General features: G+C 38.5%; 5 protein-coding genes and 1 long non-coding RNA gene across 10 annotated transcripts in view; 2 read left to right on the forward strand and 4 right to left on the reverse strand.

Annotated features, from left to right (window-relative positions):
* The first annotated feature begins 6,457 nt into the window (after positions 1 to 6,457).
* Positions 6,458 to 7,527, forward strand: phlda2 (pleckstrin homology-like domain, family A, member 2). The gene is made up of 2 exons (XM_055026648.1): positions 6,458 to 7,072; positions 7,189 to 7,527. The coding sequence occupies exon 1, from the start codon at positions 6,627 to 6,629 to the stop codon at positions 7,026 to 7,028; it is 402 nt and encodes a 133-aa protein (XP_054882623.1). The 5' UTR covers positions 6,458 to 6,626; the 3' UTR covers positions 7,029 to 7,072; positions 7,189 to 7,527.
* A 12,324-nt stretch (positions 7,528 to 19,851) lies between these two features.
* Positions 19,852 to 21,645, reverse strand: LOC129364524 (uncharacterized). Its single transcript, XM_055037195.1, has 3 exons — positions 21,610 to 21,645; positions 21,162 to 21,267; positions 19,852 to 20,920 (listed from the first exon to the last, which is right to left on the reverse strand). The coding sequence occupies exons 1-3, from the start codon at positions 21,643 to 21,645 to the stop codon at positions 20,079 to 20,081; spliced, it is 984 nt and encodes a 327-aa protein (XP_054893170.1). The 3' UTR covers positions 19,852 to 20,078.
* A 1,535-nt stretch (positions 21,646 to 23,180) lies between these two features.
* On the reverse strand, positions 23,181 to 57,129 carry osbpl5 (oxysterol binding protein-like 5). 3 transcript variants are annotated; one of them, XM_055029557.1, is made up of 23 exons: positions 56,928 to 57,129; positions 48,679 to 48,740; positions 39,755 to 39,908; positions 39,413 to 39,486; positions 37,288 to 37,368; positions 36,930 to 37,031; positions 36,290 to 36,493; positions 35,881 to 35,965; positions 35,605 to 35,767; positions 32,568 to 32,757; positions 32,097 to 32,281; positions 31,898 to 31,979; positions 30,896 to 30,994; positions 30,600 to 30,696; positions 30,291 to 30,389; positions 28,728 to 28,825; positions 28,248 to 28,337; positions 27,708 to 27,844; positions 26,725 to 26,904; positions 26,520 to 26,649; positions 25,409 to 25,523; positions 24,955 to 25,057; positions 23,181 to 24,861 (listed from the first exon to the last, which is right to left on the reverse strand). In XM_055029557.1, exons 3-23 carry the CDS (start codon positions 39,888 to 39,890, stop codon positions 24,726 to 24,728), a joined length of 2,586 nt encoding a protein of 861 aa, XP_054885532.1. In that variant the 5' UTR covers positions 39,891 to 39,908; positions 48,679 to 48,740; positions 56,928 to 57,129; the 3' UTR covers positions 23,181 to 24,725. The 3 variants fall into 3 exon arrangements, with proteins under 3 accessions (XP_054885532.1, XP_054885541.1, XP_054885551.1); XM_055029566.1 differs by lacking the exons at positions 48,679 to 48,740; positions 56,928 to 57,129 and adding an exon at positions 41,612 to 41,696; XM_055029576.1 differs by lacking the exons at positions 39,413 to 39,486; positions 48,679 to 48,740; positions 56,928 to 57,129 and having other exon boundaries at positions 39,755 to 39,893.
* Positions 57,130 to 59,299: 2,170 nt separating this feature from the next.
* LOC129361280 (receptor-type tyrosine-protein phosphatase eta-like) lies at positions 59,300 to 113,429 on the reverse strand. Of its 2 annotated transcripts, XM_055032035.1 has the most exons (26): positions 113,204 to 113,428; positions 89,338 to 89,356; positions 87,956 to 88,294; positions 87,454 to 87,708; positions 71,264 to 71,521; positions 70,597 to 70,872; positions 69,937 to 70,200; positions 68,738 to 68,998; positions 68,390 to 68,641; positions 67,651 to 67,917; positions 66,237 to 66,503; positions 65,784 to 66,047; positions 65,428 to 65,568; positions 65,113 to 65,314; positions 64,043 to 64,158; positions 63,841 to 63,928; positions 63,713 to 63,757; positions 63,612 to 63,620; positions 63,417 to 63,504; positions 62,792 to 62,882; positions 62,525 to 62,601; positions 62,176 to 62,310; positions 61,397 to 61,513; positions 60,974 to 61,134; positions 60,723 to 60,858; positions 59,300 to 60,635 (listed from the first exon to the last, which is right to left on the reverse strand). In XM_055032035.1, exons 1-26 carry the CDS (start codon positions 113,267 to 113,269, stop codon positions 60,501 to 60,503), a joined length of 4,329 nt encoding a protein of 1,442 aa, XP_054888010.1. In that variant the 5' UTR covers positions 113,270 to 113,428; the 3' UTR covers positions 59,300 to 60,500. The 2 variants fall into 2 exon arrangements, with proteins under 2 accessions (XP_054888010.1, XP_054888020.1); XM_055032045.1 differs by lacking the exons at positions 59,300 to 60,635; positions 60,723 to 60,858; positions 60,974 to 61,134; ... (3 more) ...; positions 62,792 to 62,882; positions 63,417 to 63,504 and having other exon boundaries at positions 63,505 to 63,620; positions 87,956 to 89,098; positions 113,204 to 113,429.
* Positions 80,780 to 83,067, reverse strand: LOC129361290 (uncharacterized). The gene is made up of 3 exons (XR_008606138.1): positions 82,940 to 83,067; positions 81,916 to 82,527; positions 80,780 to 81,499 (listed from the first exon to the last, which is right to left on the reverse strand). It is a non-coding gene; the product is annotated as an uncharacterized LOC129361290 (long non-coding RNA).
* Positions 113,430 to 129,115: 15,686 nt separating the features above from the next.
* LOC129363600 (tyrosine-protein phosphatase non-receptor type 5-like) overlaps positions 129,116 to 137,509 on the forward strand; it is a 15,543-nt gene continuing 7,149 nt past the window's right edge. The window contains exons 1-6 of one of the 2 annotated variants that reach the window (XM_055035797.1): positions 129,116 to 129,489; positions 132,813 to 132,921; positions 135,084 to 135,351; positions 136,096 to 136,218; positions 136,316 to 136,411; positions 137,112 to 137,377. In XM_055035797.1, the coding sequence (XP_054891772.1) occupies positions 135,091 to 135,351; positions 136,096 to 136,218; positions 136,316 to 136,411; positions 137,112 to 137,377 (746 nt within the window). In that variant the 5' untranslated portion in view covers positions 129,116 to 129,489; positions 132,813 to 132,921; positions 135,084 to 135,090. Of the gene's footprint in view, positions 129,490 to 129,553; positions 129,676 to 132,812; positions 132,922 to 135,083; positions 135,352 to 136,095; positions 136,219 to 136,315; positions 136,412 to 137,111; positions 137,378 to 137,509 lie in introns of those variants that run through there. The other variant, XM_055035805.1, reaches the window with a different exon arrangement.

Genomic DNA, 137,509 nt, shown 5'->3' on the forward strand with positions numbered 1-137,509 from the left:
TTAATTTTGATGCAGCAGTGTAATCTCATGCTTAGAAGATTTTCAAAAATAAAATCTAAACGTGAAAATTCTTGATGTAATCAAAATAAATGTGTTTGTATTTTTGTGATTTAAACTGAGCCTTCATAGAAGACGTTGTTAAAGCTTGTGTGAACCTCTAAATAGTATTCAGCTAAGTCCTGTTTATCTGCAGTACACACATGACATGACAAAAACCTCAGTTTCTAGGAGAGTAGCAAAAATAATCTCCAAAGCTTGCTCTTAGAGAAAGTCACAAATTCTCACAACAACCATCAGACTCTTGTTTCATGCGAACTAGTTAATTAATGTCGTCTGCCTAAAAAAAAAAAAAAAAAGCAGAAACATGTCAAGTGAAAATTAGTCCTACCCTGATCATTCAACAGTCCTCAGTCACCAGACACAAAGTCAGCTTTCACCCACTGCGATCTGCATCCCACCACAACACTGAGATGTCAGAGCTGAAGAAAATAACTGATACCAGTAAGTGTGCCACAGAGGATTTGGTTTAAATAAATTACTTTCTTCAATGTGATGTATTTCCCACACTTAAGAGTCATAATTTTTCCTCAGATTTTCAGTGTGGAATTACACCAGTGCAGTGGATTTATTTTGAGTGGATGCCAATAAAGTCAGCAGTAACTTAATCCTAGTAACTTAATCAAGGCTCAGAAAAGAGACTTAAACTTGGAAGGCGGCTGGATTTTGTGCAATTCTGCAGTCATGAGAAACTTTAGAGCCTTTATCCTTCAGCCTTATCCATGAGGAAAGGCAGAAACGCTCGTCAGCCACCACCAGCATCCTCCTCAAGAGGTCGGGGAGGTGTTGGCTTGATAAGTAGCAGGGTCTTTGTGCTGGATGGCCAAGTTTGAGTTTTACTTTTTTTCAAATTCTTCTCAAACACAAAAGCCAGCTGAGTTTGCACCTGCTTTATTGTTTGCTTTAGTGATTGGTTTTTACTGCCAGAACTATTTCGCAATAGTTAGGAGAAGATTTAGAGCTCCGTGTGTTTCTGACATCGCCTTGGCTTCTCACAGGAATTTTGGTTGGCAGAAACATTTTGGTTTCTACCAGATCAGGTTGATGAGGAAACTGATAAGAAAAGCAACGGGGATATCAAAAGGAATACAAACCAGATTTTTAATTTCTCACTATTTAGTATCCATACCTGCTGCAACATACTGGCCACCGGTTCTGCAGCCATGCCTGATTTCATTGTTCCTCCAGCAGCATGGTATTCACTCAAAGGCCTCACCAACCATTTGTTCTTTTTCCCATGGTGTGGAATGCCAGCGTGGACACACACACACACGCACGCGCACACACACGCAAGAGGCTTACAGGAACAATGCCTCGAATAGCTGAAGAGTCTCATCCCTAGGCTTTGTGCACAAAGAGCAAGAAGAAGTGGACGTGTGGGTTTTTGTGAATGCGGGTGGATGTGATCGTCAGCAGCTGCTACCTGCGGACTCTGCTGGATTTGTCAACGACCCATCACATGCAGCCCATCCATACTGCTCCCATTGTTTGGTGGACTATGTATGGTTTACTGGTAGAAGGAGGTTTTCACCACCGTTCACAGTGTTCAAAACACTGTCATACACACTAATCAGTTTCACAAAAGTGTCGAAAAGTTCACACATTTCTGAACCTTCACAGAACATTTACGGGCATGGGTGTGTTGGGCCAGACTTGCAGCAAAAATAAAGTGTCACCTTGGATCTGTAATAGTTTTATTGGCATAACCAAGTTCCAAGAACCAAGTGATTTTTTTTTTTCACATATTGGGTCATTCTGATCAAATTCTCATAGGTATTTGATTGGGATTATTTATTTATGCTAGAACAACACAAAGTAAAACACATCTGTGAGGTGGAAAGAAAATATTATTTGTAGCAAAACATATTTATAAAAAACCCCAAATAAAATCTCAACAATAAGCACATGTGTTCAGCTCTTTCGAATCTGATTTTAGGTTACGACACAAGATTCCAAGCAAAAGAAGCTCCAAACACATCTGACAATATCAAGACATGGTTGTCCACCAAAGCTAACAAAGGAGATAAGCTGACAACAGTAACTCTGGAGGAGCTGCAGAAATTCACATTTAAGATCGGACATTCTTTTGAAAAATGACTATTAGTTGTGTGGTCTATAAATCCTAATTTGAACGTATCCGAGTTCTAAGGACATCATGTCCTTACGACACAGGAGTGAATCAGGCAAAGACCTGCAACAGGAACTGCAAGATCTACTTTAATGCCAAGTTTCAAGTAATGGCTCCTTGTTAATCACCTGTTTATGTCATCCTTGTTATTTGTAAGGTTTTCTATTGTGTGTAGACATAACACAGGTTAATCCCTTAAGTTTATGATCCTTTTTGGTGCTTGGATGTTTCATAAGTCAGAGTTAAGAGGCTTAGCAAACATCAACTAAATGTGGCTTTTAAAAATGGAAGAATACTTAAAGATCTTGAGAAAACCTGACTTGTCGGAGAGGAATCTAAAGAACTGGAAGCCACAGGATGAGCCTGAAAAATGTATGAGTTTCCCCTTCATTATTCAGCCCTCTTTTCTCAAATGCAACATTTGCTGAACATATAAAATGCACTCCCCACTTTATGATAACAGTATTTTTCCTCTTATAATATTAAATGGAGACAGACATGCACAGTCAGTATTAAAGATTCAGAGTTTAGTGCATTAAAACTGCGACTCACACTGAAACTGACTCCTCTTACGACAGTTTTGTGTCAGCATATATAATTAGTTTTAATTAACAAATTGTACAAAGATACAAGAGAAAAGTTGGGTTCTCTGCAGTCTAACAAGGACCCTGTTATATGCAACTGATTAAATCTCTAATTAGACCCCTGAAGTTCTGTACTATGCTACACAACACCCTTAGAAATGACATCGCAACACATCTTGTTTTTTTTCTAATGTGTGTGATCATCTGCAGGGCTCACTGGGTGTTAATTATGAGGCTCGTAATAAACACTGTGCAGCTTCATGTCTCAACATGTCCTCCAAGCTCCGGGACTTTCTGGTCCTTCCACTCTCCATCCTATCACACCCAGGCGCCCATGGCTGCAAGGCTGCACATCTCTGAAACAAGCATGGGAGACGAAAGCAGGAGCACAAACATCCAGTCCTTTGACCTTCATTCTTACGTTTGTCCGTATGAATTTATCAAAGCCTTCCTCTGTTGTTGCAGGTGATGCCATATCTGACTTCCTCTATGAAGGACTGTTTAGTCTGTGGGGAGACAGTGAGATCCTGAAGCCACTGATTTGAACTGGAGGTTGTCACAACACACATCTAGAAATCCTCGACAAGAGCTAACCGCCTCCAGAGATGGTTGTACTTTCCCACAAGCTGGGATAACAAAGGAAGGGAGAAGCTTTCAAGTTTTCTATAGATAACTTGTATGTAGTTAATTCTTCCCTTTATTGGAGTGTACATAAATGTACACTAGCCTAACTTTATGCATAAGAAAATTGGAATTAAAATTTGTTGGTAAAGATGTGCAAAAAGTCTCTTTTTTTTCTGAAGTAAAAATATCTGGTTAAGCACCTGATGTCCATAGTTAAGTATGGTAGATGATATGTGATGCTGTGGGCCTTTTTTCTCTTTTTCTCCAGAACATTTAAACCATGTGGTGAATACTTTTTGAAACAATTTTTTTGAAATTGGGTCTTCTTTAGGCCTTTTTGTAGGAGAATGATCCAAACCACATGAGCGAAACAACATAACAAAACATTCACAAGAAACAAACAAAGAAAAAACGAAGAGCCCTTGCTGTCATGGTCATGTAAATTCCCAGACAGGTGAGCTGAAGAGCATAAGAGAGGAAAAGCCCTCCTATAAAGACGTGGTGGTGGAAGGCCCCAAAAATAATCTGGACAAATGTAGAAGACTTAATACTCTCCTATTGGCAGACCAGCGCTACGCAAAATATTAACATGTGAATTACCAGTCTTTATTTCCTCTTTATTCCATCGACCTTTTCTGGATTAAATCATCTCCCTGTTGACAGATTCTCTTAAAAAAAAAAACCTCAAACTGTAATCAATAATAAATATCATTCATACACAGACACACCATTATAAACACCACCTGACCCTCCTTTGGTAAGCAAACCCCTCCAAACTGCCCAGGCAATTCTGAGTCACTGCCTGGGCATGTCCGTGAGCTTCCGCCTCAAAACTCACGCAAACAAAAACTCAAACATACACACTTCACCTCAGGCAAACACTGCCAGATAACCAAACAGAGAGAAAAGTCCCAGAAACAAAGCGAAGAGGAAGGCTGGAAGTGAAGAGGCGGCGATGCCTTTTCACTCAACAGAAGCCAGCAGGCGGTCAGGCCCTCTGCACACGTGTGCTTTTGTCTTCTCCCAGGTCAGAGTAGAGCCACATCCTGTTCCAGCGTCACCACAAGCTCAGGAATAGGGATGTTTAAAATGCCTCACTGCGGTTTTGTCTGCAATTGCAATCGCTTTTGATCCAAATAGACGCACAATTTCCGTCTTTCAGCTCATATAGATAAAACTTGAGATCATTTAACAACTTTAAAATTTATAGCAAAGCAAGTTTATCCAATAAAAGTCATGAGGTGAAAGAAACGAGGGGGATGCATTAAGTTGACCTTTGCATAGTGCTTACTTTATCACCTCACGCATCTATCTGATTGTCTCCTTCTCTTATAGCCTTATAAAGTGTTTTGTAATTTGATCAAATTCAAAAGAAAATTGATCTTATTCAGTTAAGATGTGCACAATGCCTTTAAATATAAAACAATAAATGAACGAATCATTCTTTATTGTTGAAGCATTACAAGATGCAAAAAATGTGTTGAACCTTTAAAGAACATCAGACAATGCATGACTTATTTGTCTGCGGTTGCTGTTGTGTATTTTGACTGAAACCAAACAAGTCCCCACAGATTTCAGGTCAAGACGGTGCTTTCTAATGACGGGCCTCTTGAATGAACTACCATGCAGAGCCAGGACTGAGTGGGTCAGCTGACCGGCAGGGTGGCGCTGCGGTCAGGAGCCGTTAAAGGAGCGCGCAGCGCCGCATGTCATCAGATAAGAGAGGAGCCACTCCTCAGGAGTGATATCAAAGTTTGTTTGTGAAGCTTTCACTTCGCTGTTTCCTTTCTCGCTATGATTATATGTAAATGAGAAGAAACTTGTGAAATCCATTAAAGTCTTTGGATTCTCTCATCTTTTGAGATTCTACTTAACAATGAAAAGGTCTGACTGTAAGGCCAGCTGTGTCTGCAGATTTAAGGTTGTCTTGACCGATTTACTTATCTTGATAAAATTACTTATATAATTAAAGATGATTTTACTTTACTTTCTGACATTTAATTAATTAAATGTTAATCAAAAGTAAGCAGAAACTTCTGACTCTAGTATTTTACAGGTTGGTCAGGATATTATGAAAACCAGATTAGGGTTAGATAATAATGAACCTTTGCTCCAGTAAACTGCCTATCACCCTAGTATTGTAACTTTATTATTTCAAATAAACAAGCGGCCCCTACAGATAAACAGATCAATGCGCTTTGATTCATTTTAAATTGTTTTACAACCTGTAGATTTTTATTTCATATTAAGTTGCTATAAAACAAAAATAAATGGTTTCTTGGTAACATGGAAACCTAACTGGGAAACTGAATGCCTGCTCAATTGTTGTTCAATGGTGAATTTATTTTATGTTACTATATGATTAGTTACTCAGTGTGCACAGAATCGACCAAGAAACAAGCAGGTGTCCATTTAAATAAACAAAATTAAACTCACAGCTACAAGAGAAAAGACTACTGCCGTCCAAAGTGAATAGCTTAAGGATTGTTTGGTTTGTTAAGAAAGGTGCTAATTGGTTCCATTTCACTTTGAGGTGATTTTTGACTAATCATTTAGTTATCAGTTAGTAGAGAGTCTGAGCCGGCCCATGTCGTCCAACATCAGTGTCTAATCTCACAAATGCATTTCGTCAAAAAATGGCCCAAAATCCGATATGCATTCTCAAGGCTTCCCAAAGAAGTGGACGAGTTGTTATTGCCAGTGAAGTGAAGGCAGACAGTCACAAAAAGACTCTGGCAAGTGGTCATAATATTTTGACCTGTCTGAACTGCACTTTTTTTTTTTTTTTTTTTACAGTTTTTAAAATCTTTTATACATTCCCAAGATCAGTGTGAATGCGCACATCTGGCCATCGCCACAGAAAGGGCAAATATTTGGACAAACTCCACAGCGAGATGTGGATTACAAATTGACATGTCGGCGGCGTGATTGGCTCCACTTCCTCCCCAGACCTGCATGTGCGCCACGGCTTCCGCCCACACTCAGCCTTGAATTACTCCTCTGGCAGCTGCATTCCCAAACAGCAGCTGACGTCAGGAGGGAGGGGCTGAGCCTATAAAAACCCGGGGAGCCTCTTTCATTCACGGCCACATTCTGGATTACTACAACATCTGCAGAGGAGCTCCTTCTTCGGAGTCTTCGGACGGAAACGCAGAGGAGGAGTGCGCCCACTAAACCCTCGCCATCCTTTTCTGTTTTTTTTGACAAAAAAGAAAAACAAAGTAAGAAGAAGAATGAAAATGCCAGCGGAGGAAATCCTCAAGGAGGGAGACCTAGAGAAGAGGAGCGACAGCTTCCTCCAGTTCTGGAAGAAAAAGACGTGCGTCCTGACCAGGGACAGTCTCAACATTTACGCGGACGTAAAGCGCTCCAAGGTCAAGGAGCTCAAGCTGCAGTCCATCAAGAAGGTGGACTGCGTGGAGCGCACCGACAAGTTCATGTACTTCACCATCGTCACCAAAGACAAGAGAGAGATTGACTTCCGGTATCCCGCGGAGCAAGCCGGCTGGCACGCGGAGATCACGATGGCCCTGATCGACTACCAGAACAGGGAAGCCGTCCAGGACTTCAAGTCACGGCAGGACAACGAGAGCGCGTTCCCCGGACAGGAGAAGCGCATGGCCAGGGCGCCGTGAGCCGCGCCGCGCCGAGGCGCAGGATCGGAACTGCTCCAAATATGGTGAGGAAGGATCCGGGATGCTGGATCGCCCTGTGTGTGAATGTAAAAATGATTTGCTGCAAGCGCAAACTCATGACGCTTTTTAAAAACTGATCATTGTTGTTATTATTATCTAGAGTCTCCAAGGACCATTGAGGAAAAATGGGAAAACGGATCAACGGAAGCCTTCGTCATCCGGTCCAGAGAGGAAGGACCGTTCGGGCCCGGGTTCCCTCAGAGACGGGACAGCTGGTCCAAATGGACTCATGAACTTTTAGAAGCTCAAAGAGGACTGAATTCTCTGAACCGTTTCATGTTTACTCTTCACAGAGAAGTGGCGCCTGAAATCATGTTAATTTATTTTTTTGTGTGTTTCCAGGATCTGTGGTGTTACTGGTAAACTGCTTGTGTTTAAATTATTTTTTTCTGCCTAAATGTGGTTTATTTAAATAAATATCTATTTGCTTTTACCATCACCCCATGTTTTATTTTTGACTTTTTTGCTTTGAACATGTTTTCTTAAATTCTGTTAATGTTTAGACCTGCATGAGTCAAATGGGGGGGTGGAAGCACCTGACATGCATGGATACCTCTCACCAGCACTATTTCTCAAATGCTGCACATGAAAACCGTAAAAAGGGAGTGGAGGACAGGAAAGTCCCTCTTCCGCTCTGGCGTCAAGTGGAATGTGACCTTTTATTGTCACTGGGAGCGTTCTGGGCCTGAGTCATGACTGATAGCGAGTTCAGTCGGCATCAACGGACACTTTGAAGACTCTGTGGTGTCACTGAACACACCTGTTTCCGAGGTGCGGCGACCTTCATGGCTCCTGGTACAACCTGATAGTGGAAGCATAAAATTTGTGTATCTGAAGACTATTAAAATCAAAAGAATTTTTTCTTGGTGTGGTGCTAAAGATTGCTGTTCTGAGACCTAATTTTGTCCAAGATGATATTCAAACTGCAGGGGGTGGGGGTTGATAGAAATGGTGAACAAAGGTTTTTTGATTGTTGGGAGGGTGGAACCGTTTAGTGATAAATTCCAGGATAGAGTCATTTGAAAAGCGACTTGGGTTGTATTCATTAAATGAGTCAGTTTACAACAATAGTACCTGATCATATGGCCATAAAATGAGCTTAGCACTATGCAGGCCTTAGTCTGTTGCAATTTAACCAGAAAATTAATTTGTCTCCACTTTATTTAACCAGATATTACCTGACAGTTTCTTTATAGAAATCATTTAAATTGAACAGCTAAAAGACAAATCTTCATTAATGCAACGTGGCCACTGTTTTGTAATGCAATTGTTTAGATGTCGGTTAAACACTTTTCCCAAATAATTCAGTTTGATTCTTTGAACAAACAAATTTAAAGATTTGAGTGATCATTAAATTTACTTCCTCTATTGAATTTGTATATTCAACACTTCATAGCCAACAGGACAGTAGTGATATTTAAGAGATCCAGAATGATCTGTTCATGATTGTTAGAATGTGGAGCTGCAAAAAAGTCACCCGAAACATTAAGCCAAGTTCACCAAGTAGATCTTTAGTAGCTTGAGACAAAAATCTCCTTGTTGATACTCAAAATTATATTTAATGCTCTGTCAAAGTATCTTATGTATTTTTTATTAGTTTATGTAGTTTTTATTAGTTTGTGACTTAATGTTGCATAGGCGGTAATCTAAACAGCCGAACGCTCAGATGCTCCATACAAGTAAAAAAAAAAAACAACAAAAAAAACAACACCTATATAGTCGGAAGAAGCTGGTTGAGCTTCAGAAAACTTTTAACTACAGGAGTCTGTCTCCCTTCCAGCGAGACTTAGAAACACAAAATAAAGGATGAGCCAAAGTTCCTATCAGACTGTTACACAAATTAGCATACAATATGAGAAACATCAAATCAAGAAAAAGAAAAAACTGCCCCATTCAAAGAAAACATTTCATAATTCTAAGCAGCTATTTCAAAACGAGGTGAATTTATTCCAGCACTTTAGTCAGACCTGCCCTTCTGCACCTAAATATCTGCAGCTGAGGATCCTCCGTGGAGGGCAAGTGTGTTGTGAGCACACACATTCAGAGGTCAGAGGTGACCCAGAGTCAGATCGTCAGCCAGGAGTAATGAAACATATCGTTGGTTTCCCCCCTCCCACAGTCAGATCCCGTCCATGTGCAAAGCTTTGAAGTGGGATCGCGCTTCAATGAACGCATCGAAGCCTTGATCTGTGGAGTATTACAGAAGTGGATGGGCCCTCTTTCCATCTAAAAATACTGCTTCACAAATTGGCACCACGTTAATCTTACACACACGCACACACACACAAACATTTAAATTTGCACCGTTACCCTGAGATCCAAAGGGCAAACTTTTTCTTTTTTTTTTGTCACCAGAGCTCTTAGTTGACCCACCATGGGGGCTGTTGTTAACTAAATCCGTCTGGTTCTGAATATTTGACTCTGAAACATATCGGAAACAGTTATTCCAATCTCCATATTATACACCTTTTTCTTGCCACTTTCCAGAGAAACTCACAAAAGATCTCCTTTGTCTGGTTTCAGCCGTCTGTCCAGACATTCGGCCATGGTTTGTCATTACAACAGTGCAACGTTCACAATGTGGAATGCCAAGTCTGACATCTTCGGAAAATCTTCTGGGATTTCTTATTTCCTTCCAGAAGCAAGAGCAGGAGAGAATGTGTCATTCAGGGGCAACAATAGCAAACAGAAGATGCCGCGCTGATAAGAAGAGGCAGGGTGGCGACGGCTGGAAGAAACATGTTTCAACTTCTTTCATCATCCAGATAATTTCAACTCCACTCCCACTCAGTATCTCTTCTTACCTTCTCCCCAACAGAAGTAACTCATTAATCCTGAGCGAGGCATATATTATTCATGCGGCTCTTAAAGGAGTGGTTGGCCTTTATACTTTTGAAAGTTTGAGAAAATTTAAAGATTTAAGCAATAATAAAAATAATGGAAATGGAATGGAAAGTGTCATTACGTATGCAGGTTGGTTTATTCCCCAGGAGTTTTTATTTGGTTGATCGTATGAAACGGTCCGTCCAAAATGTTGTTGCACATTAAATAGAAAAGCAAGCTGATTTGTAGTCCATATTTTGTTCATTATTTCTAGACCTGATGCTACACACATAGGTGGTTTTTGGATTTAGGAAAATAAAGAAGGCAGTATGAGCAAAGTTCATTCTTTTTGTATGTGACAGAGAAAACATATTTGCTAAAAGAGATGCTACTTTCAGATATTAGCGTGTTAGCATCTGACTGGGATTTAGTCAGCATGATCCACCTGACAGTCCATCATTTTTGCCCAAACAAGTCAGCAGCAGAATATATTCTCTATCCTTTTGAAAAGTCTCCAATTGGTGGAGTCATCCATTGAATCTTTCGTCACGGGTTTTTGAGTTTAGCCTGTTTTATTGCTATATTTCCAATGAATTGATTGATTGAATTGATTTGAGTGACACACACACACACACACCCCCCACACACACACACACACACCCCCCCCACACACACACACACACACAGCCACACACACACACACACCACTATAACCAATAATGAACTGATTTAAGTGCAAGGCAACATCTTCAGAAATTATGTAAGATTTGAGATTTTATAGGATGACAATACTGATAATTTAACACCTGAAATCAATTTGGTTTGGTTATAAATAATAAAATTGAAACAAAATCTGTGTGCCAAATGTAAAAAAAGGACCAAAGTTTTGGTACTCTTGTTTTTCTCGTTAACACAAATATACTTTTTTCTTTGCAAAAGTTTTAAAATGGTAACCTATTCTCCGTGCTTTGCTTCCAATTACCCGTGTACTTTGGACATTTTAAAAAAAAAATTGTTCATATTACTATTTGTCAAGGTCTTCAGAAGGTTTTTCTTTGTTTTTCATTAAACTTTTGTTGCTGTTGTAGTTCAGCAATGTAAATTGTCAAATATAATAAAACATTTACAGTTTGCCAACCTTCCTTCCTGTAAGAAACCACATAACATACAATAATATGAAAAGCTCTAATAGCCCATTGATAGGTTTTAAAATCAGTAGTTTGACAAAATTCTTTTAAAGCCTTTAAAAAGCATTTTCTCTCAGAAACAGCTCCAGCTTAGAGCTCATCCAAATCTTGACAAAATCTTCACACTAACTCACTTCCCTCACAAGTTTTTCCAGGTGTGCATCATGACTCATTTCTGCGTGATGATAATGATGAGGGCTTCTTTCTGTTTCTCGTAAGCCCTTTCCTTTCAGTGTAAAAACCTCTGATCTTTGAGTCGCTTTTGAACTGAGTTGTTTCCTAACTCGCTCTTCCAGTCAGAGTCTAATCTGACGCCAATAGGATACAACACTAAGGCTTTATGTAAATAGAAGCCTTCCAAACCCAAACAGAGGGGGACGTAAAGCAAGGTCTTAGCGGATGCTCTAATTACAAACAGCCTCTTCAAGACGAGGGTCATGTTAACAGCCCAGTGACATAAGAGAGCTTTAGACGTTACAACAAGCTGAAAACGACGGCGATACTGCCCCGCTTTGTCAGGCCTCAGGAATGATGTTATCTAAGAGATGTGCTATTGATGGGCTTGGTTTACTTGAATATGTTTCTGAAAGTATGCCGACTGTGAGGAATGACTCAGGTGAGCAAACTCCTGAGAATTCACCTGAGTTAGACGCACCCTCCGCAGGTCATGGCTGTAGGGTTGGGCTCCCAGACTCAACACTGCAGCCGGGAATAGGTTATTGTGTCGTTATAACATTGGTTAATAAAATATGTATAATTGATTTAAATTATTTTTTTGTGGAATTGAAAATATGCTTTGATATTAATGCTCTGCAATAAAGCTTACAGTCACATGTCGGTGTAAACGTTTTTTGGTCTTTATGTTTTCAAGCACAATATTATGTTCATGAGACCAAAAGAGATAATAATACTTTTTTTTGTTTGTTTGTTTTTTTGAAAATAAGATTTTCAAAATAATAACCTGTTTATTAAAAAGAAAGCTAATTTTCTTTTTTCTTCCTAAAATGTTTGCGGTCATCCCCTAGACAAAACGGCACCCTGGGTGGTGAGCCATGCTACCCATGAAACCAACACTCATTGGGGATAAAATGAACAAATATTCCCCGCTCATCGTATCCACAAAATAGCAGTCACATTTGTCTGGAGGCATGACAACCATGTTTGTTTTCGCCTCACCGTGGAATCACAAGGAGAAAATGTCTCGTGTTCTCATCGTTATCTCTGTGCGTCCATTCATTCGCAATCACCGGGGCAAACCCGAGGAATTTCGGCAACACAGGACCCAGAATGTCGCATCACGTGTGCAGCTATGACATCAACATTTTCAACGTGTTTTCTCAGCAGTTGACAACGGTGACAAAATAAATTCCGATGAAAATACTGTGAGTGTTTTTTTGTTTTGTTTTTTGTGGACAAATAAGCACTGAAAGTCTCAAAAGCCAGAAGAAGAGAAAAGTACTTCCAAAAGGAGACATAACTGCTAACTTTGTGCAATAAGCACCAAAAGTGCTGCGAGAATCAAGTTAATCAGGCAAACATAGTGACTGATGAGTCATTTGACTCTGATGATGCCCTCAGCATCTATTACAGTGATAGTCTGCAACATTTTGTCTGAACCGACTGTTTAAAGTTTGTAAAATGGAATAAAGTCAACTTCTACTCATTTTGCCTTAAGGAGTTACAATATTTTTCCGTATTTTTATGGACACCAAAGCTCTCTGAGATCTACGCAGTGCGCTCACATACAGTTCAAATACTTTCCTGCATAAATGCACAAAAGCAAACAACTTTGAAGAAATAAAGTAAAGGGCAACCCAAGTACAATGCAAATTTACAAACTAAAGAGAGGACCACGTCATGTCTTTACGATGATGTCACCAGAGGCATGCGAACTTGTTTCTGGGACGGTAGGCTTCATCTTGATTGTATCCTGACTTACAGAAAAATAACAAAACGTTGTTAAAAACTGATTATAACATACTGCTCTACAAATGACAAACTGCATTTTAAGTCCCCTAAAAATGTTTAATCTGATCTAATGAACTTAATTTCTCTGCACCCTGTGTGACGTTCCTCAGTATACTCCGTATAACTAAAGTAAAGCAATGGGTTTTCTTTACTCTGAATCAGTTCACACCACCGTAACAGCAAACCCTTTTCAGTTTAACACCTACTTTTATCTAAGCCATGTGTATATCTGATAGAGATCAGTACGTTACACTAGCAGCAAACATACAGTGTATACAAAATACTGCTGGGGGTCTCCCTGGGTGAGCGGGGATCGTGTTGCCTCAGAGCCAGCTGTCGGGACTGAAGCCTCAGCCGTGGAGAGGAGACGCAGTCAGGAATGTCTCAGCAGCGTGGGGGTGGAGGGCCGGGGATGAACGAACTCCTCATGCTTTTCTACGGCCTCGGGAAGCAGGAAGTCAGCAGCAATCAGTGTCAGGGATCAGTGTTATGGCCTCAATAAGTCCATAACAAAAAAATTCAGCTTTTGAATTGGACTTTGGGAGAATATTTCCGATTGTTTTCATTGTACATTTCAAAGGCTGAAAAGTGGACACCGACTCTGAAGACCCAAGATTAAAACAGCTCAGCTATTCACCGTCTGATTTGTTTTGTCTTTCCTTTTGTTTTGAGCTAGCGGTGGGTCTGACCTGCAGAGAATCCATTTTTAGCGCTTTAACCATTGTCATGGTGCAGTGAAGCATTCAGAATATGCAGGTTGGCATTGTCTTGCTGAATTATGTATACTTTTGTTTAAAAGATGCATCTCAAGAAAAAACAAAAAAAACTGCAAACTTAAATTTTTCACAACACAGTGCAGCTTTCTATTTTTAGCTAGTAAACAATTCTGAACCACCACACAATAATTTTAACTTCTAATTCTGGGCTATGTTAACTGAACCCACGCTGCCTTCAACTCTGTGAACTATTGTTTTTCTTCTGTATTGAAGTACTTCTGGCTCAGGACTTCTGTGTTTCCCCTGATAGAGCAAATAATGCAGGGATCCAGGAAAGAGTACCGTACTTTCAATGAGAAATAAAAATAACAAAAACAAAAACAGTGTAATTATGATTGCTTAGAGTATTAAAAGTTTAGTTTTGGCCAAAATTACAATTGTGTTTCCTCGAAATTAAAAATATGTTTCAACAGTTTGTGAAAATTCTACACATATGGGCGCAGAAATCTTTAGACAAACTTGAGTCTGTGGTTTCGTTCAGATGAAGTCATCCTTCAGCATGTTCACAGACCACTGTGGCTCACAGAGGCAGCCTGCACAGCTGGAGTTCAGATCTGGATCTGCTCTGGGAGATCAGAGTCTCGGCTCCAGAGGGGAGGTTGAGTTACAAGCACCTGTCTAAGTGGGTGTGAGAAGAAATGACCTCAAACCGTCCACAACAGCATTGAATCTCTCTGTCTGGCCTGATGTAAGACTGTAGATAAGTTCAATTCAAATGACGGCGGGGCCATGATTAGTGTTATATCAACCCCAAAATGCTGGTGAAACTAAACACCAGCAGATTGCGAGTTATTGTACAGAGAATCAAGTTTCCAATCCAGGTAATGAGGCAGCAACCTGATCAGCTTGGCCTGACAAGACCCTGCAGGTGAAACAAATGGCTGTAATAACCTGAAATGATGACCCTGGGTGCAGAGCCGTTATCAGAGTGAGAGGAAATGAGTTCAGAGCAGATATTGCATGAGGAACGGAAGAGAAAAGATTAATGGGCGCATTAAGGGACGGAAACATTGCAGAACAGAGAGTAAAATTATTAACCCGAAGAATTGGATGAGTTTGCTGAGATGAGTAAAATGGGTTGAGGAAATGTCTGGTGCAGCAGCTGGGAAAGCAGCGTCCCAGGAATGATCAGATTATCATCAGGGATCCTACACCCTTCATCAGCAATCAGCCAAATGGGTTCCAGTCATAAAATTGGTCTTTGCTAAAAACAAATACCTTCCTCAAGTTAACATCGACAGCTTGATGGAGACAGTTCACATGCTGCTTTTTACTGAAAAAGGCCATGAAATTATCATCAATTCAATTCAATTACAAAATACTTCAATCCTAAATGGAACTAGATTAACATATTTTACATTTAGGTAACAGATGATACATAAGTTGCTCAGACATTTTTTATTATTCTGAGGTCTGCTGCCTTAGAACAGGCCCTAAAAGACATGAAAATAAAAAAAACAAGGGCGGCGAATGATAATTATTTCTCTCGCAATCACACTTAGTGAGGAGGATGGCAAAAAAGTTTTGCTGTTTTTTTTTTTTTTTAATTTAATAAAAAATAAAACAAAGAATGAATATTGGAATTCATACCCATACTTAGAGCAGTGGATGACCTGTGATGCTGTGGGCTCAACTGTCTTTCAAAAGACAGTTGAGAATAAATCTCATAGTCCATGATAGAAAACTGAAAACTGGTTGTTATTAGTTCTTCATACAGTACAAAGATTCAAAACGTATGACCTAACCACACAACAATTGCCAGTGGTTCTTTCCTCTGCATGCTCAGACCTTGAGAAAAGTTATAATAAAGATTACAAAATGCACTAAACGTGAATGAAAACATCAGGAACGTTCTATCACATGTCATAGCCTTTCCCAAAACGTCTCAGTTCTCAGGTTAAACCTTTGGGTAAAGTTATGTTTTAAACCACATTAGTTCCAAATGTCTGTGAAAGTAATTCTAGGTTTGATGGGAACACAAGACGGAGTGTAGGAAGCGGGACAGTCCCTCCACAAGAGAGCAGCTTTTCACACAACGCATTCCAGCATTCCCACATCCGCTGTTCTGTCTCACCGCCTGGTAACCGACTCTATGATCACTTTCACAGCACATTATTGAGACAACAAATGTCTCCATCAGTCACAGAAGAGCTCACAGGGCTGACTTGGTAATAGAGATGAGAGAGAGTACTTAATCACTGCCTGTTGGGTCTGTGAGGTTGGATACCTTCACTCTGTGTAGGTTGAACTTCAAAGGATGAAGAGAGCGGAAGAATTGAACGACGGAAAACTGATCAAATATAAAACTCCTAGTTTTCTGTTTTTATGTTCTTTTATTCAAATCAGTGGCTCATTTTTGGCCCTGAGTATAGTCGTATGTCTTTCAAATGTTTTCCCCAAGAACTCTTCGGGTTCCTAATTACCTTATCAAGGATTCATTCTGTGCGTGATTCAAATCTTGCTTCACCGCTCAGTCTGGGTTTTCTCCCATTCACTTGGATTGCTCTGATAAACAGGGACATTGAGGTAAGTTTACAGCACAGACAATTTCCTGTAAGCTCCATGGCATCAAACTGGTGCATACATCACATCAAAGACAAATGTCAGCGATTGAGTAAAGTTTCAGACTTTAGCAGAGTCCAAGCCTCCAGGAAGCAAATGTTTTCCAATAGCTGAGATCCCAGACCTTCCGTACAAAGTAAATATCACAGAACAAGATTCTGGTTTTACCAGGCTGGTAAAGACCAGACTGTTTTAGAAATTTCTTTTAAAATCTCAAAGTGGTCCATTATTAAAAACATTAATAACACGCACTCTATATAGATGAGTTGTAGTTTAAGAATTTATGGCAACACGAGCGACTAGTTTCTGTTTCAAATAAATTGCCCTGCAGCAAGAGGAAATAGGACAGCTTCAGGATGAAAAACGAGGAAGTCTTGTTCTTCATGTCTCAAGGGTCTTTCCCGAGAAGCAGTGTCACTCACAAAGCTCCTCTGTGTTCACACCCGGCCCTGATAATGAGCACAGGAACAACCTTCAGCTTCACAGGAGGTCAGCATAAATCAAGTTACAAACCTCACTGAAAACACTCTTCAGAAAAGCAAACATGCATCAGCTAGATATACGAATGTTTAGAAATAATCCAGAAAGATGTGGTCATATTCAATAAATTAGCTTATTAATATATTTAAGTAACTCGTGCCCTTTTCTGGACTGGTTCAGTGACAATGTCCAAATAGATTTAAATTCTCTTAGTTCATAAAACTCATGTGAAGTTCTAGAATAGCTCGAAAGCTTCAGGACAGATTATCACTTTGGAGTCCAGGTCAATAGAAAAGTACTTTCTTTGCGGTATTTTCAGTGACATTTTTTTAATTGGAGTAACAGATTACAGAGTAAAAAAAAAAACAATTCATCCTTCTTGGTTTGGCGTTTGATAAAGAATGAGAGGCATCTCCATTAGTACATCAGCTTTAAAGAAAGAGTCATTGGTGCATGAAAAACCGGATACCTGGCCAACGATCAAGAATACCTGAGACAGGAACCGAAACGCAGAAAGGAATGTGTCTGTGGTTTTGGATAGATTCGAGGTATTTTAACTCTAGATTCAAACTTCCTCCCTGTCAAAGAAATATTTAATTCATAAAGAGGATCAAACTTGACTGACAAGTTTGATCAGCAGTCATTATGACGCTTCCATGTGTGGATGATCTCAAAATTCATTACTCTTTCATGTTCTCCTTTTATAAGAACACAGAACAGACCAAAAGAATCCATCATTTCTGACTATGGTGGTTGACTATCGTTATGCACTTTTTCCACATTTATAAAGATGCTTAAAACCAGCTTTGTGATTTACAAACTGGTCTTAATCAATCTAAGGTGCTCTACAGAAGTCTAAATGAAAGCACCTAAAATGCCTATTGTTACACTCACACCTCACAAAGTTTCAAGAATTTACAAACTGTATTATAAAAATGCACCATTTGACACAAGGTCCAGCATTTGTCTGGCCGTCTTGTGTCTCCAGACATGGCAGAGACAGCCAGCCAGTTCTGAGATTGTCTTCAGTGAAAGTATCATGAAACCACACATCCTGTCATAAAAATCAAAGCTTTTGTGTTTATTTTTTTTTTCTTTGTGACACAATTGTTAAGTAAATCTATGAAAAATAGAAAGCATGATAAGGAAGTTAGCATTTCCAGGTAAGAATTTCACAAAAAATAAAATGAAATAAAAATGCTGTTTTCTTTAAGCCCCTTTAAAAATAAATGCTTATTCTTCACTACCTCCATTTAGCTCAGTCAGGCATCAGGTCAGCTCCATTCTCACTGAATCCAGTTCAGATACACTGACTGATTCTAGAATGATTGCTGCATACCTTCAGTTATAGTGAAGTTAACTATCCTGGAAACAAATATACCTCACAGTTATGACTGCTTTCACAGTTGTCATTTCTTCTATTACTTTTCTATTTTTGGCCGTAAATCCTCATCTTAAAGACATTTTCCTGAAGCATTGCCACGTTTTCTGGTGACGTCACAATAGGAATAAATCAACTCACAAGAGTGCTGTTGATTACTTTTAATTCAAACACAGATTTGTCCTTCAATTGTTTTTTTTTCTTCTCTAATTTATTTAATTGTATTCAAGGCTGCTAAAGAACCTTGAATATTTTCTGCTTTGTTTTCATAGTAATCTACTGAGAAACACATAGGAATGAAAAAAAAACAAAGTCATAACTATTGTTATAAACTGGCCTTTTTACTGACTCAAGATGAAACAGGTTTTGAAAACAGCTATGCCAAACGAAAGGCAACATTGTATCTGTTTTTTTTATTTGTTTTTTATCAAATATTTCCAGGTTTTTTGAGTGACAAATTGGTGCTGGGTCAAAATATCCCTAAGCTCTGCTCAAACAAGCTGTTGACCTCATGCAGAGGACGTGATCCATATCTTCTGCAAACCAATGATCTGCTTTTTCTCCCCAGCTGCAGGGAGGCGCGCTGCTTGTTTTGGCTGAAGGGCAGCAGGATTCAGGCTGGATGTTTGCTGTGTGGGACGACTCTGTTGCAGCTCAGGCGTGTCTGGAATGGACCGAGCCGTGCTGAGAGGCGGGAGGCAGGCAGAGGCAGAAGGCTTGTCTGGGCTTGTCCTCCAGCGGAGCAGGAAGGAGAGAGGGAGCAACGCTGGTGATCTGAGGCACCTTCATGTGGTCACAATGTGTCTGCGTCTGATCACATAACGTCAGGCCTAATCAGTAAACACAAGATGGAGATTGTAACCTCAGTCCTGCGACACTGGGAAATATTTGCTGCTTGCTACTGTTTTACTGCAAATGTTTGTGCTTCACTTCTCTGGGCAATTTTTAAAGAATTTGGGCTTTCCAGAATTTGGACCGCTGATGGTCCAAATATCCATGTTTGTGTTCCACAACAGCTTCTATAGACCTTTTTCACGGCAACCGGAAGCTGTATCTGATAGGGCTGCGGCACTTCCTGTTTTGGTGACTGTAATTCAAGTACTCTGAAAAATGTCTCTCATCATATCTTGGTGCAACTCCGTGATGAGGCTTTCATTGATCAAATGAAATCTAAACTGGACTTATTTTACTTCAACACCTTCATTGATGTGTTCACGTCAATGCAATAAGAATTATAAAATGTGTAACTAACCCTTTTGTTCCTTTGCATTTCAAATATCCAATCTCAAGCTGTGTGAATCACTGTAAATAGTTGTTACTCATGAAACATACAGAGATGTGCAAATATCTTTAAAAGGTAGTTGGATAATTTACAAAAATTTGTTTTCTTAACTGCAGTTGTCTTGAAACTTATGTTTTAAAATTTTTCTCCTTGAGGTTGTCTTCAGTATTTTTTTTAAATCTACAATTATAAAATCTGAAATAGTTATGGATTTTTTTTGTTTTTACTAGATATTGTAAATCGTACTTGATTTGTTTTCCATGCAATTCAACTTAATACAAAAAGAAAGTCAAGTGTGCTGCCAAAGTGTGTTTTAATTGAATATTTTTTGCAAATGTCCAGACACTTAACTTTTTACATAGCATTACAACAATTAACATACAGAAATCATTTAGTCTGCAACACAAAATGGGCCTTGATAATTTGCCAAAACACAACAGTTGTGCCAGATTTGATTGATAGTTCCTATCAAAGTGAGAGGCACCGGGGAATCCCAGATGTGGTAGCACTTTACTCTAGCGATTGCTCGCTCTACAATGATCTGCAGCCGAGCAATGGTCTGGTCTCCTCTGTCTCTTCCTTGCTGAACTGACCAGTATGTCTAAATGTTGGAATGATGAGTTTGGCTCCAACTTCATGAAGGAGGTCTTGAATGAGGAAGCCTTTATCTGCCATGACTTCGTCTCCCAGCTCAAGCAGAGGAAGGATTCCACTGACCTTTGTTATTTCTTTGTCGGAGATGCAGCCTGCGTACAACGCTGAAATAAATGTCACCAACCCACAAGGAGCAACTCCAATCAGCCCTTTGAGAGTGGTGTGGTTATTGTAGGCAGAGAACGTTTCAGACTGTAAGGTGAGGAATGATGGCGTTTCCAGAGCAACTTCTGTGCAGTCCAAGATGACACGAACATTTGGAGAGAACTTCAGAAATTTCTGAGGCGTACTGGCTTTTACCTTCTCAAGACTAATCCACAGGTTGATGGAAGAGAACACAATGAAGAGGTAGTTGGCCCAGGTGATGGTCACTCGGCTGACAGTAGCTATACTGACTTGAAACATGTCAGCAATGAGCTGCTCAACCCTGAATGAGTACATCAGGAACTCATCAATCAGAGGCAGGCAGCGGGCAAGGCTGGCTTCAGCACATGCTTCCTCTCCAAGTTTCTGTGCTCTGGTCCAGAACACCAGGCGTGATGCAGAGGGTGCAATGGACTCCCAGAAGATCCGGAACACACATTCAGATGGAAATTTGGTGTAGAACCGGATCTGGTCATCAGAGGCACAGTAGCGGCTAAAAAGTGTGGCAGACAAATCCACTTTTTGAAGTCTGGCCTCCAACTCCTTGATAGAATCCAGAGCTTCATCAAGTGCACCTGTAAAACCACAAAATAAAATAGGAAAACATACGGTTAGCAATAAGTTTTAATTATATATTTGAAACATTACTTCTGTGAAGATCAATACATGTTGTGAGTTAATCTTTCCACAAAATACATAACCACATAATCTCATTATTATGTGATCATAATAATAACAATATTATTATTATAGCAACAGTTATATTTTACAGAAATTCTCTTACATGGAAAATATATACAATATACTATCTTTTACCTGCGGGTGGATGTGTCGTGTAGTCATGGTCCGCAGTAGCATCTTCAGTCTGGTTAGCTTTCTGAGAGGACGAACTGCCGTTTCTTAACCCTCTCGAAAGCAGACTCTCTCATTGTCGGTGTAGTGAAGTTATTCCAGGCAAACAGGGAAGGAACAGATCCACTTCTAAGGCGGCTGGTGGTGGATCCGCTAACAAAATCCTCCGGTGTGAAGTGGCGGCTACATACGGAAGTGCTCCCCGTCTTTATGTAAAAGTCCGGACCTTCATCTCTTCGGATCGCCTGGATCCACTGCCTCCGTTTGTCCGGGTCCGTCGGGAACGCAAAGGCTGTTTTCTTGCCCCGCATGAACAACCAGGGACTGAATAAAAACAACTGCGCCGAGACTGAGCCATTTTCCTAGCCTTTTAATGCTAACGCTATAGCCACCGGAAGTTGTCCAAACCCACATCCGCTTTACAAAACCCGGAGTTAACCCCGCGCATGCGCACAACCAACCCGGCCCCGCGCATGCGCACAACCTCCCGGTCCCCGCGCATGCGCACAACCACCCCGGCCCCGCGCATGCGCACAACCTCCCGGACCCCGCGCATGCGCACAACCGCCCCAGCATCGCGCATGCGCACAACCGCCCCGGCCCCTGCTGGTGGATGTGTCGTGTAGTCATGATCCGCAGTAGCATCTTCAGTCTGGTTAGCTTTCTGAGAGGACAAACTGCCGTTTCTTAGCCCTCTCGAAAGCAGACTCTCTCATTGTCGGTGTAGTGAAGTTATTCCAGGCAAACAGGGAAGGAACAGATCCACTTCTAAGGCGGCTGGTGGTGGATCCGCTAACAAAATCCTCCGGTGTGAAGTGGCAGCTACATACGAAAGTGCTCCCCGTCTTTATGTAAAAGTCCGGACCTTCATCTCTTCGGATCGCCTGGATCCACTGCCTCCGTTTGTCCGGGTCCGTCGGGAACGCATGATATGACAGATAAGGCTGTTTTCTTGCCCCGCATGAACAACCAGAGACTGAACAAAAACAACTGCAACGAGATTGAGCCATTTTCCTAAAAATGCATTAAAAGGCTAACGCTATAGCCACCGAAAGTTGTCCAACCCCACATCCGCTTTCAAACCCGGAAGCGTGCGAAAGGGTAAACATTTTATCCACTGTAGTGGCAATTATTTGAGAGTGGTAAACAAGAGAGGATGGACATACGGCAAGGTTAGTCAGGCCGCCATATGTGGGCTGTGCTTTTCCTCTATATCCCCGTTTAAAACGTTTTGGAAATGTCCAAATGTAGCTCAAGCTCAAGTGAGAGATAAAAAAATCATATTTTTTTGTAAATTACATGTTCTTAATCATCAAGTATGAGTTCAGTGCAAAAGTAATGTTCTGTAGAGAGAAACGAGTCTGCTTCAGAATCGTCTTCCAGAATGTTTTAAGAAAACCGATATTCAGGAACTTTAAAGCGAGGCTCAATTTTGTTTTAAGTTTTACAACTCAAAGTGTGAAATATTCTTTGAACTACATACACGTACAAAGCAAGACAGCAATAATTTAGCTCAAATAATGTTCGAACTTGTTTGAACTGCTTTTAGTTCCTTCCAGCCATCGTATTTTTCTTAAGATAAACTTTCTTCTATTATTGAACTATTGGTCTCCGCCAGTAGCTCAAGGTTTCTGAAGCTCTTTGAGTGGATTCTGCTTTTTTAATTTTCTCTCATTATCTGCCCTTATTTTGCATTTCAGAGGATACTGAGAACTTGAGTGCAAAAAAAAAAGTGGACTAGTGGAGGCGACAGAAAGAAGTGTCAAAATGTCTGCAAATAAAAAGCGTTTAAGACTTATGTCTCTAAAATGTGGTCAATTATTTTCCAATGATGACTCATTTATGCTATGGGAAGTTTTGTGAAGAGTGCTTTTCAGTCCCACTGTGCATGAATGTAACGCCATCTGGTGGAGAGTTAGTCAAAGAACAACTAGCGTCTATAGAAAAAGGGTTTGCGTGTCAAGTGACGTTCACACAGAGAACTCCAGGGATAAAACATGTTTACTGTAGTACTACAGTACCCAACATATCAGTGAAAACATTACCAAGGTGTGTTATTTTGATCCATACAAGAAGAAAATATCTGTAGAATCCCTACAACATGGCAGCTGAGTAGAAAACATGAGAAGAGTGAAAAGAAGAAACTAATGAAGGTGTTGATCAAAGCATTCATAGAGCTGAGTTTTGTTGTTGTGCTGTTGACTGGACTGGTACTGGTGATCAGAATGTAACTCAGAACCCAACAGCCAGTCAGATCCTCCATCATGGCTGTTGTAAAAGAAAAGACTTGCAGGCTTTGCACGTGCGCTCAATCACACTCAAGCACACAACTGGACGAACTGACCAACCCGAGGAGAGCGATTGATGCTCCAGGTCCTTAGTCCTGAATTTGTGAAGACACGGTGAATCTCCTAATAAATACATTCTCAAATCTCTTTGTAACCGACGACCAGACAAATATATACAAACCGATTCAAAGTGAAAACTCTTTTTTTTTTTTTTTTTTGTCTTTTGTTACTAAGTGTTTACATCTAAGACAGTCACTTGCAGGTGGTGAAGACCAAAATGCACACAGAAATCCCTTCTCTTAGGCTCATATGGTCATGCTTCCCTGTGTTCCGTCCTTCACAAACTGTGACTGATTGTACACACGAGTTAGTGGTCAAGACCGACGCCATCTACCATCCCCTCACATACAGCAGGCACACAAATATAAAGACACTCTGTTTGGCTCGCTGCCCTGCCTTCCCACCTTTTATCCTTCCTCTTTGCCGATGTGTCACAGAAAGCACATCCAGTTTTCCCTGTAAACAAGTACTCTTTGTCCTTTCGGATCATAAATACTGTTTTGGTAAAATCATCATTAAAAAGACGAGACAGAGTGTTTTTGAGTGAACATTGATACAAAAGAAATAAAATACACAATTGCACTGTTTCGAAGATGTTCTTTCTTCATTTCTATAATTATTTCTGGTACTTTTCCTCTTTTTGGCTTCATTGTTAAGGCCCAAAGTCTGGAGTGGAAGGGGAGAAGTCCAAGACGTGATCTGCTTGTGCCCATAGGGCCTATTGATAACACCCACATCACACATACAGAGGCACGCTCACAGATGAACAGTATTGCAGGGCAATTTATATAGATATATGTATAAAAAAAAGACACTAGGGAATGGTGAAAACATCCTCTGTCATTTCTTTTATCAAAATCTTTCCACGTTTTTAATTTCTCTAGTCGTGCTCATAATATCCCTTTCCTGTCCAAAGTGCGCAGGTGCCGGTGCTGTTTCAGTCTGGCTACACTAGGAGGCGCCGTTCCTCTCTGCAGGTGACTGACAGACGGTTGTTGTGGCTGTGTTTATTGCTGTAAAGTCTGTGCTCCTCCTCCTATGAAGGACACAAAAGGGAGCAAGTTTCCCTCCGAGCGATGATGTGAGGCCTCCGTCGGCGTGATCCGAGTCTGTGTGCTTTTTCTTGGAAGCTTTAAAGCCAGGCCGGCGCTGGAGGGAAACCTCTCCCGTAGGAGCTGGCTCAGGTGAAGACATAGTTGAGGAGAAGCTGGGAGAGGAGCAGAACGCAGAGGATGAGGCAGTGACGGCCGGTTAAGGACATGGTGTCATCCGTGTGCCTCTGCCGAGACAGCTGGCGACCCAGAGCCGCCAGGTTCCTACAAACAGAGGTGGCAGAAATGTTTGTTTTAACTGGTTTTCAGACAAATTATTAAGCTTTCATTCACCAAAGTGCAATACGGTTTTCTGACCTTTGAATGTCCTGCTGCGTCCTCTGTATGGATGTGATGGAGGCCTCGATCAGAGCAATGTCCTTCACCTCTTTACTGCAGCGAGCACATTGGCTGGAGAAGCCTGGGTAGAAAACATAGATAAAAATAAAACATAAAAGCTTATTTTATAAAGCTTAAAGATAAAGAAAAATGAAAACCTCCTAACGACAATTTGATTCATGTAAATTTTTTTTGTACTCTAAATTTGAAATCACCTGTAATATGAAGTAACGCAAAATACCTGAAACAGGGAACAACAGTAATATTTCATAGTCATTTGTATTTATCATCATAAATATTTACTATTTAAAATTTCCTTAAATCATCCAATTTTTGAATATTTGAATCAAAGTTTATTTCTTTTTTTAATTGATGTTCATTTCAGAGGAGATGATTCAAAGCTGCTCTGGCTTGTCTGTAAATGAACAATCACCTTCGTTATCAGAAGACTCGTGTGTTGGTTCTGGAGTGGTGCTGCTGCTCTCAGTGTTCTGGCTGCAAGTAGACGGCTGGCTGCTGGCTTTCCTGTGCTTCCCATTTACCTCCGTCTGTAAATAATGTAATTGTTTCCTCTTTTTAATGCATAAAAACCAACAGAAAACTAGAAATAATTTGTATTTTCTGCAAAAATGCAGTGTGAATGCTGTTCCTGCTTCAGTGAAAAGTCAAATGCGGAAGATTAGCAGAAATGTAAGAAATAGACAAAAACAGCAGAATAATGCAAAACAGCCGGTAAAACCTAAATAGAAAAACTATAGCAGAGTGAAAACGTTCGGTCAACTGAAATATTTCACCCAAGTGTATTAGAAATCTGTGCAGAACACAGTTTACGAAGCCAAACTGTAAGGTCACAATGGTTTATAAGCTAAAACGAGCTAAAGAGCTGAAGCTAGCTTCTTTAGGGTTGGATTTAAGGTTGGAAGGGTTCGATGGGGAAACCTCAGAGAGAGGGCTAGTTTTGTTTTCTGAAGATTGAACATAATGCAAACAAAAACTTGAAGCAGGGTTTTATGAAACCTGCAGAAGATATGAAAAAGCTGAAATAATTAGAAGTCATTGAAGGATATGACTACATTTTAAAATATGAATGGATTTTCTAGCTGAAAGTACAAGGAAGTAGTTAGTATTGAAAAGGGCAAAGGGGCAAAGTTTTTAGCAGAATGTTTTAGAGGTTATGGCATGTTCCATTCATTACAATGGGGCACAAAAACATCAGAAAAAGCTGAATAATTCATAAACCACATGATATGTCAATACTAAAAGACATAGGTGTAATGTCCTAAACAAGCAGAAAATGCTAAACGCACAAAATATATAGCATTCACACTGATTACAGATGTTGCTTACATAAGTGGATTTTTATCTGGGAAAAACCAAGTAGGAAAAAAAGCCTATTTTTAGAATTTCAAATGGGTAATTCAGTCTAACTTATTTACTAGGACAGTTCTGTTCATGCTATTCTACTGATCATATTAAAAAGAGCCAAAACAAAGCAACATTGTGTGGGTGAGCATTCTGTGCTGACTTTCAATCTGTACTTTCACCTTGTGTTGCCTGGTCCAGCTGTGGTTGTATGAAAGCCCGTTGTGTTGTCTCTGCATTTTCTCCTGAGTCTGAATCACTCCATCCTTCTCAAACTGAACGAGACAAGCCTCAGCGTCCCAGGGACGAGTGCTGAAAAGGAAAAACATGCTGCAAAAGTTGATCTTTCATGTGTTCTAGTCGTTTTGAGTAGGAGAGCGTTCATACTCAAGGTGCTTGTAGGTCCACTCGGAGGTGACAGGATCCTGCTGGAAAAGTTTAGGGATCCAGAGCGTTTCTCCTCTCTCCTTTGCTTCTTTCCGCTGAGCCTCCTCCAGGACAAACTTCTCCTGCGTTGCCCTCACTTGGTCCCGATCAAGGATGGCGCTGGTCACGTGCTGCCATAGTCTGTTGGGACATCACAGATTAGATGCTTAATAATAATAAAAAAAATAAAAAGTAAAATAATACAACAAACTGAAGATATTGAAAATGTATGTTTTTGCATTTCTCAAATCAAACTTGTGCAGTTTTATTGAACACTGACTAGAGTTCCTGGGTTACTACGACTATGTGGAGGCGTTTCAACACTTTTGACTGTATGGAAGTGTTTCCACTGCAGGAACCAGCACAGTTTACTGGGGAAGTTTTTGTTTCCCTTGGATTTCCACAGCAGGCCGAATCAGACAAAGGTCGGTTGAAATCCATCAGCCGTGATTGGCAGGTAGGACTGTTTTAACATATTAAAAGGTGGAGCTACATGGTGGGAGGACACACAAAATTCATCACTGGTTGAATTACCTACCAGTATAGTCTTCTGAATCTAATATGTTATGTTACCTTGAAATAATACAAGGCAAGTTCTGCATCTTTTAGCCATACTGAATATCAGTGTTTTACAGAGTTTGCATCCAAATTCATTGATAAGTGAGCCGATATGTTAAGGAGGTGCAGACATCTACTTTTTGCATATCCATAAAAACAGTGCTCTCAACAAAATCTATTTAATAATTTTTTAAACCAATAAAATTGTTTTGCGTTCTGTTATACAGAATAAATCAATATAGGTTTTACTGATCTTACGAATAATTTTTCCAGAAAAGTACCTCACTAAATCCTTCTGGAAGCACACGCAAAAAACAGGCAGACTGAAAGGTTCTGGGAAATTACATTACAGAGAGAAAACCTTTGGTAGCCCATTATAGGTTTACCTTTCAGACTCAAACTCCCCCTGCTGGTCTAACTGGACCACTTGTCGTTTGAGGCGCCTGCTGCGGATTTCTTTCGTTGGGTTCCACAAAGTTTCCTGCTGACCGGAGCGCTTCTCTTGAATAAACACCTCGCTGTCCTGATTTTAAAAAAAAAAATACAGAATAAAGATCAGGCTAACAAACATCATGAAGTCACAATGCAACCCTTCTTTCACTGTTCTTTAATATGAGCCTGATATATGCTGTCAACTCTAAAGTGATAATAATGTTAACTTTCCAGGGAGGCTGTCTCAGAAAAAGCTTTTTAGTATTTCCAATTGCCTTGACACTATATATGAGCATATGAGATGTTAAAATATGGTCTTTTTCCTGCAGTGTCTGCCTTCTGCTCTTGAACCTATAATTACCAATTCTGTTCCTAATTACAGCTGAGAATAACTAAATACCCAAGAGCAAAAAGTGTGGGGCGAACAGGGATGCTGAAAGATAAGCAGAATGCAAGGGACACAAATTGAAGTAGCTAGGTAGAAGAGCTCTCACCCAGTGTCCATCAATGGTGGCCAATAATTCATCTCCCATAACGATCTTCCCAGTGATCTGATTCACTGAGCTGGCGCCTCCGAGGAAAGGCTAGAGAACGGACAGGAAAAACAAGATTCAGGAAAGCTGATAAATACTTCCTACAGGGCTGTTTGCTGCTCTGCATCTTTCACTACGGGTAACTACAAAACCACACCCTACTTCTCCAGCTTGAATTACAACACGTCAGACAAAAGACTGTCGCCAGCACCTTATTTAAAACTATATATTTATGGGAGATATAAGAACTGATCTTAATAATGGCCTGAAAAATCTGATTTGACTTTTTTAAGACACCCGCAGAAACACACTTACAGTTAAGATTTAATACTTACTGCACTGTTATTTCCTCTTTTGAAAGCTGCTATAGCTGAAAGTGTCTGCCAAATGTATTGAATTATTTATTTGCCAGCTCTATTTATAACTTGTTCAAAGACATACCTTTAATTTAAACTCCAGTTCTGCAAAACATTTCGTCTTTTCACATTCGATGGTAACTTTCCCTCCCAACTCTAGCGTCATAGTGCCATACAGAAAACCTACAGGAGACAAGGCATTGCATCATTAGATACACAACCTATTAGATACCTTCACATTTTGCCTGTAATAGATATGACTTTAATTCCCTAGCAGTCCTCCATTAAGTCATGGTTATTATCCCACCATTTACTTCATTCCTAAACTGGGCTGTGAGGAACTTAGAAGAGAGAAATTTCACACTGGACAATATATAAACATGTGAGCTGATTTTGACTGCATCAAAATCTTGTGTAATTCAGAATACGGGTCATGGAAGGGATACATTTCAAATAACTGTGTAATTTCTCGTAACCGACATGTCAGCTGCAGCAGATGGTTGTAAAAGAGGCAGTACACACATGATTTATCTGAGAAGAAAGATGTCTCTGTAAACAGGGCAAATGAATTTGCAAATTTGCTTCCTGCATTCACAGTCAGTTGAAGAAGCGATGAATAATGAGGTGAGTTTGTCAGGAAATAAATGCAGGAGGCCAGCACTGATTTTTTATTCAAAATAAAAGTGGAAATGTTGGAGTTAACTGCATGGTAAAAGCTATGACGATGTTAATATAGTTGACACACAATTAGTGTTTTTTTAGCTCTGGGTTTGTCTACAAATTCTGTGCATGGCCGAGTTTACAAGCAGCACATGTAGTCCTTGCTGCCCTGCCTCAAGACAGCGACTTATGAAGGGAAAGGAAATTGAAGACACATCTTGTTGATGTTCCATTTAGCTGTAAAAATTTCCCGCAGGACGACACTGGCCGAGTTACTTCTGGAAACAACTTTGTGTTCTCTGTCTTTAGATAATGTACCTGGCCCTCTTTCTGTGTTTAAACCCCTCTCGGACATAGACAAAGCCATGTGATACTTTTCATCCTATAACAAAAGACTGAGTGCATCTGAGTCGCTGTGTTGCTCTCCCAAATAAAGCCACTCAAAGAGTCATCACTGCCATTCACTTATTTCTTGAAAGTACTTCTGAATCAGTGCTTCTGTGGACGTTTATCCCTGATCACTGAACTTGCATGCTCAATATGCAGGATTGCTCCAAAGTTAAAGACTCAAGTAAAGGCTTGTTGTCACTACATACTTGTTTAGATGGAATAATGATGCAGGAATCTGCAACTTTTACAACAAACTAACACTCAATTAAAGTTGTCAGCATTTGATGCCCTTTTGAAAAAAGACAACTTATACATTTTGATAAATATCTACAACAGGAAATTTGTTCTCATATTTAAAGAACCAGCATTTTTATTAAAGCCTATTTACTATTTCGGATTTATAAATAAAAAAAAAAAAAATTTTTTCATAGAGAGGACAGAGAAGTTTTTACATGAGATGTTGATTTATGAGGAAAATTATGTAAATAAGAGCAATCTCCCTGAGACTTCTTTCAATCACAAAGATAAAAAAGGGACCATGGTTGACAAAATAGATAGTACAAGAGTTTGTCAAGTGCATTTGTAACAGAAATATTACCTTTGCAGTGAGCGTAGGGCATGGTGATGGCATACTCCTCGTCTCTGCTCAGGAACAGAAGTCTTGCTTTGCCATCTAGAATAGCTGATAGAGAGTTACCTGCAAGAGAAAACAATGGACTGTTACTTACTCTTGTTGATATTTCTTGATACTAGAATTAAGTTGTACAAACACTGCGATCAAAAATCAGTGTTAAAGCTGAAACCACGTGGCTGTGGTTACATCCCAATTTAAATAATTGTATAAACTAGTCTTTGATGAGGTTTCTTTAGTTTTGATGAACAAGACAACATTTAATAGGTTGTGTACCATAGAACTTGGACTTGGCCAGGATGCTTCCCCCGATACAGAAACCATCTTTCCTGTTGCAGACATAAAATGCCGAGATGGGAGGATGGTGCGACACCTGATGGAAAACACAAGGAGAGAAACATTTAAGCAGCAGAGCGAGACAACCCAAGGGTCAGATACCAAGCTTTAAAATGAACAGTTGCAGCATTGCGCAGATGTGTGCTTTGGCCCAATTTGTGTGTCATTCTGTGCAAGATATTTCACGCAATGGATGAGTCATTCCCTGCTTTTTAGAACTTTAAATCTGGGTTAACCTGCTCGGCTATGTAGAACGTGCAGCTGTCAGTCTGAGGGTGGAGCCAGCAGCAGCGAAATGTCTCCCCCAGAATTGGATTGTAAGGCTTTTTCAGACCCTGGAAATACAAAAATAGTCTCAGTTAAAAACACCATGTAGCATAACTAGCCTTCATGTTAGTTTGTTTAATTAATCAAAGAAGAAATAAAAAAAAGTAAAATATAGTCAAATATTCTGACTAAAGCATCAGTATAAAGTGGCCATGTGTAGGCTGTATAACAACAGGTAATGAGTCTATGAATCTATATGTATGTATGGTTCAAAAGGAGTCAGCAACAAAAGTGCTGAGTAAGGCTGGATTGATCTACAGCCATTTTCTTCTGGCTCCAGTGCTGCCTCAACACAGCGAATAAATTCCCAACAAGTGAAAGCGAGAGTGAAATGTCTTCCTGACATTTTTATTGTAGAAATTTGTTATGCAGCTCACACATAAAATGTTGCTTGATGTCTTTTGTGGTAATGGATGAGCCTGAAATAACAAAAATGCAAATAGCCAAAAATGTTGTGCAGCTGAGCACAAGAGTCTAACTAAGAACAAGGAGACCAAAGGATGTTATAGTTATCAAACAGAAAATTATCTTGTATTTAGACAAAAATCACTGAGCCTCCGTAAGATGATCATTTGATCATTTGATCAGCTGATCAGGTTCCTTGTTTTAATTGATAGTTATAAAACACTATACATAAGAAGGTTTATAAAAAAAGAAACTTTACATTACAGCTTTGAATTCAAGTTGTGAGAGACGGACAGAGAGCAAGACTTTCAGCAGATAACAGGAAGGTTGTCATGGAACATGCTGGATTTGTAAATGCTGCCAGCCTTTTGGAAAACTCCGTTAAAATAAGAACAGGCATTTGCCAGGGAAAACACAGGAAGTCAATTGTCTGGTTATAGTAACTCCTCCATTTGATTTCATGCAAAACTAAAATAATAGGCTCTAACAATTAAAAGTGATTATACCTTTGGCTTTTTGTAGAAGCCAGATAAATACCATCTCAGCACCTGCTTGATCCGACCGTATGCACTTTCTTCTAGAGAAGCCCTGCGGTTAAGTTGGGAAAAGAACATTTTCAAAGATGAAGGAAAATCTAATGTGTATTTAGAATGTAGACTGTTTACCTAGTTTTGAATAAACACTTATGAATAAAACATCACTAACTGTGATAGCAGATCAGCATGATAATAGTAGTCAGACAGCTTGTCCAGGAAGGAGCGAGGTTCCAGGATGAAGGTCGGTAGCACCACCTTTGACAAGTCCATGCCTGGTCGCAGCTGTTTCAGCAGGCCCCAGATTAGACCTTTGTTCTCCTCTGATACAGTCTCAACTTGAGAAGCTTCACCAGCCTAAAAAACACAAAGCCACCAGCAACAAGAATGTATGTAGTGACTTGTTGATTTGAACCGAGACTGACAGTGACGTTACTCTGGTTGTTCAAATGAGGTGCGGTTTCAAGCTTTATAAAAAAAACAAAAAACTCTGGTCACTATAACTGAGAAATGGTTTTGAGAAAGTGAGAACCATTCAAAATATATATGAGCAATGGCCCAAAAGTGCATAATTATGAATAGATGGGATGAGGAGGAGAGCTACCGTTCAAACAGAGCCTAATCTCAGAACCAGCCCGTTTACCTCAGCCATCTCCTCCGTACTCTGCTCCACATAAGCTGTAGCTTGTGGCCCGGGTGGCATTTCTTCTAATGGCTCTATGTCGCTCTCCTCTGTCAGCCTTTCACCGTTCTCATTGCCCGTTGTGTCCCAGTCATCATGAGTCTCACGCTCCGATTTGTCTGATGAACCATCATGCTCCATGTGATTCAACCTGAGAAAAGCACAGAAAAAACACAAAGGTAGCACACAGAGAAACAACCAGATCACAGCTTTCTCCTGTTGAAAATTATGCTTGTTTTTTACTGTAAAATTTCTATTATTTTGAAATGAGAGGCAAGCTTTGTAGCTTCTGGAAATAATATTTAGGGTGGATTACATTTCAAATAGAGTCAATTCATATATCTTTATGTTATGGAAGATGACAACAATCAGCCCATATTTAGTATTTACTCTATACTGGATTTTATTAATAAGGGAATAACAAACATCAGACTTAAAGAACTAAAATTAATTTCACAAGACCAGAATGTATTTAGAGATGGAGATTGTTGCTCACAGAGTTATAAACTGCATTTGTTTAATGATGCACATGCCTACAACAAATATTTGATGTACACACCTGGAAAATGTACATTATTTGAGAATAAACAACCCATGGTAATAATAAAGAGGGTCAGTGTAACATATATTAAACTAAATTAGCGGAGGCTTTGTTAGCTTGGGAGCAAAAAACTGACCACTATCTAAGTGGTTGAGATCTTAAAGAGACAGCGATTGTACAAACTAGACACATACGGCAACATCCAATTCTTATTCAAGCTGCATCTAATGCAGACTAAACTAATCGAACCTCAGATCTGCAGGCAGAAAACCAGAGGACTGGTATAAAAAAAATGAATAGAAAAAGTCATTCATCAGCCTGCGAACGACCACATCAAAGAGAAGTGAGAATGAGAATTATGAGCAGCGATGATGGGCAGCCTGATAAAAACGTCCTTCAGGCATTTATTACCTCCGATCCAAAGCCCCAGAATATAAATGGTGCATGTGATTAAACCAAACACAGTAATACTGAAAGTTAAACAGACCGTCGTCACAGTCGCTCTCGGTGGTGAGTATTTCATAAATCCTCCACCTATCCTGGGAATAGAGGACGGCAACTGCACTGTCACCTGCTTTCAAAACCAGACTCAATTATGTAACTGTGGTCAGAGACAACCAGGAAGCAGCTCATGTTCTTTAACAATGGAAGACAGTTCAGTCTTTTCAATACTCCCGCAGGGCATGGCTGTCCTGAAGAACTACATTCCAGCATAATTACTACTTAAACCACAGAGTTATTTGTCAGACTAAACACAATAATGCAAACTGCTTTCCCTTACCGTCAAACCAAACAGCATATGGAGAAGTTCTTCCACAAGAATCCAACAACTGATAATGTTATCAGCAAATCCAAGCACAGATGTAGCCTGGCTTTCTCTCCCCTTCTCTCCCGTGTGTGTGAATGGCTTCTGTCAGCTGATAACAGGCTCAGCTTTGTCCCTCTAACACTCCTCTACCTGCTTCCTGAATGTGCCTGTGAAAAGCACTGTCTGTGAGCCAAGGTGTGTATGAAAAGCCTGCAATGGCTGATTTGCTTTTTAGGTGGTGTGCTCCATCTTCCTGCTCCCTTGTCAGACATGTGAACGAATAGGGTGCAGAGATTGGTCAAGGCAAAGGAAAGAGAGGAGGGGCTGCAGGAAGGGATGGCTGGAGGGAGGGTTCGGGCATGGAGAAGGCGAGAGGGAAGCGTGACGAGGGGAGCAAATGTAAGATGTAAACAGCGCACAGGAGAGAAGGATGGGGGCTGCAACAATCACAGGTAGCGATTTAACAAGCATTCAACTGGAATACTTAGAGAAAAAAATGATTACCACACAAAATAATTTAAAACAAAAGTGATTGGTAATCATCTGCTAGCTAGATATTGGCATAATGTCAATAGTAGCAGATCAACAGATGATCTGCTGAGTAAGAGTGATACGATTTTCTTTTCCTGTCCACATGAAAGCTCACTCATCGAGGCAGAGCTGCTAAGACTGCAGTCATGATCAGGTAAAAGTACTATACCAAAACAGTTGTGAAAAGGCAACCAAAATCCAAAGAATTATTTTTGTTTTAAATCCTTAAAAACTCTGAGGAGATATTGTTCAAGACCACTTTAAACTGTCTGGCCAGGACCTTTGCACAATATAATTTAGATTAGCTTTTTCTTACTACGATTCAGCTATTTCATCTTATCCTCCAGTCACGACAAGCTGTCATCTTCAGCTACTTTACATGAAGACACTGATATATTTTTGCACAAACACATGGACAATTTGATGTGAAAGCACAGCAGATATACACAAACAAATCTTCAGTGTTTTACAAAATAGATCTGCTTTAGAGATACAATCAGCAGTCAGCGAGTGTGATGACAGATTTGAAAATCATCTGAAATGAGTCTAAAGCATTTACCATGAACAAACAGTGCTACCGTAAATAAAATGGTAAATGACTTGTAGTTATATAGTGCTTTAGCATGTCCAGAGGATCCCAAACCGCTTCACGCTACATTCAATCATTCACCCATTCATGCACACATTCACACGCTGATGGTGGAAAGCTACTGGATAGTAGCCACAGCAGCCATATAAATCATAAATTTATATCATTTATTAACCACATGCTTTAATATAATCAGAGGGAAGTGTAAGGAGAGAGAATCCAGCATTGCATTTTCTTTGAATGATACCAAATTGGAAGAAAACCAGATCATTTCTGGCCGAGGAAGACATGTGCATACAAATACTTCTGGAGCTATTTGTAAAATCACTGTGCACATTGTGGACTGATTGGACAGATGGATTGAGAGACAATTGTCAGTCAGCATGTCCTGCTGAGACAGAAAGAACAGACTAGTGGTACATACACAAGGTTTCCCCAGTGAATCTATAATTTTTAACCCACAACTTTTCATAAGGATGCATTGAAGATATACTTCAGACAGATCATGTGGTAGTTGTGTATTACTCACTGTTGGAGCTCTGTAGCAGTGAGTGGAGAAGACTGCAGCAGCTGGAGTATATGTGAAGAATCTGAAGCCATGCATATATCGCCCTCCTTTTCAGGTCTGGGAGACATTTTGTAGAGACTGGAACTGCTTAGAGCCAGCTCCAGGGCATCCATCCAGCACCGGCCTGCAGGCAAAAAACATCCAAGAAGGGAAACAAGTTGTTACTATTTCTAATGTCCAAAAAACAATGTATGCAGCATGAAACAATATAGAACTCAAAGAGTAACAACAGCTCACCATCAGACTCAGATGTAGCTCTGAAGATCAGGTAGTTGCTGGGCAAAGGCTGTGTGATGGAACCGACATTTTCTCCCTTTGGACCCTACAGTGAGAAATCAAACACAATCACTCAGGCTGTTTTTATGGTAACACCAGAAACATGACTTAAAGAAACATAAGAAAATAGTCAAAGCTTTTGGTCATGTTATTGAAAGAAAGGTATGACATTTGTTCAGAAAAAAGACCAAAACAAAACAAAACAAAAAAAAATAAAAAGTATGTTTGAGTTTTATTGCTGTCTGAGTGTGATCATCTGTACCAAAACAGCATATTACACAATTTATTCACTTATGTTGATATGAATTTGGGTTTATCAATGTCTAGAGACTGCTTCATGCAAAAATAGAGATCATTAAACATGCCAAACCTTGACAGCCCAGATGGATTTCTCCAGTGGATGGTAGAGCTTGAAGCAGAAGCCATCTTTCTTGGAGGGTCTCTCGATCAGCTTGCATGCACTAAGAAGGATGGTGCCCACCCAGTGGTCTGGTGTTGGTGTCTTATAGATCAGCAGCACACCAGGCCTTAAGGCACACCACAACTTGGTCCAACTCTTTAAAGAACCACGAATCTAAAGAAGTCACAGGAATTAAATAAATGACATGTACAACAAAAACTAGATGTAACAAAAGAAAAAGTCTCAAAACAACCTGTTTATCCTAGACCCAAAATATTTGACACAAGTCATGCAGTGTAAAAAGCTACTCTAGCAACTCCTAAGAAAAAATAAACTTCTTAATTTGAAATTTAGCAAAGCAAATTTTGACTGGCCTAAAACAAGGAAAGGTTTAGTCAGTGAAACAAAAGGCTGGTTGGATAAGTTAATACATGTGTAAACATCTCATTTCAGTTGAATAAAAATGCATCTAATAAACTACCATGACTAGGTTTTAAGCATACTTATTAAGACAACATTAAATAATATTAAGTGTAACATTTTAAATGCAAAATGAATAGTAATTGTGTAGTCAATCATAAATTTTGTCCTGCTTGAGCCATTCTCAGACCTTGAGCCAATTGGACATGACAACAACACTGGGGTCCTTAAGTGCAGTGGAGAGTTCCTTCGCTGCCCGCTTCTTCTCTTGCCGATAATTTTGCTTTTGAACCTGAAGAGCAAAATAAAATGATACTGAGTCATCAGTCTCACAGAGAGAAAATGATGTCATATAACCCAACACTAGGTGGAAGCAGAGTCAAACTGGCTCAAATATTCATTTGAAACGTGTCACACAAATCGGAAGCATTAAATTGCGGTTTAAAAGGTTCCTAAATAGCCACTTGACCTACTTAATGACAAAGTAACTCTGGCACAATAAGGCTCAAAATTTTTCTCAGTTTCTCAAGCAAGGAAGTGACGTGTACCTTGAGAGACTCCTTTCGAGCCAGCTTCTCGGTGGGGGAGGGGCTGTCCTTTTCAACGCCATTAAACATCCTGGACTCAGACTGGAGTCAAGAGGGAAAGAAAGTAAAAGGAACCTCTTTGAAATGAACAAACCTTTGAACCTGTAACAGCCTTGGAAAATATTTAATTTTAAACGAGAAAAGCTACCTTGTAGAAGCTCATATTGAACCATACACACAAAAAAAGGTGGAATTAAGCTTTTTAATATCGCTGAAAACTAAAAATATTCTGCTATGAAGGCTTATTAACTTTGCATTTGGTTCCTAAACGCTTGTGAGCAGCAAGAATGTGGCTTTTGCATTCAGTGGCCACAAACCAATAAATCTTTATCATTAAAGTTGACGAAGACAAAAAAGTGCACATCAGTCACCCGTCAAACATGCCAATTAGTTTTTGTAATGTTTTATATATATTTAAACATCTGTAAGTGCAAAATTGCACAAAATATCCAGTCTTAAAGAGAAGTACAGAGCTATATCCTTGTGTAAGTGAAAGTATGCAACGACTGAACTGTCCTCAGTCCAGGTTGTTCTTTACGGGCCTATAGAATAGATGACAAGGCAAAGGACCGGTGATGCAGCTGCGCACAGGGTTATTATCTTATATAAGGTATAAGGCAAAAATAGTGAGGATGAGCAAGGCAAAGCAACATGTGGGCAGGAGACGAGACAAGATGAAATCAAATGGTTATCACTTGCAACTTTTGTTGGAAGCCATATCGTTTTGTTATTACATAACAATAAGAGAAGATTGTCTTGCAAAAGCACTTTCAAGATGGGTCAATGTTGTCAATCATTTGCCTTGAGGCAGTAAAAGACACAGTTCCCACCATGGCCTTGATGTATAAAATGCAGCTTTGTAATAATTTTACAAAACAAGCAGCCATTTTCATTTTTGATTTACTTACAGTGGCTTGCAAAGTTTTGTGACCCCTTAAACTTTTTCGTATTTTGTCATGTTTGAACCTCAAATTGTTTTTGGGAGATTTTAAGTGATATGTGTTATGCCTATTTCTTTCTTTCTCTCTCTTTTTGTTTTTTTTTTTTTTTTTTTTTTTTGCAAAATTGCTTGTAGTAAATTTATTCAGATTGGATTTGTAAGTCTTGCTACAGGTTCTCAATTAGATTTATGTTTTGATGCTATTTAGGATCATTGTCCAACAAAAAAAGGTGAATCTCGGTCACAATCTCAGGTTTTTAGCAGCCTCTAAAAGTTCTCTTCAAGGATTTCCCAAAGTTTAGTTCCTTGCATCTTTTGGTGGAATTCGATTCCATATCTGACCAGTTTGCATGTTCCTATTGAAGAAAAGCCTTCCCTCAGCATTATTATGTCTACACCATGTTTTGTTCCAACATCATGTTTTGAAGTAGGAATTGTGTGTTCACGGTGATGGGCTGATTTAGTTCTTTTAAACGTAGCATAAAATGTAGAGCATTTAAACCTAGTTTGCTTACAGGCCTGTTGCAAACTAAGGCTTTCTATCAATAGTGGCTATTTGACCGTACTAGTCAGCCTAATTTACCCTGAACAGATTCTCCGTTTGCTCACTGATGTTCTCTAAGAAATCTTAAAGGCCTTCATAGAACAGCTGCACTTTTAGTTATAGAAATTATGCAAAGGTGGTGTCTATTTACACCACTCAAGAAAGACTCTCCTAAAGCCTGTTGATAGCCTATTGATTACAGGCTTTAGAAGATTTAATAGTGTCACTAAAACGTACCTAAATACAAATGCAGAGCAATACACTTTCTACAGTTTTATTTTATTTTTTTCACTTTTTAGGCGTACAAGATCTAAAACTCTGAAATTAGTTATTTTAAACTGTGAAAAAGTTTGTGAAAACATTTGCAAGGCTTTAAATATTGGCTTTATATGCATTTGATTATAACTTTCTAAAAGTACTTGAGTTCATAAATGAAGGCATCGCAAACCGAAAGCTTTACCAGCTTGTGTATGTTCCAAATTGTTAAAGAAACAATAAAAAGAAATGGTGCTAGAATGTAAGAGCAGCTGTGTTCCTGCCTAAAGAGGAGATTTATTGTGATGTAGGTTGGGGAACTGCCCAATCAGAAACTGCAGTCTTACCTTGCTGTCTGGTGATTGGGCAGGACTAAGTTCACTACTCAGCATGGAGAGAGCGTTCCTGTCTGTCTCACTGCCTGGTGGGAACCCACAACACACAGTCACATACAAATGCGCTCAGTGATTAAACCTGCAGACAAACAATTAAAGCGCAGCAGCAACCAAAGCATCTAACAAGCAGCAGGTCATGTTTGTTCATTTATTAATGGGATAAATACTCTGCAGCACAGCACGGCATATTTTCACAAACACAGGAATCCACGAGCAAAGGTTTCTGAAATATCACTGTATCCGATTTCACACACAAATTTGCATTTCACAATTGTCAGCTTTAAGGCCTCTTACCTGGGCTGAAGTTGTAGATGTCATTGTCTCCTCCATAAGACAAGTTCCGGGTGAGTGTGCGGGGGTCAATTTTAGGTGGAGAGGTGGCGCTAGTGCTAAGAGAAAGCCTCCGTTGGAGCAAATTCTCCTCCTTCATCCTGACAACTTGCTTGTCCTTTATAGAAGTAAACAAAGCAAGACAACAAAGCTAAGTCATTCAAATGCACTTCTTTTTCGTGTAGATCTATGTGCTCTTTCATTCCTCTCCGACACTAACAAAGCCATACTGTACACGAACATGCCAGCCTGTTCACATAGCGAAACGGAGCATGGCAGTGACAAGCAGTTCAGACTACACATTGCCAGAGTCAGCGACAGAAGGAGGCCTCTAACCCACTCCAGTGCGTCTGTGCGCACCTACTCGCCGTCCAAAATGACCCCATACACAACAGCCACAACTTTTCTAATGTCTAAACTGATTCGTGCAAACACAGTTTACCAACATTGTTTCATTACCACAGAAAAAAAAAGAAATCTACAAATGAATTGTATGAATTACTACAAATGTCTACAAAAGGAAATTGTGAATCTGCAGGTTACTGCAAATTAGAGGTGTGGTTAATGCAGGATATCTGTTACCATCTGGGTGTGTGTGAAAAGCCATCCTCCACTTCAATCAATGCAGTCCTATTAATTTCCACTCAAAGATGAGGTACGACACCCTCTAACATTCAGCATACAGAGTCGAGAAAAATCCCGCAGAAATCCCATTCATACACTGATTCCTATTTTTAACTTCCCACATCATTCCACTGTGAATATATTGAGGATTATGAAGTATGTCATACACTGAGTTACTATTTGGGGCACAAAAACTGAACTTTAACAATGTCTGAATGTCTGAAACTTGAAACTGCAGGACAGGCTGTTGAAATTTTAACCACTTAAGTGAGCCCTACAAGTACATTCCTATGCATATCAATAATACAATTCACATCCTCATCATTCCCACTCCCCACTTCTACCCATTGTCTGCTCTGCCTGGGTGACTCATTCTATCATCATCCTAACTGTGCTTTCATCTCAAATGTTCCAGTTTTTTTATGGTTTGATTTTTATCCTCCACTCTAAAAAAAAAGCATTCAAGTAGAAATTTAAAAGACAGGGAAAAGGGTAAATTTTAATAGACCTTTATTTGTCTTTTTGGGGCAGGGCTATAAATAGCTCACTTCTGCTGCAGTGCATACGTGCATGTGTAGTACAGTGCTGAACCCTGTAAGGGGTGTGAGCAGCATGGGAAAAATCTAGAAGCTTTATCATTACACAACGGGAGCACAATGGCAATCCCACCGTACAGAATCTCAGAATTAAAAACCTTTGCAGACCATAGATCTGATCATAAGCAAAGATATGCAGAGAGCAGGAACAGCTAATTCTGATAGGTGCAAAGCTTGAACAGAAAAATAACACCACCACCTAAGCTCATCAGGAGTACATTACATGACCTCAGCTGAACATGGCAATCTTTTTTGTTACAAAAAGGCATGAGAAGTCCTCACTAAAGCGTAAAAGAATAAGATAACACAGACGCCACTTTTAATTAAAAGCCAAAATATTAAAATATTGGACCCACATGAAGATAACAGAAAGAAATGGAGGAGGATCAGGTTACATGATAAAACCAATGATAAATTTAAACAGTAATTTCCATGCTCTCAGTTTTCCTGACCTTGTTTCAACACAAATATAATGTGGAACTATGCAAGAACTCAACCCCCGCCACTCACAGTACACAGTGAGTAAAGTTTAACAAACTAAGTCAATATTTACTTAATCTACAATACTACAATACTGTGCAGGTGCTGGGCTAATATTTACCCTGAGATACAAGCCCCTTGTGGAATTTCAATGGTACTGGACCAAGATGAGGCCAGTAACACATTCTCTTCTGCCAGAAAGTAGCTTCAAACCATGGAAAAAGAAAACATAAACATATCTTAAAAATTCAAAAACAACAAGTTCCTTACCAATCATTACACTGTCGGGGTGAAAGTGCTTGACATGGAGCCTATTTGTTTTTAGTAATCATTGCAGCACCTCGGACCGTTGCAGAAGAGGAGGGGTGAAAGGGAACACTGACATGTTCTAACCTGTATGTTTTTTTAAGCTTTGATGATATGACTAAGATAAATATTAGCCTCAGTAAAGATTATAAAAGTTCGGGCTACAAAATAAAGTCTGAAAGCTTGAATGGAGAGGATTTCTTGATGAGAACAATTTCAGCTGCTAAATATAAGAATAGAAAAACTGTGCCTGTACTTAAAAACTCTGAAATTATCTGTATGCAACATTTTTCAGAGCTGATTATTAATTTATGTTGTCCATAAACAGGGCAGATCCAGAATAATGTTTCAACAGCACATGCATTTCTTTTAAGAGATACAGACTTGTGGTGTGTTGTGGAAAAACATTTGAGGTTTCTCCTCCTCTTTCTGTAATTGTCCACATTTACATAAGAGATTAGATGAGAAAGTAAAGCTGTTATTAATTTGTCCCTGCAGTTGAAAAGGAGGTTTAAAAAAAAAAGAAAAAAGCAACATCATACAGTTTCTCATCTGTATGAGCAGCGCGCTGCTATCTTTAAACAAGAGACAAATCCATCAGAACAGAAAAAGTAGCCTGAGAGACGGTTCAACTGCGAACACTGCATATTTCGTTCTATGGTTTAAAGTAGGAGAGGCTTCACACAGTGACCACCAGCATCAAGCCATCAAGCTGTTCCAGGGCATAGATTAACTTGAGACACTCTCATCTATCCATTTATGTCCAACCATGTTAAACCCCCCATCTATAGTGACTAATGGCTGGTTACATGACCCAGATATTCGCCAATGGGATGTTGCCAAGAGCAGCTTCTAGGATAAACAATGGAGACTGATGTCTACAGTAGCAAATACAATGCTTGCATCAGAATGTTTATCATCCTGCTATATGGAAGGTGTTTTTTTTTCTCTCCCCAACTGCAACATGTATTAATTTTATTCACATAAGTATCCTCTCATCATTTAAGAAGACAACATGGTTCTATTGACAACGATGTCTAATTAAAAGAGCAGACATTTTCAACTTAATCAGCAGACACAGTGGATTTTAAATAAAAAGTACAACTCTATGAAAATGTGTACAAGTCAACTAACTTAAAACAAGCAGAAGATAATCTACTGTATCTTTAAAGAAAATGCATAAGGTCTAATTTTGTGACAGACTGTGGGAGGATATGTGATTTAGTTGTTCTATTCTAAGTCCTCTGGTGTTTCAGGATTATTTTAGAGGAACTGGTGAGACAAAAATACCCTCTAACCAGACCTCCTATTGACCCTATTAAAAGCAGGCAGCGCCTCTCAGAGTACTTTCTGTCAGCTGAAATGTTGGCTTATTTATAGTTCTTTTTAAAAATGTGAAATCAAATCAACTTGGTAAGGGAAGTTTCTGATTTATCTGTTTTAAAAAAATAAATAAATAAAACATTTTTATTTGAAAAGAAATATGTGGATACATTCTAATACACAAAGTAATTTTAAGTGCAGAGACACTCTCAGAGGTTATGCACAAAACTGTGCCTTGAACTTCAGGTTACACTGGCAAGAGACTCGACCTCCCTTGGTACACACAGTTCCTGAGAGGGCCCTGTGTGGGATCAACGAAAAAGCACAGCAATTAAAGCATGAAAAGTAAACCTTTCAAAGGAGTTCCGAACAAACTGTGAGGAGGAGGACACGTACGCAAGGATTTTTTCAACAACCCACAGATTCATCAAATATTCGGCTTATTACAGAATGCATTTGTATTTCTAAATTCTACCATCATCTATAACTATGACAGACGTAACCAAAATCAAAAAGTTCAAGCTAATACCAAATTCCATTTTCAAGTATTATATCCTAACTATTGCTAAGAAAGGTATAAAACTCCTGGACAACTTTGTTTAAAAATACTCAAACTTGGTGTTTATATTGAGCTTATTACTGGTTCTCATTCACAGACTATGTTTGAATAACAGAACAGGTCCCAAGACAAACTGCAGCCATGTTTGACCTGGTAAACAGACTGAGCCAGCTGGCTGTGTTTATGGCTGGAATCAAGCCAGGGGTTGCTGTGTGTGAGAACCAGCCAAGTGCAGGCCTTGCCAGGCACAACTAAGGCAAAAAGGGTCCTTGAGTGAGAGCTGGAGATAGTTTCTCTTATTACTTTAAAATGCAGCAGCAGACAAGTTCGCATGAACAGGTATACCCTTGGAGACTCATGCTAACTAATTTAAAGTATCAGGGGACTGCAGTAATGTGCTTAGTGGGCTGAAGCTCAGACTCTAACATGTTTTAACACATCTCATCTGACTTGCATTTTCCACTGTACAACGGGAGATCTTAATAAAGTCACTTTAACAGACTGAAAGGCACTTTACACAGTAGCTGAGCTGGGAGGAGTTACTACACTGATAATTTCAACTAGAACATGCCATGTACAAAAAACAATTTCCAAAAACAGAGTCACTGTCTAAACACTTTGTAATCAGTGTATAATTATTGTCTAATTACAGTAATATTCATGCAGAACCCCATTTAAAGTGGTCCTGAAGCAAACAATTGTTTTCATGCCCACTTTAGAGATCATGTTTTATTTCTCTAACAAAACACCAACTGACCAATCAAACTGTATTACATTAAACATTTACAGATTGTAAATGGAGGAGACAATTCTTATGTTACAAAGAGATTAAAACGACAACAACACCACCAAAAAAATCCTGAAATGTAAAGAATAAACCCAGTAGGTCCGACTTTGGCAATGATTTATAGTCAAAGGAACTAAATGACTTCTAGAAAGGGGCTGTATGTGACTAATCGCATCTCTATCAAGACATCTTTGCACAAGGACATAAAGGATGAGAAGGGATAAAAGGCAATTTGCTTGATGAGATAAAATGTATTTACAAAGTCAAACCCTGTGTCTAACCCAGCACCGTATAGGGCAACAATGACTAAAGAACAGCCAGTACTACTAAAGGCTGAATGTTAAAAGAAACAATTGATTCTGCACATCTGGCCTTGATGTGCATATAAATCAAATTCATTTGTGTTAAAAATAGACTTTAGAACACCACAAAGACTTTTTCTTTAGCTCCAAATACCACTTCTGCATCTTTCTTTGAAAAAAAAAAACAACAAAAAAACCAAACAGGAAGCAGATTTTGCTTCCTCATTGTGCGGTGGATTATACAATGCAACTATGCAAATTAGCCCCTTTCTTTTGCTCTATTCAGGTAGCTGCATGAATTTAAGATGCCCTATTTGATTACGAATAACTAAAAACCCTCGAAATGGTATGAAAAACCAAACAAAATACTCTGGGTCCTACATAGTTAGCCGGCCTAAGGAATACCCTCGACGGAAAGTGTTTGAGAAGGATCACTCTTCGTTTGTCTGTTTGTGAAACAGCAGCTATTAGGAGAGGAAAAGAAGCAAGGCAAAAAGAAGATAAAGACTGCAGCTCTTGCTTGAATACTAATCTAGAAATAACACATATCTAAGCGTCAAAACAAGTAGTTTTAATTAATCATGCTGAAATATGAAGTTCTGCATGGCACAGAAAGTAAACAGCTATAGATAACTTTCTAATATCTACAATGACTACTCTGAATAGCCTTACAGAAACAGTAAACTAATAAAAGTTAAAATTATTTCAACTGAGGCGAACAACTCTCTGTAATTTTCAACATATTGGCCTCAATCATCTAAATCAGGTGTAGGAGTATATCAAAGTAAGTCACGTGGTGAAAAACTATTGAAAAACAGTTGTTTCAGACTCTTGAGCGTTTTTATGGTCCATTTGGACCATCCGTTGTTCATTGGAAGCTCCAGAAAAGATCCAAGGTTGAAGGCGTTCATGAACAGGAAATTACTAAAACTCTAGTGTCACTGTTCACACTGAAGCCCCTAAAGTTGACTAACGATGAAACAAACCTCAACACTGTTAGAAATTGGTGGATAGCATTTGTGTCTTTGATAATATAAAATTTTCCCAAGAGGAGTGTTTCAACAATTTTTGACGCGCATATTAAGCTGTTTGGTGACCGAGCTACTTTACCTGCAGGTTGGTATTTTTCCAACCCAGGCCTCATCAAAATAATGACTTTGGTCAATGCACCCCCTAAAAGAAGATTTGAGACAAATGTCAAGTATATCCACAAGATGCATACAACTTAAAAGCATTTTTTAAAATAAATAGACTACTTACTAAACATATGAGCTGTTTATAGATTTGTTTTCTCACACTAACAACTCTACGGTCAATGAATGCAGTAAGCTACAACTTTTCAGAAAGTGGATGATGATCTGTAACAACAAGGAAGATAAAAGAGAAAGAACAACAGTTGCTTCCGGTAATGTAAATCCCCACAACTACTTCAGGCAAAATATCTTAATACATTGATCCTGGTTCGCTGTGTGCCAATAATCAAGTAAGCCATAACTGAAACAGTGGAAATATATTTTTAGGCTGATAAACGCATTCGCTTGAAGCAAACAAGGAAGAAGAAAATTTGATTTTACCCCTAAAATATGTAAAGACAAGCATTCCACTACATTTCTCAATATTGAGAAGACATTTAGGTAGAAATCAACTGGGTTATCCACTGATCCCTCCAAGCTGCATTTACACTTAATGTCAAAAAAGCAAACTTTTTAACCTGCGAAGCATTGGGTTAAAAAGCATGGATGGTTTTAATTTGCAGGCTCAGTAGACTGTAAGAGTATAAAAAAATTGTAGAATTGAGGAAGAACTTTTTCTACTAGCTGGTGTTGAGCTATGCGAGGTTACACCTAGAAAAGAGGAAGCGCACATACTGAAAGCAATTCTTAGTGTACATGTTTTACTTTTGATGGCTCATACTAACCACAAAACTCGTCTCTGCGCATGACTGTGTGTGAAAAATGAGACAGCCTGTCAATTGAAACTTCTACAAATAAAAAAGGTACTTTGACAAACAGACCCTCAAAACTTCAAGCTTTGCTGCCATTACATGAAATGGAAAGAGTTTTTGTTTTATATAGCGTTGCAAGAAACTTCTGCTATGTTTCCCAAAATCTGCACCACTGAGAGCTGTACAGGGGTTTGTTGCTTTTTTTAGCGTATGACAAGCTTCCACATGCGACAAATACAAGAAGGATGTACTGCATTCGACAAACAAAATGAATACAAAAGCTGAAAATGTAACCGAGTAGAAAAGAGACTCCACAAACATCGAGTTAGATAACAAAATATATGTACCAATTTAGAATATTACAGTTCTTCGCACCATACTACAAACTTGTCACATTTACAAATTAAATGTATGTACAATAACTTTAAAGTTAGTTTCAGAATCACTACAATTTTACATGATGCAGTTTCTACAGTTTTAAGTGCTTTTATTAATAGAAAGCCAAGTGAAGTACCAAAATGAGTTTTTACCAGCTTTAAGGAACAAAGAACAACACAGAGCTGCCTCACCATATTTTGGTGCTTAACACTGCCAGTCAGCTGGCAGAAAAACAGAAATCCATGCAGAACAATTGCAGGTTGCAAAAACACATAGCCCCATCTTGCACAACATGAGATCTGTTAATCAGCTGACCACAAAGTGGCTAAGGAGCAGATAGCATAACTAATTATTTCAAAAATCTAATCAACTAATCTAATCAAAAATCTAAAATGCCAAAATGTAACATTATTTGTTGCAATAAGCAGACATTTAGTTTATGCTTTGCCATGCACTTGTTCAAGTCTACACAGCAACATAAAACTTTCATATTTCACTCAAGTCTATCATTCAGTAGGGAGAATTTCATACCACATCATGACTAATATGGATAAATCTGCAGGAATTGACTATAGTGTCTTAATCTGGAAAGCTTTTTCTTGCACTGCCTTCAGATGTGATCTTTGATAATGCTAACATATTTATAAAATAAAATATGGTCATATTTTAAAGTAGTTCGAAAGTAGTTTAGTCAGACACAATCCTTGAGGTACATTATACTTATGGTTACACTTTACATGCAAGCACCAAACCTTTGAAACTATTACAGAAAGAGGATCCTTCAACAGAGTCAAAAATATAAACACAGTTTTAATATGATGTAAATGTGCCAAACACCATTCTATGATGAATGCAGCAAACCATGGAGTAAAAATAACTGTCCTCAGAAATTTTAAGAACAGTACTTATTACATCTTTACCACTACTATAGGGAAAAATACCATGTAGACACAGCAGCCTTTTTCTCTGTGACGTAAAGTATCACTCAAAAGTCAACTATCCTTGTGAAACCCCAGACATTCACTCCCTTCTAACCAAACGGATTCTGACACACCCTGTAAGCTGCTGATCTCAGTTTTGTCAAACTGTTTCCCCCTTCTTGTAAAGCCTAGCTGTGCACCATCTTTAAAATTCTGATTCAGGTGATAATCTGCCGTGGGAAATGAAGTGGACACAGAAACTGAAGGAAAGGAGGCTGTACTATTTTGAGGCTGTGATTGCAAAACTGTAGAACGATATTTTCTTTAGATTAAAGAAAGTCTGCATTGTCACCTAAGAGACATGACCCAATTCTCTCTGCTGCTCAGAAAGTTGGATATCCCTCCAGGCACCAATGAGTAAAAATGACTATGCATATGTGTCATATTTTAAAAGTAGACTGGTCCCTGGGAGAAAATTCACTCCACTAATTTAAAGAGCACATCAAATGTATTTAAGAGCAAAACTTAAAACCGTATCTCAAAAATCTTACATGTAAATAATTTGATTAGAACACACAAAGGAGATAGCTGGTCAATTTAAAGGTTCATTTGCATTAATAATTGAAGAAGAAGTGCCATTCCCCCCCAGCAGGACAAGCTCATCTTACCTTTCACCTGGACTGCAGGAGCAACAGCATCCAGAGCCCTCTGTTGGAGCCGCCCGTCTCACCTGCAGACATACAAAAGTAAGAATAAAGTTTCACTTTAACTCTCACAAACGAACAAAAACCGCCTCTCCTCCTGGCGTTTCTCCTTCCCATGCTCCTCCTGTTCACACCACTGTGCAAAGGCTCCACCCAGTTCAATCCTAGTTACTAAGAGAACTACCAACACCTATTAGTTTTCTCTGACACACACTAGTTCATTAGAGATCTATTGTTCAAGGTAAGAGCGTAACATTATAAACAAACAAACAAACAAAAATCTCCTTTGTGATAGACAACTATGAGACAGATTAACATGACGCACAAATAAAACAAGACATCGTATTAATGGAGTAATAGTACTTTTATTCTAAACACTGATAGCAAGTGGATTGTCGTCATACAGCAGGAATCTGGAAGACACCTAATTATAAGATTTACAAAAACCGAAGTGTGAATTTATTTAAATGTTAAACCAGAGCACAGCTAAGAAGGTATTATCCGTTTCTGCTTCTATCTGTGTTTTCACTTCAAATTACTTGTAGTCTTACTTGTGACATTATTTTGGATTCTTTGGGATATCTGATAAACTCAATATGAAAACAAACACAGAGCAATTCAAACAGCACAAGATCCCTTTTTACAGCAGTCAAAGAATTTCATTTCAACATTGTGAGACCAGTTACAAACGCTGCAGTCTATAGACACTTATTTTACATCAGCTCTAACTATTAATCATTGTATCAGTTTAAAATAAAAATTAGAGAGGTTTTATGAGTCACATGCTAACCACAAAGACGTCAACTACGTTGGCAAATGCTTTTGAGGCATAGTGTGCTAATGTTTTGATTTTTAATATCTGAAAATGCACACTGGTTGATAAAACACTGTTGTGAAGAGCATTGATTTCAGTACTATGTAGGTCTGCACGATAGTGTGTGTCCAAATATATTGTTGGCATACAATGTGTAAATGCTTGGCTCTTGTGTAATACCTTAAAGTGTGTAATACCTTAAACAAACACATAATCCGAACAGTTCTTTGCAAATTGCAATATTCCACACTTTGACATTTTGAAATGATTTCAAATAGTGGAACAGTCATTGAAGTTTTCAGGTCACTGCTAAAAGCTAATAATGTGAGGCGATCCATCCATACACTCAGCATGTGAACTAAAGTGCAGTACGTTTAGTGGCAGAAGTACCATTCAGCTGGAAATTGGAATCGGTTAATGTTTGTTAATTGGTTCTGATTTGACATCAGAAAGTCAATCACCACAAAAAACATATTTTTTACATTTTTGTAAAATGCTTCAAAACAAAATCTCACAATTTTTGATTGAATACGAATAGCTTTCATTCACTTTTCACTGTTAAAAAAAAAACAACAGAATCATAAAAAGTAAAAAACAAATGAAAATATATTTCAAGCAAAATGGAGGTGACATGAACCACAGTTAAGGGAGTCAAAGATGTTTGCTACCAGTGTAGTATTGCATCACTTTTGCTGATTGCTCAGTGTGTTGCAATGTGTGCAACTTATTGGATTAAAATTTCTCGGACTTTGAAAAACATTAATTTTCTATTTCAAGTAAGGAATTTTAGTATTTTATAACCAAGAGAGAAACCAGCAGTACAGCAGCTCTTATAACAACACACTTCAGAAGACTTGAGACCCAAACTTAACATTTTGACTAAAACAAATTGCAAACTAAATTTCCAAACATTACCTCATCCTTGAGTCACGTGATACTGAACATCAGAAATCAAGGACAATCATAAATTTCCTCTCCAATATAACCTGGCATTGATCTGAAGTCTCACGGCAGAAAGCCAAGACTGACTCACGAGGCAGTCCAAGCTTGGGTAATAATCGACTGGAAAATCAACAGCTGTAAAATGGACAGGGAAGTTATGGCGGAACTTCCCAATCTGTGCCTTACATTCCATCTCCGAGCAAAAGAGGAAGCAATAACAGTGAGGCGTGTGTAACCCCGATTCTAAGTGAAATTAAGGGGAAAAAACATGGCCGGCCTTGTGGAACAAACACGCACAGATAGAAAGAAGTAGAGATAAGATGGAACCAAACAGCAAAATACAAGAGCAAAATATCGAGCAAGTAGCTCAAAATTATTGAGTTTTTTTTCCTTAAGAGAAAAAAATGGAAAAAAATATTCATGCATAAAGTGCACAAACTAGAAGTAGGGAAACCATGACCTAGAAAGTGACAGGGTTTAGGTGGAAGGCTGCCATAGCTACAGAAGCACTAACACTCTTCAAGCTGTCCTACATTTCCTCAATCATACCAGATGTTTTCGCGTCTTCTCTAGGGACGGATTTACCATACAAAGTCAACATCTTGCCACACAGAAATTATGCTCTGCTCTTTTCTTAAACTGTTCTACTTTCTACTCATTGCATATTAGCTCAACTCCTTCTCACAAGCTTCATAAAAGCAAAAGTTAAACCCAAAAGCCCCGGATGTTGAAAACCATGAAACACAGTCGCATTCATTTTGTATACACAGCACTCTGCATGCTCTTATTCAAGCATACAAGTGAGGAACATTTGCATAATGGCAGTGCCAGTTTGCCAGTTCTCACAATAGTAAGTTAAGAGCGATGATGGCGTGGGGGAGGGGGGTCAAAGCCCAATCCTGTCCAGAAATGTATTATCTGGTGACATGGACATGAGACCACAAAACAATCAGCATGATGAATGAAAACTCTGAGCTAAACATGGATGCCTGGAATAAGATTTACCATATAGAAAGCTTGATTATGTAATATTTAACATTTTCCTTAACTTCACTAGTTAAGGAAACTAGTGAAGTTAAGGAACATAACTCGATGCATCCAAGAGATACATAGAAAAGGGAGGAAGGTTGGTTAGTTGCAGGATGGAATCTTTGCACTATATCATAAGAACTGTGGCTGCCTGGTAGGTAGAAAGACTTTGGTTAGTACAAGACCTTTTGAAGTCAGCAGGCATGAGCTGTTTGTGGCAGAGGGTGAAAACAAGAGTCCCTGGTGGCAAAAAACACCCATGAGCCTCTAGAGTTCCACCAATAAAATAAAAGGGGGAGGTTCAGAGCCACAAGACCAAACAACTTCTACTTCTACTGAGACTTCTACTGCAAACATTAACATGGACAAACTGTCTTGCTGTTTGTATTCCTGCATTAGAATTGGGAAGACAAATACTGTGTGTGTGTAGGTGTGTGTAGGTGTGCGTGTGTGTTCAAGCAAAAAGCAAATTGGCTATCATAAATGCTAGGGGAAGTCCCCAGTTCACACTCACTCTCAAAGTCGGCTCTGTGACCACCGCCCTTTGCAGAATAAAAGACCATATTTCTGGCATGACCTCAGGTTGATTTCAGCCCCGCCACCTCCATCCTTGCATTAATCACACTGAGACGGCAAGAATTCCTGTAGGTTTCCTGTGAAAAGGGCCTATTAAAGCAAATATGGACAGCCACACAAGAACTGAAAGGGTTTCTATTCATGCTTTTCTGCATTATGCTTTGGCAGTTTCCATTTGGAACCATTGTAACCTATAAAGGTTTATAGCCTTTCACTCTTGTAGATGCGAGATGAGCGTTGGATGGCTCAAAGAACAATTTTGGCAGGGCTTTTCCTTTTAAACTGCAGTCAGATGATGATCCCATGCAGTGGAAAACAACCAGATTCTGAAACTAAAGGACAATCTCAAAGGATTTGCTGTCTTAGAATTGCTTGACATGGACAGTTAGAGTTTGGAGTCACAAGTTTCCATTTAGTGCAACATAAAAGTGTCACTCTTCCCACCCGAATAAATATTTGATTAGCATTAAACAGCCTGTAATCTCAAAACTTCTACCCTGATAAAATTAATTTCCAAACGCAGTAAAGCCGCAAAAAATAAATAATCGGGTGGAAGGTCATTATTTGAAAAAAAAAATCCACAGCCAGGAACCAAAAATTAGGGTTAATCTGATTCTGAACACAGCAGCACGATGAACCTCCAAGAGCGGGTTTAAAAGGCTGATGATGTAAATCTCCTAGCAGCCCTCATTTCATAATAAATCAGAGTTAAAGCAAGAAAAAAAATTTCTGAAACAACTTTGCAGTAATCTCAACACAAACGCTGCATGTTATCTCATAAAATAGCAGATTGCCAGCTTTTTACAGGATGTTCGCAAAGGGCCGGACAATAACATGAACTTAAAAACAATGAAGTAACTGACACATTTCTGCACAAATCTAAAATAGATTATTTTCACAAATATATAACTGTACACAATTCACATAGTTTAATGCAGTGTGAAGAAAATAGATGGAAACTTTGCAAATAAAATGTCAACTACTTGTATTTAATATAAAAAAGAGAAGCAACAATTACTCATTTATTAAATTTTTGATTTAGATACATAAAAGAGACATGGTTATTTTATTTATTTTTTTTTTATAAAATGACATTTGTAACATAAATAAGTGGTTTCACCCACAAAGACCTCACTACAGCTGTAAGGTAATACGGAACAAAAAAAAAAAAAAAAACTATTTGCAGAGGAGGGAAATCTTGGCCCACTAAAGAGTATTTGCTGCCCTGAAGTAGCAAGACAGATTCTGTATGGAACGTTTTAGTCTAGATTCCCCAGCTAGATGTCGGGGAAAGCATTTCCATCTCAAGGGAACTGAAGAGGCACAGATCCACTTATATAACAAGAAGTAGTACTTTTTGCACTGAAAAGAGCAGTCACTTTGAAACTCTGTATTTCCCACTGAAACCCCTATGTTTTTTGTTTGTTTGTTTTTCTTTTTGTAAAGAATAAATGTTCTTTTTTCAGTATTCATGCAGGCTTTTAGTGTGAAAGCGTTGGAGAAATTCTTCAGAGTAAAATAAAAGTAGAGGTTCAAGGACACCGGAGAAAGGGTACATTTGCAACAGGTGGGAATTATTGGCTTTAACCCCTCGAAAACCAGGACACCTCCACTCTTGAATGAAAATCCGATCAGCAGCTAGTGCTTAAATACACAACACCTGCAATAAAAGAGCCGGGTTTAACACATATAGGCATCATCCACCCACAGAACATTCTTAAACAGCTCTTCAAACTTTCTGCTCCCTTCCTGTCTTTATTTCATTCACAACAACGCTCTCTCGTTTTGTCATTCACAGCAGAGCAAAGCCACAGTTCTACTTGATAGGCTTAAGGCCCAACACCATTAAATATCCCCACCTGATTAGGACAAGGCAGACAATCACATGACCCTACCAGACATTAGGTGTCCACAGATAAGCAAAGCTTGGGCCAAGTAGTAAAATGTAATAGATGTTTAATGATCTGGTTATTGAACATCTACTCTATCTGAAGACTCATTGCAACTGATACTATTTAAGGCAGCACAGGCTCACAGGAATCTGATATGCAAATTCTAACAGAGTATGTTGTCAATGATTTAATGACCCACTTCCATTTCGTCACACAATATTTATGACCTTGAAATGCTTTCCGCTACCATCTCGGATATCGACAGCCTGATATTGCAGATGTAAACAAACTCATGGCTGGTGCTAGTCTGAATCAGAGTGAAAATAAAGGGTATGAGTCCTTTCCCGTATGAAAAAGATTGCGTGAATGCAGGTCTTTGGACACAAAGAAAAAAATCTTCATAACCTGTTTTTTTCCACAGTTTGCTGCAATTTCCCAGCTACCATCCAGGTGCTCACTTCCAGCATTTTTAGTAATCATTTCCTCCTGCAACAATACCTCGATTCTACACCCTAATGCATTTTTTTCTTTTTGCCATTTAGTTTGAGGAAGAAATTCCAACGCTGTTATTTAAATTTTGATACTTAAACTAAATGCCGATCACATTTATAAGAGGTTTTTGAGAGTTAAATACAAAGCGCTCTCTCTTTTGTGCTAGTCTGGAGTTTATAGAGTAACATAAGTAAGAAAAAAAATAAGTTAGCTGGTGAATTAGTGACAATGAAAGTTAGCACATTAATTACCAGTCTTTTATTCATTATATCTTTTTAAAACAGATTTATCCTGATGAAGATTTTCCTGTAGTTTATAAACCAAAGCTGTCTGTGTTTTTGAAACAGAAAAAAAAAAATCCAAAAAGTCAAATTTGTCTTTCCTGAAATAAGAGCAATTTTTCTTGCTTCTTTCAGCCAACTCACAGACATTATTCAACACGGAAAAAGCAGCTCCGAGCTCCTAAATGCTTTGTACAGCCAGATTAGAAATCTGATTACATTCTGATTACACAAGGAGATATTAAACAGAATATTAGCTCTTCTGTCTTAATTTGTGCAGGGAATGTGGAGAAATTGATGAGGTGAAGATTGTACACAACGCTGATGCATTTGTTTCTACTTAAGTTGTCTTTCCACTTTAGAACGTATGAAATCATCAGACCGTGTTCATGGTGGTCTGAATAAAATATCACTGGAAATGTAAACTCACTGGCCTGTTCCTAATAATTCCTTTGGCCTTCATGTGGTGCTCAAGTAGCTTTAGGTTTTAAATTCCAAAAACTACCTGCTAAGTAGGTTTTTGTGATACAAATTGAGAGAGGTATGTGAAGAGACGCTTTGCTGTCATTTCTGACAGTGACGTTCTTCTGAGACACAGAAGCTCAGGACAGGTGGGCTTGTGATGCTGCCCCCGCAGGAGACATGCGGTTATCGTGTCACATGAAGGTCAAGATTATTGCCTCTTTATTATTGCTTCATTGATTGAGGACATGGCCTGCACTCAAGTAATTGTAATTAAGATGCAACGACCAGGTTTATTTGTCTTGTTTGTTCTGCTTGTTTAATTTTAGATGTAACCTGTTCATTTGAATGCAGATTCATTCTGATTTTGTAAGGGCGACAGAAAGGACAAACATGTGCAGTGGGTTCTTTGATAGGGGTGGCAGTCTTAAATCGAGCATGTCCCTAACCTTTACCGGATCGGAATGCTCGACTTAAAAAGGCATGCCGTTAAATTCATTCAAAATATTGGAATTTCTCACATCTGATGCAATTAAGGAGAAGAAAAATCACATTTTTCAATACCTGAATAACTGATCACTGACTACAGCTTATCAAGGAAAAATGTAATTATCTTTGGCTGATTGACTGTCTACTTACAATTGTCAGTGAAAAGGGAGTAGCACCTTATTTTTCAAGGACACAGAGTAAAAACTCTACTAAGATAAGAGGAGGATTGCAATTTGACAAATAAACCTCATGGCTATAAAAATCCTGGCACTTCTGCATTGACGTTTCATTCTCTCTGGAGTCTTACATAAGCCAGCACTAAATCTCCAACGTTTATTCGAGAAACAAACGCCACTATTAATTATTGCCCAGCATAGTTGCACGATCACAATCATATCATAAAGAGCTTCGTGCTAAAGGCAGGAAAGCCTTTAGCAAGAAGGTGGCAGCGGTGGTGTTGGTCAACATATGGAAACAGCAAAAGTGAACATGTGTCAAAGGGCCAGCACTTTAAATGTCTACAGATCTCGTTTCAATTATCTGGATTTTCCGCTGAGCTCTAAAGCAACATGGTGGGAAATTCAAGCCACTACAAGGATTCACAGACAGAGACAATTTTGGAAATACGGACCGAAAGGAGGTTGATTGAAAGTGAACAAAACAAGTATGGTTATTTCGGTGATGAGGGCTCGGCCGTACGGGCTGTTACAGTAAACAGAGGGACATTATCGCGCTTTCGCTCGGTCATATGTTTACGGATTCTGCTTGCTGCACCCGCAGCAGCGGTACCAGTAAAGTACAGCGGGATACACATACATACAGAAAAATTAAGCAAATTGCCCTCGCTTCCGAGCAATCGTGTGCACAAGCTTGACTCCTTGTTATGCGAAGACGGTGACAGCAGGAAAAAGCTGCAGCCGCATGGGGCACGGTTGGCTCCGCTAATGTGGAGGTGAGGGTTAAGTTTGGGGCGAAAGCTTCTCACGTTAGCCCCCCGCCGACCACTCAATCAGGCAGCCAGATACTCTGTGATGTTACAGAAAAAAATACGAGTCCAGGGTGTCTGAAAATACCGACAAAAACCCTCCCCGTTCCCTGTAACGGACACAGGAGCTGCCATGGCTAGCTACAAGTTAGCACATGAAAACCTACGTTAGTTGAATAATTCGGAGTCACTAAAAATAGTTAGCCTCCTCGTTTTGCTGCCTTTGTGTAGCAGAGAAGAGACAAACTTACCGTTTTTTTTTTGGTTTGTTTTGTTTTTTTCCGGGTAAGGCAGCACTCATACAGTTTCACAGACCCATTCCCAGTCAAGTGTCATAGCAGGGCGATGTGGACCAGCTGGGTGGTGAGGGGGACGCGCGGACGGTTGGAGTCAGCCGGAGAACTTGCTCCGTTTCAACATGGAGAGCGCAGAACGGGCTCTACGTTCTGGTTGCTGCGGTTGCCCTGGCTGCTGCCACGCAGCATGAGCTCTTGCGACACCTGTGGTCGCACATAGGTACTACATGTACTGCATGGGCTCGACAATGCCTTCCATGCCAAACGTTCTGTTGTCATGTTACAACCATACGCTGTGAAGCACTTGTATGAAATAAACTAACACAAAGGTACACGCAATTATGAGGAAAAAAAAAGATACATTCGGAAAAGTGTCACATTTGTGTTCAGTTAAGTCTTTTGGGTTATGTTTCTACAAGCTATGCAAATGAAGACAATGAAATAGCTTGCAAAATAGATCAATATCAGTCAGACTGAAACTAAGAGTGTCTGTTAACAGCAATGTTTAAGGCTTGGTTAAAAATTCTTCAGAGCTACTATTAAAGTTTGATTGAGATTGTAACACAAAGATAGCATATTCTGATCCAACCCAAATTGGTTGTAATTGTGGCTGTACATGTCCTTGTGAAAGGCAAATGCTTAAAGTCATTTGCATCCACTTTCAGGACGTGTCCTATATTCAGCCACCATTCATCTTTCAGTCAAATCTGACCAGTTTGGTTGAATATGTAGAAAATACACAGATGCACAAAAACAAACAAACAAGCAAAAAAAAAAAAAAAAACAATGAAAGCATTATGCTGCTTTAAAGTGAGAATTGTGTTGAGAATCATAAATATTTATATTGGTATAATAATGATTCACAAGTAGGACAATTTTTTTTTTTTTTTGTCTCATCTGACCAGAGCTCTTCTTCCACATATTTTATGTATTTTCTATGTAACGTATGACACACTCCAAATTTACACTAGTCATCCGCAATTGCAAGACTTCGGGGTGCATAACCAAAAAAAAATATCCCGTCTACAGATTTTCCCACTTTAGCAATGGGGTTTCTTCATTATTATTATTTTTTTGTTTTAACAATTTGTTATTTACAACTGCAGGCTTAGCGAAAGGCAGAGTTTTTTTTTTTTTTTTTTGACAATATGCTGTTAAGTAAAATAAAATTACTGGTTTATTTAATTGACTGATTTTGAATGGAATCCCAATGGAATATCTGTACTCTTGGTATGGCAATCTCACCAGCCTAAATTGTATTTCTTTTTCTTGAAAACCACAGAAGAAAAACGAAAAACAGAAAGAGCAATCCAAATGTCAAATCTATTTTTAAGTCCAACTTGTGAATGTGAGAGACATCAAACAAGCCTGACATGGTGAAGTGAGGGAGATAAATGGGGAAAACAGGAAGGGGCTCATTGAAGCCCTACGTTCTGGTAGAATCTTAGTTTACCACCACCTTGATACCTCAAAGTGGTTCCATTTAAAGTACACAAGAGCAGCAGGTCTTTGTTTGTTTAGAGCTGCAAATGTTTCAGGTCTCTGCAAAATGCTGTTTGTCCAGAGAGAAAAGAATCAGAAGGTCAGTGTTTATGTCTGCATGGGGTGCAGAGACCTACCTGAAATGTAAAAGCGTATTGTTGCAGAGATGTGCAGGACCATCCTCCCCTGCAGGGGCTATCATTTTGGTCATACATCTTTCCCTATGATTAATTAAATTCCAAATATGGAGAAATGTAGAAATATATACTATATACTTTTGGGTTGCAAAAGTGATAGTGATAAAAATCTCCTTAGTTTTGAGAATTTTGTGAAGCATTGTACAATCAATCACCAAAAAATGAAAGGAGTATGGCACAACTAAAAATTTACCAACATGTGGCAATACACCTAAACTGACAGATGCAGCAAAGAGAACGTTTATAAGGTAGCAGCTAAGACGCCTTTGGTAACTCTGGAGGAGGTGCTTAGGAGGTTGAATATGTTGACAGGCTCATTATTAAATATGCAACCCATAAATGTAACATTTTTGTATTGACTGAATTTATTTTATCAAATATATTTGAAAAATGTCAAATTTTCCATTAACTTCAGAATTATACTCTACTTGTTATATCTTTTCAACATAAAGTTAAAAACAAAATTTATGATAGTGGTTGAATCTAATAAAAGTTCAATAATTATGATAATTTGTGGAATAAACTTAACATCAGCTTTTAAAAATGCAAAAAAAAAAAAAAGTGATAAAATATGCAGAAAAATCAACACAAAAACACATTTTGGCAAGACGCTTTAGTTTTATTGGCATTGAAGCAAATAGATTCTAATAAAGAGTACATTGTTGCCACAATGTTGCAGCATCTTTAATCCCATTTAATTTTACATATTTAAGAAGTGCATATCTTCTGCTCATTTTACATAGTTGCGTTGAACCAGCAAGCATCTCATAAAGCATTTTAAAACATCTTTAAAAAATTTACTATTTTGTGTTCCTATTTCTCATTAAAAAATAAGTGCTATAAATCAAACTATATATAAAAAAAGAAACGTACCAAGCTAATGGAAAATCCTGCTGTTCGAAAGATTGACAAAAATATGTACATTTTTACTTTTCCAGTGACTTTTAATACAGAGGAAGTGAGCATAGCTGGATAAGAGATGTCTCAGGAAATGAAATAACATGTTTTTTCTAAAGAATGTACAGCATAGAAAAAAGCAAAAAAGACAATTGAAATAATGTCTTAATTAATAATACAAACTGGTGCATTATATATATTTGAACACATGTACAGCCAGTAAAATGCTCTTCTTGAAAGAAGTTCCTGAGATGAAATGAGGAATAAGGTAGATATTCCATTTCAAGAACCACTGGCCAGAATGTAACATAAACTACTTGAAAAGAAACACCCTCTAATGTTTGAAATGGACAGTGTGGGACAAATGCATAAATGCATCCAGTGCATTCGTCACATTGCAGTGCATATAAATACAAAAGAGACCACAACAAATAAACTCCTTCATTAAATCACATTGCACAGTTCATATTGGCTAACAGTTAGTAAGGCAAGGAGAGAATAACTTAAAAGTTCCTTTAAAATATCACATTATCCCTGTTTAACAACTAGAACAAATAAGATAAGTGTGCCCTCTACTGGTGGAAACGCATGAATGCTGTTTTTAAGGCACATGCCACCAGCCTTTCTTTTGTACAGTTCGATTTAAAAGTGTATTTAAAAATATCAAAACAGTATACAATAAAACTACCTGAGCAAAATAAAAATCTGTGAGTCATTTACAGTAGAAAGCATTTTTATAATAATTGTGCAGTGCAAAGAAAATGCAGAGAATTTAAGGCAGAAGCATAAAAAAATGCTGTTTCCTCATTTTTTTAAACAAATAAATATAAAAAAAGAGGATTAAACCCTTATAGGTTGATATTTCTAACAAACATATTCCCTTTAAACTTGTTTGCTCAGTTATTTCTCACCCAAAAAGAGAGGGAGAGATTTAAAGAAATAAAAAAGCGGACTAATTTCTCCTTTTGGGTTCTACGTTTTCATAAATTGAGATGGCAGCTGTGTTCTGGTAGATTAGATCCACATTGTTCCCTGTTCTCGCTCGGATGATGTCCAAGGCACACTGGTTTAGGAAGACATACTGGTCCTGTAGTAATAAAACAACAATAAAAATCAGAAAGTGTTTGTGATGTGAAAAGCTGCAAATAACAGAGTAGATGTGTGGTATTCATACCTCCGTCTGCACCATAAGGGGCCTGTGCATTCGCAGATCATGAACAATGCCGTACACATCTACAATGTTTTCCCTTTCGATCTGGAAGATCAAGCGATCAATGGCTATGAAGGTGCCTGTGCGCCCGACTCCAGCACTGAACGCAAAACATCAAAACAGAAAGGCGGAAAATGACAGGAGATGGCAGGTTACTTTGCACACTTCCAACCAAATGAAAGCATTCGTAAATTTGTTGGGGTGTTGCGTCCAACCTGCAGTGAACCACTGTGGGGGAGTTTCTGGAATACTGGTTCATGTGCTCTCTGACCAGATGTCTGAAGCTGATCAGAAGCTCAGTGGTTTCTGGAACGCCGTGATCCGGCCAGGCTGTAAAATGGAAGTGGCGGACTGAGCGGACTTCTGTTGTTTTCACCTGAGGTAGAAGGAGGTCAGCGTTGAAATAGTAGTCACAAGAAGATGAATAATCAAGACAGGGCACATCAAAAACCCTTGACTCAGAACTTAAAATGACAAATCATCTGCAAAGCACACTTTATGCATACCTTTTGTTGCATAGTGTTAGTAAAACAACCACATTATTACTGAGATTGTGTGTGTGTGTGTGGGGGGGGGGGGGTGCGTGTGTGTGTGTGTGTGTGTGTTTTGGAGAAGGGTGGGTTTCAACATAAAGTTACATTTTTTATGTCAAAATCCCTGATGGTCCAGTCTTCAAGTTGGATTTCAGAAGTTGTTGTCACAACTATTTCTTCATAGTATTTGGTGCCAGGACTCCAGTACTGCTCACATTTAACCTGAAAGATAGTTGATTTGCTTTTAGTTTATGTCTTATTCAAAAACTTTAATTGTTGTTATATTATATTGCAGCTGATTTTTATTTCGTAGATGTCGCTGGACTTATACATGCTGCGTTTAGATAAGCTGACTTTGGTAAACACACTGAAGCAAAAATATTCCTGTTCTGCTTCAACAATTTGTGAAAAATGCGTATTCATATTTACTTAGATTCATCCATTAAGAATCGAAACTCCAGTGTGAGAAAATAACACTGGTTTTTATTCAGGTTAATTCTATTGAAAAAGGTATTCATTTTTCTTAGAACAGATTTCGCCTTTATGGAGCTTCCTATTTGCCGTGGGGGATTTTTTTTTCTATTGGACTCCCTCGCAAAATTATTGCATTTCCATGTCGTACTTTTACATTACCTGGCTACATTTTTGCATTCACATCTAATAAGTTTTGCACTCCAGTATGGTTTCCCACAACAGATTTTGCATTCTCTCGCTTTAATGTACTAGTCAGTTCATGCGACATTTTTCTGCCATAATATAAGGTTTATTTATGCTTTTCCCAGGGATATTAATAACTCAGTGTAATCTGAAGTTTTATATCCTTTTCTTTAGGTTACAAATCCACTATGATGCAAAGAATTTCTTTATGTTCATACAGTACTCACTCTTCCTTGTTCATTACAGCGTGTTAGCATGACCAGAGTTTGGACGTTCTTCTCCCAGATCATCCTCCAGAACTCGTTGACAGTTGCAGGCAAAGGTCCCTGAGCAGCGATGAACTCCTTCCTGGAAAGGTAACCCTAATGTGCAAAAAAAAAACAAACAAACAAAAAAAAAAACTTCAGTATAAAACATCCATAAAGTTAAGTTTTCACAAAGATTCTCAAATGGGGAATGAATGTAGATTTGGTTCAAAGTGAACCCAAGAAACAAATGAAGTGTTATAATGTGATCATAAGATGCTTTAAGGTGAAGCAATGACCAAAAGCAGTTGTAAATAATGTCAGGACGCACCGGCATGTAGTTAGCATTGATGTAATCTTCATTTGGACTTCCATGGACAACAGAGAGTTTCACTCTTGAGGAGTCATCTAGGAGATGAATAAGTATGTAAATGAAGTATGAATGATTCATTTGAGTTAAAATTAAAGAGTTAGATGATAAAAATGCTCATTACAAGCAGAAACAGTGGGGTTCTCCATGTGTTATAGCTAAGATATTATTGTTGGAAGAATGAGGATTAGTTTTTTCAATAACAAAGAAAAATTTAAGGTGACTTACAAGGAAGCACGTTGTTGTAGCGATTTTTAGGCTTGTTCTCAAGAGCCAGTGCATGCAGTTTTGCTTGTGCTGTACCAACAGGCTTTAGGTCCTTTAAAAAATAGTTTGGTAGATTAACTTGTGGGTACAGAAGAAATAAAAAAAACAGTAACTTTAAAACTATAAATTACTTCAAATGTGTGATTAAAGGAAGTTTAATTGTTTGTAAATCCTGTTGAGATGTCCTTATGCATGTGGGCCCAGTGTAAAATGTAGTTATAGACAAGTATTAATGGAAAACAAGCAAGTTATTGATCTATTCTTGCGTAACAATCTTGCATTAACTTGGTGAATTGAAAAAAGTTCATTTTTCTCTTGTTTTTTCCAACAACTGGTGTGTTTTGATGCATGTTCCACTGTTTTTCATCAGTCTGGGCCATGCACTAATGTTGTCTCTTGTATAAAAGCATAACTGCACAAATCAGAATAGCTGTGAAATGAACAACAAGGCAGAAACCAGGACATTATCAGATCCACAGAAAACTGAAAAAGTCAGTTTTCCAAGAATCTTATCAGTCATTCTGTCAAGTGAGATGTAGTGTCTGGTCTGGTCTGTCTGTCTGTCTATATGTTTGTGGTGCTTTACCTCAAATTCTTCAGCGAAGCCACAGCTGGAGTCAGCTTTCTGCTTCCTGTAGTAAGTTTCAAAGTCCTCCACTCTCACAGCCACACTTCTGCTCATTTAATTAACATTGTTCAGAGAGGAGAATAAATATTCTCCAGAAAGGAGCAATATATATACATATATACATATGTATTAATTTAAATGTCTTATACTTACACTTTCCCCCTGAGAAAATAAATAAAATGTAATAATTACATAAACAATTGTGGACTTTGAGTTTGAAATGATAATCATTAGGCAAAATCTTAAATGCTCACCCCACTGACTCAATCTGGATGTCAGGAGACTCCTTACGGGATAACCTGCAGTATGCAATGTATGAATAACGTTGAGCATCTGATTCGATAACGTTGTTTTATTTTCATTGATACAAAGAAAAAAAAACCTTTTCCAATAGATGATGAAACCAATAAGGATGATAAAAAGAACTCCAAAAATTCCCAGCGTTGCTCCAATAGCAGTAGAGGTGATAGCTGTAATTTTGTAAAACCAAAGTTTATAGAGTCAGTCTTGAGAAAAAACAATTTAAATTACATAAAATTTAGAATAAGCGCATAAAAGTCCCATTTTGGCTCTTTCAATAATACCTGGGTCTTTGTCGAGAATAATCACATCAGACAAAGCTGATATGGAACACACTGATTTCACGGTGTCAATTTTTCCTGACTTCACAACCAAATAGGTGCAAACCACTACGGCATACCTGCAGGACAAAAAAACAATAAAACATAGTTTATATTTTCTTAAATTTCTATATTTGCAGAGTATTTTTCTTTTACAGTATGCTTTTAGTTCATACTTTGATCTCATCCTGGTATAACTTTTGGAGTTTACAGTTTTTTTCCATATATTTCTACCACTGAAGACATTTTGTCTCCCTTATCAGTCTTTGTTAAAATTATTGAAGTACGTAAAAATTGAAGAATAACAAAAACACAATTAATATATCCAATTTTCTAGTATAAATATCTTAGTTCACCTGAAATAATACAAGTGTACTGGTCTTATTTCAAGACCAGTACACACAAAGTTCTGGTGGCAGGTTATTTCACTTATTAAATCTCTTGTTATAAATGAAAAAAAATCTGCCAATGTAACCAATACCTTTTCATAAATATTAAGCAACTACTGACTTAAAACTAGCCCCTCTGTCTTGCTGAAAAGTTACTTGTAAGTTAAATTAATACTTACAAGTACTTTGAATGTTAATATGGTATGTTTACTTTTACTAGAGTGTACACTTTAATTTGTTTATTTTTACTTAAGTACAGTGTTTCAGTACTTTCATCATTGCATCTTACAAACTAGAGAGATCAAATACTTTAGCAGAAATAAAGAGTGTATTTTCAGCCTATAATTTATTTTTAGTAATTCTGATTTTCATTTTTGGTTATGACAAAAAGATTAAGAATAAAATAAACATTTTCTATACTCACTTTTCTTTTTCATTACTTATCTTGACTCAGAGAAAATTGAAAAGATAAATTAATCTAAAATGATCAAGATTGCATAAACTATGAAACAACCATGTGAAAATTGTTGGAATCAAATGGTAAATAAAGCAAACTAAAATACATTGCAATTTAAAACAAAATACACTATCACCCAGTAAAGTTGCCAAAGATTTCCGTGTAAAGGGAAATTGGTTTTCTTATACCTGTAACTTCCAGTTGGGTCCAGAGCATCATTAGCATAGCCTTCCCACTTTGATCCATTTCCTATCTCAAAGTCCAAGTTAACAGAACTTCTCTGGAGCGTTTGGATATAGTTCATGACTGTTGCAAGATATGCTATTGCAGACTTTGCTCTCCATTCGCTGTATGTTTTCCCCAGGAAATTTTCGATATCAGTAATGTTGGCTTAAAGAAGATGAAATACACAGAATAATAAGCACTGTAATATTTTTCAAATCTATTTATTGCAGGGTCACAGGAGCGCTTCTTGAAATTAAGAAAAAAGAGATAAACCCTACCACTGTCATCGCTTGTTACCAGAATCCCAATGTGAGTCACTGGTCCTTTAGAGTTGTTTATCTGGCCAGTCTGAATACGAAGTGTGAATGTATTGTGAGTTTTAGACATCTGCTTCCCAAAGCCTGATGGAATCGGGGGCTCTGTATAAAGTTAAGGAGAGGAATAAAAACCAGTGTATCAAACTAATAGTGAGTAATATTAGCTAAAGATGAAAAACAATCATTGAATAAAACAACATATAAATGGAGCTAATAAATGGATCCTGCTTCACTGACCTAAAATCTTAAAATGTTCTACATATTATTTACATGCAATAATTATTCAAATATTCAGTGCAAAAACGAAACAAACTTACTTGCAACACCTGTCTGACATGTTTTCCACTGAGGAGTGCTAGGTTTCCCACAACTCTGAGTCTCTACTTCAATCCCATATATAGAATGGTAAGTAAGGTTAGAAATAGTGTGTTCAACACCGTTCGCATAAGAAAGTGTGGAAGTGTTGGTTACAGTAAACTTGAAATTAGAGTAGTTTCCTTTGGGTTTGGTCCAACTCAGAATAATTTTTGCATCTCCATTGTTTGGTCCATTACATGTTAAGTTCCTCACAGGACTTGCATCTGTCAAAATGAAGTGCATATAAATATTAGTAAAAAGAAAAAGTTGTTATTGGTTGAATGTGTGCAAAAATATTTTTATTTTCCTTTTTTTGTGTGTGTTTTGTATTCAAAACACAAAAAAAACAGAAAAATTCACACAAGACCAAGTCCATGTAGGACTGTATAAAGGATGAAATGCTATGAGCATACTTGTGCAGCTGGACACCGTTTGTGTGGCAGATTCTGTTCCATCAGAGGTCTTGGTGATGATGGTGATGTTGTACTCAATACCAGGTGTCAATTCAGTGATGCTATATGAAATTCCCTCAGTTGTGGTGTTCCGAGCATGTGTCCACTCGCGGCTTTGCCAGGTGACAAAAAAACGATAGGTGTCCTTATACTGATCAGGTCGATTCCAGGTTAGATTGATATGTTCCTCATCAGGATCAAGTTTGAGAGACTTCACGTTGTGAGGACCTGGTGGTTTAATAAACAAGTGAGAAATGTTACCGGTAATCTGGACAACTAACACTGTGTTTTATGTGAATTTTTTCAAAGTAGTGTATAAACAAATGTGGTTTGAGCTGAACCATTCAATGGCTTTTTCTTAAAGTTGTTTTCCATAGGCTGGACCTACAATCCAATCTCAAGTCATCTGCAGACTCAAAATATAATATGATCTAGTATTGCCATGTATTTAGCCCACTTCATCTTTTAATCAGCTCAGTAGATTCCCCGTTCCTGCTGGAAATGTGCAATGCCAGTTTTCATTGCATGTTTATATGCATGTCAAAACTGTAATTTTGGTCAAATTTGACCAGAGCGTCTTCTTTGACATGTTTTTTATATTCCCTTGTCCAAAAAGGACATATTTTTGCCCTCAATAAATAGCTGTTGTGTGGAACGATTCTCCCACTTCAGCTTTGAATGTGTGGAGCTCTTGCAAGGTTACCATGGGCCTCCCGGCTGCTTCTGATTAATACACTTTTAGGTTTACAGTTTAGGTTTACAGTACTATTTCACTAGATTTACAGTTCCATTTTTGGACGGTGACTCAAACCGTGGTCTTTGATATTCTTACACCTCAGAGCATTGTTTTATTATAACCTAAATCCCCTGTAAATGTCTTCACACTTTTATCCATGAACCTCTCTGCTGTATTTCTTGGTCCATGTGATGCTTTTTCGTAACTGATTCACACTAACAAACCTTTGAACACATAAGAGCTGTTTTTTTACCCAGATTATATTCCAAAAATATGGTTTTTATTTACGAAATAGGTGTGATAGCAACCCACTGAGCAAAATTCTATTTAGAGATAAAAAGTAGTAAATACAAATTTAAATCTTGTTGGTCTGTAGCATAAAATGAAATACACTGAAGTTTGTGGTTGTAACAGATTTTGGAAAGTTGTTTTTCTTTCATAAGACATTGTGAAAGTAATTGATATAGCAGATTAATGATAAATAAAATAAGATTCTTACTCATGGTCTCGTTTATGTAAACAGATTTACTCTCAAAATATATTGGCCCAACAGTTGTCACAGAAATGTTGTAGGAAGTCCCAGACAGAAGTTGGGACAAAATGTTGGGACAAAATGTTGGGACAAAACGATGCACTTACTTGTGTAATAGAAAACCGTCACAGACTCTGCTTGAGTGTGATCTTCTGTAATTGTAGTGACGGTAAAATTGTATTTGCTCCCAGACTCAAGACCATCAAATGTAGTTGTTGTAGTGTTTACCACTTTCAACTGTGACACATTAGAGACAGCACTTCCAAGCTGCACTTCATAAATGAAGGGTGGTTTGCTGCTTGGCTCATTCCACTCCAGGGTTACTGAACTCGTGGTGACTTTCGTCTTTGTCAGACCCGTCACCGAATTTGGTCCTAAAAAACAGGATAAAAGTGATGATAGTAAATAGGTTTACTAAAGCCTTTTTAGGTTCGATCGCACAGGAGGGAAAATTATAGGAAAACTAACACAAGATCATACATTAGGAAAAAGTTCAGAAGAAGTACGTCTTTAAATTTTTACAAATGTTTTATAGGTGTTAAAATGTATGACTTGGATGTTAAATCATTCAGAACATATAACAGAATGATCAAACTTAATTTGTCAATTTATTTAACATTTTTAAAAATGATCATGTGCAAAAAAGATTCCTCCAAATATATGAAATATTCTATTACACACAAGAATTCAATAATATGAATTTAGCTGTAGTGCTTATTGAATTGTTAGTGCAATTCTAAAATTGAGTACCACAAAGACAAGATTTCTGAAACTTTATGACAAAACCTGTTGTTATTTTATCCACAGTAAAGAGCGTGATGAAACTGGCTGTTTGTGTTTACTCACTTGTATAGATTTGTGTGCTCCGTTCTGTACTCGTATAGTTCAACGCACCAACAGTGACTACAGAAACTGTGTACTTGGATCCTGACTCAAGGTTTTCCAACAGGAACCAGTTCTTCTGGGTATTATTGAAGCCATTTATAGTGACCACAGTGAAGTACTGGGAAGCACCCATGTTAGCTGGAAGGGGCCAACTAAAATTGATGGATTTGTTGGTCTGAAAGTCCACCATGATAGCGCCAGGGGGGTTAGGAACTAAGCAGAAGGATAAACCAGGTCATAAACATGAGAAAACTAATGCATAATGCAAATGCAGAAAAAAAGCAAAATCACTAAATTTAGGAAACTTACAAGTTGCATTGGAAACACGTATGTTGTTCTCCTCAGGTCCACTTTTAGTGACAACCTCAACATGGTAAAGCACTCCTGGTTTCAAATCCTCAAATCTAAACTGTGTAGTCTCCTTGGTCAGATTTGTGTTGTTTATCAAGGAATTTGTGCCATTGTATAACCGGATAAAGTATGAGGAAACCTGCCCAACTGCTTTTGTCCAGCTCACTGACAAGCTGGAGGTGGTTCCTATGACTGAAAGGTCTGAGACCTGTGCAGGAACTAGAAGAGAAATTTAGAAACAAAGATGAGTATCATTCAAAAGGAAAAAAAGAAAAAAAAAAAAGAATCAAATCTGAACAAGAAATGCATTTTTGCTTGATCTACAGGTATTGTTGAAAATACATGCATTTAATCTAAAAACGTATCCAACAGACTGGGTGGGCTAAAAAGTTTGAAAGTTGAAAAACATGAGCAATGCAAAGAGTTTAATTCTCACCAAATAATTATTCTGGCCATATATAAGTACTGTCACTCAAATAATCAGAATAATACCTCGGTGCTATAATTATACAGCTATAGATATAGATATTGACATATATATATTTAAGTACACTTATAATTTATATATATATATTTTTTTACTTAGGATTTTACCAAAGATTTTGCATAAACTTTATTTAACTGGAAAAAAGATCCTGTGAATATAATGAGATTCTATACTTTTGAAGGATTAAATGAGTTGTCATCTCTCTCTGTGCTGATTTGTGTCCCATACTTTCTTGAGGGCAAATTCCATTTTGCCAATTACCAATTATCAATAACTATGATAATTTGTAATTATCAAGATAAAAAGTACTGCAAAAAGAATAGTTGTGCACAATGTTTTCTCCTTTCACTATATAATTTGACCCCAGAGAGCAACATTTTTAAGTCTTTTAAAAATTTATCTTTTTTTATTTGTTTTTCAGGTATGTGTGAGGGAAAAATCAATCAAAAATCTGTCAAAAGACCTCAGTTGCCCTCTTTCATCCTCTACTCAATACAAAGTTCTTATTTAATAACTTTAGGGAACTATCGACTAAGATTTCTTCAAAAAATTTGTTTAAATAAATTATTTAAATAAAAGTCAGACTCCTTGAAACCAAGATCTGATCAAATAGTTTGTATAAACAATGAAATATTTATGTCTTAATATTCCGGAAGTGTGTATGACATACTTGTATATTTATTTATGCTTGCGTTTGTTGATTTCACCCCTTCGTAAACTGTTGACACCTGAAATGTGTACAGGGTTCCAGGAGTCAGACTGTTGAAGGAGGCGGTCTCATTGGGCGTGGAGGTATGGTAAACTTGCTCACTGCCCAGAAATGCTTCCACCAGATACTTGTAGGAATTCTTGTAATCCGCTTGTCTGCTCCAGGAGAGCTGGACGGATGTGGTGTTCACAAAGTTCACATTCAAATTGGTCACTGCGTTGGGCACTGAAGCAAGAATAACAGAGGGTTACCTTAGGCCAAAGGAACGCCATATTCTCAACATTGAGATAGCATTGATCTTCATATAAATACTTGTGTAACTGGACACCTCCACACAACTTGAATTTGGAGAATCTATATTAAATATAGATGAACCACCATATGCATGTGCATCACCTGCTGCTAAATGAATGTGAATATCAAGAAAATACACTTTCACATCAGTCTCCACAAATCTTCTCTAACACCAAGAAAAAATGCCACAGTTTTAGCTTGTCACTCTATAAGGCATTTAAGAACTTGCAAAGTTCTTAAAGACCCAACATCATCTCATCTCAAGATCTTTATATATTGTTACACCTCAGGTTACAATGCTCTTTGGGTCTGATCACATAAACTTACAAGTGTAAGCATAAATGGTGACTGGAGTGCTCCTCAGTTGCTCCGGTCCAACAGTGGTTATACTTATGGTGTAACTGGTTCCAGGCTGAAGATCATCTAACGCTATGTCCGTCTTATCTGTAGAGCAATTCTTTGACACACTGTCATTTGTATGATTGTAGGTGATAGCATAGCTGATATCAGGAGCACCTTCCATCTTTTCTGAAATATTCCACTGCAGGTACAAAGACGAGTTTGTCCTTTGGTAGATGTTGAAGGACTTGACATATAACGGATCTAAAAGGGAGAGAAAACATATGCAAACACAAACTAAGTCTGATTTAATTACAATGAAAAGTCTTGTCTGTTTTCTGTACTAAGCTGAGCAACAAGTGTTTTATATTCATCAGTGACGTTGGTAAAATGTAGAAAACATTAGTTGACCTAAATTGACCTACCAACCAAAAAAATATATGTTTTTTTGTTAGTAGCTTGAAAAACTAAAAAACTGGTAAAAATTAAAAAAAAAATATAAAAAAAAAAAACAGGTAGTGTATAAAACATACTTCAATACAATGTTAGCAAAAGAAAATTGGTTACTTAGGTAAAATTCATACCAATATTTGGTCATTACTAATGCCAGAATTACTCAAAAAGATGTTATAATTTGGGGAAATGTGGAACTTACATGTTGCAAATGAAAACTGATCAGAGGTACTGGTGAACGTTCCAGCGACAGCAGTCACTGTGAAAATGAAAATCCTTCCAGGGAGTAAACCAGAGAACACTGCTCTGGTGGCATTTACTGTCAAGTTGCTGTAGTTACTGCTTGAGTTTGAGATGTTCACGCTGTAATGGTCAACCCTTCCTTCAGGCAAAGCCCACGTGATGGTGATATTGTCACTTGTTCTTGATTCAACTTGGACTTTCACAGGTTTTACAGGCCCTGTTCAGCAAAGTAAAAAAATTAGTGAATGATATTCTCAACAGTCCTGATTAATAACAGGACAGACGCAAGCGTTTGTTAAAAACAATTTGTCCGTGAGCATACACAAGAGTCTCTAAAAACAGCAACCAGAATCTCATTATTTTTTTTATAGTTACCAAAGGCTGAAAAGCCTTTCAAAGTCATGATTCATATTAACACAAAAAGCCAGGCATATTCCTCCAGTCACATCCAGTAACAGAAATAACCATAAAGTTGACCTAACTAAAGTATAAGGCAGAGTGAAAAAAGGAGTTCAGATTTTAATGAGACTGAAGAGTTGAATTTATCATAAACCTCAATAAAGCTGAGGCAACATCTAATTTAAGGCCAGCTTTCCATATTCACACTTTGGATCATGGATCCCTAATTGGTTGGGTCAGGATATTTCACAATTTCCCAGAAGAGAAACCTCCTTCACCCTATCAGCTCAAGTCAATTAACTAACCAATGTCAATATTCAAAAACGAGTGAAATCTCAGAATAATTCTCAGCCCTGGTCCTCAGGACCCACTGTCCTGCCACACACCTGACTGAAATGAATGGATGACTAACTGGTTTAATTTTTTTTGTTTTTTTTTTGCTATTTCAGCGGGCCAGTACCTTGTTGTAGATATTTAGCTTCAAAGATTATTCATTCGTCTATGTTGAGGGTGTCTGCTAGAATCAGATTTATTGGGAATTATACTTAACAAGAATAAACCAGGAATATTCTGGAAGGAGTATAAGACTTCATTTTGTTAAATATCTACATAAGTGTCTATACATTTGTTCCGTAAAATATCCTTCATATTTTTATTTCACCTTTTACACTACCAAGTTTCAAACTCTAGTAAAACACAGTCCAATTGCCATGTCTTTTTCTTGAGTTGGGCCAAAGCACAAGTTCTATGGAGAGACAATAATAATGAGGAATATTTAACAATGAGATATTCTACAAATAGCAGACACAAAGGAAAATACCAAGCTGCAAACCAGTTAGAAGAGATGAGGGTAATAACAGGCAGAACTGCATTGAAGGACATTTATGAATAAAAGAACATGCTAAGAAAATCAGGGGAAACAGGATCCTGTGGTGGTGCAGGGGTAAAGCACAACCCATATTTGGAGGCCTTGGTCCTCAACACAAATTGCACAAAACCATGCAATGAAAATGACAAGAAAGTAAAGAAGTCAGAAAAGTAAATTGCAACATTATTCAAGTACAGATAAATAAAAAACAAAATTACTATAGAAACTCAAAGTTGAAAGCATCACTGCACTATCAGTTTTTGTACATGTGATTTGTCTCCACAAAGAGCAGAACACTGTTACTTGTGGAAAACACTAATAAATTAAAAATCGATCCAGCTACTAGCAACAGCATAAATTCATTATTTTCATCTCAACAAGGTTTTACTGAAAATTTGCTTGTAGGCAATAGCTTATTAATGTATTCAGTTGATAACTTAAACACCATGCTGCATCTTTTGTAAAAAAAAAAGAAAAAAAAAAAAGAAAACGCTTCTATGCTGCAATAAGAAACAACTATTGTAAGACTCATGGGTGTCCAGGTACTGTGATTCTCCTTTGTAGAATAATCCACAGAAACAACTGAGCTCTTTTTCAGTGTTGAAAATTTAATTTCTTTTCTGCTGCATAATCAGCTGTCCCTGAACTCAGCTGTCTCGCAAACCACCTGCTTTCCGAACGTCTGCCCCTCTCCCAATCCGGGGAGCCTTTCACAATAAAACACTTCCAAAACATTTTACATTTTCATAATTCCTATTTTCAGTCTTGGACTATTACCAAATACATTGCAAGCATGCAAAGTCTAAAAAAACAAAAATAATTAAGTATTTTCTTGCAATCCAGGGAGTATTTTAATCATATTGTATGCACTGATATGAAACTGACGATAAAAAAAGGGATATTGTGCAGAAGCTATAAAACAGACATTTACATTTGATCTCCAGGTCATTTTTCCATCTGTCCACTGTACAGTAATGGGGTGACATTTGCAATTTCAGTGACATAAAGAGGTGGATCACCTGAGGTTTTGTGATAAACAAACGTTCAGAAAGAAAAAATGATGGAGAAATTTCTAAAAACATTTTTGTTGTAAGTGCAAAATACATCCATATGTTTGGGGATTACTTACTTGTGTATTTGGAAGTAGCCTTGCTCTCTCCTTCAGTGAGATTATCAGCAGCTACCGCAGTTACAGTTATTGTATACTGCTCACCAGCAGTCAGATTAGAAATGGTCAGAGATGTTTCAAACACATTTCTTTGGTGATTTATTCTTCCACCTTCCCATTGAACTCTATAGAAAGAGCTGCTTCCCGTTGGTTTTGTCCAGTTCACAGATAGAGATGATGTTGTTTCATTAAAGACTTTGAGGGCTGTGACTACTTCAGGCTCTGTGAGCAGAAATCAGTATGTTGCAAACATTTTAAAACCAAAAGGATAAACATCTTGTCAAAGTGTGACACTTAGTAGCAGGCTCATAATCTTACTTGTAAATCGACAAATGTTTCTCCCATCACTCTCTGTTTTGTTGTCTCCAGCCACAGCTGAGACATTAAAACAGTAGTTCTCTCCAGGAGTCAGCTCAGTCACAATCGCCTGAGTTCCACTAGTATTCAAATGTTTGTTTTCATTTTCCCACTTTACTGTATAAAACAGTCTTTTCCCCTCAGGTTCAGTCCAATTCAGAGACACAGAGGTTGTTGTTACCTCAGTCACATTAAGATTGTTGACTGCTTCAGGTTCTGTTCATGAAAGAGAAGTTCATGTAGACTAAATGTCAGTCAAAGTACTATATTAGTATTTTTCGGATTATTTTTCACTGTAGCACGTTACTTTGTCAGAACTCATTAATCTATATGGAGAGAGACTCTCTGAAAGTCATGGTGTCCATTCATGTAGACTAAATGTCTGTCATAGTAGTATATTATTGGTATAAAATTATCAATACTAACTTGGTATGGCTTGGGAAAATAGTCAGTGACGGCACCAAAACTCGGAATATATGTCTTCCAGAGAGTTGGATTTCAACAGATAACAGTAAGGCTACATTTTACTACAAAGAGACTACTTATTTCACCCTTGGTTATTTCTAAATGTTGCAACCATCAATCGATCCATCCATCTCTAAATATGTCCCAGAGATTGAAGCTCACTCACTTGTGTATTTGGAAGTAGTCTCACTCTTTCCTTCAGTGAGATTATCAGCAGCTACAGCAGTTACAGTTATTGTATACTGCTCACCAGCAGTCAGATTAGAAATGGTCAGAGATGTTTCAAACACATTTCTTTGGTGATTTATTCTTCCACCTTCCCACTGAACTCTATATAAAGAGCTGCTTCCCATTGGTTTTGTCCAGTTCACAGATAGAGATGATGTTGTTACATTAAAGACTGCGAGGGCTGTGACTACTTCAGGCTCTGTGAGCAAAAATTAGTATGTTGCAAACATTTTAAAAACAAAACGATAAAAATCTTGTCAGAGTGTGACACTTAGTAGCAGGCTCATAATCTTACTTGTAAATTGACAAATGTTTCTCCCATCACTCTCTGTTTTGTTGTCTCCAGCCACAGCTGAGACATTAAAACAGTAGTTCTCTCCAGGAGTCAGCTCAGTCACAATCGCCTGAGTTCCACTAGTATTCAAATGTTTGTTTTCATTTTCCCACTTTACTGTATAAAACAGTCTTTTCCCCTCAGGTTCAGTCCAATTCAGAGACACAGAGGTAGTTGTTACCTCAGTCACATTAAGATTGTTGACTGCTTCAGGTTCTGTTCATGAAAGAGAAGTTCATGTAGACTAAATGTTAGTCAAAGTACTATAATAGATAATATTTTTCACATTATTTTTCACTGTAGCACGTTACTTTGTCAGAACTCATTAATCTATATGGAGAGAGACTCTCTTAAAGTCATGGTGTTCATTCATGTAGACTAAATGTCTGTCATAGTAGTATATTATTGTATATATCAATAATAACTTGGTATGGCTTGGGAAAATAGTCAGTGACGGCACCAAAACTCGGAATATATGTCTTCCAGAGAGTTGGACTTCAACAGATAACAGTAAGGCTACTTTTTACTACAAACATACTACTTATTTCACCCTTGGTTATTTCTAAATGTTGCAACCATCAATCGATCCATCCATCTCTAAATATGTCCCAGAGATTGAAGCTCACTCACTTGTGTATTTGGAAGTAGTCTCACTCTTTCCTTCAGTGAGATTATCAGCAGCTACAGCAGTTACAGTTATTGTATACTGCTCACCAGCAGTCAGATTAGAAATGGTCAGAGATGTTTCAAACACATTTCTTTGGTGATTTATTCTTCCACCTTCCCATTGAACTCTATAGAAAGAGCTGCTTCCCGTTGGTTTTGTCCAGTTCACAGATAGAGATGATGTTGTTACATTAAAGACTGCGAGGGCTGTGACTACTTCAGGCTCTGTGAGCAAAAATTAGTATGTTGCAAACATTTTAAAAACAAAGGATAAAAATCTTGTCAAAGTGTGACACTTAGTAGCAGGCTCATAATCTTACTTGTAAATCGACAAATGTTTCTCCTATCACTCTCTGTTTTGTTGTCTCCAGCCACAGCTGAGACATTAAAACAGTAGTTCTCTCCAGGAGTCAGCTCAGTCACAATCGCCTGAGTTCCACTAGTATTCAAATGTTTGTTTTCATTTTCCCACTTTACTGTATAAAACAGTCTTTTCCCCTCAGGTTCAGTCCAATTCAGAGACACAGAGGTTGTTGTTACCTCAGTCACATTAAGATTGTTGACTGCTTCAGGTTCTGTTCATGAAAGAGAAGTTCATGTAGACTAAATGTCAGTCAAAGTACTATATTAGTATTTTTCGGATTATTTTTCACTGTAGCACATTACTTTGTCAGAACTCATAAATCTATATGGAGAGAGACTCTCTGAAAGTCATGGTCTCCATTCATGTAGACTAAATGTCTGTCATAGTACTATATTATTGGTATAAAATTATCAATAATAACTTGGGATGGCTGGGGAAAATAGTCAGTGACGGCACCAAAACTCGGAATATATGTCTTCCAGAGAGTTGGACTTCAACAGATAACAGTAAGGCTACTTTTTACTACAGATAGACTACTTATTTCACCCTTGGTTATTTCTAAATGTTGCAACCATCAATCGATCCATCCATCTCTAAATATGTCCCAGAGATTGAAGCTCACTCACTTGTGTATTTGGAAGTAGTCTCACTCTTTCCTTCAGTGAGATTATCAGCAGCTACAGCAGTTACAGTTATTGTATACTGCTCACCAGCAGTCAGATTAGAAATGGTCAGAGATGTTTCAAACACATTTCTTTGGTGATTTATTCTTCCACCTTCCCATTGAACTCTATAGAAAGAGCTGCTTCCCGTTGGTTTTGTCCAGTTCACAGTAGAGATGATGTTGTTACATTAAAGACTGCGAGGGCTGTGACTACTTCAGGCTCTGTGAGCAAAAATTAGTATGTTGCAAACATTTTAAAAACAAAAGGATAAAAATCTTGTCAAAGTGTGACAGTAGCAGGCTCATAATCTTACTTGTAAATCGACAAATGTTTCTCCCATCACTCTCTGTTTTGTTGTCTCCAGCCACAGCTGAGACATTAAAACAGAAGTTCTCTCCAGGAGTCAGCTCAGTCACAATCGCCTGAGTTCCACTAGTATTCAAATGTTTGTTTTCATTTTCCCACTTTACTGTATAAAACAGTCTTTTCCCCTCAGGTTCAGTCCAATTCAGAGACACAGAGGTTGTTGTTACCTCAGTCACATTAAGATTGTTGACTGCTTCAGGTTCTGTTCATGAAGAGAAGTTCATGTAGACTAAATGTCAGTCAAAGTACTATATTAGTATTTTTCGGATTATTTTTCACTGTAGCACATTACTTTGTCAGAACTCATAAATCTATATGGAGAGAGACTCTCTGAAAGTCATGGTCTCCATTCATGTAGACTAAATGTCTGTCATAGTAGTATATTATTGGTATAAAATTATCAATAATAACTTGGGATGGCTGGGGAAAATAGTCAGTGACGGCACCAAAACTCGGAATATATGTCTTCCAGAGAGTTGGACTTCAACAGATAACAGTAAGGCTACTTTTTACTACAGATAGACTACTTATTTCACCCTTGGTTATTTCTAAATGTTGCAACCATCAATCGATCCATCCATCTCTAAATATGTCCCAGAGATTGAAGCTCACTCACTTGTGTATTTGGAAGTAGTCTCACTCTTTCCTTCAGTGAGATTATCAGCAGCTACAGCAGTTACAGTTATTGTATACTGCTCACCAGCAGTCAGATTAGAAATGGTCAGAGATGTTTCAAACACATTTCTTTGGTGATTTATTCTTCCACCTTCCCATTGAACTCTATAGAAAGAGCTGCTTCCCGTTGGTTTTGTCCAGTTCACAGATAGAGATGATGTTGTTACATTAAAGACTGCGAGGGCTGTGACTAGGCTCTGTGAGCAAAAATTAGTATGTTGCAAACATTTTAAAAACAAAAGGATAAAAATCTTGTCAAAGTGTGACACTTAGTAGCAGGCTCATAATCTTACTTGTAAATCGACAAATGTTTCTCCCATCACTCTCTGTTTTGTTGTCTCCAGCCACAGCTGAGACATTAAAACAGTAGTTCTCTCCAGGAGTCAGCTCAGTCACAATCGCCTGAGTTCCACTAGTATTCAAATGTTTGTTTTCATTTTCACACTTTACTGTATAAAACAGTCTTTTCCCCTCAGGTTCAGTCCAATTCAGAGACACAGAGGTTGTTGTTACCTCAGTCACATTAAGATTGTTGACTGCTTCAGGTTCTGTTCAAGAAAGAGAAGTTCATGTAGACTAAATGTTAGTCAAAGTACTATAATAGATAATATTTTTCGGATTATTTTTCACTGTAGCACGTTACTTTGTCAGAACTCATTAATCTATATGGAGAGAGACTCTCTGAAAGTCATGGTGTCCATTCATGTAGACTAAATGTCTGTCATAGTACTATATTATTGGTATAAAATTATCAATACTAACTTGGTATGGCTTGGGAAAATAGTCAGTGACGGCACCAAAACTCGGAATATATGTCTTCCAGAGAGTTGGACTTCAACAGATAACAGTAAGGCTACATTTTACTACAAACAGACTACTACTTATTTCACCCTTGGTTATTTCTAAATGTTGCAACCATCAATCGACCCATCCATCTCTAAATATGTCCCAGAGATTGAAGCTCACTCACTTGTGTATTTGGAAGTAGTCTCACTCTTTCCTTCAGTGAGATTATCAGCAGCTACAGCAGTTACAGTTATTGTATACTGCTCACCAGCAGTCAGATTAGAAATGGTCAGAGATGTTTCAAACACATTTCTTTGGTGATTTATTCTTCCACCTTCCCATTGAACTCTATAGAAAGAGCTGCTTCCCGTTGGTTTTGTCCAGTTCACAGATAGAGATGATGTTGTAACATTAAAGACTGCGAGGGCTGTGACTACTTCAGGCTCTGTGAGCAAAAATTAGTATGTTGCAAACATTTTAAAAACAAAAGGATAAAAATCTTGTCAAAGTGTGACACTTAGTAGCAGGCTCATAATCTTACTTGTAAATCGACAAATGTTTCTCCCATCACTCTCTGTTTTGTTGTCTCCAGCCACAGCTGAGACATTAAAACAGTAGTTCTCTCCAGGAGTCAGCTCAGTCACAATCGCCTGAGTTCCACTAGTATTCAAATGTTTGTTTTCATTTTCCCACTTTACTGTATAAAACAGTCTTTTCCCCTCAGGTTCAGTCCAATTCAGAGACACAGAGGTTGTTGTTACCTCAGTCACATTAAGATTGTTGACTGCTTCAGGTTCTGTTCAAGAAAGAGAAGTTCATGTAGACTAAATGTTAGTCAAAGTACTATAATAGATAATATTTTTCGGATTATTTTTCACTGTAGCACGTTACTTTGTCAAACTCATTAATCTATATGGAGAGAGACTCTCTTAAAGTCATGGTGTCCATTCATGTAGACTAAATGTCTGTCATAGTAGTATATTATTGGTATAAAATTATCAATACTAACTTGGTATGGCTTGGGAAAATAGTCAGTGACGGCACCAAAACTCGGAATATATGTCTTCCAGAGAGTTGGACTTCAACAGATAACAGTAAGGCTACATTTTACTACAAACAGACTACTTATTTCACCCTTGGTTATTTCTAAATGTTGCAACCATCAATCGATCCATCCATCTCTAAATATGTCCCAGAGATTGAAGCTCACTCACTTGTGTATTTGGAAGTAGTCTCACTCTTTCCTTCAGTGAGATTATCAGCAGCTACAGCAGTTACAGTTATTGTATACTGCTCACCAGCAGTCAGATTAGAAATGGTCAGAGATGTTTCAAACACATTTCTTTGGTGATTTATTCTTCCACCTTCCCATTGAACTCTATAGAAAGAGCTGCTTCCCGTTGGTTTTGTCCAGTTCACAGATAGAGATGATGTTGTTACATTAAAGACTCTGAGGGCTGTGACTACTTCAGGCTCTGTGAGCAAAAATTAGTATGTTGCAAACATTTTAAAAACAAAAGGATGAAAATCTTGTCAAAGTGTGACACTTAGTAGCAGGCTCATAATCTTACTTGTAAATCGACAAATGTTTCTCCTATCACTCTCTGTTTTGTTGTCTCCAGCCACAGCTGAGACATTAAAACAGTAGTTCTCTCCAGGAGTCAGCTCAGTCACAATCGCCTGAGTTCCACTAGTATTCAAATGTTTGTTTTCATTTTCCCACTTTACTGTATAAAACAGTCTTTTCCCCTCAGGTTCAGTCCAATTTAGAGACACAGAGGTAGTTGTTACCTCAGTCACATTAAGATTGTTGACTGCTTCAGGTTCTGTTCATGAAAGAGAAGTTCATGTAGACTAAATGTTAGTCAAAGTACTATATTAGATAGTATTTTTCAGATTATTTTTCACTGTAGCACGTTACTTTGTCAGAACTCATTAATCTATATGGAGAGAGACTCTCTGAAAGTCATGGTCTCCATTCATGTAGACTAAATGTCTGTCATAGTAGTATATTATTGGTATAAATTTATCAATAATAACTTGGGATGGCTGGGGAAAAAGTCAGACGGCACCAAAACTCGGAATATATGTCTTCCAGAGAGTTGGACTTCAACAGATAACAGTAAGGCTACATTTTACTACAAACAGACTACTTATTTCACCCTTGGTTATTTCTAAATGTTGCAACCATCAATCGATCCATCCATCTCTAAATATTTCCCAGAGATTGAAGCTCACTCACTTGTGTATTTGGAAGTAGTCTCACTCTTTCCTTCAGTGAGATTATCAGCAGCTACAGCAGTTACAGTTATTGTATACTGCTCACCAGCAGTCAGATTAGAAATGGTCAGAGATGTTTCAAACACATTTCTTTGGTGATTTATTCTTCCACCTTCCCATTGAACTCTATAGAAAGAGCTGCTTCCCGTTGGTTTTGTCCAGTTCACAGATAGAGATGATGTTGTTACATTAAAGACTGCGAGGGCTGTGACTACTTCAGGCTCTGTGAGCACAAATTAGTATGTTGCAAACATTTTAAAAACAAAAGGATGAAAATCTTGTCAAAGTGTGACACTTAGTAGCAGGCTCATAATCTTACTTGTAAATCGACAAATGTTTCTCCCATCACTCTCTGTTTTGTTGTCTCCAGCCACAGCTGAGACATTAAAACAGTAGTTCTCTCCAGGAGTCAGCTCAGTCACAATCGCCTGAGTTCCACTAGTATTCAAATGTTTGTTTTCATTTTCCCACTTTACTGTATAAAACAGTCTTTTCCCCTCAGGTTCAGTCCAATTCAGAGACACAGAGGTTGTTGTTACCTCAGTCACATTAAGATTGTTGACTGCTTCAGGTTCTGTTCAAGAAAGAGAAGTTCATGTAGACTAAATGTTAGTCAAAGTACTATAATAGATAATATTTTTCGGATTATTTTTCACTGTAGCACGTTACTTTGTCAGAACTCATAAATCTATATGGAGAGAGACTCTGAAAGTCATGGTCTCCATTCATGTAGACTAAATGTCTGTCATAGTACTATATTATTGGTATAAAATTATCAATAATAACTTGGGATGGCTGGGGAAAATAGTCAGTGACGGCACCAAAACTCGGAATATATGTCTTCCAGAGGTTGGACTTCAACAGATAACAGTAAGGCTACTTTTTACTACAGATAGACTACTTATTTCACCCTTGGTTTTTTCTAAATGTTGCAACCATCAATCGATCCATCCATCTCTAAATATGTCCCAGAGATTGAAGCTCACTCACTTGTGTATTTGGAAGTAGTCTCACTCTTTCCTTCAGTGAGATTATCAGCAGCTACAGCAGTTACAGTTATTGTATACTGCTCACCAGCAGTCAGATTAGAAATGGTCAGAGATGTTTCAAACACATTTCTTTGGTGATTTATTCTTCCACCTTCCCATTGAACTCTATAGAAAGAGCTGCTTCCCGTTGGTTTTGTCCAGTTCACAGATAGAGATGATGTTGTTACATTAAAGACTCTGAGGGCTGTGACTACTTCAGGCTCTGTGAGCAGAAATCAGTATGTTGCAAACATTTTAAAAACAAAACGATAAAAATCTTGTCAAAGTGTGACACTTAGTAGCAGGCTCATAATCTTACTTGTAAATCGACAAATGTTTCTCCCATCACTCTCTGTTTTGTTGTCTCCAGCCACAGCTGAGACATTAAAACAGTAGTTCTCTCCAGGAGTCAGCTCAGTCACAATCGCCTGAGTCTCACTAGTATTCAAATGTTTGTTTTCATTTTCCCACTTTACTGTATAAAACAGTCTTTTCCCCTCAGGTTCAGTCCAATTCAGAGACACAGAGGTTGTTGTTACCTCAGTCACATTAAGATTGTTGACTGCTTCAGGTTCTGTTCATGAAAGAGAGTTCATGTAGACTAAATGTCAGTCAAAGTACTATATTAGTATTTTTCGGATTATTTTTCACTGTAGCACGTTACTTTGTCAGAACTCATAAATCTATATGGAGAGAGACTCTCTGAAAGTCATGGTCTCCATTCATGTAGACTAAATGTCAGTCATAGTAGTATATTATTGGTATAAAATTATCAATAATAACTTGGGATGGCTGGGGAAAATAGTCAGTGACGGCACCAAAACTCGAATATATGTCTTCCAGAGAGTTGGACTTCAACAGATAACAGTAAGGCTACTTTTTACTACAGATAGACTACTTATTTCACCCTTGGTTATTTCTAAATGTTGCAACCATCAATCGACCCATCCATCTCTAAATATGTCCCAGAGATGAAGCTCACTCACTTGTGTATTTGGAAGTAGTCTCACTCTTTCCTTCAGTGAGATTATCAGCAGCTACAGCAGTTACAGTTATTGTATACTGCTCACCAGCAGTCAGATTAGAAATGGTCAGAGATGTTTCAAACACATTTCTTTGGTGATTTATTCTTCCACCTTCCCATTGACTCTATAGAAAGAGCTGCTTCCCGTTGGTTTTGTCCAGTTCACAGATAGAGATGATGTTGTTACATTAAAGACTGCGAGGGCTGTGACTACTTCAGGCTCTGTGAGCAAAAATTAGTATGTTGCAAACATTTTAAAAACAAAAGGATAAAAATCTTGTCAAAGTGTGACACTTAGTAGCAGGCTCATAATCTTACTTGTAAATCGACAAATGTTTCTCCCATCACTCTCTGTTTTTGTTGTCTCCAGCCACAGCTGAGACATTAAAACAGAAGTTCTCTCCAGGAGTCAGCTCAGTCACAATCGCCTGAGTTCCACTAGTATTCAAATGTTTTTGTTTTCATTTTCCCACTTTACTGTATAAAACAGTCTTTTCCCCTCAGGTTCAGTCCAATTCAGAGACACAGAGGTTGTTGTTACCTCAGTCACATTAAGATTGTTGACTGCTTCAGGTTCTGTTCAAGAAAGAGAAGTTCATGTAGACTAAATGTTAGTCAAAGTACTATAATAGATAATATTTTTCGGATTATTTTTCACTGTAGCACGTTACTTTGTCAGAACTCATTAATCTATATGGAGAGAGACTCTCTTAAAGTCATGGTGTCCATTCATGTAGACTAAATGTCTGTCATAGTAGTATATTATTGGTATAAAATTATCAATACTAACTTGGTATGGCTTGGGAAAATAGTCAGTGACGGCACCAAAACTCGGAATATATCTTCCAGAGAGTTGGACTTCAACAGATAACAGTAAGGCTACATTTACTACAAACAGACTACTTATTTCACCCTTGGTTATTTCTAAATGTTGCAACCATCAATCGATCCATCCATCTCTAAATATGTCCCAGAGATTGAAGCTCACTCACTTGTGTATTTGGAAGTAGTCTCACTCTTTCCTTCAGTGAGATTATCAGCAGCTACAGCAGTTACAGTTATTGTATACTGCTCACCAGCAGTCAGATTAGAAATGGTCAGAGATGTTTCAAACACATTTCTTTGGTGATTTATTCTTCCACCTTCCCATTGAACTCTATAGAAAGAGCTGCTTCCCGTTGGTTTTGTCCAGTTCACAGATAGAGATGATGTTGTTACATTAAAGACTCTGAGGGCTGTGACTACTTCAGGCTCTGTGAGCAAAAATTAGTATGTTGCAAACATTTTAAAAACAAAAGGATGAAAATCTTGTCAAAGTGTGACACTTAGTAGCAGGCTCATAATCTTACTTGTAAATCGACAAATGTTTCTCCTATCACTCTCTGTTTTGTTGTCTCCAGCCACAGCTGAGACATTAAAACAGTAGTTCTCTCCAGGAGTCAGCTCAGTCACAATCGCCTGAGTTCCACTAGTATTCAAATGTTTGTTTTCATTTTCCCACTTTACTGTATAAAACAGTCTTTTCCCCTCAGGTTCAGTCCAATTTAGAGACACAGAGGTAGTTGTTACCTCAGTCACATTAAGATTGTTGACTGCTTCAGGTTCTGTTCATGAAAGAGAAGTTCATGTAGACTAAATGTTAGTCAAAGTACTATATTAGATAGTATTTTTCAGATTATTTTTCACTGTAGCACGTTACTTTGTCAGAACTCATAAATCTATATGGAGAGAGACTCTCTGAAAGTCATGGTCTCCATTCATGTAGACTAAATGTCAGTCATAGTAGTATATTATTGGTATAAAAGTATCAATAATAACTTGGGATGACTGGGGAAAATAGTCAGTGACGGCACCAAAACTCGGAATATATGTATTCCAGAGAGTTGGACTTCAACAGATAACAGTAAGGCTACTTTTTACTACAGATAGACTACTTATTTCACCCTTGGTTATTTCTAAATGTTGCAACCATCAATCGACCCATCCATCTCTAAATATTTCCCAGAGATTGAAGCTCACTCACTTGTGTATTTGGAAGTAGTCTCACTCTTTCCTTCAGTGAGATTATCAGCAGCTACAGCAGTTACAGTTATTGTATACTGCTCACCAGCAGTCAGATTAGAAATGGTCAGAGATGTTTCAAACACATTTCTTTGGTGATTTATTCTTCCACCTTCCCATTGAACTCTATAGAAAGAGCTGCTTCCCGTTGGTTTTGTCCAGTTCACAGATAGAGATGATGTTGTTACATTAAAGACTGCGAGGGCTGTGACTACTTCAGGCTCTGTGAGCACAAATCAGTATGTTGCAAACATTTTAAAAACAAAAGGATGAAAATCTTGTCAAGTGTGACACTTAGTAGCAGGCTCATAATCTTACTTGTAAATCGACAAATGTTTCTCCCATCACTCTCTGTTTTGTTGTCTCCAGCCACAGCTGAGACATTAAAACAGTAGTTCTCTCCAGGAGTCAGCTCAGTCACAATCGCCTGAGTTCCACTAGTATTCAAATGTTTGTTTTCATTTTCCCACTTTACTGTATAAAACAGTCTTTTCCCCTCAGGTTCAGTCCAATTCAGAGACACAGAGGTAGTTGTTACCTCAGTCACATTAAGATTGTTGACTGCTTCAGGTTCTGTTCATGAAAGAGAAGTTCATGTAGACTAAATGTCAGTCAAAGTACTATATTAGTATTTTTCGGATTATTTTTCACTGTAGCACGTTACTTTGTCAGAACTCATAAATCCATATGGAGAGAGACTCTCTGAAAGTCATGGTCTCCATTCATGTAGACTAAATGTCTGTCATAGTTCTATATTATTGGTATAAAATTATCAATAATAACTTGGGATGGCTGGGGAAAATAGTCAGTGACGGCACCAAAACTCGGAATATATGTATTCCAGAGAGTTGGACTTCAACAGATAACAGTAAGGCTACTTTTTACTACAAACAGACTACTTATTTCACCCTTGGTTATTTCTAAATGTTGCAACCATCAATCGATCCATCCATCTCTAAATATGTCCCAAAGATTGAAGCTCACTTACTTGTGTATTTGGAAGTAGTCTCACTCTTTCCTTCAGTGAGATTATCAGCAGCTACAGCAGTTACAGTTATTGTATACTGCTCACCAGCAGTCAGATTAGAAATGGTCAGAGATGTTTCAAACACATTTCTTTGGCCATTTATTCTTCCACCTTCCCATTGAACTCTATAGAAAGAGCTGCTTCCCATTGGTTTTGTCCAGTTCACAGATAGAGATGATGTTGTTACATCATAGACCCCGAGGGCTGTGACTACTTCAGGCTCTGTGAGCACAAATCAGTATGTTGCAAACATTTTAAAAACAAAACGATAAAAATCTTGTCAAAGTGTGACACTTAGTAGCAGGCTCATAATCTTACTTGTAAATCGACAAATGTTTCTCCTATCACTCTCTGTTTTGTTGTCTCCAGCCAAAGCTGTGACATAAAAACAGTAGTTCTCTCCAGGAGTCAGCTCAGTCACAATCGCCTGAGTTCCACTAGTATTCAAATGTTTGTTTTCATTTTCCCACTTTACTGTATAAAACAGTCTTTTCCCCTCAGGTTCAGTCCAATTCAGAGACACAGAGGTTGTTGTTACCTCAGTCACATTAAGATTGTTGACTGCTTCAGGTTCTGTTCATGAAAGAGAAGTTCATGTAGACTAAATGTCAGTCATAGTTCTATATTAGATTGTATTATAGCACTTTTCGTATTATTTTTCACCGTTGCACGTTACTTTGTCAGAACTCCTAAAATCTATATGGAGAGAGACTCTCTGAAAGTCATGGTCTCCATTCATCCATCTAGTATAAAGTTATCAATAATAACTTGGGATGGCTGTGGAAAATAGTCAGTGACGGCACCAAAGCTCGGAAAATATGTCTGCCAGAGAGTTGGACTTCGACAGATAACAGTAAGGCTACATTTTACTACAGACAGACTACTTATTTCACCCTTGGTTATTTCTAAATGTTGCAACCATCAATCGATCCATCCATCTCTAAATATGTCCCAAAGATTGAAGCTCACTTACTTGTGTATTTGGAAGTAGTCTCACTCTTTCCTTCAGTGAGATTATCAGCAGCTACAGCAGTTACAGTTATTGTATACTGCTCACCAGCAGTCAGATTAGAAATGGTCAGAGATGTTTCAAACACATTTCTTTGGTCATTTATTATTCCACCTTGCCATTGAACTCTATAGAAAGAGCTGCTTCCCGTTGGTTTTGTCCAGTTCACAGATAGAGATGATGTTGTTTCATTAAAGACTCCGAGGGCTGTGACTACTTCAGGCTCTGTGAGCAAAATGATGAAAAACTTGTCAAGGTGTGACACTTAGCAGGCTCATAATCTTACTTGTAAATCAACAAATGTTTCTCTCATCACTCTCTGTTTTTTTGTCTTTCACCTTTTGCACACAGTTAAAGAAAAATATAAATGTGGACTTACTTGTGTAGACAGTCTTTGTGTTAGGAAGTCCTTCAGTGACATTATCATTTGCAACAACAGTAACTGTTATATTGTACTGAACCCCAGGATCTAGTCCTGTGATGCTTTTGAAATTTTCTGTTACTGTTTCATTGCTGGTAATTGTTCCATTTTTCCAGTATACTCGGTAGCGTGCATCTTCTGTTTTATTCCAGATCACTTTCACAGAGGATGTTGTGATACTTTCCACGAAGAGATTTGACACATTTCCAGGTGCTGTGAACCAAAGCAAAGTGACAGTACCAATTTGTATTATTGTCTATTTTTACATAATAGCACTTATTTCATCAGGACATTCAGAAATATAATTGTTAAAAGAAAAAAACCAAAAAAGTACAGTCCTTTGCCTTCTTCAGGGCATGACACAGTACAAAGTAACCAGGTTACGGTTATTTTGTACTGTGTCATGTGGACAGATTTCACTTTAGGGGCTCATGCTAGTTACCATTAGATGTTAACACACCTTTAATTCTAGTTGTTTGTTCAGCTGTCGTGGTTGTAGGGACAGCCATCGTGGTTGTTGGGGCAGCCGTCATGGTTGTTGGGGCAGCCGTCATGGTTGTTGGGGCAGCCGTCATGGTTGTAGGGGCAGCCGTCATGGTTGTTGGGGCAGCCGTCATGGTTGTTGGGGCAGCCGTCATGGTTGTAGGGGCAGCCGTCATGGTTGTAGGGGCAGCCGTCATGGTTGTAGGGGCAGCCGTCATGGTTGTAGGGGCAGCCGTCATGGTTGTAGGGGCAGCCGTCGGATTTGTAGGGGCAGCCGTCGGATTTGTAGGGGCAGCCGTCGTATTTGTAGGGGCAGCTGTCGTATTTGTAGGGGCAGCTGTTATTGTGGTTGTAAATGCAGCTGTTATTGTGGTTGCTGTGGTTGTAGGTGCAGCTGTTATTGTTGTTGCTGTGGTTGAAGGGGAAGCAGTTATTGTGGTTACTGTGTTTGTTGAGGCAGCTGTTACTGTGGTTGCTGGGATTGTAGGTCCAGCTGTGAAAGTTGTTGGTGCAGAGGTTGAAGTTGTTGGTGCAGCGGCTGAAGTTGTTGGTGCAGCGGGTGAAGTTGTTGGTGCAGCGGGTGAAGTTGTTGGTGCAGCGGGTGAAGTTGTTGGTGCAGCGGGTGAAGTTGTTGGTGCAGTGGTTAAAGTTGTTGGTGCAGCGGGTGAAGTTGTTGGTGCAGTGGTTAAAGTTGTTGGTGCAGCGGCGGAAGTTGTTGGTGCAGTGGTTAAAGTTGTTGGTGCAGCGGCTGAAGTTGTTGGTGCAGTGGTTAAAGTTGTTGGTGCAGCGGCTGAAGTTGTTGGTGCAGCGGCGGAAGTTGTTGGTGCAGCGGCGGAAGTTGTTGGTGCAGCGGCGGAAGTTGTTGGTGCAGCGGCGGAAGTTATTGGCGCAGCGGTTAAAGTTGTTGATGCAGCGGCTGAAGTTGTTGATGCAGCGGCTGAAGTTGTTGGCGCAGCAGTTAAAGTTGTTGGTGCAGCTGTTGCTGTGCTAACAACTGCACCAACAGCTGTTGCGGTTGTAGGAACAAGTGTTGCCATGGTTGTAGTTGGAGAGGTTGTTTCGATAGTAGTGGTGGTTGCGGCTAGAGCTGTTGCTGTGGTTTGTGTTGGAGCTGGTGTAGCTATATTTTCCAATTAATAAAGCAAAAAAGATGAGCACAAGAAGAAAAGCAACAGCAAATAAAAGCAGTGAAAATGTGTTTTAAGAGCACTTTAAGATCTTGGGTGGTAACTGTTTTGCTAACTTAATAAAGTTAGCAATTTAAACTCCAATAATGTGCTGCAAGTGAAATTTTGTCAATAAATAGAAAGAAAAAAAGCAAGCAGTTGATACCAAAACATGAGAAAAAGTCGTACTTACAATTCTGAGCCTGAATGTTCTGCAATAAAAGACAAAAAAAAAAAAAAAAAACAGGTGAAGCAACTTTGACCACGAGGGGGCAGCATTTCATTACAAAAAGAGACCACCAACTTTAGATCAAACCACTTGTTCAATGTTACAGTGAGCTGAATAATTTTACAATTGCTGCCTAAAACATGGCAAAAAATACTTAAAAACTGAATTACATATATTTAATTAGTTTCTTCTAAATTATGTCTTTGTAACTGGAGATCTTCCATTTAAATATGAATGTGGCATTTTTCCATCATGTTGACCAAATGCAGAACAAAAAAATAACCTTCCTTCATGATCTTTAGTGATTCAAGTGTAGACATTGTTTTATAAGTTAGGTGCCCTGCATATTTTTGGTATACAAATTGATTATTTTAATTAAGTGGAAGCTATCTGAAGCAGACTGGCTTTACATAGCTTGTCAGCCTGCTTCTTTAGTTTTGATCTGGAAAACAGTTACCTATTCTAAGTGACCAGGTGTATAAACGGAAAAATATAACAAACTATTATTAACAGAGGAAACACTTCAGATATTATGAAATTTTGCTCATTTTATTCTTAATCTTTAGTTATAAAATGTCCACAATAGAGAAGAACAGTATATTATCAGCATATAGGCTAATTTGTAGAGTGAAATGATCTATTTTAATTTCATTTATATCATCTAGTCAAACAACTGAGAAGGGTTTAGTAAGGGCAACAAAAATTTATGAGGAAGAAAACTTTAAAATTGTGTATGTATGTAATGCAACTATATTTTATCTTTTTGTATATTTCTGGTGAATAATTTGATTAATAATAATAAAAGAAAAGTAGTATAACATGGTGGTAATTAGTTACAGCAGTTAAAGTTCTTGGTGCAGCGGCTGAAGTTGTTGGTGCAACAACTTTAACAATCAATCTAATCATTGATTGTCTAATGTTTCATTAAACAATCAAACATTAGCTAGACTGAAGCAGACAACTTTTTTTAACTTGAATGTTTGACATAGAAGTAACAATTAGTTTTGTATTTAAAAATTGTTCCCGGTTAAAATGATTTTGATTCATCAACACAATTTATTGAATAATACTTTAAATTTGGATAATCAAAGCAAAAAAAACAATAAAGAATTGTTAAAAGTTTAATAGAAATACTGACGACATACATCAAGCTTCCCAGAAAAAAAAAAAATCAGTCTTTTGCATGGCAGAAGAAACTCTGAGCTCTATTGCTGAGGAGAATGTGACATTACAAGAAAACAAAAATCTGTGTTTGTGAGTGGACTAACAAAAAATTAAGATCATCAAAATAATTATTTGGAAAATTGCAGCTAACAATAAGGACCCTTGAATGTGCAACATTACATCTTGGTTATCTTATGCAACAACCTCAGAACTGCAACTTCACACGCTCCTGTGTCCACCTTACCTTCAGATTTGCTCTAGTAATAGGGAAGAGCACATGGTGCTGATTACATATTAATTATTAGCTAAAATTCAAACAAGCCTTCCAGACTGTTTGCTTCTCTGCCGAACATTAAACACATGGCATCACCACTAAAACCTGTGTCTTTCTCCCCCAAACAAAGAATGCAAAGAAAAGAGAATTATCAGCCTGCAGCAATGATACGTGACTGAGGGTGTTTTATATTTTATGATAACAGTAAACCAATTGTAATTTCAGATAAAAAATTGTTTATCCTATTTTAGTGGGATCAAATAGGGAAAAAAAATGATTTGACAAAAATATTGTGAAGACCAGAATCTCAAGCACATTCTAGACCTGTGAATCCCATTTCAGAAGTTTACATTTTGCATTAAATGTTCCCGCATCAATCAAGGTCTGAAGGCTGGTAATGCCTGGCCTTAATCCTCCCCTTCAGAGGGAAATTATTCCACTGTCTGCAAAACAAAATTTTCGCACTGTCCTGCTCCAGGAGTTTATTTGTTTGGCCAACTGTGAAACTAAATTCATCTGACAACTTTGTACTTTCGAATGAGGACAAGCTTAAGTGAGAAGAGGTGTGAGACTGTAACATCAGCTGGAATTTTTTTTTTTTCCCCCACATATAAGCGCTTCACTCTGATTGCAGACGTCAAGGTGCTGCAGACAGTAATTATGACATATTGAACGAGGGATTTTTGTACTCTGTACTATTCCTATCCGTCAGACTCCAACCAGTCACAGCAGATGGGTACAAAATCATACTGAACCTGGCTCCCTTGGAAGTTTCCTCTAGCTAAAATGGAGTTGTTATTCTCTATTACACTATTATCCTTTGGCTCAGCGATTGCTGAAAACTCAATAGTTCCTGAGTTGCACAAATGAAGAAGTCAGGGTCCCGCATCAGCTAAAATATGTAGGACCAAATCCAGTTTGAAGCTGAAGTACTGAGTCGAAAACTCTAAAACAAGACTAAGAACATATGCATGGCGAATAAGAGGGTAAGATTTATAATTCAAATTTACAGCATTTACTTGACAAACATTGGGATTGTTACACTGACATTTACAGTGTTGAAAAGAATGGCATTGGCAGACCTCTGAGAGACATTGTCAATACAGCACCATGCTTTCTGTGACGCTGCCCTGCCAGCTTCATTTCTGAAAGAGAACAACTGTGCAGGTTATCACCATTTCACTGTGTAATGTGAAATGGTGATGAGAGGCATGTTAATGATGTAAATGTTTTGTAAAACCTGCTAATGGTAACGGGTTCCAATTAGCATTTCATGAATAATTGAATTTGGCTGCATTACAACATTTAGATAAAACTGAAATATCTGTAATGGGATTGAGTGGGAATTACATTATTGAGTTATTTGGGAGTAAGAACATATGCCACTTTTTGTCCAATGACCACTGGAGGTCGTCTAAAAGTCTGCAAGGATAAGCAGGGGCTTTTTTCCTCTCACAAGTACTGGACACAACTAAACCTTTCAATTCAAATTATAATATTTCATAGAGTTTTGAAAAATCCTCTTGATCCCTTATGGTCTTATTCAGTCTTTTTTTTAATGAAAACAAGGTAAATGCTCTGTTTGTTTCAGGTTATTCTAACATTGATTTGTGTGTGCATGTCTTAGAACTCTTAGACTTTAGCATTAGCGAAATTAGCTGGGAAATTCTTTTGGAAAAACATGCAGCACTGGGACTGAGCCAGTGTCCCAGTGCTGATCTCTACGGTATCAGTGCCCTTTGACTGTGCCTGTCTGCGGGAGTGGGAGGAGAAGAAAATAGCTTTACTGACCACTATGTAAACATTACATCATCCTTAAAGGCCGCCTGCCTTCCTCTGATTCCCTCAGACTCCTAAGTCAGCCTCTCGATAACATCCAGATTCCTTCCTGAATAACAGTCGAGAACTCACCTTCAAGGCTGTTTGTTCTGGGTTCAGCCCTTAAACACAGACTTGATCTGAGAATGTTGAACAAAAGAAAAATCTACAAAAAATGGGGGGTACGTTCTCCATTAATCATGTTTCAGTCTTAACTAAGTGTGGGTAACTTTGGGCAAGTGTTCCTTACAAAGAGAGCAAAGAACAGGAAAAGCTACAAAAGTTTTTCAAAAATGGTATGAGGTAAAAGTTGGGAAAAAAACTGGTTTGAGGTTTTCAAGATCATTACAAAATTGCACAAGAAATCATTTTATTCAAGTGTTTTGTACCTGTGCCACATCTAAAAACTGCAGGGCAGTGGCCCTTGAGGCCTGGAGTTTGACACCCCTGACCTAAATCAACTCCTACTGATCATTGAAAATAATGAAGAACACAGGTGAGCTACACCATCACATTATCACACACCTGTAATCATTCATTGGGCATCTAATAAAGAAAAATAAGTAGTCAAAGAAACAAAATTAATTTGAAATGTCATTTTCTTTTCATCTAGTTTGTGACAAAAAACTCGAGTATAACTCGGGGAGATGTCATTCACAGATCCAATCTCCAACTTCCAATATAAAAACAAAACTTCAGACCCAGTTGTTAACATCTTCCCTTGTTATGTATCTTTAGACCAAAAGCTGAATGAACATAGCTCACCCTGGTGAGGAATGTACGGTAGATTGAAGTGCAAAAAGTAGACTTTTCTAAATATGAATCCCTACAATCTATATGTTCAAAAGGTGGAAAGCTGTTGATCATGACGATGGATCTGCTTTGCACTAAATTCATCAACAAAACTGGCTCTGATAGTGAGAAAAACATCAAGGGAGAAAAGGTTATGCTGAAATGGTTCACAGACACATTACACCTGATTACACCTTACGCAATGCATAAAAATAGGCACTGCTGTAGAACCTTTTCAATAATATATGACTAATAAATTTTTATAAAACTATTACATTATCGTCTTGCCGTTGCGTAGGCATGGATTGGCAGAGGTAATGCTATTAAACACTTTGGTATTAACTAGTCAGGTGTCAGTTGTGGTTTTAGGCCTACTATCAGCTGCTTGACAAATAAGCTACTTATACCTTTTAAAACAGGTTTATCTTAATAAAATGTGATGGGTGGAAAAACTTTAGCTTCCCCAGAGATTTCTTAAGATATTTCCAAACAGCTAAGTTGTTCTTCTTTGTAAGCAGGGGAAATTAACAACTGACCTTTTCAATTTTTTGCTTGATACGGTTAGATGTATAGTAATGGAAGTATTCTAAAAAAAAAAAAAAAAAAGGACATTTAAAACACTTGAAATCCACTGTTTCTGGGGGATTTCAAAATGTCAGCAAATTTTAGACAAGTCCATCCAGGTGCATGCTATGCTGTTGCATGAGTCAAGGCACAAGCAATGGGAAATGTAAAAAGCTGTAGTTTTTTTTTTAGTAAAATAGTTTAAAAAAGGTGAAGAAATATGAAGTTTTTTATATGTAGGTGGAAAGCATTCACCTCACTCTTTAGCAAATCCCCAAGTTTTAAACGGAACATCACTAACGTTTGTTTCAATCGACACACTTTTTAACTTCCTTCAACTGAATTATGCTTCATGCAACATGCATTTGAAACAAAAATAATTTTGTTTTGAATAAAGGAGAACTAAAATTATTACATAAAATAAGTTTGACACTTTGCTACTCTTATAGAATAGGAACCAAAAACTTAAAATCTTCAAAAGTGAGCACTGAAGGATTTCTGATGCAGCAGATTCTGGCTTGAAGTATTTTTCTCTAATTTCTGTTGAAAGCAATTAAAGCTTCAACTGGACCAGCTGAGGTTGATGGGATGTTCTGCCTTTTTTGGATGTGTTTGGGAGCTGTTGATGAAGTTTGACTTTCAGTGCAGCCAGATTGTTGTTGTAAACCTATTAGAAAAGATTAAGACACAATTATTTTAATTGTTCAAATAAATTGCAGTTTACTTTCACATGCATCTTTCATTTAAGACTTAAACAGTCAGGTGACTCAGACAGACCAATCCCTTTAGGGGATTATGCATCTTCATTCGAATTATTACAACAGAAAAACGTATACCTTTTGATTCATTTCATTGTTACCAGGTAATTATCTGTATAAATCCTTAGGCTCAGTCTGACAAGAATAACCTGAAAGATTCAGTTTCCTGTTCGTGACCACCTGATATGTTACGCTGCTTTACAAAACATGCAAATATTTTTCAGTAAAACACAGTAATTTCTGCATTCAGCTATGCAGACAGATTGTTTGGTTGTCACTTTCCGTTTATGCATGTCGGGTGAAGATTAACAGCGAGATCCTCTCCGCTGACTTTCCTCTTTAAAATGAGGAAGCTGTCTTCTAGTTAAAATGCAAAACATTGCAGCACGAAAGATGCCATTCTTCTCCCTGCTTCTCTTTTCCAACACAGTGGCAGGTTTGTTCTCCATCTCAAAGTTCAATTCCCACAGCACTCTGTACCTACTTATTGTATTTTGTTCTAAGAAAACTTCCTGTACTTCCTGTGCCCAGCCAGATACCTTTGACAACGCACCGAGACAGCATCAAGGATGTTTAAGTTAAGTAATGTGTCTTGCTTCAGACCTCCGCCTAATTAAGGTCAAACAGTGGAAGACGAGAACCACACGACAATGGCTCAAAAAGCAACTCAGGCCTCACTTTTACAGATTATTGCCGTTTATTGTGGACATGAAAGCTTGGCCAAATGTAACACACCTTCTGTTTGTTGTTTTATTCAGCTTGTTTTTTTCTTTATTGATGAGAGACACGGATTTTACTTTTGCCAAAGTTACAATATACATCAGCTAGAATCAGTCAGTTTAATGCAACGACCTTTTATAAGTTATTTACTACAGCAGTTATATGTCAGCAGACAGCTGACATACTAAAATATTAAAGCAATAGTTTTTGTAAGTGAGGTTATTTGATGTTAATATTAGCAGTGAGTATCTTACAATCAGTAGACAGCAGAACTGTTTGTTCTAAATCATCTCAGTTTTGAACATAAATGTTGAATCATTGGCAGATCAACCTGGAGTGTATTCTAAAATTGATCCCATAACAACTTCAACATGATGTTTACACCATCATCATGTCACATTACACACTTCTTTAAGTCAAGGTCTATGGTTATTTTCACTGAGGACATGTGTTGAAGAACAATGATCCATTACATAAAAGGTGTTGTAACACAAAGTGCTTTGCATGACGCGACACAATTCAGCTGATGGAAAGCGAGTGTCATGTAAAATTCAATTCATACACAATATTTTTGTCCCCTTGTCAAGTTGCATGTCTGTCTTCTCCCAGCAGTTGTTGCAAATGTAAAAATGTTTACAAACACAAAATAGACCAACTCAGTCTTTGTTGTAAATACACAAGAAATTCAAAAGTGTTAAATGTTTTGGTGTTAGCAGACTTTATGCAAAAGCAGAGTTAATTTTACTCTCACAGAGTCACATTCTGTTTATGTAACTCTGGGATGCATATTATTAGTAGTTAGGATCCAGTGACAAAACAAAGCGTTTCTGTATCAAATCTAGAGGTGTTAAAATGGAATCAGAAACTCTTGACTTCTCAACTCTGAACTCCGACAGCAACTGTAACACGACAGGAGTTCATTCTCTGACTCCGCCCCAGAATCACAGGTTCCCTCTGAAGCGACGCGGCAGAAGCCAAGTCATTTAAGGACAACTTACTTTCCACATGTCTGAGTTATTCACTGCGCTTGGAAAGTTTTTTTTTTTGTCTGAGATGGTTCATAACTATTATTTTGAGTTAAGATCAAGACATCACGTTCACCATATGGCTCGGTGTTATTAGTATATTTAGCTTAGCATACTAAGTGTTTGCGAAGTATAAAAATCGAGCCGGTGAACATTCAGTCAAATTCTTGCCTAACAATCAAATCCGTAATAATTTGGAGTTTTTCCATGATATTGAAGGTTTACATGAATAATGGTCAGATTTATCAACCAATTTTTTTTTCCTTTGAAAAACTGTAAAAGGCTTTTTCGTGTTGAAAGCATTATTCCTGCTGTTGGCTCTTCTTATTATGCAGCATAAATCCTTTTATTGCCTTTTTCTATATATTAGTACCAGTTTGGTTGAGGATGAATTGCCAGACATCAGCATCAACCTCCCCCTCCTGAAGAATCCCTCATGGATCCTTCGAAGATTATAGCTCCAAAAATTATGTAAGTGTCTGAAACTCCACAATTCTGTAATTGAGGCTTGTTGTTAAGAGTTGTAGTAAAAATGTATTTCTTCATTCCATTTTTAATTGTTCTGTTTTTTCTTTAGTTATGATCCAGAGACCAACACTGGCTATCGTACTCGGAGACTGAAGACTCTCCAATGTACTTTATGTCCCCGGCCAAAGTTCATGAACAGCCCAACAAAGCTGAAGACAATCTGTGTTAGTGAGTGGACAGCTCTTTGGGCAGAGAGGCCCAGTCTCTCATAAACAGAAATATAAATTGGGTAAGAGGGATGGACCTGAATATCAGGTTGGTCTGTTACGTACTGTAATATCTGGCAATCTACCTGTTGAAAGAACATTTACTGTATCATATTAGCTTTACTTTCTCCAAATTGTACTTTGAACAATTTCATGCATATTGTATTGAAGAAAACTGTATTAAGCATACTGCATTGTGTATTGCACAGCTGATATGTTAGACCTTTTCATAAGGTCTGACATTATGTGGAATAATGTGAAACATGCACATTATTCCACATTGTAATATGTTTTGTAATTATGGTGCACGTTTTGAAATAAATGCATTTGAGAAAAAATAATTGCCTCTTTATTAAATGTTTATTTTCCAAAGACTTTTTAAAAGTTCAAAACAATAAAATACTTATTTAATCCTCTCAGGCTCAAATTACTTGCAAAGACTAGCTAAGTAGCATTTAGTTGTTGCAAATCTACAACATCTGCCTGGAGAGGGTTAATATTAATTACAAATGACTCTTATGATGGTAAAAAAAAAGATACTCTGAGAGTTAATATTTAGATGTAACACTGAATTAGTGTTAGAAAGTGTTAAATGATTAAACAAATTTGATATTTGACACTTAGTTAAGGTAGCGAGTTAAATCAACACTTTCTGGTGTGGACCCATATAGACACTTTAGATGTGTTGAAATCAAATCTGACAGAGTTGAGTTGGGCCTGCTGGATTTGCTGTGTAGCTCTAAACCTCAATGTAAATAACAGCTTCCAGGACAGAATTACTATTATTTTTAAGCTGAGGGATCTTGGGGTACTAAATATATGTCACTGACTGCTGATTACAACTCTCCAGAAGGACAGAAAACAAATCTAAATGGTCCCTTTGAGATCATTGCCGGTTAGTTAAAATGTGGAGTTCTGGCTTCAGAACCTCATCTGCAAAAGATGGAGTTTACAGTCAACTTATTTTGGAGGAACGATTAGAAATTCTGCTCACGCACTTAGGTCCGCAACCAGTCAGAGGGCTAAAAATTTGATTAAAACAGCCGTTACAATAAAAACGTATTACAACAGAAGCAGAAAGTGTTGGGTGGAATCTGATGAAAAAATGCTGATGCAAAAGAAATAGGGTGTAAACTATAATTCCAGACAAATATTGGCATTACGATATTTTTCCATTTGATTGCATCTTTGTGTGAGCTGTATCTAATTATGTTTTCTTTTCACATGTAAACATTATGCGTAAACATATGTCAACACATGTTTGATTATCTGTAAAGAATCACAGACTTTTTTGTGAATACCTCCCTAATAGTCAAAACTGGTTTTACTCAACCCTCTGGTCATCATTACATATTAAATTACATAATCAGTCATTATTAATGGATTAACGTAACATTAGGGCTTCTAATTTATCTATGATTTAGGTTTTTTGGCAACTTTTCATCTTTGTGGAATAATTTACAAATTAGTTTTAATTATGATCAAATAAACAGATCAAATTGTCCTCATATTATCTTCAATGACAGTGGAAAATGTTTTAGCTTTAATGTCATTCTACTTTTTCTTGCCTTGTGGAACATCAGTAGATTATAAGCAAATATATTATTTAAATAATTTTTCAAAAAGTAAGTTTCATTAATTTTAACTTTTACATTTTTGAATGGCTTACAACTTAAGCACTTGGTGTGTTCACACTTTTACGCTCTTTGTTTGGCAATATACAACATCAAGACACACATCTTTTCCCCCTCAGTAAAACTGGTAGATCGAAATTACACATACAGACATATGATTTATGAAAACGAGCTTGGTCTAAGAACATCCTGACTGCCTGCAAAAAAATTAAATAATTCACAGGAAGATAGCTTTAGCTATGACCACGTTTGTCTCCAGGTATCAGCTTCCTGGAGATAGAAGCAGCCGTCCTGCCGCTGCTATCGCACGCCACATCAGTCTATGAAAATGAGTGACGTGGTATTTTTGGACTGACTCACTGCGCTGCAGAGTCGCACAGCTGCTGGCAGCAGATACCCATCGCTGTACTCTGTGCCTGCCGTCAGCGCTTCCTCATGATGCTGGTGGAAATCGCGGTTGAACGCGCACACACCCACACCCAGGGGCTCAAGCCACTGTAGCGGACACGCTGAAGCGTGATCAGGGTGAGCAGTGTGAAAGAGAAAAGAGGAGCATAAATGTGTGACTGAAGAGAAAAACCACATTGAAGAATTTGTGCTTTTACTGACTGGCTTCTTTCTGCTTTTCTCACCATGTAATTACAGTCTCAATGTGATAAAAAGGAAGTTTGATGTCCAGTGCAAGTATTAAGAAACTATTCTCAGTTTAAAATTAGACTTTAGGCCCGAACTGGATCTTATCTGCTTCACATTCTTCACAGCTTCAACTATCTATGTTTTCTTGTCTATTTAAACAGTTGTTCTTACAGAAGGTCTTGACTTATTTAGTTTCAACAGCTACTGTAAATGTTACGTCCCTCCATTCAAAACTGAAGCTTTAGTGCAGAACACGTTCTAAAAAGGTCAACTGCACAGGCATTTCCTGATGCAGCTAAGATCCAAAATCTAAGAAAGAAGGCTGCAACATGAGGCGAAGGCACAGTTCAGTGACTGTAAAATAAAAAAACAGCCAATAAATAAACCATGCCAACTTGTTTCCTTAGTTCCTCACTGTATCTGTCATACAATGTACACTAACCAAGCACAACCTTATTACCAATAATAGGTGATGTGAATAACACTCATGCTACTTATTGAACTGGCTTGGATGTAAAGCTGCATATCAATAAATTCGATTTTTAAAAAAAAATAGTTTAAGAAAAAAAATGATGTCGTATCTTCATCAAAAAGTAACATAATTTGTGTTTGGTAGATTATTTCTTTGTTGCAACATTGCTTCTTCCAAATAAATCTTAGAGCACTAGGATGAAGCTTCAATATGTTCTGTTTCTAAAGACAGCAATCATTTTATTTGATAAACAATGGCAAACAAATCAATAATAGAATAAAGTGTTTGGCACTGGCAGGGCGTCTGGTAGCTTTTCATAGATGCGACCTGAAGATTTTTCTGTGTCGCACGACTCACAAATGTTGCCACTTAAAAGATCATTTACAATCTTGACTTTGTCTGCTTTATAAGATTTGTTGCCAAAAAGCGTTTTCTCACAAAAAAAAGCACCAAACACACATTTTTTTACTTTTCATGCTTACTAAAAATGTGGCATATTTCAAGCAATTATTTCTGTTAATGCAGGTGACGGTTTGTAGTGAAAGAAAGCCTAAAGTTTTATTTCTCTGTAAATTTTAAATATTACGTAAGGCCAAAACAATAAGGATTTTAACATATATGTCTGATATTATGGCTTGTGTTTTAGATACATCACATCCTCAGATGCGAAGTTGATTGCCAAAAATAAACAGCAGGTATAACTGTGTTACGGCGTAAGGATTGATGGACCATAATAACCAAACCTGCTTAATATTTTTGGTGATATCCAGAAAAATGTGTGTTTATACTTCAACTTGTCCCAAGTAGTTAAATTTTGGGAATGAAATGACAACTTTATGTACTGAACAAAGAACGTGTAAGAAGGTATGGACGTCTAGTCCATGTACAAATATAAAAAAGAAAACAAAAAATTGAATTTACCCCATTTTATATGCTGTATTTCCATGTGGGTCGTTTTAATTACAAAGCATTTAAAGCAGTTAATCTGGAGTGAAAGTATAACCAGATTATGGTAAATCATTCAAAGTTAGAGAAAAATAATTTCTTATATCACCCTCACAGCGTTTTCTCATTAACTTATTCAGAGGCCACTGATAAAATGATAACCATCTCCTGGACAATGAAGTCTTTCAGGCTGCCAGAGAAGCCTGTGTCTCATTTACATGAATGGGGAACTGTGACTCTTTGTAATTCATTTTGCATTGAACATGTACAGCTTCCAGTTACATTCCTGGTCAAAAAGCAGCATCTTTTACGAATGGTAATCTGAAACTGAGCCGCCCTGAAGGACATGAGAGGGCGGCTGAGAGTGGGTGGGACCTCCCACAAAAGAGGGCTTGATTTGTGACTTATCCACTTGAACGCAACAATGCGAGCCCAGCAGACGTGTCCCTTGCAATTTAAATAATAGTAATACGAGAGCACTCAGAAAGAGAAGTCGCAGAGTAAAATGTGCGTCATTCCACATTATTCCTGTTTTAAACAATTGCACAAAATTAATTCAGTTGCATTAAATTTGTTCCTCACACAGCATCAATTCTTTTAGTAGTAGAAAAATCTCACATTCCTTTGGTCCATGACGCTTACAGAAATGTCACTACTCTAGTTTCTACAAGCTGCGATGGAATGAGAGAGAAAGCAACAGAATTAGTTGGAACAGGGAAAAGCTCCACGGCATGATAAACTTATGCAAAGTGTTGTACTTTTCCTGCTCATTAATAGGTTGGGCTTTAAGCAATGATAATGCATGCACACTTATGGAAATATACACTCGACTAGCGGAACAAGTCAGAGTCGGGCCAGGGGGCGGAGTTATTGACTGGGGTTCATACCTAAATAATAAAGCTCATGATAATGTAACTTTACAACATAGACATGCCTGCAACAGTGGATCCTATGAGTTTCACCACCACAGAGAGCGACCATGTCATGAACAACAGAAACATCAATCCATTGGTCACTAATGACGAAACATAAAGTCAAATCAGTTCCATCCAACCTTGGATGGATTCAGATCATTTTGACACTTTATCAATTTCAACTCAGAGCCTGAAGCCTGGTTGATACGTTGAAACGGGTACGCAGAGGCACGTGCCGCATGACTCAGTCCAGTTCATCTCAAAGACGAGGAACAAAATATTCCTCCAGTTTTTTCTTTTCCTTGCTCTATTTTTTCCATCATTTTCACTGTGCCGCTCCCTGGAGCTCCACTCATCTTAACTTAGCACGTGGAAATGCTCGAGCTAGTTTACCATCTGTTGCCAAGTGACTGATGATGATGTTGGTGGTAAAGCTTGTGACGAGCTTTACCCAGAATACAGTTGACAATATGGAAGATCCACTTGTAATTTTATGTCAAGTTAAATGTAGGAGTGAAAATAAAGCCAGTCATCTAGCACAACATCGTATTCAATATTTTACACCCACTATGTGACTAAAATCAGTCAGTCTTGTAAAGTTTTTAGCAACCATGAGTCAACAATGAGTGGGGCAGCCTACTATAATATAATCTACTGGGGCACCTCATTAAGTAAACCTACTTACACCAGGAGTTGTAAGTGTCCTTCAGACGTAAAGGACAGGATTCCTGAAGTCCTCAGAATTTAAAACAGCTGATATAGGTGCATGGGGCCTGATTTTTTTCTTTTTATTTGAAATAAGTTTGCACTTATACCGGTGATTATTACCATGATTCAAACAAAAACTGCCTAAAATTGACAGAAAAAACAGAAGCCCTTCATTGTCGCTGCACCCTTGTACAATGAGATTATATGTTTTGCAGTCGCGTCATCACATTTTCACACTTCGGACTACAAGTACGTCATGAAAAGTCATATACAAAAGTGGGTCAAATCTGAATTAAATCCGGGTTGGCAAAATGTTGACTTAATCTGTTTTAATTGAATAGATTTAAGCAAACACCACTGCAGAGTTATATGGTTGAAAAATGGCAAGCAGTCATTTCATAAACAAGATGTTTGTATGTTGGAGTAAGCGGACGTTTCTTGTTTTTTTGAAAGCGGAAATGCTAGAACTGTCTTTATGGAAAATGTCAGTACACAAAACAAATTCCAAAGAAGGAAGCTAAATATTTCCCCTTTTCAAGTTCTACTCTTATCTTATGCAACATACAACTATATTCAGCTTCTGACTCTCAAATTAGCAAATGGTAGTTGCTGATGTAATTTGAATTAATTTAATCTGTTCCAGCTTTTTTTCCCCCCACAGTTGTTAAAATATTTGCTAATTTTGTCGTCATCATGTGTTCCTGTTATCTGAGATGAAAACAGTGAGGATTAGAGTTACAAACATACATCACTCTGAGCAAAGTTGTTCTGAAAAAATACACACACACACACACACACACACAAAAATAAAAAAAAATTCCCTTCTCACCCACCGCGGGTGGTTCTTATCCTCTGAGCTCGGGTCCTCTACCAGAGGCCTGGGAGCTTGAGGGTTCTGCGCAGTATCTTGGCTGTGCCAAGGACTGCACATTTCTGGACTGAGATGTTGATGTTGTTCCTGGGATCTGTTGTAGCCACTGCTCCAGTTTGGGGGTTACTGCCCCGAGGGCCCGATGACCACAGGCACCACTGTGGTCTTCACCTTCCAGGCCCTCTCCAGTTCCTCCTGAGGCCCTGGTATTTCTCTAGTTCTCGTGCTCCTTTTTCCTGATGTTGCAATCACTTGGTATTGCTACATCTACCACAACGGCTTTCCTCTGATGTTTATCCACTACGACAATCTGGTTGGTTCGCCATTACCATTTTGTCTGTCTGGATCTGGAAGTCCCACAGGATCTTAGCTCTGGTGTTTCTCTACCACCTTTGGGTGTTTCCCACTTTGATCTCGGGGTTTCCAGTCCATATTCTGCACAGATGTTTCTGTACACTATGCCTGCCACTTGGTTATGTCGCTCCATGTACGCTTTCCTGCAAGTATCTTGCACCCTGCTGTGATGTGCTGGACTGTCTCAGGGGCCTCCTTGCACAACCTACACCTTGGGTCTTGTCTGGTGTGGTAGATCTGGGCCTCTATTGCTCTGGTGTTTAGGGCCTGTTCCTGGGCTGCCAGGATGAGGGCCTCTGTGCTGTCCTTGAGTCCAGCTTTTTCCAGCCATTGGTAGGATTTACTGATATCAGCCACTTGGGTTATTTGCTGGTGGTACATCCCATGTAGGGGTTTGTCCTCCCATGATGGTATCTCTGGCACCTCAACCTCCGTTCCTGTTGTCTGAGACATTCACTGAGCACATTGTCTGTTGAGGCTTTGTCTCTGATGTATTTATGGATCTTAGTTGTTTCGTCCTGGACAGTGGTTCTCACACTCACTAGTCCTCTGCCTCCTTCCTTGCGGCTCGTGTACAGTCTCAGGGTGCTGGATTTGGGATGGAACCCTCCATGCATTGTTAGTAGCTTTCTGGTCTTAATATCTGTGGCTTTTATCTCCTCCTTGGCCAGCTAATTATTCCAGCAGGGTATCTGATTACTGGCAAGGCATAGCTGTTTATCGCACGGATTTTGTTCTTGCCATTGAGCTGGCTTCTCAGGACTTGCCTTATTCGTTGGAGGTATTTAGCTGTGGCTCCTTTCCTTGTGACCTCATCGAGGTTGCCATTTGCTTGTGGTATACCTAGGTACTTGTAACTGTCCTCTATGTCTGCTATTGTTCCTTCTGGGAGTGAGACCCCTTCTGTGTGGATGACCTTCCCCCTTTTTGTGACCAGCCGACCACATTTCTCTAGTCCGAATGACATCCCAATGTCAGTGCTGTAGATCCTGGTGGTGTGGATCAGTGAGTCGATGTCTCGCTCACACTTGGCGTACAGCTTGATGTCATCCATGTAGAGTAGGTGACTGATATTGGCCCATTTTTGAGTCTGTATCCGTAGCCAGTCTTGTTGATAACTTGGCTGAGGGGGTTCAGGCCTATGCAGAACAGTAGCGGGGACAGAGCATCTCCTTGGTATGCCACATTTGATGGACACTTGTGCAAGTGGTTGCAGTTGGCTTCAAGGGTGGTTTTCCACAGCCTCATCGAGTTTGCAATGAAGGCTCTCAGAGTCTGTTGATGTTATACATCTCTAAGCATTCAATGATCCAAGTATGCGGCATTGAGTCATAGGCTTTGTAATCAATCCAAGCATGCACAGGTTGGTGTGTCGGGTTTTGCAGTCTCGGGCAACTGTGCGGTCTACGAGGAGTTGGTGTTTGGCTCTGCTATTTACACCGATACCCTTCTGTGCCGTGCTCATGTGTTTATCCATGTGTTTGCTTATCTTGGCCGCTATGATGCCTGACATGAGCTTCCAGGTTGTGGAGAGGCAGGTTATTGGTCGGTAGTTGGGTGGGACTGGACCCTTTGATGGATCCTTCTGGATTAGGATTGTCCGCCCTTCAGTTAACCATTCAGGGTGAGTCCCACTTTGTAGCAGCTGGTTCATTTGGGCTGCCATTCGCTCATGGAGAGCAGTGAGTTTCTTTAGCCAGTAGGCATGGATCATGTCAGGCCCTGGTGCTGTCCAGTTTTTCATACCTGAGACTCTTTCTTGGACATCTGTCACAGTGATGGTTACCGGGGCTTGCTCAGGGAGGTTGCTGTGGTCCTCTCGTAGAGAGATCAGCCACTGTGCATTGCTGTTGTGGGACGCCTCCCTTTCCCATATGCCTTTCCAGTATTGTTCCGTCTCCAGCCTTGGTGGGTCTGCTCTGTTGTTATTGTACCCTGCCATTGAGAGTACACCTTAGCTGGTTGAGTGGAGAAGAGCCGGTTAATCCTTCTGGATTCATTCTCCCTTGTGTATCTCTTTAGGCGGCTGGACAAGGCTTGGAGCCTCTGTTTGGCAGTCTCGAGTGCTTCAGGTATGGGCATCTGCCTGTACTTTCTGGGTACTGGTCTTTTCATTGCACCCTTGTGGAGCTCTGACAGTTGGCTCACTTCCCTCCTTGTTACCTTGATTTTAGCCTCTAACCGTCTTTTCCATGGTGGGTAGTGGGTCTCATGGTTGCTCTTATAGCCAAGTATCTCAAGGATCACTGATGCTGAGTTGTAGATCAGCTCATTGGTTTCTGTTATGGTGTTGGTAGGGATCGTTCTCAATGCTGCATTCACATTCTCAATGAGACTTTCAGATGGTACTTCACTCAGCCGTTGTAATTGGCGCCGGGGAGGCCTGGTTGTCATTCGGGTCATGATTCTCTCTCTCAGGTCAGCAGCTGTCTCGTTCAGCTCTGTTTCGCTCATTGGGGCCGTGTATCCCCCACTGGGGGGACTTGTAGTTAAGTCCCCACAGTCCTGACATCCGGGTTCCTCCCTTTTGCCGTAGCATTTGTGTTGTATCTCGTCAATCTCAATTGTGATAGCAGTTGCCGTTTGCGGATGTTGGAACACTGAGCTACTAGTTGTTTAGCGCTTAGTGTTGACTGGGGATGTCGAAGTAACCATTCCTTCCCCAGTCTTTGCATGTAACCTCTCTCACTAGGGTTACTTGAGTAGTAGCATTCCAACAGATCCATTTCATCTCTCGCCCATTTCCGTCTTGTTCCAGTAGCCCATTTGTCATCAAGGTGCTCTGGTTCCCCAACACCTGACGCAGACCTTGTTTGGCCGGGCGACGTCTGAGCCGGCATGTTATGCAACTTAGTATCTCTCATGGTATGAGGTAGGCAGTAGCTTGAAGGGTCTTGCCTAAGGACCCAGACTGGATTCGAACCCTGCCCTCGGGTGATATACTGATGCCTTATGTATTGAGCTATCCAGTCAGCTACATATATATATATATATATATATATATATATATATATATCAGACACATGGAAATGTCTGCATGTGTCTGAAAAATAAGAGGTGGCAGAGGTCATTAAATGAATTTATGGATCTCCATTTTGGAGGATAAACTTTCAGAGATAAAGATTCTAACACAAGGCGAACTGAAACGTAAAAAAAAGAATAGACAGAGATAAATTTGTTTTGGTATTTTTCCTAAAAAAAATGACTGGTGTGACCACAAAAAGCAAAAAGCATGACCTTCTTGCCATTGCTCCTTAAAGAAGACACTTCAAAGACTTCATGAGCTGATTTTGACTGTGCAAACATTAGAAATCTCATCTCTGATTTTATCAAAGGAACTGAGACATTTAAACCTTTCAGCGCTTTTTTTAAACATGTAAATCCTGATCCCCGCATCTCGCTCAACCCCAAAAAATTGATCCACAGTTGTGTAAGAATGAATGAGGTGAATAGTTTTGCTGAACATCAAAGTAGTCCATTATGCAAGTCTGACAGCCTGCTCATCTTTTACCTGCACTAAAAACCAGCTGTGTCACTGTCAGACTCACTTTTGCATGCGTGAGCCTATCATCTCTGCCCAGAGTGTTTGGTCTTCATAGAAGCTAATTTAATCAATGGCACAATGAACTTTCACTTCCCCTTCGAAAATAAAACAGGTACCATATCGTGTGATCAGATTTTTGCATGTCACAGAGACAGAAATAGCCTGTGTTTTATCAAAAAGAGGTAAAAAAGAGCTATTGAGAGTTGGACATCAGTATAGTCTAAAGCTGAGATCCAGAGAGGTCAAAAGGTGCGGGAAATTCCCCAATTTCTCTAGAAATTGGGGAATTTCAAGAGATAGGAAGACATGGAAAAGCTAGCCATTTAGAAAAACAAACCACTTGAATCTGTGCAAATTAATGATTTCCAGAATTTACCAGGAAACAATGAGTAACCTGCACTGCACAGGGACTTTAATTATAACATGGACAAACCTAACCTGACTCTGGTATGAGATACACATCTTGCTTTTTACGTCAACACCTCAACAAAAAACCCCTCAGAAAAGCAGATGTGTTGCAAAACTCTCACACCCACTGTTAATTATTAATGGTCGGTGTCCTTTTTTTTTTTTTTTAAACTTTTTTCCGTCTAAAAAGTTTTTGCGGCTCGTGTTTTAAGGAAAGGGGGCGATGAGAGGGGGAAAGACATGCAGCAAAGGTCACTGGGACTTGAACCCGCGACGTTGAGGACTGCAGCCTCCAAACGTGGAGCGTGCTCACCCCTGCGCCATCACAGCACGCCCCGGTTTCCATTTCTTTCAGATATTCCACCTCGCTCTTATCATGTTATGTATCTGGTGACTCGGGGCAAAAACAACCTTTGTTCATAAAAATGTTTGTTCCGTTTATTTGTTTCTGGCTAACTGTGTTTGAGACGAGTCAGTTCCACATTCGCTCACATTACCTATTCTGACATGAAACGTTCCATGCTGCTGAACAAACAGGTGTTCAATGACGCGGTGGGGAAAAAAAAAAATAAAAGAGAACAGAGTGGCTGTACAGAATCACGTCACTATGAATTGGTCCGTTTGTGCAGAACTAAAAATATGTATTTCCACAGAGAACAGAAGTTTTTGTTACTGCAAATTTTGCATAACATGAATTCTCTTTGAGATTTTCACAACATAACCGTGAGAAAAAATACTGGTTCCCAGTTCCTAATCAGTTCCCAATTCGAATTGACTTTATTCAAACCAGAAAAGAAGGTATCATTCCTACCACTGCGACTCTCTGAGATGTTATTGTAATTTAGCTTTTTGATCGGCAGCTTGTTAGAAATATTAGCTGGTTTAGAAAGTTATGTTCTTAACTTCAACATCGTAACTGTGTTTTTGAGATCAGAAATATTTTGAAAAAGTACAATAGGTCTTTTTTGTAAGCAATAAAAAAGGCAATTCAACAGTTATTTTTTTTCCATTCAGCTGATCAGCAATGCACAGCAAAATATAGGGGAGGGGCCGCAATGAGGAACTGTGTTCTAGATAGCTGGAGAAAACTTCTCTGTCAACTCATTTCTCTGATTGCACAAACTAAACTAAACCAGCACAAACTAAACTAGACCAGCCCAGGCATCCTCCAGTAAAAACAGATTCCCGAGTAATTCTTTAGCCAAAAACTCTAAGTATTGGTTCGACCATCCTACTGGCTCTGGACCAGACTTGGCTGAAAAGGGGATCTGAGCAGGACCTCGTTCCATTCCCGACCCCTTTGTGTTAGTCACACATCTCCTCACATGCCATTCTCAACCTCTGTCACCCGACCATCCATCCCTCACCAGACTGACCAGTGGGACAGGTGGATTTCAGGGAGGCTGCTTGGATGCCTCTGTCTCTTTGTTATGATAGTTCCCTGGCTGGGAGGACAGCATTTTTTAAATTATTTCACCCTAGAAACTTCTAAAAATAAGTAAATAAATTGTCTCATTTGTCATTTGTCTATGTTTTGTGCTTAGAGGGAAGTTCTAAAAAAAATTGGATGAGTCTTTTTGACTGTAAAGTGTAATAAATCAGTACAATTTTTGAATTTTCCACCTGCAACAGGTTGAGTCCAAAAAATATCAAGTTGATAATCTTATCTTCATAGATAATAAAAATAAATAAATTTAAAAAATACTCAACTGCAGAGTATACTTGCATCTACGTCCGTTTAAAAGCAGCTCAATGTGACATATTTTTCTCAATTAATTGTCATTAATGTTTACTCCAGACACCTCCAGCTAAATATGTTGTATAACTTAGCAATGTCCACTAAATATCTATATTTACTGACATCTTACAGCATGTTCTCAGGGTGAACTTGCTGGACTGCCGGTTCTGGTTCTGGTTATGTTGTGGATTTTACTTTCAATCGTTTCTCCACTTTTAAAGTGATCTTTCACAAGTTATTTTCAGACCTCTTCAACCTACTGTCTTCTTTCTGGAGCCATCAGACAGATCATTGATCTCGTCATGGTGTTCACGCTGACTTCAACGTTTAGGAACACATCAAATCAAAAGTCTGAGGTTTAAACATGACAAACCCCCCTTAAAACTGCAAAGTAATGATGTTCTCGTCATGCGGCTGTTTATTGGTTCAAGTGGAAATGCACAGGGAGGTGCCCTAATATATTCCTGAATAGAAATTGCATTTTGGTTATATTAAACGTTTAAAAGATATATAAATATTTTTAGTTCTGGTGTTAAACTGAATTTTCCAGTATTAATTGATTTTAAAACAGTTGAGGCTGTCCTCTTTTTTCCACGACTGTAAATGTAACTTGATTTGTATATTTTCTGTTTGAGTCTCAATAGTTTATCACAGTTAAATCTTTCCATCTTAACCAGTTAAAACTTTACATCGCTTCATTTCACTACAGATATATACAGTTAGGGCCAGAAATATTTGGACAGTAACACAATATTTGTGAGTTGGGCTCTGCATGCCACCGCATTGGATTTGAAATGAAACCTCTACAACAGAATTCAGTGCAGATTGTAACGTTTAATTTAAAGGGTTGAACAAAAATATGTGATAGAAAATGTAGGAATTGTACACATTTGTTTACAAACACTCCACATTTTAGGAGCTCAAAAGTAATTGGACATATAAAACATAACCAAACAAAAAAGTTTTTCTCATATTTTGTGCGAATCCTTTGGAGGCAATCACTGCCTTAAGTCTGGAACCCATGGACATCACCAAACGCTGGTTTCCTCCTTCTTAATGCTTTCCCAGGCCTTTACAGCCGCAGCCTTCAGGTCTTGCTTGTTAGTGGGTCTTTTCTGTTGAAGTCTGGATTTGAGCAAGTGAATGCATGCTCAATTGGGTTAAGATCTGGTGATTGACTTGGCCATTGCAGAATATTCCACCTTTTTGCTCTCATGAACTCCTGGGTAGCTTTGCTGTATGCTTGGGGTCATTATCCATCTGTACTGTGAAGCGCCGTCCAATCAACTTTGCAGCATTTGGCTGAATCTGGGCTGACAGTATATCCCGGTACACTTCAGAATTCATCCGGCTACTCTTGTCTGCTGTTATGTTATCAATAAACACAAGTGACCCAGTGCCATTGAAAGCCATGCATGCCCATGCCATCACGTTGCCTCCACATGTTTTACAGAGGATGTGGTGTGCCTGGATCATGTGCCGTTCCCTTTCTTCTCCAAACTTTTTTTCTTCCCATCATTCTGGTACAGGTTGATCTTTGTCTCGTCTGTCCATAGAATACTTTTCCAGAACTGGGCTGGCTTCTTGAGGTGTTTTTGGCAAATTTAACTCTGGCCTGTCTATTTTTGGAATTGATGAATGGTTTGCATCTACATGTGAACCCTTTGTATTTGCTTTCATGGAGTCTTCTCTTTACTGTGACTTAGAGACAGATACACCTACTTCCCTGAGAGTGTTCTGGACCTCAGTTGATGTTGTGAACGGGTTCTTCTTCACCAAAGAAAGTATGCGGCGATCATCCACCAACCGTTGTCTTCCGTGGACGCCCAGCCTTTTGAGTTTCCAAGCTCACCAGTCAATTCCTTTTTCCTCAGAATGTACCCGACTGTTGATTTTGCTACTCCAAGCATGTCTGCCATCTCTGTGATGGATTTTTTTCTTTTTTTTCAGCCTCAGGATGTTCTGCTTCACCTCAATTGAGAGCTCCTTTGACCGCATGTTGTCTGGTCACAGCAACAGCTTCCAATGCAAAACCACACACCTGGAAACAACCCCAGACCTTTTAACTTACTGATTACAGGTTAACGAGGAAAGGCCTTTTGAGTTACTTGCAGCCTTTAGAGTCCATTGTCCAATTACTTTTGGTCCCTTGAAAAAGAGGAGGCTCTGCATTACAGAGCTATGATTCCTAATCCTTTCTCCGATTTGGATGTGGAAACTCTCATATTGCAGCTGGGAGTGTGCACTTTCAGCCCATATTATATATAAATTGTATTTCTGAACATATTTTTGTCAACAGCTAAAATAACAAAACCTGTGTCACTGTCCAAATATTTCTGGCCCTAACTGTACATATACAGTTTTGGTTCAGGCAAAACTCAACCACTAGTTGTTATGAACCAAAGAACATTTTTAAACTGAAAACACATCAATTTACAAAAGATTAGTATTTTCTCTGACACCTGGTACACAGTTCGAGACGGTTAACTTCAGTTTTATATGCTGCCTTGATTGGATTTATTTGATGCCAGTTTACGTCTCATAATATTTCGACAACAGAAACATTTTTGACATTTCTGAGCATATTTGGGACTGAAATGTAAGAAACACCAATGCCAGAGTTTATTTCCCCTGTCAGCACCTAAGAACAGCTTACCTACGTCAATTTTCCCCAGATTTATTAATTACATCCATCAACCTGAAAGCAGCAAGAGCTCCACAGTTATACCTACTTTAAGCCGTTGTGAGCTAAGCAAAACCTTCTCATCAATATTTGTACATTTTTGTACCTGTAAGTCTGTTAAATTATAAAAAAATAACACATTTCTGCATAATTTAAAATTAAAAATCTAGTGTCCTAAATTTGTTCTGTTTCATATCTACAATTTACGTAACTTGCCTACTTCCTTACTTACTACTGTGAAGGAGGCCATGTTTTTTGTTTGTTTGTTTGCAATGTGTGTAGATATGAATATGTTAAACATCACAAGTTCTCTTGATTAAAGAAAATCTTGTCAGAAAATATTTCTTATGACTTCCAATATATATCCCTCTGCTGATGAAACTTTTCCAATCCAAGCACTTCTTATTAGTGACCTACAGGTAATCTCTCCTATCATTCACACCCACCAATACTTCAGAACAAAGCGACATTTGTCTTGATGTACAAGTTTCCAACCATAATTATTAAGTTTTTGGGTTTTTTCCAAATGTCATCTGTTTCTCCGAGGAAAACTAGAACTGAAGAATAAATGTTCAAACCCTGAACTTTTTTTTTTGTTTGTTGTTGGGGTTTTTTACCTTTTGAAATGTAGTTTGTGGCTATAAAGATGTAGTTGCTTCTTCTCTCCAATAAATAGTCATTTTTCATAAATAGTCCAATTCAATACATCCCTGATCAAATTAACCCACACAGGAACAAGAGCTCATGTTTGTTCTCACCGTATCTTCAGTTGAAGCCACTTCCTAAATAAATGTCCTAGTTTGTGAGTCTGAATGGGTTTGTGTGGGTCTGTGTGGGTCTGAGTGGGTCTGTGTTGGACTCTATCTGCTCTACCTGCGCAACAGGTGCAGTCACACCTGTCAGATTAAACCTGACTTGACTCTTCAAAAAATAAAAATTAAAATTAAAAACTAAAAAAAAAAAAACACCCTAATCTTGTTACCTCTATTTTTTTTTTTTTTTTTTTTTGGCGGAGGGTTTAAAAAAAAAGTTTCATATTTGAGTAAAATGTCGAAACCGAAGAGGTTTCCCTACCGGGAGGAGAGCGCCGAGAGCCAGCAGAGTCCACAGGGTGAAGCTGAAGCGCCGGAGCGGCTTCATGATGCCGCTCTCTCCTGATGGACTCAAAAACAAAAACAAGAGTCTTGGTGTCTTTACTGTCTTCTACTCGCTGACGGTCCTCATGTTTAAACTTCCTGCCTTGAAAACGCTAGCCCTCCCGGTCCCCACTCTGCTTCTTTCGGACGGGCGCCAGCGACATCAGTGAAGTTCAAAGTGAGAGGAGAGAAAGTTAGTTTTTTTTTTTTTTTTCCCTCCTCCTCGCTGGTTTAACGGAGGGGCGGAGCGTCGTGACTGAGCCACTCCTCTCATCAGCAGCAGTTTGTTTGGCTTTTTATCAGCGTTATTCAGGCGTCTTGAGAGGAAACGCTCTCGTTCTGGAAGCCTTTCGAGGAAAGAAAGGCCTCGCCGCGGACCCGCATGTCCAGCCGAGAGAGCGCAGCGCGTCACCCCGCGCGCTCGCCGTGAGCCCTGGAGCCTGGAGGCTTTTCGGGCCCCGCAGCGCGCGACAACCCAGGCTGTTTCTGCTGCACGCGGCTCGGCTCCTCGCAGGTGATGCTGCCTCCTCTTTGGGGGTCACACGAGTGCGTGGAAAGAATTGGTGGGTTTCACAGACTCGAGTCAAGTGCGGGACAAAATGCGCGTCATGGGGCTCCTCATGTGATACGTTCAAGGAAGAAGAAGAGGAAGAAAAACACATTTCATCTGAGTTGAGGATGCGTTTGCTTGTAATTCAGTGTCTGGAAAACGGCCATTTACATTCAGTCTTTTCGTCGTTAATTAATTTAAGGAGACACTACCACCACCACCACTCTGCAAGACAGTTTACAGAAGTTTACGCAACTCCTCCTTGTGTCTGCAAACACGTTCATCCCTCTTGAACAGGCTTCAGTCTATTTTATGTGCTGGATCATCAGACATGTTTTTATACAGTAGATCTGAGAAGTCCATCAGTTCTAAACATAAAGAAGGCATAAATAAATATATATATATATTTATTTATTTATTTTTGGTCCAATGCCATACAAACTCAATAAAGCACAGTCATTGTGATTGTGACAAAAATGTGTAAAAGTTTAATACAAATAGAGCATTCCTTCTTGCCTTTTTTTTTCTAAATATCTTTCCAGATTCGGATCTTCAAAACTGATTTAAAGTATGAATTCAGAAGAGTACAAACAACACGCAGAGCCCCTGAGCTCAACAGGAACATCTTTGAAAGGAAACCAGAGTATATTGAGGCTTTGAACCGCACTCGCGTCAGTGATGCACCGGCCACAGATTGCATGCCATCACTGGCTTTAGATAATGATGGCATGCAAATTGTGAGGAAGAGGTGAAAAAAACCAGGAAGAGCAGCAGCTTCTCTATTGGCAGCAGGTGAGGACCAACTATCCCATGATACCAGCAAACATTAAAAAAATTAAGATGAGCATCAGAAGGAACATTTACCAAAGCAGCTATGGTTGGCCTTTATATTTCCTCTTATTGTGTTTGTGGCACAGTGTTAAAACGTCAACCAGTAGTTGCTTATTACTGCCGGTATAAGCGACCAAAATTGTGACATTGTGGCAAAAGAAAGGAACAGTCCTCAAACAGCAAGGTGCATTGGTTTGCCTTCTGGTGTCATCAACAGACTTACAAGGAAAAAACACCAAGTTGACTTTAATAACTTAACAGCACAGCAGGCCATGTTGGCCTAAGGCAATGAAGGAGTATCAACTACTAAGGAAACGTTTATAAGGTTCTGAATTTTAAAAAAGTGAAAGTAAATTTCTACAAAAAAAGTATTATTTGGGCATCTAACAAATAGAAATATTTATTTACACACATTTTGTCAAAATGTGTCATTTATGGCCATGCATACACACAAAATGTTGAGCGTCACTCAAAGCAGAGTTGCATGTAAAGTAAGGGAATTGCTGACGCTCCCCAATTTAGCATATTGTAATATCTGCATGGATCATCTGACTCTATTTTCCATCAGGTCTAAATCCGTGATGAGAAACTGTTGTTTCACCTTTCATTTCTGAATAAAACAGGAAAATTCTAAAAGAAAGCCACACATGTATTTACTTTCTGTAACTACGCCAAACCGTACATTTAAAAATCTTCAATATTAGAAGATATGGAACCAACCGCTCCATTTTTGTTAAACTTGTTGTGAAGATGAGTAAAGCTGCTCCTCCTACCCAAAACAACTGCAGCTCCCTGTGACTGGCCTCTCATCTCACGTTGCACCAGCTCTTCAGAAATTTGAATAGAAATAATATGACTAAATGCAATGTTGCATCGAAACACGGAGTGCAGAACAAACCACCGCTGTTTTTACACATTTTTCCAGGAAATTACAAGCTATGAAACACTTTTATTTCAATACCAGCAGTCACTTAGTGATGCTATAAACCGCTGATCATTGCAAGCCGAATCTGAAAAAAATGGAATGTGATCACTTTATTTAAATATTTCAGGAAGTCTGTATTTTTTGCTTTGAAATCCTTTTCAGTTTGACTTTGTGGGTATAAAAGAAAAAAAAAAATTTAAAAAGCCAACGCAAGAATGGATGGATGGCTCTTGCTGCAGAACAAGCTTTTCTCTTTCGCAACACTGCTAAACTATTTAGAGTGCGGGTTTTATTACATGCAACACTTAGATACTGAAGTGGAGGTTTTGGAGGGAAATAACTGGAGAATCAAAATGACTTAGCAATTTGCACCGCTTGAAAATAGTAAGGGTGCTTTTCTGGCTGCGAATCTGTCTAATGTTCCTTTTGCAAAATTAACACTTCTTAATTCTTGTGCTGGTAAAGATGCGTGGTGTTGAGTGGGTGATTTGCCGACCTTTAAATAGTTCGCTGGATGCCGGAGCTGCGACTGCTTTGTGACAGATAGTTTCATAATGGCTGTTAAAGGAGGCCTGCCGATGGTATCTGACGGAGGCCGAGCTGAGATGAACTGGTCGCGGTGACCACCATTCCCAAGGAAATGTTATATAACCCTCGTGGGATGGTCGCAACTCACAACGCTTTGCTTCTTCTTCTTCTTCTCTGTGAGTTTCTCTTTCCTTTGGCACATTTGTTGGAAGCTGCATGTGCTTTTAAATATCTGCGCTGAGTGTGCTCTGTCATGTGATCAGGAGTGGAGTATTTTCATGTGAGAGTTGATGCTCAGGGACAGAAGGAATGTGATGCTATCTGGATGGATTGTAAACATGTGCACAGTCATTAAATTCATGGCGTAAACATCATAGTCAGATTAAGCTGTTTGGCGGTCGTACCTGGAACTCAACTCAACGTTTCCTGCCCCACTGGTTATTATTTAATCTGGTCAAAGGATTACGTCACATTTACGTCAATGTTGTCAATAGTTTGTCCTAAAATTAGTTTAAGATGCTATTCAGGAAGTGTTGAATTAATTTTTTATTTGTTTAAATTTTGTAGATTTTTTCTCTGATATAATCAGACCAGAAAACTAATAATCTAAGATAAGAAAAAAATAAGTGGGATCTAAGTAGTCTGCCACACATTCACATTCAACAACTGGTTAAATAATCAACTTTTTAATGCTGGGAATTGAGGAAACAATGAGACAACAATGAAACAGAAGAAATTAAGCTTTTAAAATGCTCTTGATTGTACAATGATGGCAATTCAATCTGGAGAGACTCAGATGGAGAAAGATAGCAATTAAAAAGGTTTATTTACATACATAAATTGAAGTTCTTTGGCGCTCAGGCCCCGGCTGAGTACATCAACCTGTGAGTCGCAATAAGCTTGGATGAGCATTCCTGGTGCTGGTTAGGAATGTCATCCCTTGGGGCCTGAAACTGGTGGTGGAGGTCGGTGAAGGAAAGTGTGGCTGGAGAGCCAGGAGAGTGGAGGTGGAGAAGGGGTGGAGGTGGGTTGAGGGGAGCTTGAAAGCAGAAGACACCATGGATGGAGGTCCTTATCAAATGGGGCTTGATCGGTGATTGGCCGTGATGTGGCTTGGTCCAGCGTCGATAGGTCGACGACGATGAGCGAGACGCGCCGATTGGATGATGCAGGTGGGGCTCGAGAGTTTTCCAGTTTGAATTTGCGCCTCGGCTTCATTAATACTGAAAGTTCATATTCTTTTCTCTGTAAAAAGATGGTTATTGTGTCAAAAAAAAAACTCTGGGAAGTATGTCTTTTCCTTTACATTTGTTGTCAACATTGTAAAACAAAATGTGCTGAGTTTCAAACCTCAGTCAAACCAGTTGGGTTGGAAGTTGCACTGTGGTGGTGATATCTCACCACAATGCTAATGACGTGGTACATTATCACTTTTAATCACAGGTTTTTAGTTTAGTAGACTTTCCCTCACTTAGACTAAAGAACAAAAAATAGTTAGGACATTTTGTTAGTCTATGCTTGCTTCTTTGAGCTTCAGCATGTTTCAGGCTATAGCACTGCATGACCCTTTGTACTTTGAATAAATGTAAATGTGCAACACAGTTGTGTTTGTGTTTCACTCGTTCACAAGGCCATATTGTGACATACAAACCCTGACATACCGACGGTGTCATAAACTACTGTAATTCAAAGACAATGCCAGTCAGTGCTCTTGTTGATGCTGTTCTTTAGACGACACCAAGCTTGGGAGCATGAACCTTTTGACTTTGGGTGGAGAGACATTGTCACATTTGCATGTAGAGATAAACTCCTGTTTTATCACAGTTGTGCAGCCAGATGACATTAAAGGAACAGTTCAGACTTCTATTTTAAGAGAGATTTTGGGGACCTGTTAAGTGCTGCCAAAATTTGGAGAAAGATTGTTTCTCACCACAGCGTTTTGCTAACAGCTTGCCAAAGTCGGTCCGTTTCTGGGACATTTCCGCCTTTTCTGATCAGGTGTAATCGCAAATCTTTCACTGGGGTCAGGTGAATACAGGATTGTTGATTCTGACTCACTTCCCCACGGCCAACACCTGCATCTCACGTCTCCACGTGCCGCTATATTCTTCTAAACAGATCCTTAAACAAAAACTCCTGCGAACAATTAAAACTGAGAACTTCGGTTTTGTGTAGAGGTTCGACTGAAAGCTGGAATAAATAGGAAAAAAGGTTGTTGTGTAATATTTACCTAATTCCATTTTTGTCTGTCGGACTCTTTCATGTCAGGTTTGTTACGAACTTGTATTGTTCGTGTTAAAGGCCATGAAATAGCAGAAGTATAATCTCACATTGAAATCTAACAGTGACCTTTTGATATTTTTTCCTCTCCACTATTGTACTCTTTACTGTATTTGTTTGCAAGACGAAGTCATGTTTGTCAGCGTGCAGTGATAAACATAACAAACTACAGTTATGTTTATGTTTAAGGTTTAGCTGACTAGGTCATTTCAGTTTCAGAGATGCGTTTCAGCATGGCATCATATTTATGACGCAGGGAAACGAAAAGTCATTCATAAGTTGCTTATTGCACTTTGACGTGCCATTTCAATTGAAAACATAAATTCTGAACAAATAAAAGAACATGATTGAAATGTTAATAAGTGTGGCAGCTTGGAATTTTGCAAGTAAATGAATAGATTATTTCCCATTCATACTCAAATTATTCTGCTGGACTTTGTTCCTATGATGAAATATGATTTTGAAGATCAATTTGAGTATGCTGATCGATCATCAGCTTGCGTTATGCAACCAACAGGTCGATTAACATGTCGATGGTCAACGTGTCTTCATCACGTCAAAGGAGAAAAATAATATCGGCTGGCAATTAAAACCAATGGTGTCCTCAGGGTGTCAATGAATGTGAAGAGAGAGTGTTGTGGTTAATGAAGCTGATTTCACATGGACCTCCATGGCACTTTTGAGATTATATTCAATTCAGGGTGATACAAATATGCATTATAAAAATATAGCCATTAAGCTCAACACTGCTGAGAAATAAAACCTTGCTTTATTTAATCATCTGTAAGACGCTGACTGCTTGTAACTTTTCCACAAAATCCCATTTTAAAACATTCAAAGCTATCTCTAAATGTAAAGAATATGTTGTGATTTCACATTGTATTCAAATACCTGGTACTGTCCAAAGTGGAATAATAACTAAAACAGGACAACAGAGAGTTTAAGTTATTCCCGGTGACATGAAGGATCTTCAAAGTCCAGCGCAAACAAACACAGAGTGACCCTGCTCGAGTTCTCCAGCCGGCCCTTAAAAAGCTGCAAAGTTAAATGTTTGCTGTATTTTTCTTTAAAGAAGATATCATCAGCAAGGGAACCAAAACATTCAAACTTCCAGATCTAAAAATACAAAGAATGGAGAACTTCCTTTTTCAGCCAAGTTCGTTGGTGCTTGTAGCCTGACAGCCAAAAATGTAAGCCAAAGTGTTTATCAGCGATGGCAGATGCAAGCGGGCGATATTTAGAAGTGGTACTTTGTTATCAGAATTGTAGGAGGACGTGTAAAGATAAAAGCGTTGTGTTCACGATTGAGGAAAAAAAGTGGGGTGATGTTTCCAGACGGCGTTCCCCACCTTTTCCTCAACCATCTGTGTGATAAAACATTCCTTCTCTGAAATAGATTATCTGCGTCTGTCTGTCCAGAATAGGAGAAAAAATAAATAAATCTCCAGTGTTTGAAGCTTCTCTCGATCTGCTTCCAGCTCAGATAATGCGTCTCCTTCACAGCCTGGGAAGCACTCCAGAGGCAGCTCCTGTTCGAAATCTTTTTACATGTTTGTTAAAATTTGTAACGACAGGTGCTGAGCCACGGTATTTTATAAAAAGGGGGGGGGGGGAAACAGAACTTTTTGATATGCTAACTGGTATTGGCACAGAGAATGGAGAAGCCAGCAGTGATGAGTCACCACAGCAGAGTGTGATGGGCTGGGACATCTATCAGCAGCACTGTTATGTGGTAAGATCCACCCTGCAAAAGCCACACTTCATGTACAGTAAACCTCACTGCTACCGCTTTGTTAGGATACACACATAAAAAATAAAAAAAATCCTGGTCAGATATGCTCTTATGTTTCATACTTTTTAATCATAAATCATTATACGTCTCCTTTTCTTTAACCCATTCATTTTTTTACCTGTCAAGAACTCCAGATTTTTGGGGGAAATCAAAGTAGAGTTAATAAAAGACTTCTTCTGAACCCTCATTTTCAGTTTCGGTGTGACATTTTGTTTTCATCTGATAACATGTTCTTAGACTAAATCACATCTCAGCTCTCCCCCTTTCCCCGCTTCCTGACAGGGTTTAAGGAGCTTTGGAATGAGGGAGGAGCTGCCCTCTGTTTGTAGGTCATTACTCAGTGAGATGGGATCCACACTGTGAGGTTTACAGAGAGCCTCCAGGGAGCCTCCAGGGAGACTGCTGAAACCACCCTGTGCAGAATGTGTTTAAATACTCAGCTCCACATATTATTATTTTTTTTTTCTCCCAGTGTACAGCTTGTCAAGCTACTGGAGTGTGCATCCGCAGTATTGCATTTTATAGCACTAACATTACTCAACAATTAGCTACAAAATCACAATTGACATGCTAATAGTTTCATAGCACAACATGAAAGAAATTGGATGAAGATTGGTCATCATGTTGCCTGAAAATCTGTAAACTAATTTGAAATGACTGTTAAGTATTTCATGAACAAAAAAACATTTAGGTTGTCACTTCACGATAACCCAATGACATTCTTTACCAGTCAATCATGCTGCGAGAACAGATAACGAATAAACTATATAAATCTATAATGAATACTTTGGAAGAGAGCCACTTTTATTTCACTAAAACATTAATTAAATTGTAAGTGAAGTTTTTACTACTCAGTTAATTATGATATGATTAACTATTCTCAAATTCTTCATGAACTTTATTGTGATCCCACAGTTGGTTAACTAGAAAAATATCTAAATGGTTAAATTACAAAAACCTTTAGCTACGTAGAAGTCAAATTGTCTTTTTAAGGCTCTTCAATTTAAGATCAGTGATATTAATGATGTATTTTTCACACAAATGATAAAAAAAAATTGCACATTTGTAATTTCCATGTGAACATATTATAACAAACATAATCTAGAGGTGAATAACAGACTCGAAATAAGCTGTGTTTGAGATTTAAAGTTATCAAAAAGGAAGCGAAAACTTATGATATTTATTTTCCATTTTATTAATATAGACTCTAATTTTCTCGAGTTGGAAAGGCACATTCTACTTCAGTAGAAAAGTGGGATGTGACTTTAAAGTCCTGGCATTAAATCGATAAAATATGAAGACTGAATTTTTGGGGGCAATTCTATGTGTTGGCAGAAATGACTTTATTACATATGAATAAAAACTGTATTTCTAAAGAACAAATTGCTATTAAAATGCTAAGCTGTAAAAAAATAAGAAATAAAACAATGACCCAGTTCTAACCTTTTCTGACATATCTGCAGACTTGCGACTGCGCAGCCCTCCCAGTGTTTGTCTACACAATTCAAAGCAGCAAATGCGACATATTTCCTGCAATTTGTAGTTCCACAGAATTCCAGAGTCAAGGATCAAAGCCCCTCCATTTGACTGCTGTCTGTTTTATTCAAAGCATGTAACTTAACCCCATTTTGCTATCGGTATGGTTCTCATTTGTGTGTTCACATTGTGTAAATGCTCATAATCACTCTTTTGAGTTTTGAGCCCGAGAGTTTGTGTTCCTGCTGCTAGGGCTTGTTGTTTATGTTTGAATGCTGGCGTAAACAGGACTCCTTATCTCAGAATTTTAAAGTATACAACGTTGAAACGATGCCTTTGCTGATGTGGTGAGATCATTTGTGACAGAGCCCTACAGTGAGGGTGGAGATGTTATGTTTGCAGTTTGTACTGGAAAAGGCATTGAAATACCAAGATGTGGGGCCGTCTGGTCCTTCTCTTGAAGTCGCAAACACAGAAACTTGAAAAGGAATTTGAAAAGAAATCAGTTTCATGTGAAGTCACACGTTCTTTTTGAGGATAAATGTAAACATTATTTGAAGCACAGTACTTATTTTTTCTTTTTGAAATGACCTGGTTTAGAGAAATGCAGATTTTAAGCTAATGAACCTCTTAAACTAAAACACAACGTCGACTCTTGATTCTGCTGAAGATCTCCATGAAAAAAGACTAAAAAAAGAGCATTGTGGTGATAAAAGAAGCAGGACAGAAATAAATTAGAAATGAATGAAACACTATGAGTCAAAGTTATTAAATGCCTTAAAATCAACTCAAGGACTACTTATAAATAAAGATCAGAATAACCCCTAACGCTACTCAAAATTAACCAATCATTGAATCTACTCTGGGTTAAGAAAAGTCTCATGATGATGAAACTTTGCAAAATTAAACTAACTGCACCACAGCATTAGCATGTTTGATCTCACTTTATTCACCTCCTCATCGTTACTTTGATTTCTTCTTGCTTCCTGCCATGCTGGTTGTTCTACTATGTCATCTAGTTGATATTAATGTGGATCCTCAGCTGTCAGCAGCTTTCTGTGATTGTCTGCTTGCAGAAAGTCGTTTGGTCTTGTGAGAAGACTGACATAAAATGGGAAAGCTAAAGACGCAAAAACCAAACAAGACAGAGGGCCCTCGTATCGTACTGATCACAAATGACATCAAACTATTAAAATTAAAACAGCTCACAAGACCATATTAGTTTCAGACAAACAAGAGAGGTAAATGGGAAATGTGGGATTTTGTACGTGATTGTCAAATTTGGGTTATTAACATATTACTAAATGGCCACCAATAGTTGTTTGCTCACTCAAGATGAAGAATTGGTTAGATATAGTGTCAGTGTGAGGCGCTCACAGCAGTGTTGCTCAACATGGTGCAACAGGAGATCTATTTCATTCAGAGGACTTTCCGAATTGTTATTTATTTGGAAGATTTAACTGCAAATCATTTTTATTTACTCTGATTGCTGAGCAAGAACTTGGCAAGATACATTGGTGCTAGCGAGTGCTAGCTACTACACCATGTGCTAAAAAAGCAAAATAAAGAAAAATCAAAACTACCTTTGAAGCAACGCTGGCTTCTTTCCAATTACTTTGATTCTTCTGCATTTCAACCATCATTCAAGTGAGTTAAGATTAGAGACCGGTCGAAGGGACAAAGCCAAAAACTCCCTTTGGATAGTACCTGGAGAATTTGTTGCTCAAAAGTTTCATTTTCATGTGAACAAAGTCAATGTTTCTTGGCAATGTGTCACAACTAAAAGTGCCTTGAAACCAGGAAGTACACAGAATTTTAATAAACAAACAGGCAAATTTACTGGAGGTGAGGAACCATTGGAATAAATCCAGGATATAACAGGTTGAATACAAAGCAGGAAAAAAAACCAAGAGAATCTGACAAAGGAGAAATGTGAAAGGCAGGCTCCAGTGCCGGAGGGTTTATTTCGAGAATAGATAAGTCTAAGTTGCTCTGCAGGGCATCAGTAAAGACAGGGAAACCAGAAAACTGAAGACATGAGGAAGATATTTCTGTCCACAGAGATATCTTCTTCCTGCTATCAACTTTAAACCACTGCAAAGGCGTTTAAAGGCATGTTTTTAAAAAGTCATTAAAAAAGTCCTGGTAAAAACTTTACCATGACTGCAAATACTTGTTGAGGACCTTGTCTGTTTGCCACAATAGTACATTTCTGAATTTTCCCATTGACAAAATATGCCTCTTCCAAAATAAGACAAAGTGGGTATAGAAGAATTGCTGTTTTTTAAGTGTTAGAAATCATCTCAAAGGCATTTTGCATCTTGTCCTGCATCTTTTAGCATCTAACATGTTGCCTCAATTATAGATGAATTACTCATATTTATATAATAAAACCTGTAAAATTGATCTAGAATCTCAAGCAGATTTAATCAGAACATGAAACAGAAAGTCAACCCGTGGTTAGAAAACTCACAAAGTGTGAGAGGAACATTCAACATGGTCACGGTTTTGTACATTTCCAGGAAATACGCTTTGTTGGATGCTTACTGACTTTCACGAGCATAACTATTTCGAATCTTCAGTTCCAAATTCCCCCAGAAACACACGTCAGTCTTTTGCGTGATTTAGAAATCACAAGACATTGCCGTTTCTCTCTGTTTCTGAGTTTTTCAGTGCATCCAGGCAGTACAGAATGAAACTGCAGAGTTGTTTGAACCAGGAACAGAAATTTTAGTTTAGCAGATCTGTCCAAATAAAATCACACAATTGCGTGTGTCAAAAGCCTCGAATTTGCATTTATTATTTTAACTTGCAAATATGGAGGTATATTTATAGCCTTCTGTGAAGTGGTATCATCTCACCACAGACAAATGCATTTTTTTTGTTTGTTTTGATGCCAAATTTGTGTTAGATGTGGTCAAAACAAACTTGCGGGTAGGAACTGCATTTTGTTTAGCAGCGCGAAAAAAGATAGCACAGATGTCAGGACGGCTCCCTAATTCCCTCTGATGCAAATATGCATCGAGATTAGACTGTCTGTCTGTGTTAGACTGTGCAGTACGGCTGCAGATAGACGCGCCGCCTTGGCTGTGCCATGATGAGTCACAGTCAAATCTGAGATTGGCATCACTTTAGTAAGAGTCAGGAAGACTATAAGACTAATTAACTTGTTTGAATTTGTGACACAAAATACCATTTGGCTAAATGTTCCACGGATATGCAACAATGACGCCTATCTGGGTATTTCCTTCATTTGTGAAAATACCTGCAGTGACCCTGTGTGACCGCTAGATGTCTCTACTTGTTACCACAGGAATGCTGCAGGATTGTCTCTTTGACAAACGCTGAAATGTTTTCAATATGTGGAATTATATTTATTGTTTTACTTGTATGGAGCGTCTCATTTACTCCCACAACCTCAATTCCAGCATCTGCTAGTGAAATAAAAATAGCATATAAAGTCGGTAAAATGGCTCAGGGAATTGGAAAGTCATGTTAAGACTTTCATTCAGGACTGGTCACTGCCACAGGAAAGCAGCTTCTCCTCCTCTTTTCTTTAATTAGGTCAGATAATACTTTTGTCCTTGTGGAGAAACAAAGGAGAGTGGGTGAGAAGATAAGGAAAGCCACTGGAGGTCATTTAGCTGATTGGAGCGGGGCAAAGACAAGGACCCATGGGAGAGATTTATAGAGACCGAGAGATTACTGTGAAGTGAATAATAAATGCTTTTTTTTTAACTTAAAAAAATCATAAAATCATAACATATAAAAAGCACCTGCAACCAGATCATTCTAAGTCTTTAAGATATAAACATATCTAACATCACAGGCGCCTGAAGATTCTTTGCACAAGGATCAGCACACTTTAACTGCCCTTTTCCTTTTCCTTGTGTAATTATTATTAAGTTATTATTTTATACAATTATTAAAGTAATTTTGTAGTGACCTGGCTTCATAAAATACACAAATTCCCAACATATATCACCATCTCGTTTGGGTGCTGAACTATAACCAGAAAGGAAAAGTTTGTGTTTTAAAAACACAGCTGGCGTCTTTACACTTGGTTCATCTCGACACAGTGGGATCTCACTTCAAGTATCTTACAACTTTAGCTTTCAGATGTACACTGTATGTTCACTATCAACAATTTTCACACACATAAACACCTCTTCCTTTGCCTTTTATAATAGTTATCAGATGCTGTTTAATCATGTAATATAATGACAGAGCAGTAATGCTTTCATTAATTTAGGGATGTGTCCTGCTAGCTATAAGTCAAGGATGGGAAAAAATGCATGCACAATATAACTTGTTAAGCATTCGATGATGCATTCACTTGTACTTGGAAATCTCACATTAACACAGATCATCATCATCCTTGACTGCAAAACCTATGTATATATACGTGTAAAAATTCAATGTTCATGGACATTTTGCCTTACTTTTTTAGATAATATAATTAGATGTAACAGAATGTTTAGTCATGTGCCACTTTATAAATAAAAGATGTAATTTAATTACGTTTTTTTTCTGTAACTGTAACATGTTGCAACTACTGATATTTTGTAATCCACATTACTCTTTTTCTTAATCTTTTACTCTCCAGACCTGGTCCAAGCGAACAATCAACTCAGCAAAAGAAAATGAGAGTAAATATGATCAGCTCTGAAGTTTGACTTGAGTCAGACCTCAGACCTGATTATGACTAAAATAAATCTTGGGTTTGTGAACAAAAGCTGTCCTCACAATCTGAGGAATGTGAGAAATTTTTTCCAAGGTTAAAAGAGCAAATATTACTAAGTCACAAAGTGGGACGTTGACAGATTCCTCAATACTTTTATCAGTGAGCTTCTTCTGACTGTAGATAATAAAATTCTGGAGAGAGGCCCAGCTAAAGTTCTAACTTGAATCAGACAGAAAAATCTTTGGAGAAAGCTAAACGTTGGAACGTTGTCAAGAAGACCTTGCAGCCTCAAACACATGGTGCTCACCAACAAAAAGACAAACTGTCAAATACCAGTGGAAACATTCAATATGCTGATCAGCAGTTATAAAAGATTCTGATCGCTGTTTTGCAAATAAATGGTTTCTCCATTGAACATTTAGAAAGATATAAGCATGCCACTTCAAGATGCTATTTTATCATGTGTGTTTAAATTGATACTGCTTTAACACTGTTTGGTGATTAATAATCACAAACACACTTATGAAAAAGATCAAAGGTTTAATAATTCTCACACTGTCTCAAATAATCTCCCGTGAGTTCAGAGTAATCAGTAATCAAGGTTATGTTTGACAAATCCATAATTTATGGATTTTAAACAAGGTGTGAACTAATGCAGTCCAGATTTCTGACTGGCCTGCATTAGTCCAATGCTTATAGCAGCATTATGTTTGGTATGACCTTTAGTATGTGGAATCAGGGACAGGACAACATGTTTTATTTACAAAAAGGATGTACATTTTGCATGATACCAAAAACATGTTAAATATTGTAATATTACATCACCCACTCTCACCAACTTGCACATTAAAAAAAATCTTTGTATTTCTTCCATGCTTTAGATCAGTGTAAGTATTTTTTGCAAAAAAAAAAAGAAAAAAGAGGAGAAATATTTCAAAAAGTGAGATCCAGTGCTTGTATTTCCTGCCCTAGCGTTTGTTTTGATCCTATAGTTGCTGTTTTCTGCGGGTGAGTTCAGAAAGATGACAGGGGAAAGGATACCATATGGCCAGGCAGGAAGGAGGGAGAGGAAAGAGAGAGAGAGAGAGAGAGAGAGAGAGAGCACGATTCACTAAAAGTGGGAGAGACAAGAAATGACAATCAGTCTTGGAGGAGAAAAAGAAAATCAGAGAGAGTAGGTATCAGAAAATGATGAAGATGATGGAGAGAACTAAGCTGGGTAGTGGCGATCGGGGGGACAAAGGGCTGGTCAAGATAAGAGACGGAGGTGGGTGGGCAGAGCATGCAGCTTGGAGCAGAGCAGGCGACAGTCGCGGGTGTTCACTGCTCAGTGATGTGTTATAATGTGACACCCACACTCACGTCTTTGTCACTTAGGGGGACAGTGACTCTGTCATTTATTAATTAAGCTATGTTGTAAAACATTAAACAGGAAACACTGGAAGACATCTATTTGCATAGCAGGGAATGTTTTGGTGCATGTACATTTGATAATTGGTTTTGCTGCTGACCATTTTTTTACATTGATAACTTGTTTGGTTGTTCAATGAATGGATAACTCATCATGAATTGTTCCAGTTATTGAGCTAAATAAGGTCAATTATAATTAGTTACTTTGCTAAAAAATTCTGTGGATTTGAACAATAACCAATCAATATCCACAAAAATTCACAATTTGTCACAGATCAGACAGTAGTGGAAATAATTAAATTGTCCTTCATTTTGAATCTTGTGGGATTTTCTCTTTTTTTGTGTGAGTTAGGTTTTTCTTGCACAAGGTAATCTCAACATCTTTCTCTGAATTTTCTGTTTGCGTGAGTTGATTAAATCTATTATTAATGTATTATTGTGAGGTTCTGTGAGCAACAGAGCTGTGTCAGATTATAAGGTTGGATTTGGTGAGGAACCATCAAGGTTTGGTGGCACGACAACTGATTTTGAAAACTTGCATCTCAGGATTTTGAACTTCCCCATGCAGGATTTGAGAATAGCTTTATGCAAATTGACAACAGTCTCTCTTGCTAAAAATGCTTGTTTTTTTGTTTGTTTTTTTAACTGTCCCTTAAGAAACAGTTTCTGATTTATTACTACTTAAAAGGTCAAAGCTTCTAACCTTCCTCAACCTAAAAATAATATATAGCGTTTTCTAAGTAGTAGTTGCTGTTCAACATTTACAAATTCCGCTGGTTTTCAGACTTGCTACAGGGACGCCATAACCTTTTTGGTTGTGATATCATTCCCAGCTCTAAGTTCAGATTAAATTAAATGCAACATCACTGCCGGGCAAAGGTGAAGGCTTGTTTTCACCCCAAAAAGGGTGGGAGCATGGGGCAAAGGCAGATCACCTACACATGTTGCTCTGATCTGTAATGTGGAGTGTGATTCGCAATCGGTCGAGAAGCGAGTGCTGATGGAAACAAGGCAGCATATGACATTTACTGCTGCCCAGTCCAAACTTGTGGTTTATTCATGTTGGTTTAATAAAGCCGCACACCAATTAGGGTCTATATTCTGCCCCAGGTTTAAAAAAAAAAAAAGATGCTATGATGTAGCCTTTTAAGGATGGATCTAATAACATTGGATTTATTCTGAAAATGAAATGGTTTGCGTCGTGGCAACCTTGCTTTAGAGGTGTGTCGGAGCAGTTTTGTGTCCCCATAGAATTGCCAATAAACATTCACACACACACTCACATACACACGTTCAGTCGCGCTCTCTATCTCTCTTTCTCTCTCGCTCACTCCCTCACTGACTCTCTCTCTTTCTAGCTCTGTTGCCAAGGCTACCGCACAGCCTCTTGCTGCATATACCTAGACGAAGCTGCTGCCTGTGGATCTCGCTCTCCTCCAGGATACAAACAAAAGAGAGCCCATCACACTTCGGCTCCTCCGTCTCATCTTCACAGCCGGACAAACAGCTACGTTTGTGTTCTTCGCCTTTCCAAACCTCATGCACGCCCTCTGACTCTCTCTCTCTCGCTCTATCCCTCTTTGCCTCTCATTGTCAGTCTGCCTCCTTCTCACATGCAAACACGCTCCCTCTTTTCCCAGACAGAGGAGCAGTAAAGGGATTGGCGTGCTAGTTGGTGTTTGGCTCCTGGTCTTTGACTCGGAGGGGAGCAGAGCAGCAGATGGGGATGTGAAGACGAGCTCAGCCAGGTAAGGAGACTCATCCAAACCAGACTCCAGGCTATGACTGTTCCAGCATATCAACCCCCCCCCCCCCCCTCTGCCCCTCCCCTGTCTCTCCCGTCTTTCCCCCACTTTGTGGCTGTGCGACATGAGGTGAATACCAATTCCTCACCAAAAGCCCCCATGGTTTTTACTATCCTGACTGGAAAAAAGGTAGGGATGTGTCACAGTTTTCCTGCTCTGTTCATCCCCACACTGATGAAACAGACCATTTGCCAACAGGTTGGCTCCTCGTCGTTGCCGTGACATAAATATTTTATCTTCTGAACATGAGCAAAATGCAGATTTTCTGTAAAATTTCCATGTGACTATGTGGGAGTTGCCAAATAGAGACATGCAACAGTCCACCTCCCTGGATGATTCATTACTAATCCATCCAGCTCTGCACTGTGTGGTGGCTCTAACTCACCGTAGCATGTACGTGATATGAATGGTGTTTTTGTCTTGGTATGAATGACTGCCAGAGGATGCCATTCCTGCACTGGAGCTTTGATGCAGAGCAGTCATGTAACACAACGGGAATCCAGATTTATCTCCAGCAGCCTGGAAAATCACTTTGCCGTGCAGCACATCCTAATTATTCACACAGTTTAGCTAGTTATTAGCAGTGGCCTGAAGTAAATAATTTTTGAGGTTTGTCTTTGCAAGGCCTGTTTGAGTCACTGCCAGAAATTGCAGACTGGATTGATTGATTATTTTCAGGATGGAGAGGGGAAAGCTGCAGACTTGCAGGATGTTTTATTTTAAGGTCATTTGTGTGTATTGATGAGACAGGTCTCAATGACTTCATCTCATGTTACCGTCCCATCATCACTTTCTGTAAGCGCTTCCTCCTACCTCATCTCTCTGTGCTACATAACCACTGCAATACTCACTCTTTATTCACCAGGAAACTGTAAATACACCCTCTGTCTGAAAGGGTTGTTTTATTAATGGAAGACAAATCAAATAAAACACTGAAAAATAGGACGGATCAGCTTATTTGGATACATCTCCAGATATAATTCCAAAGAATCAGAAATATCCATTAAAGCCCAAGCCAGCTGTCACCACATTAATTCCCCTTGTTCCTGATTTTCAGAAAGAGCTTTTACACATCTGGCAGCTTTCGGTCAGTCCTGGTACGGCGGTACTTCTCAAACTGAGGCCACAGGGTTGTTGTATAACTCTGTTTCGACTCAGATGGACTCTAGGTTCCTTAAAGGAAACACTTTTGAGGAGGTAGAAGGTGATCTTTGTATGGATTCTACAGAAGAAGATCTTCAAACAAAATTTAAGCTGAATCAGCAGCTTAAATTTGTCCTTTATTTCATTTGGTTTGTGATCAGTGCTAAGTAAGCTTTTACCACAATTCAACATCAAATTAATTAGTAAAAAATTAAGAGGATGTGAATGTCATATTATAAATAAAACTTTGATGAACCTATCTAATGATTTATGTTTGTGTTGACATAAAAACATTTGAAAAGTCTTGGAAAAATAACTGCGAATACAAAGCATAATTAGTTCAGTCTGTTAATCCTGCAATTCCAAAGAAAATATTTCTTATCACTCCAGGGGATCGAAATGTTTCATCAGAAAATGATTAAGATTGAAATACAGAAATATATTTTCCAAAGATAAACCCGCTTTCTCTTTTCTAAATCCTCACTGCATTTCTGGATAAATGCAATGATGTAATAAAAAACAAACCCCCAAAAAACATTGCTTTTCATTTAAAATAGAAAATATTAAATTCAAATTCTGTCCATTTCTCTTTTTGTCTCTGGAACCACATTCATTGACATTTAAATATTTTTTTGAAAATATTTTGACAAAACTAGTAGCAAAGAAAAATGAAAAAGTGGCTCGTTTTTTTAAAATTCACACGAAGGCGCCCAATTCTGACCACTGAAGACTGTAGGAGCAACTGTTTCCTCGATTTACTTGAAACAAGTTGGCCCGCATATTTTTTCATTGCAAAAAAGAAAAAAACATAAATACATTATCTCCAATTTTAAACAAGGCTGAACAATGGTAGAGCTTTTTCTCTCCAAATGTGTTGAATTTAAGTTTCAGCACAAAAAATAAAAATGAAATAAACGTATTTTTTCTGCTTGTGTTTGTAATTTCTGACAAAAATGTAATTATCAAAACATGTGCAGACAATACATGCTCCAAACAACTCACTCAGCAACTAAAGCATTTTTTGTACAAATAGGCCTATAGCTATTCTTGCTGCTCTTGTACTGCTGATATATGTTTGTTTTTCGTTTTTTCATGCGCATGCATAGGCGCTCAGGTGTGTGTGCGTGCTTGTTCGTGCGTGTGTGTGTGCGTGGTGTATTTGCTCGCTCGCCTGCGTGTATGTGCGTGTAACATAGAGTATTGGTTGCCACAGTTACCAAAACGCCAACCTCACTGCGTCATTGCTTGAGACAACCTTCATACAAAAAATGTTCTCCCATTGATCCCTCCTTCCACTCATCCAGCTGTTCACCTGTCGCTTAAAAACGGAAGGATGCTGAACTTTCTCTTCTCCAACATGTCCCTCGGGTGTGTGTCCCCTGCTCTGTGTGTGGGTGTGTGTGTGTGTGTGTGGGTGTGTGTGTGTGTGTGTGTGTGTTTGTGTGTGTGTGTGAGCATGCTTCATATACATTGCCTGCATGCACATTGCCATGGCTACGAGCAGCGCTAGCTGGCGTCATCACTTCAAAAACCACCTTCACAGGGAGCAAAAAGAGAGAGAAAGAAAAGAACTCAAAGTAGCTCCCTTCTGTCCGTCACCTGCACTTCTCTCTCCCTCAAACGAGCACACAGGAAAGCATCTTCAGCTTCTGGTGTGGTCTCATATTCCGCTGAGCTCAACCCACTCCGGCCATTGGGGTCCAGTGGCACAGAAGGAGAGGAGGGGAGATGGTATGCATGAAGGCTTCACTTCATGCATACTGATGTGACTGGAGCGATCTGAATGTGTTTCTGAGGGTGTCGGCAAAGTCTGGCTTGAATCCTTCCCCTGCCTCTCAGGGAGGAAAAGACAAGGAGCGGAAGGAGAAGGGATGAGATATTGACAGTTTATTGTGTCACCTCACATCATCATCCTCAACTGGAAGGTGACAAATGGGCTACCTCGATCCACATCTGGAGGAAACTGGTTCACGGAGCGAGCCTCAGTGTGGCCAGCTTATTTGGGCACCGTGATTTTACTTTATTTTCAATCCCAGCTGTGACCATCATTCTTATGTTCTTTCTGGTTTATTTAATCTGAAATCCAGAGATGCGACACACGGCTGTTGTCTTGTGTCCTTCAGAACCAACTCTGCCTCACAATGGCTGACAACAATCAGTTGCCACAGGATACAGGATTCAAACCGATCATGTGATCCGCCTCCTTCACCAGTTCCCTGCCATCTCTTGTAGGTAAGTGCATTAGCGCCCCTTGTGGTCACTGGAGGAGAGGTAGCATAGGAACAGCTAGAGCTGCACGCACTTCACAGCAAGGAATCTTATATTTCTTTCAGATTGAGAGATGCTCAGAATGTTAAGAAATGGTAGTTAAGTTTTTTTTTTGGTCAATGTCATACTGAGATATATATCTGATATATCAATCTGTTTTCTTGTGTCATGAAAACAACATTCAAAGAAAGAAACGAATCGTGTTCGGTGATTAGTTGAGAAATATGGTTCAGTTATTGAGATCATTTTTACTCAGAAGTTGAAAACTTTAATTTGTAAAAACTAACATAACACTCCTACTAAATTTCAAGTGAAAAGATATTAACAGACCCCAACCTAACAATCCAATATGGCTGCCACGCATATAACACAGTAATAACTGAAAAGTGGATATTTAGTGTTGTGAAAAAAAAACACTGCATAGTATCTTTAAATTTCAGCAATAAACCCAAAAATTTATACTTTGATTAGATCATTTGTTAAATACAGAAGTAAAATAAAAAATTTTAAAAAATTAGTTTCGTTCTGTTGACAAGGGTACAGGCTATACTGGGAGTTTATGTTTCCATTTGGAAACATAGCTCACTCACATCCCCATAAGTTTTTTCTATTGCCGTTTTGCATTTTTATTATGTGGGAACATTCATTGTTAGCTGTTTGCCATTGATAAAAAAAAAAAAAAAAAAAAAAGGTTCCCAATTCACACATGACAAATTTAGCCATCAGCAACACATTCAGAATAAAAAAAGAAAAATCAGCACATCACTGCTCTCAAAGGCCTCCACTTTCACACATTCACACAAATCACGTGGCGGTAATCCGCCAAATGTACAAAACATCTTCATTAACAGCTGAAGGATAAAAGTGGAGGGCAGAAAGAGCCTCTGAATACACTGCTGACTGTCACAAAGGTGTGTGTGACTGTGTGTGTGCCATCAGTGCATGATAATGCTCGGGTCTGATGAGAGGGACGAGTGCCACTCTGTTGCCAAGGTGACGGACAGGGCTGTAAACACGCTACCCCTGACTCATCCCTCTACAATACACACACACACACACACGCACACACACATTTTCACACAATAGAGTCCCATCTAAAGGAGACAAGAGGATCCGGAGATGAGACCCACTCTATGTCGCTTCGCTGTACATGTGAATAGGCCTGTGGAATAAGGGCAATATTTTCCGCCATACACAGACTCATTTAAAACCAAATGTTCACAACTTCATGAATACAGTAAGCACGTAAATGAACAGTAGAAACAAAAGAGTTGGAAGAATTTTAAATGTATGCACCTTGTTGGCACTATGGAAAGCAAAAATAAACGTTTTCTACACCAAGGATGTACACCAAGGATGTACAAGGATGTACACCAAGGATGTACAACTGGAATAGTATGCAAATTGGATTTAAGTATCATACAGAAAAAAACATTTTTTTATGCTATTAAATTTATAGGTGGTATTATGTGTCAGGGCTCTTTTAATCACTGTAATTAATTTGATAGAGCTGGTTGATTAGTTTGTCTGGTGAGGTCAATTAAAGGAAATCTACTTAAGAAGGATGTTCCACATTATTAAGCAGGCCACAGGTTTCAAGCAAGGATCTCTGCTGATGAAAATCAGAAGATAGTGTAGTGCCTCATGATGGTGAAGAGATTTATGGCTGATTCAGAACAAAGATGGGTTTGTACAGATAAAGGCATAATGATGAAGGTTTCTGTTCGGCAAATTCATCGGCTTAAGAGAGCAGCTGTTAAAATGCCCTTACAAAGCAGCAAACAGTTATTTGAAGCTGCTGGTGCCTCTGGAATCTCAAGGTGGAGGTGGTGGAGTCATGCTTTGGGCTGAAATCATGGGGAGAGAGAGCTGGTCGGCCCTTTCAGAGTCCCTGACAGTGTGAAAATGACCCCAGCGATGTATACTGAATTTCTGACTGATCAGAGCCGAACCTTCAGTAGCAGAATCATCTTCATGCATGACAATGCACGATCTCATGCTGCAAGGAATAAAGGAATACCACTCTGTCAAATGAGAAATTCCTTTCTCATTTTTTCTGTCTAAATGTAATCTAAACATCTTGTGTCGCTAAAAGAACAATCATATCAAGAACTCTGATTCCACAGGGGGATCATGACCCGCCGGCTGAGCAGCTCCACTCGTTCCCACACTGAAGACTCCATCTTTCTGAGGCCCGATGAGGACCCCGTCTGGTTGGATGAACCCACAAAGGTGGAAAAGATAGGCGACGGAGCCACTAAAAAGGGTGCTGTGTCTGACTGCAAAGATGGAGGCCAAAGCCAGGAGGGAGAGGAAGTGTTTATCCACAAAGTGTATGCGTTTTTTGTGGAGCTTCAATGCTGGGCTGCACTGTTCATCAGCTCTCAAGTCACAGTATGTATCTCAAATAATATATATTTTTCTGAATTAAATTACAATTTGTTCTGATGTATAAAGGTGATATTTAATGAACGATTGATTAATTTTGCCACATGTATTTTACTTGCTATACTTCTGTGGTGTTGCATCCCATCTTTCCATATCTTTTTTATGTAACTCATGTCTGATTAATGTGAAGAAAAGGGAAGAAGTACCACAACGCAGTCTTTGATACAAGTGAAATGCTGTGATATGACAATTTCTATCATCAGCTAGGAACAGCCATCAACTGGAATGTAATTTAAGGTTTGGTAATTACTGATACTGCAACACCATCGTAGAAGAGTTTGGTATAGTCTGCAGTTCTCACCCTCGCCTGCCATCCAGCTCCCAAATCAGTCGTCCCTCCTGGTGGGGTGTTGGCCTCACATGGTTAAGCTTTCCTGTGGGTGATTTGGGACTGAAGCCCAAAAGCCACGGTTCTATCACCAGGTTTTTGTTCCGGTCCAGTATTGTCCCTATTTCGATCAAAGTTTTTGGTTTCTGATGGTGTGTCAATAATGTAGGTTTTCCGGTTTCTCATTTTCTGACTGCTTCATTAAGACCAGTGGCATTAGTAGACCTGCCAGGACAAGCCCTGAACAACTTGCCCATGAGAAACTCAAACCTAACCATAATGTTAAGGTGGATTCTGTAGAGGGAAGATCACCAATGATTGAGATGGAGAATGTCATCTGCTTCCCCTTTCTCTCTTCCCAGGGGTATTGGGTGTTCTTTGTGCTTGAAGGAAATGGACCACTCTCTTCCTTCTACAAAGCCCTTCAGGTCATGGACTTCTACTTGGGCTTCTTTTTACCATGTCAAGCAATTTTTGGAACGGACGTAAGTATTGATCCATTACCCCACTGTTAATTTTTCAATGTGAAACCTGTCTAACTTGTTAACTAACTGTCTCTGTGAATGCCTCTTCACTGGTTAGTCTACAGTGTTGATGAAAGAGGTACAAAACACAACACAGCACAACTGGATTGTGAGCGGCACTGCGGTCATTGGAATGACAATCTTTGTTATCATGGTAAAATACTCAATATTTAAAGTTTTGTGGACTTTTGTGCTTTTTGTGGGGAAAGATTCCTAAATATTGTAACATTGTGTCTACATGAATAAATAATATATTAAGCTTTTAAAGGAAACAAATTGATTAAAGATCAAGCTAAGAATTAAATATATACATCCAGTGAATGATAAAATTAGGTCTTTACAACAGATTGAATACACAGCAAAAACCTGTCTGAAATCGGTTGTCTCTATGTCATAAATTTTCTATCAAATCTTTAAGAATAACTTTTGATGCTTAAATCTCTCGGTGCCTTGTAATATAGTAAGACTTACTGTACAATATATCATATCTCTTCTACAAAAGCTTGGTTTTGCAGCGACAAGGATGCAAATATTTCAAGATCTGTTTAAAGCTGGAAGCAATATGGCTCTAAAACTTCAGCTATAATTTAAGTTAAAAGTAATCTGTAAACTATTGACTAAGGTATAGAGTGTACAAATACACACCACACAGCCAGATTTATCTTATTATTTAAAGTAAAAGTTCATGGTCTTGCATTGTATACATACAAATGATGCATTACCAAAAACATAAAGTTTGTCTCTTTGGAAGCAAAATATGAAGAGATTAATGACTTAAACCTTCAAGATTCTACCCCCTGTTGTGCATTTTTGATAGATGAATCAGCAAGTTGATTTTTTTCTGTTTGTCTCAGGTGATCCACATGGTGTCTAAGTGGTGTTATGGAACTGGCTTGTGGTCATCAGCCAGTTCCCTAACAATTTCCAGAGAGATCGGTGATCGGCGGCAGTCTGTGAGCCGCCAACCCTCCTTCACCCTGTCAGAGTGGACTGATGCCCAGGAGGATCTGATGGAGCTCGACCCGGTACCTCAGACACCAGTCTTTGACATGGGAACAGAGACCAGGATGGAAGGAGATGCCTCCACACTCACCGTCACTCCAGTGGGGCTTCAGGAGAGGTTAGAGTGAGGCATTCTGCACACACAGAGATGTTTCGTGAGAAAGGCATTTCTCTGTAGTGAAAGAGAGACAGAACGATGTTTATTTGTAATTTTATGCGTTAAATGAGTGCACGTACTCCTCATCCGTGC

Source organism: Poeciliopsis prolifica, unplaced genomic scaffold, assembly GCF_027474105.1.
Source record: "Poeciliopsis prolifica strain line A6 unplaced genomic scaffold, Auburn_PproV2 SCAFFOLD001, whole genome shotgun sequence".
Taxonomy (NCBI): domain Eukaryota; kingdom Metazoa; phylum Chordata; class Actinopteri; order Cyprinodontiformes; family Poeciliidae; genus Poeciliopsis; species Poeciliopsis prolifica.

What these genes read in the sequence shown, in the direction of transcription:
- LOC129361280 (XM_055032035.1), bottom strand. Translation starts at nt 113,269, where the DNA reads ATGAAGCCGCTCCGGCGCTTCAGCTTCACCCTGTGGACTCTGCTGGCT. An exon ending in TATTCTCGACAAAGACCCAG is followed by an intron (nt 63,929 to 64,042) that starts GTATTATTGAAA and finishes ACAAAATTACAG; the next exon opens with CTATCACCTCTACTGCTATT. An exon ending in CCCACAGTGGTTCACTGCAG is followed by an intron (nt 60,859 to 60,973) that starts GTTGGACGCAAC and finishes TTTTGCGTTCAG; the next exon opens with TGCTGGAGTCGGGCGCACAG.
- LOC129364524 (XM_055037195.1), bottom strand. Translation starts at nt 21,645, where the DNA reads ATGCGCGGGGTTAACTCCGGGTTTTGTAAAGCGGAT. An exon ending in CCGGGTTTTGTAAAGCGGAT is followed by an intron (nt 21,268 to 21,609) that starts GTGGGTTTGGAC and finishes CGACAATGAGAG; the next exon opens with AGTCTGCTTTCGAGAGGGTT. An exon ending in CACGACACATCCACCCGCAG is followed by an intron (nt 20,921 to 21,161) that starts GTAAAAGATAGT and finishes GTGGTTTTACAG; the next exon opens with GTGCACTTGATGAAGCTCTG.
- osbpl5 (XM_055029557.1), bottom strand. Translation starts at nt 39,890, where the DNA reads ATGAAGGAGGAGAATTTGCTCCAACGGAGGCTTTCTCTTAGCACTAGC. An exon ending in GCTTCTACAAAAAGCCAAAG is followed by an intron (nt 30,995 to 31,897) that starts GTATAATCACTT and finishes TTGTATTTCCAG; the next exon opens with GGTCTGAAAAAGCCTTACAA. An exon ending in GCTGGACCAGGCAACACAAG is followed by an intron (nt 25,524 to 26,519) that starts GTGAAAGTACAG and finishes CATTATTTACAG; the next exon opens with ACGGAGGTAAATGGGAAGCA.
- phlda2 (XM_055026648.1), top strand. Translation starts at nt 6,627, where the DNA reads ATGAAAATGCCAGCGGAGGAAATCCTCAAGGAGGGAGACCTAGAGAAG.